We start from the raw sequence: 144,179 nt of genomic DNA, 5'->3' as shown, positions 1-144,179 counted from the left end.
CATTCTGATGAGGAATTTATCTATTTTATTGGTCTTTTACAAAAGTAGCCTTTGTATTCACTTTGACTTTATCCTATTTTTTTTGCTTTTAACTATTACAGATTTTATTATATAATTTCTTCTTCCTATTATCTTTTTATTGTGTATATTATTTCTTAATATGTGTTTAGTTGTTTTGTTTTATTCTGTTGTTCATCTCTTTTCTTTAGCGATGAAGGTAAACAAAGCCAAAGGTTTCCTTATGTCTACAGATTTCCCTGGGTCTGTAGGCTTTGGTGTGATGTCTTCTTCTTTCATTGTTGTCTTAGTCAGTTTGAGCTGCTATAACAAATATACCGTAGACTCGGTGACTTAAACAACAAACCCTTACTCTCACAGGTCTGGATGCTGGGAAGTCTAAGATCAAGGTGCCAGGAGATTCAGTGACTGGTGAGGGCCCTCTTCCTGATTTGCAGAACACTCTTCCCAGTCAACTTCCTGGAGCCAACTTCTCAGATGCTAGCCAAGGGCCACTCTTACAATCAGGCCTTTCTAATGATGACAGTCTCAAGCCTTCTAAGTTAGCTCTATTACATATTCCCTCTCTTGAATAATATGTCTACTTTAGAGCTCTGTGTTTGTGAGCTAGGCTGTAAACATTCACATTATGATGAGTAGGTTGGGATCTGGTCTTCAGGTTAGGGAAAGTGAATATACATGCAATACCCTAGGGCACTGGCGTTCACCCTAGCACCCACATTTCTCCCTCACAGTGCTTTATATCTTTGGAGAAGAGACCTCAATATTTTGCCTATAATTAATTACTGGGCTTCCAGGCTCATTCAGCAAAGATGTGAGGGAAAGAATAGAGGAAGAAGAAGGAATTGTGGGGAACCAACTAGTATAGATAGTTTATTGGATGGATTTTCAATTATGTTTTCCTTCTAGCATCTTTTTGCACGCAAATGTGTGCATTAAGTCAAACATCTTGAACCAGAAATTATGACAAAATTTTTGAACATTTTGGTAAAAATCATTAACATAAACAAAATTTCCATGTTGTTAAAAAACACTTTGACATCTCCACACTGCCTGCAGTATATAGTCAAGTCTCCTTAGAATGGAGGCATACCAGGCCCATGACAATCTGACCACAGCCACTTCCCCAACTCTTCCTGTTATGCATGAACCCTATGCCAGACTCACAGCTCTCTGAAGAGGCTCTGTACTTTCAAACCTCTGTGTCCATGAGCTTTTTTTCTCTGCCTAGATACCATAGCTCTCCCTTCTCCACTTAGAAAAGTCCCTCCTGTTTCAAGAACCAGTTGATACTTCCACTAGAACTTTCTCCAATGCCACCAGGCAGGACTATTTATTAAAGCATTCAACAAACATCTATTGAGTGCCAGGTACTGTGCTAGGAGATGAGGTTATCAGCAAAGTTCCTGCCCCCATAGAACTTACAAGTGCTATGATTTTATTACTAATATCACGTTTACATCATACTATAAATCCATGTCTTTCTCAGTAAATAGTGATTTCTATGAGGATCTACATTTTATTTATTTTTATGCCTTCTCTAGCATAGAATGCACTCACACAATAGATAATAAATGAAATATGTTTTGTTAAAAGCAAATACAGGCAAATTCAGTTTAATAAGCATCTCAGCACATTTAGAATTCCAATCTGGTTTGTGTATATTTGGGTATATGTATTAACTTTGAAACTGAAAAAACAAAGAGAGAATGACATGGTAAAAGAGCATGAGTAGAGTGGATGGCAGTGTATTCACATCTTGGTATGTATTAGATAAGCTCTAAAATTTAAGAGAAAATAAAAATTCTGCCCAGCACTCGTAAACCTTTTCCTAGCTCTGACATCAAAATGCATCCCAATTCTATTTTCATATTATGGGATGAAATGTTTCTAATGTTTTATCTTTAAATGAAAGACATATGGCCATCTTTTTTGTGTGTGTGTGAGGAAGATCGGCCCTGAGCTAACATCTGCCAATCCTCCTCTTTTTTTGCTGAGGAAGACTGTCCCTGGGCTAATATCCATGCCCATCTTCCTCTTCTTTATATGGGATGCCGCTGCAGCATGGCTTGACAAGCGGTGCGTCGGTGCGCACTCGGGATCTGAACTGGCGAACCCTGGGCCACCATAGCAGAGTGCGCACACCCAACCGCTTGTGTCACCAGGTCAGCTCCCATATGGCCATCTTTGTAAGTACTATCTAAACCAAATTGGTTTTGTCTGGGATTGCAATTATGGTTTTTTTGTTGTTTCCACTATCATTCTGATAATACTTCCAGGTAAAATCAGAATTTAAAAACCTGAGAACCTGAAACTGTTCACATATGTCTCCTCAGTGAGCATGTTGAGCAGAAAAGTTAGAGAAACTCAAATTTTTATCAAGAGAGGGGAATTTGTAGGTCCTTGTTAACTTATTTTAACATTAGTGCATCTCACTTTTACACTTATTTCATTTTAGACTTTTAGACTTTTATTTTAATGTTAGTTTATCTAAAAGACTTATTTGAATTTGCCTTAAAACTACTTAGCACATTTTTGTTAACTTATCCAAAATAATCAGCATCTTTCTGCTTTTACAGAAGCAAAGATATAGACGTAAATTTTTCTTTTATGAAACTAAAATACTTGTTATTCTACTGATTCTAATATTAAATATTGCATAATTTCAGCATAGTGAGTAGTTTTCCTCACAGTGCATATCTGTGTTTGAAAATTGTAAACCTTTTAAAATTATTATCTCTAAACTCAGTGGTTGTTCTTTCTCAGTCTCTTGCTGGTCCCCCTTCATCTCCCCAAACTCTAAATATTGCAGTACTATAGGCTCAATCTTCAGGTTACTTCTCTACCCTTTACACATTAGGTGAGCTCATTAAATCTCATATATACCATTTTTAAATACCACATATATACTAATGACCCTCATATTTTTTATCTCCTGCCTAGACTTTCCCTGAAATTCCAGTCACAATATCTGTCTACTCAACATCTCCACTTCGAAATCTAATAGGCCTCCCAAATTTAACACATCCATGTTTGAACTTCTGATTTCCACTATTCCCCAATCCTGCCCATTGTGTAATTTTTCTCATCTCAGTAAATAGCAATGCCATGCTTCTAATTGCCTATGTCAAAAATCTTGAAGTCATCCTTGGCTTCTTGTCTCTTGATAAGTAAATTAAAGGAGACTGGCCTTTCTTATGGCAATGCTGTTTTTCCTTATATCTACCCATGTCTTGGGCATGAATCAATCAATCAGACCTAGGACACAGGACCACATGACCCAAGTCCTAACATCTAATTGGATGGGAAATCAGTTGGTTCAATCTTCATGATTGGTCCAAACAATTCACCACTTCTTCCCTGGTCTGAGCCACCATCGTCTGTTGCCTGGATTATTGTAATAGCCTCCTTACTGGTGTCCCAGTTTCTAACTTTGTCCTCCTAATGTCTGCTCTCCATACAATAGCCAGAGTGATTCCTCAAAAATATAAAAGAGATTCTTCTGCTCAAATGGGTTTCCCAATATTTTTCCATCCTCCTCAGATTAAAAGCCAAATCCTTACAATCACATGCAAAGGCCTAGGTGATCTGATCCCTAGCCACTTCTCTGACCTCCTATTTATCACTCTTCCCCTTGCTCACCTCCATGACCTTACCTAGAATTATGCTGCCATGGGGTCTTTGCACTTACCATTCCTGCCACCTGGAATGCTATTCTCCAAGTGTATCACTTCCTCCCTTCTTTTAGGTCTCTGCTCAAATATTACCTTATCAGAAAGGCCTTCCCTGACCATTCTATAAAACAGTAACTTCCCCCACTCTAACTCCCTTACCCAGCTTCATTTTTCTTCTTACACGTATAACCACTTGATATACTCTCTTATGTTCTTTTTAACTGTCTGATTCCATCCATTAAAATGGAAGTTGCATAAAGGTAGAGCCTTTATGCCTTTGTCTTTTTCTGTTGCAGTCACCCCAGAACTAAAACTTCAGTCTGTCAAGTGCTAAATAAGCAATAAATATTTATTGAAATTGAATTAATTTAAAAGTAAGTAATATTGATTTTATTTTTAATATATGCTAATATAAATGACTATTATCAGTGATTAAGATTTTAATACTTACATATGATAATTTTAATATTAGCAAGAAATTGTTCTTATGCTTAGTAGTAAATATTTCATGCATCGTAAGTGCCTGCCACACCTAGAGTTTTCTTCTGAAGAAAACAGCCAGAAGCCATTCTTACCAAACAAAGCATCAAGCCTCAGGTCATATGATCTTGTTTTTCAGGTTACAACTGGTAGGGCCAGAGATTCTGCCCAAGGTAAACAGCAGAAATAAGGAAGAATAGGCTTGACGCAAAGAAGGTCATCCTGCTTTGTTCACTTATCAAGGGACTATGTCTTGATATTAGAAAGTGCAAACTGTCCCAAATACGTCTTATCTTTTGGAAACTCTGAAATAGAGATCCACCTTAAGTAAACAAGAGGTAACAAATATATATACTTTAAAGAGTCCAAAAGAAGGTAGTGATCAGAGCTATTGAGCTAATAAAACTCTGGGTATATCCTGGATGCTTATGAACCCTTGATTCAGCTCTCCCTGAGGCTGGCTCTGCTTTATCTCCTCGAAGCACTGGGACCTGACTGCTGAGATGGTTTCCCTTGTTTCCTCACCTCCCTAAGTGCATTTATAACAGCAATGTTTCCTAAAGTAAGTATGCTAACAAGCATTACAATAAAATGTTTAGTGACCAAATGTGTTGGGGAAAATTCTAAGTTTAATACAATAAAATGCCTTTCGTTACTACCAAATGAGAAAAAGTATAGCACATTTGTTAAAAGTATGGATTTTGGATCCATACTGCCCTGGAACGAAATCTTGTCTCTGCTGCTTACCAGCTGGGTGATCTTGGGCAGTTATTTAACCTTTATGTTCCTCAATTTCCTCATCTGTAAAATCGAGATAATAATATTACCTACCTCTTAGGGCTGTTGCTAGAATTAAACTAGTTAAAATGCATGAAGTCCTCAGAGAAGTACCTGGCACCTAATCTGTGTTTCATAAGTACTAGGTACTGGGTATGTTATCTCAGTTAATTCTTACATCTCCATGAGGTCAGTTCTTTCGTGCCACATTTGGGTATGAGGAAAATGAAGCTTAGAGATGGTAAGCAATATGTCTGTGACTGAGCCGGGATTCCAACCCAAGCTTTCTGTCTCTGAAGCCCATGTGGCTGACCACTCCACAGTCTCAAGATGCATTTGGCTGTGGATTTCTTTTCCCGGAGACCCTGGAATAAATTAGTGCTCTGTCAAACATACTGGACAATGCTGACTTAAGGTAAATAGAGTTGACCTGACAAATTGTGGTTCCAGACTTTCCGGGGCCTTCCTCAGAATAATTTTAATGTGGTTCATATTTTAGAGTTAATAATTTGGCATATAATTTGACTCATTGTATTTCACGGCCATAAAACTAATTAAGCAAGAATTGTTAACTTTCATCTATAGTGAGAACTATTACACTTTTCAGTTAAGAGAGCTAATAAATCCCCTTTGTTGTTTATCAATAGTCATTGGATTTTGTCTTACTGTCAACTGAAAACTAACTAACTGCTACCATGGCGATATTTTGAAATGTTCTCTCCCCTTGATATCAACTTGAACAAAGCCTAAAATAGTATTTCTAGGTCTTATGTGTGCCTTCATACCAAGGAAAAATCAATGCTCAAATAATTTTCCAAATATTAATTTGATAAATTTTCAACATTAAAACACTAGAATTAATTATTGGTAATTAAATTAAGCAATTCTAAGATCTCACATAAGTGCACATGAAAACAAGTTAAGCATAGGCAAAAATCTAAAACTTTTGGCTGTTCAACTCCAGATTTGGAATTCAAACCTTGAATAGAAATGGCTTTTGATTCACCACTAGAAAGACAATATAATGATAGCAAAGAAATTCCTTTAAATAATTAACTACACTCAATTATTCATTCACTCATTCAACAAATATCTATTGAGCACTTCCTATTTGCCAGCATTATGCTGGGTGTTGGACATACAGTGGCAAGTCAAGGAGATGTGGTCTCCTTTCTTATGGACTCCTCCTCTCCAAATTCAGTACTGGGAAATAGACAATAAATAAGTAAACAAATACAGAAATAAATAATTATATAGTAGTGAGAAATGTTACATAGAAAACAAACACGGTAAACTGATAGAAGAAAATAGGTGGAGGAATGATGAACTCAGATAAGATGTTCAGGATAGCTTTCACCTAGAAAATAGTATTTTAAGTTTATGATTGGTCTTGTTGATTGTTAGAGACTAAAAGAAGGCCAGTGTCACTAGAGGACAGTGAGCAAGGGAGAAAGTAGAACAAAGTAAAATTGCCAAGGTTGCTAATATGGGAGATCAAGATTTGGCCACCCTGAAATCTATCTCTTTACCTTGGTTGTTTTCTTTAGGGACACTTGACCTCCCCCACTAACTGCCTAAAGAATTTGACATGGTGGCTCCTTCCTGGAACAGATCTTCTATCATGATGGCTGTAAAGATAATGTAGGATAAATGTTACAATAGGAAAGGCACCAACAAGCCCATCTTATCGGAAGTTCTGTCTCTCTGGCCACATTCTCTGGATGGCCCTGCGAGGAGTTGCCAGACAATCACTTACATTTATAAGGGAAATCTCCATTTGTAAAGGTATCTCCCTCTCTGTTTTGGGAAGAGGGGGGGATGGCCTCATTTCTAGGGGCTTATCAATGTGAAAGGTGAGGCCTTAAATCTGCATAATAACCTTACTCTTGTTTACTGTGCTTTAGTGGTAATCTCCTGTAACTGACTCCCCCCAACCCCAACATCCTCCTTTGTCGTTGGCTGAACATGGTATTTAAGACGAGAATTTCTGCTATTGTGTTGAGAAACGCAGTGTCCCTGCTTTCTCCCATGTATACATGTTATTAAACTTGGTATTATTTTCTCCTGCTAACCTGTCTTGTTAATTATTTGGCCAGCCATAAGAACCTTAAGGGAAAGGGCAGAGGGAGATTCTCCCTCTTCCCCCACACTAGGGACCATATCATTCAGGAATCTGTAGGCCACAGCAAACAGTTTAGATTTCATTGCACATGACTAGCCCCTACACCATGTCACCATTATATCTTCCCTGGGCTTTCCTTCTTACTTGAGTCCCTCCTTCACTGTTTTGCTCCACCCATCTATTCTCATCATAGCTTTCAGAGTAATTTGAAATTTTGTTAATATAAATTTGATCCTGTATTCCCTTGTTAAAAATACAAAACAAATGAAACTGTACCAAGACGCATGAAGTATGGCACAAGTTTTTATTTGTTTGTTAGCCATCTTTCCATTCCTATTCCTCCCACACAGACAAGTGAAAATCATAGAGATTGCTGAGAGACAGCCCATCTCTGAGAGAAGATGGTCTCCTGCAGCCTTTCCTTTCCTTTTGTCCCGTCATCCTACCAGACTGCCCCTGGGGCCCACTTCATACACAATCTCTCAATCTGGACTCCGCTGTAGCAACGTTTGTAAGAAGGAAACATGGCCTAGAACCATGTCCTAGAGAACTAACACTAAAATATTTCATGGCCAAGATGAGGCGATAAAGACTGTGACAGAGAATGAGAAGCAAAGAAAGAGATGGATGAGAAGACCAGCCAGGCACGGTGTTGGTTCAGTTAGTATGCTTTCAATTACTAGGGAAAACCTAGCTCAAACTATCAAACAATGAAGAGGATTTATTGGTGCTCTCGAGTAAAAAGTCAGGAAATACAGAAAGCTTCAGGCATGGTTTTATCAGGACTCGGGTTCTGTTTCTCTGAAATTCTCTTATCATTGCCTTCTTCCATGTGGTAATTTTTCGACAGGATTGTGTCACTTTTATGACAAATAGATTTCAGCAGAAGACAGGGTTACATGCTTCTTTATTAATTTCTGAGGAAGACAGAAGACCACTTCCAGGGATCACTGAAAAGCAAAACAAAACCCAGCAGTGTGACCTTGTGAATGCCATGAGTTGATTAGCATAGATCTCAGATCCATACCCAGTATTGAACCAATCACTGTGGCAAGAGCATGGAGATCAATAAATACTCACCTCTGTAACTGGGCTGGATTCAATCCTATCCAAACTTCACATTTGCTATACGATGGGGGAGGGATGGCATGGGTACTGTACAATGAAAATGTCTTTTGCAGATGTCATGGGTGTCAAGGTAGATAACTGCATCACGAATGAAGGAGTTATCAACCATATTTAATTTTGTGGAATTGAATGGACAGAAGCCACACTGGAGAGGGCAGAGGTGTGAATGCGTGGGAAGAAAATGGGGATCGCATGTATAGGTGATTGTACCAATGTGGTCTGGATGGGAGCACAGGAGTGCAGCAGTAGTTGCACTAGGGTGTGGGATCAAAGGATGATTTTTTTAGAATAGGAGACTTTACAGCATGTTTTATGCTTTCGGGAATGATCTAGTGGTGAGAGAAAAACAAAGAAAACTTGATAATGCAGAAAGAAAAGGCCATAACTGATTGTAATGCACTGAATTCATATATTGAAGTCCTAATCCCCCAGTACTTCTCAGAATGTAACCATATTTGGAGATAGGTCCTTAAATAGGTAATTACGTTATAAGGAGGTCTTTAGGATGGACCCTAATCCAATATGACAAATGTCCTTATAAGAAGAGTACATTAGGACACAGAAAGCACTGTAGAAAGACCATGTGAAGACAAAGGGAGAAGATGGCCATCTACAAGCCAAGGAAAGAGGCCTCAAGATGAAATCAACCCTGCGTCAACCTTGATCTCAGACTTCTAGCCTCCGGAACCGTGAGAAAATAAATTTCTATTGTTTAAGACACCCAGTCTTGTGGTATTTGTTATGGCAGCCCTCACAAACTAATATAATGATAATTCAAAGCCAGTGAGACAATGAGAAGGCTTGGGGGCCGGAGCATGTGAGGAGGGACCGGCCTTTCATAAGAGGAAGGCCGCTTAATCACAAGGGAAGAAGGTTGGCATCAACCCATCTGCTAGTGGAAGATGGTTAAGTTCTCATCAGATAGTTTCAAATTTTTTTGATGAAAAATGATACCAATTACCAGTTTTTTTTTAGTCAAGGGAAAGGATAGGCTGTGAGCGCTGGAGATTTAAGAAGAAAAGACATGAAATAATTGCTTTGGTGAGTGGGAAAGCAAGAAGGGTCATCACCTTATACTTAATTTAGCTTTAATATTTGTCTTTCAAAAATAAAAATGTCTTACTAGTTCTTACATAATATATAACTTTTGGAATTTTTAATTTAAAAAACAGGGGAAAAGAAAAAAAACAAATCTGTCACAAATAGCCATATTTTGTCATGAGTTGGTATCTAGATAAATATAATGTGAAGATTGAAAAGAACCTTTTTTAAAGAACTTGGAAATTTTTTAAAAGTAAAAACTTTTAATCTCTTGGAAATAAGAATATCGGACTGTTCCTTAAGAATTTAACTGTCAGTTTCACAATTCATAGTCAGCTGAAAGTATCAGAAATGTCCTCAATGCCAGAAATGCTAGAATTTGGTCAGAAGAGATGGGTCAGACATATTTAAAAAAAAAAAAAAATCTGAGTGAGAGAAGCAAGCATTGGCTATGACCATCCAAGTATCTTTCAGGGAATAGAGAGTCTCCCATTGAACTTCAAGTATTTTACATTTCAATGGTGAGTTAACCTTATTGTCAAGACAAATGTGTGAGATTATAGTCAATGACTTCAAATCTTTCAATTGCATCAGAAAGACCACCGTATTATGAGCTGGATATGTCAGAGTTTCTTACTTAGCCTAATACCATTAAACAAATTATTCCTCTAACTTCCTTTAGTCCAATTGCAATTTCAAAAATCACTCTCTGATACTCGTGTTGGTCTGCCAACATGGATAGACTGCACATTGAATAGTCTTCCATTCCTGTAAGAGTGAAACCTTATGGAAAATCAACACAGTTGTATCTTATTATGATTTGGAATTTTCTGTTGCTTCACTGCAGGGAGAGAATGTGCTGACCATGCTAAAATGTGTATTTTTGGACAGTCTCCGAATATATTTAAGGGTAGAATCAATTGATTCTTTTGATATATTAGATGGTGGGAATGGGAAGGCAGAGGGAGTGTATGCATCTAGATTTCTAACTTGGGTAATTAGTTTGATAGTCATGCCATTTGCAATAATCAGGAAACAGAAGGAAAGTTATGGTTGGGTAGAAAAATAATGAATTAAACTTTAAAGTCAACATAAAGCACAGGAAATTATTCTAAGACAGAATCTTTACTTCTAGGCAAATTACTCAGAAAGTAAAGAAAAACCATTTATAACTTCTTATTAAGAGCAGAACAATAATCTAAAAAATTTTTGTCATTTTAACAAAAAATCAAATTCCAGTTTTGTATCAGTATAATAATTGATACTAAAGTTTCTTTTAAAAATCTTATAAATGAGACCATCAAATCTTAGCCAGCTTTGACCATTAGAAATAAAATTCCTTTTCCACAAAGCTTCTACATTTTCCCATATCCATTTCAGATTTTGTCCTACACTTTCTTATTCTCATTCTGGAACAACCACTCATTTTACTTTAGGACAAAATTACTCTTCTTTTTCCTTAACAGAAACACAACATATATACCTTGCATAATTAATTTAGCATAAATCTAGGGTTTTAAGTTATCAAAAGACCTTGGAAACTATCTTCAAGCTGACATACTACATACAAAACATAATTACTGTTGAAATAAAGTTTTGTCAGAATAAGTTCACTTTCATTAATTTCTGGGAATATTATGAATATTCAAGGCCTAAGGTGGTAAAAAGGCGAAATGAGAAACTAGAATTATGGGAAGGGAGAGATCTTAGATAAGCCAATTTGAGGAATTCCCAAGTTCCCCAAAGAGGCAATTGAAGTTCTAAATTGTCTTGCATAAACTTTGGCTATTTCTGAAGATATTAAACAGAGTCAGTGCCATAATGGCAAAGCATGTAGTCATGTGTTGTCAACAGAGAGTAAGAGGAAAGAAGGCACTTTCCGGAATAACAATCACTCATGGGATTAACAGATAGTTAAGCCAAGGTCAAAGAGTTGAGGGAATCCCCACACACAATCTCCAGGGTTCTGAAAGCTGAGGAAATTCCCATGTGCAATCTCATGTTAGCAAATCCTAGGAAAAACAGAAGAGGCCCCAAAAAGGGGCAAAGAAAAATCTCTTCTCCAGAAAGAATAAAAGTAACTTTTTAGTACCATACTACAACAGACAAATGTCCTGAGCACTGGATTAGATTAGGAGTTGTGATTCACCACCACAAATTCTGATTTCTCCAACCAGGAAAGACATGGAGGGTCTGAGAAGCCAGCATGAATACCTGGGTGAAGACAGCGGGGCCTGAGAGGTAGTCAGCACTCCATCTGAAGCACAGCACCATTAATTGTCAAATAAAAAACAAATCCGGATTTAGTAAGGAGAGATTTTACTCAAAAGGATTATTGCAAGGAGGGGGGAATGGGACTATTGCCAGAAGAAGAGGGGGATATTTGCAATAGGGAGAATGCTTTGACCACTGAACTGCAAGTATCTGTGAACTCAACTTTAGAGATGTTAAGTTGAGGACTCTGAAAGGGGAGGTGCGTTGGAGGAGGCCATCAAGAGGACGTGACCACTGGTTGACCCAAGAGCCGGACCCAGGCACTCAGAGGCTTCTCACTCCTTCTCCATTTTTAGAATGTGCTTCTGCCCATTGTTTCTGCAGTGGGAGCTGTTCAATGACTCAGTCTTGAGGGAGCAATGTGTTGTTGAGACCATCAGGACTGTATATGTGGCTGAATTCAGTTAAGGCCTCTATATATGCAAATTGGTGCAGCCACTATGGAAAACAGTGTGGAGATTTCTCAAAAAATTTAAAATAGAAATATCAAATGATCCAGCAATTCCACTTCTGGGTATTTATCCAACATGAAAATACTAATTTGAAAAGATAAATTCACCGCTATGTTTATTGCAGCAATATTCACAATTGCTAAGACTTGGAAGCAACTCAACTGCTCATCAATGGATGAATGGATAAAGAAGATGTGGTATATATATACACAATGGAATACTACTCAGCCATAAAAAGAAGATGAAATCCTGTCATTTGTGACAACCTGGATGGACCTTGAGGGGATTGTGTTAAATGAAATAAGTCAAACAGAGAAACACAATTACCGTATGATTTCACTCATATGTAGAAGATAAATAAACAAATACATAGATACAGAGAACAGACTAGTGATTACCAGAGGGGAATGGGGTAGAGAGAGGGCGAAAGGAATAAATGGGGCACATGTGTATGGTGACGGATGGAAACTAGACTTTTGGTGGTGAACACGATGCAGTCTATACAGAAGCTAAAATATAATGATGTACCCCTGAAATTTACATAATGTTATAATCCAATTTGACATCAACAAAGTAAATTTTTTTTAAAAAAGGCCTCTATATAAACTTTTAACATTCTGGTAAGTGGGTGCGAGAGCTACTCATTTTGCAGTCACCTACAACAAGCCTCATATGTAAGTTCCCTTGCTTATTAAACCTGCCACCTGTCAATCTGGAGGGTTTTGCCTCTTTCTTTGGTCTGTCCTTGCTTTCTGTGTATGGGGGCCAGTTTTCGGATTTCACCTGGGAAGCTCCTGAGGTTTCAAACCAATAAAGTGTCCTCCAGACATATAGATTTATTAATCTGAAGATTAAAAGAAAGAAATCTGAAAGTATAGGTTTAACATTTTTTGGCATGTAGGAGCAATTGAAGCACTTTGAGTGGATAATGTGACCTATGAAGAGCATGTAGAGAGAAAAGAGGGTAAGAGATAAAATTCTGAGTAGTACTGACATTTAAGAACAGGCTGAGGAAGAAGACTCTTACAAAGAGTACAAAGGAGCACTCAGAGAGCTAAGGGAAAAACGAGGCGTGGAGTCCACAAAATCCAAGCAAATAGGACCTTTCATGGAGGAAACAGAGACTGGGACTTGTGGGATGAGAAGACTGGATAAAATTGCTATATAGATCCCAGATACTAAATGACCCAAACATTTTTTACAGCAAAACAAATAAACAAAACACTGCAATGGTCAAGGAATACATCCAAAGGGGAAAATAACCGTAGAGAACAGTCCAGTCCTGTCCCAGCCACGATCCTACCTCCCAGCCATGATCCTACCACCCACTTAGTAGATATTTAGTGAATTAATGAATGAGTTGCCCACATTCCCATTGCCTGTCACCCTAGTTGCTATTATAGGTCCCCTATACTACCTGAAAAATGTGGCATATGATGTATCAGACACCCTCTACCAGGAATTTGGAACTTGAGTGAAGGAGAAAATCCATCTTTTTGGTTAAATTGCTTGTTATTGATGATTATTCCTTACCATCTAGTAATACAAGTTATCTTGGGGTGAGTTTGCTATGATACCCCATAGTCTATGCCAAGGGTGCCCCCAAATACCCAACAGTAACCATGAGGAAGGTCTACTCTATCCTTACTTTGGATATCACCTTTCCCATGTTTTCCCAAAACTAACAGTTATGCAGTGTTCTCTGAAGAAGTTTTCAACAATTGTTTACTCAAGAGTTCATATGGTAGGTATGGTGAACACAACTAGTTGTTTATTCAATATCTTACCAACCAATCCAGATTTTTCCTGAGTAAAAATCTCAAATTTCCAGACTCTTTTGCAGGTAGGGATGGCCTTGTGACACAGATCTAGCTAATGAGATGTAAGTGGATGGCTGCTCATTGTGGCTTCCAAAAATACTATGTCTTTTCCCGATTTTAAAAAGAAAAGACAGACTAATGATATTCACATTTTAACCTTGGCCTTTCCCAGTTCTTCCTAACCAGAATGCAGACTCAATGCATAGAGGTAAAGAGGCCAAAATGAAACCATGAAAACAGAAGCTACATGCTAAGGATGGCCAAGCAGGTAGCTAGAAGAATCATCTGACCTTGACCAGTTACTTAAGATTTGGAATGCCTCTCTGGACTTCATATTGTCTAATAATAATAATAATAATAATAATAATGATAATAATAATAATAATAATAATTCCTTACTTGTTAAAGCTACTCTAGACACTATGCTATATATAATACGCACCCAAACACAATTTAACAGACCCAATGGATCCAAACAGGTACTCATGGGAGTGGTATCTATTGTCATAACCCCACCCTGACTAACCTGCCTTTCTAGCTTCTTCTCCCATCATCTCCTTCCTCACAAATTTCTGGAGAATGCTGCTCTTTATTTCTATGCCTTCTTACATTCAATTTCCTCTTCCTAGAATTCACTCCTCACTTCTACTCCTCACATACCTTATCTAGATACTCTCCATTTTCTCGATAAGTTTCAGTTTAGGTGCTACTTCTTCCAAGAAGGAACCAAGATATCTTAGTTGGGTGCCCCCCATGTGTTCCTTGTGTACCCTCTATCTACCCTCCACAATCCTGATCACACTATATTGTCATCGTCTGTTTACTTTTCTGCAACCCTGTCTAGATTACAAGGGCAAGGTTCCTATCTGTTTTGTTCATCATTGTATACCCCAAACCAAGTATATTGTATGGCTCATAGTATATACTGAACACATGCTTATGGAATGAATGAATGGACATATATAAATACACATAGATACATACACACATGTACACATAAACACCCAATGGTGACTTGGGCAGAGTTTCTATCTTTAAAAAACTTATTGTCTTTTTTTATTTCAAATACACTGGAAGATCATATGGAATAGTAGAAGGAAGACATTTTATAATTAAAGCTGGATTCATATTCCAGTTTTACCACTTACTAACCCTGTGACTTGGAGGAATTTACCTCTCCCCTTTGAGCCTCTACATATCAATCAGTATAATGATTAAAAACTATCTATCTTGTGTGTTATTTGTGAGTACAGAAAGGGATGATATATGTGTCTATCATAGTAGGCTCTCAATAACGTTAGTCCTCTTCCTTTCCTAACATGCAGCTTCTCGTTCAGTTAATACAACCATCTGCTCACTCGTTCATTTAAAGGATCTCAGTTTTATCAGTGGATTCAATATGCTCCACCGTACACAAATCCTTTTCGTTTCCTCACTTAAATAATCACAAAATTACTACTTTTTTTAAGTACATAGAAGAAGATAAAAAGAAATAATTTTTTTTAACTATTCACAAATATAATAAATTTAAAGAGTATGTGCATATGAAGAACGTATTATGGTTTTAAGTCAAACTTTGCGAATTCAAGTTTTATATATGACAAATGGCTATTGACAAACTATTTTGACTAATGGAAATATTCTATATCATAATTTTGATTGTGGATACACAATTTTGGTTGTGGTAACATAATTGTCAAAACTCATCAAATTGTAATTTAAATTTGATGAAATTTATTGAATGTAAATTATACCTCAGTAAAGTTGATTCAAATTGTAAAAGCTATAGTAGCATATATTTCCAGTAAGAGTAGATTAGGTATTTCAGATAGCCTCTCTAACAGCAAAAAGAAAAAAATATTGAACTAAATATTCAAAAACATATGAAGTGGGCTTTTGTCTTGAAGGTATTCGGAGATCCAAAAAAATGGAATTTTAGTTTTTCCAGCATCATAGGAGTAGACAAAAAAGCCCACACCCTGTACAATATGGGGGTCTAACAGGAGCACCCATCGCACATTCCACAGTAAACTGGGTTTCCAGAGGACTGCCCATCAAGGTGAGAGTATACTGGGAATGGAGTTGCCATGTAGCCATGTTCAAGTCTCCCTGAACTTAGCATTTTCTCAGAATGTAGAGGGCTTTGAGATGTAAATAACAAGAAAAAAAGGATGACTCAAATAACAAACAACACAGACACTTATCATTTCAATCTGCATGCACAGCCACAGATTCTCTAATAGAGACACTTCCAAATTTGCTTGATAAAATACTTAATACCGTTATTGAGGATCCAAGTATATTTCCATGTCTGTCTGCTAACTTCATAGTGTTGGTTTTGTTTTCAGGATAAATCCTCCTGCAGTCCCATAATGAACTCAACATTTCCAGATGTCATATCTACAATTGACAACTTCCAGGTCTTCAGAAGTGGGACAAGTATTCCATTACAGAAGGAAGGAGGACTGATGTAGGGCAGAAGTGAGTGGGTCTGTATGTTTGACAACTGGAAGCTTCTATTTTCTTTATAAAATGGGAGATAAAGTCATCTGCTGAGAGTAAGGAGGGAGGTTATGCAAGCAAGGTTCAGAGTCTTCTCTGAACTTTTGAGTTATATCTGACTTTTGAAATAGTCATTGCAGGGAGTTAGAATGAGAGTTGAACAAAGAAACACAGTAGGAGAGCTGACCATCAGTGAGGACGCAGTTGAAGTGGGCGACTATGAAGTTATACAGAGAACAATTTGTCATGTTTAGTAATTCTCTCTCCCAGGAGCACTCAGCTACTCAGGTGTAAATACCGAGAAAATTAGCGGTTGTAATTATTCAGGTTAAGGGCATTAGAGGCACATGCAAAAGAAGAAAAGAGAAGCAAGAGGTTTGAGTAGTAGAATGACTGAAATGAAGCACCAGGAAATCTAAGGTGAGTGGTTATGCATCAGAGACAATTAAAGAGAGCAATAACCTGAGGGCCCAGTGAGACACAGGAATGGTCATAGAGGGAATTGTTGAAATAATAAACTAGAATAACTGAAGATTGTGCTCAGGAAACACAGTGCTTGAATTAGTGTTTTTGGTGGCACAGGAGCTTTTTAAAAATTAATTCTTTATAAAGCACAAAAACATGAATGCATTCCCCTTCAAATTTTAGAGAAAAGCCAAAGTTCTTTGATGCATTTGAGTAAAATCTAAAGTCGCTTATGGCCACCCATGTCCTCTCTCCCTCTCTGCAAAGGTAAACCCTGATAACAGTTTGATGTCTATTTCATATACAAACATATGCACAGAGAATATATATTATTGGTTTGTGTGTATGTATATAGATAGATGGCTATATATTTGTTGTTTATACATATCACTCTGCTACTTGCTTTTTTCATTTAATAATGTTTTATTTAACAATCATATCTGACTGTTGATACATGGAGCTGCTGTTCATTCCTTAAACATAGATCATTTCATTATATGAATATATCATACTTAATTTAGTCATTTCCTTATTGGAGGTACATCAGTCAAGTTTCAGTACAGGAAATCAACAGCTGTATGTATATGAAGCTGGTAGAGATAACATATGGGGAATTCAGGCTTACAAAATCATTAGAAAGGCTAAAAAGAGGGGATTCTCAATGAGCCCTTCAGGTACATTTTCAGAAACAATATGGAATTGGCCAACTAAGGTAGCTACCACCTTTCAGACCATGTCTGAAGCTGTACCAAAATCAAGAGACCAACACTGCTTCTACTACTTCCACTATAATCTCCTCTCAACACCAGGGGCTGGGAAATGGATCCTGGCATGCTACTGCTGCAGAACAGTCAATCAAACGACGGCAATAGCAAAAAATCTGCACACCTCCACCACTTTGCTTACCTTAAGAAATACCAAGTGAAAGCAGGAAGAGGGTATCTACCTCACTTCCAAATTCCACATGAACACATCTAAGTAATTGACCCAATTTGTACCCAGAGCCCTAACTGCAATAGTGCCTGGAAAATGAAGTTTTTAGCTGACTTCAAAGAATAGGAGGTAAAATGAAATTTGAGTGAGCTGATCCACAATAACCAACACAGGAGAGGAGCATTTGAATTATTTGCAACCCTTTGTAATTACAAAAATGCTGTAATGAGCATTCTTATATGTGTCTCCATGTCCTTTTCTAGAGAAAACATCTATAATTGGAATTTCTGGGTCAAAAGGTATTGTATTAGTCAGCTCATGCTGCCATAACAAAATACCACAGACTGAGTGACTTAGACAACAAAAATTAATTTTTTTCACAGTTCTGGAGGCCAGAAGTCCCAGATCGTGGTGCTGTTAGGGTTGGGTTCTTGTAAGACATCTCTCCCTGGCTTGTAGACAGCTGCCTTCTCACTATATCCTAACATGGCATTTCCTCTGTGTGCATGCGGAGCCAAAGAATGCTCTGGGGTCTCTTCCTCTTATTATAAAGACACCAGTCTTATGGGATTAGGGCCCAATGCTTCTGACCTCATTTAACCTTTATTACCTCTTGATAGGCCCTATCTCCAAAAACAGTCACATTGTGAGTTAGCGCTTCAATGTACAGAATTTGTGGGGGACACAATTCATCCCATAACAGGTAAGTACAATTTTTATTTGATAAATATCACCAAATTACTCTCAAAAGAAGTTTTACCAAATTCTACCAAGCTTATCAAATTTTCCAAGCAACCAAATTTGAAAAAGTAAACTTTGAGATCTTGGACCACCATACAGATGAAAAATTGGAATTTACTGTGAATTTTATCTGTATTTTTTATCTTTGTGTTTGAGCATTTTTTATATGCTTAAAATCCATTTATGTATATTTTTTCTGACAGTAGAAATGAGTGACTGAGCTGAAATAGTCAAGAAAACCTTTAGAGTTGAAGAAGATAAGGAACTTAGAGGTCATTACGATGAATAGATTCACTCAGGATGACTCTAGGATTTTGAGTGTAAAGAAAGACTGTGGACCTAATGCCAAAAATGTTATATATTAAGAGGAGCAGTAGACAAGTAAGTAGATGGCATTACCAAGAATGGGAAGGGTATGCTATACCCAAATGGCATATGCCTTAATAGAGTTGATATGCAAAGTCACACAGCTAATAAATATTCTTTAGATTCTTGTGAAAGATGATATGCCAAGATCTTCACCTTCAAAGAGTCTATGGTCAGAAGACCACCAGTATCGTCACTATTAAACTATTCTTTTGATACAGCCATTCAAAAGAGAGAGAAATCCTTTTATCTGAGAATTCTACACATAAAATTCATGTTATCTTTTTAAAAAACAAAACAAAAAGTTCCACCTTATAAGATCAAACTTTTACATAACATGTTCAGAGCAATATTGCAATATTCAGTCTCATAATAACAACTGTAATTTTTTCAAAAAGCTAAGGTCAAGGTTAAAGCTGGTGTTTAACGCTTATCAACACTCAACAGTTGCCTCTGTTCTGAAGGTATATTAATAATTCACTGCAAATTTTCTCTTTTTCCTGAAGATATTACATGTGGGAGTTTTAACGTACTTACTTATCTCTCTTTTTATATATTTATTGTGCATCACCATTATTTAAAACCCAGTAGGAATTTTAAAGAGTCGATTTTTTAAACAAGAACATTTTGATTTTTTTAAACTGTATCTAATGTAGATCATTTAAGCTATTTCTTTAGGCCAAAGTGTTGATACTAAGTTCTGATATTAAGGAAATTGCTTGACAAGTTCCTTTTTGAAACAAAAATGCAATTTTAATTAAGAAAAATCAAAGCAATGAAAGTTTTTCCTGGGATCATGTTGCATTACAAAAACCATATCTTCCAAACTCTGCATCATAATAAAAACGGGTGAAAATCACTCTTGCTCTGAGCAATTTTCTAGACATTTTGTTATTCACAAAAAGTAAGCATTAGAGACAACTTCCAGAATGGCTGCAGGAGGAGCTCCACAAATCTGCTTCCCAGTGAAACAACCATAAATATTAAAAAATTAAAAAAAAAATTTAAAGTCTTTGGAAATTGATCTAAGGGCATGTAGCAAATGAAGAAACCTTTACTAAATCTCTGTAAGAACAGTGAGAATCTGTTGCACTTGAGCCACAACCTGCTCCCTCTTTTCTCTCCCTCCCAACTCATGGTGATGGAAACTCCACTCTGGGTGAGTGTACCTAAGAAGACTCCCTCTCCCCCAGTCACAGTCAAGGGCTACAGTATCTCCTTGTGACAGACAGACCCTCAGCATTCCTCTTCCCTCCTCCCCTTCCCCATGTTGCAAGGGTTAAATTTCAGGCAGTGCAGTCAATATGTAGGGGTGCTTTCCTCCATCCAGCCCCCACACATAGGGTGGAGGCTCTACCCTAGGCATGGCAGGCCAAGAATATTGGGGTTCTGATCGTCCTCACGTGGCGGAGTCATAGGGCAGAAGTTCTACCTCATGAGGACAGAAACCTCATGATCCTCTCAATCCACAAGAAAAAGCATTTGAGAAAATCCAAAACCCCATTAATGATTAAAAAAACACTCAACAAACTAGGAATAGAAGGGGATTGTCTCAATGTGATAAAGGACATCTATGAAGACCACACAGTTAACATCAAACTTAATGGTGAAAAGTTGAATTCCTTCTTTCCAAAATCAGAAACAAGATAAGGATGTATGCTCTCTCACTTCCAGTCAACACTACTGGAGTTTCTAGCCAGGGCAATTAGGCAAATGTGATGGTTAATTTTATTCATTAACTTGACTGGGCCATGGTGTACCCAGATATTTGGTCAAACATTATTCTGTGTGTGTCTGTGAGGCTGCTTCTGGGTGAGATTAACATTCAAATTGGTAGACTGAGTAAATTGCCCTCTCTAATATGGGTGGGCCTCATCTAACTAGTTGAAGACCTGAATAGAACAAAAAGACTAAGTAAGAGGGAAATCCTCCCAGTGGGCAGTGCACCTGGTTGCTCACTTTGCTTGGAAGGAGAAATGGCCAGAGATGTGATTATATACCAATTCATGGACTCTGGCCAGTGGTTTAGCTGAATGGTCAGGGACCTGGAAGGAATTTGATTGGAAAATTGGCAACAAGGAAATTTAGGGAAGAGATACATGGAGAGATCTCTTCGAATGGGCAAAAAAGGTGAAGGTATTTGTGTTCCATATAAATGCTCACCATAGGGTGACCTTAGCAGAGGATTTCAACAATCAAGTGAACAGTTCTCTGGATACCAGTCAGCCTCTTTCCTCAGCCACCCTTATCATTGCCCGTGGGCTCATGAACAAAGTAGTCATCCATGGTGACAGTGATAGAGGTTATGCATAAGCTCAGCAATGTCAACTTCCACTCACCAAGGCCAACCTGGCTATGGCCACTGCTAAGTGCCCAATCTGCCAGAAGCAGAGACCAACACTCAGTCCAGATGTGGCACCATTCCCCAGGGTCATCAGCCAGCTACTTGGTGGCAAGTTGATTACATTGGACCCCTTGGATCATGAAAGAGGAGCATTTTGTTCTTACTGGAATAAACACTTATTCTGGATACAGATTTGCCTTCCCTGCACTCAGTGCTTCTGCCAAAACTATCATCCACGGACTTAGAGAATGCCTTACCCAGAGTCATGGTATCCCACACAGCATTGCTTCTAATCAAAGAACTCACTTCACAACAAATGAAGTGTGGCATTAGGCCCATGCTTATGGAATTCAGTGGTCTTACCATATTCCCCACCATCCTGAAATAGCTGCCTTGATGGAACAGTAGAATGGCCTTTTAAAAACTCAGTTACAGTGTCAGCTAGGTGACAATACCTTGCAGGGCTGGGGGAAGGTTCTTCAGAAGGCTGTATGTGCTCTAAGTCAGTGTCCAGTATATGGTGCTTTCTCCCATAGTCAGGATACAAGGTTCCAGGAATCAAGGGGTGGAAATGGGAGTGGCACTCCCAGTAACCACTAGCAAAAAGCATGCTTCCTGCTCCCATGACTTAACACTCTGTTGGCCTAGAGGTCTTAATTCCAAAGGGAGGAATGCTTCCACCATTGTGTCCAGTAGACACAACAATGATTCCACTGGACTGGAAGTAAAGACTGCCGCCTGACCCCTTTGAGCTCTTCATGCCACTGAATCAACAGGCAAAGAAGGGAGTTAGTGTGCTGGCTGGGGTGATCGATCCTGACTACCAAGGAGAAATTGGACTGCTACTCTACAATGGAGGTAAGGAAGAGTATGTCTGGAATACAAACGATCCCTTAGGGCGTCTCTTAGCATTGCCATGCCCTGTGATTAAGATCAACAGAAAACTACAATAACCAAAACTAGGCAGGACTACTAAGGGCCCAAACCCTTCAAGAATGAAGCTTAGGGTTGCTCCACCAGGTGAAGAACCATGACCAACTGGGATGCTTGCTGAAGACAAATGGAATACAGAATGGGTAGTAGAAGAAGGTAGTTACAAATATCAGCTGTGACCATGTGACCAGTTACCGAAATGAGGACTCTAATTGTCATGAGTATTTCCTCCTTATTCCTTATTTTGTTATGAATATGTTTGTATATGTGTGCGTGTGTATGTGCCTGTATAACATATATCAAAGAAACAAAGATGTTTGCCATTTCTTTCCTCTCTTATTCCCTTATCATGTAACATAAGAGGTATTGACTTTATATAATAGTATTTAAGTACTGTTAATTTTACACTATAGTATTTAGGTTATGGGATATCAAGGAGAAGAGTAAACATCACTCAAGGACTACTTCCTCTTCTGCGGGAGGGGCATTTTTGATTGTATGCAAGACAGTTGTATCACGCTAGATGGAATTATGACCTTGTTATTTTCTTTATTTGAATATGAAGTATGGTTTAAGGAGATGTAAATGGGTGCCAAATTGACAAGGAGCAGACTTGTAATGGTTAATTTTATGTGTCAACCTGACTGGGCCACAGGATATCCAGATATTTGGTTAAACGTTATTCTGGATGTGTCTGTGAGGATGTTTCTGGATGAGATTAACATCTGAATCAGTAGACTGAGTAGGGCAGATTACCCTCTCTAATGTAAGTGGGCCTCATCCAAGCAGTTGGAGGCCTGAATAGAACAAAAGGACTGAGTAAGAGGGAACTCCTGCCCGACTGCTTTCGAGCTGGGCCATTGGTTTTTTCTTTGCTTTTGGACTTGAACTGATACATGGGCTCTTCTTGGGTCTTGAGCCTGCTGGCTTTCAGACAGGAACTACAGAATTTGCTCTCCTGGGACTCCAGTTTGCTGACTGTAGACCCTGGGACTAATTAGCCTCCATAAGAACGTGAGTCAATTACTCATTTTATATATATTTTTATTATTGGTTCTGTTTATATATATCATTTTATATATTGGTTCTGTTTCTCTGGAGAACCCTAATATAGCAAGGAAATTTAAAAAAAAGGCAAAAGATGTGAGACTATCTCTGATTACTGGATTTTGTATATTGAAAATCCTAAATAATCCACTAAAAGAATAGACTGATAATCAAGTTAAGCAAGGTTACAAGGTCCAAGATCAAAATTAAAAAATCAATCATAATTCTATACAATAGCAATGAAAAACCTGTAAATAAAATTAAGAATGCAATTCCATTTACAGTTGTGTAACAACGAATAAAATATAGAAGAGTAAATTTAACAAAAGAAATGCAAAACTTATATGCTAAAAATTACTAAACATTGTTAAAAAATTAAATTTTAATAAATGGAAAGACATTCCATGTTCATGGATAGAAGATTTAATACTATTACACAATTCCACTTAGATGAAATGTTCAGAGTAGGCAAATCTACAGAGACAAAAAGTAGATTAGTAGTTGCCATGGGCTGGGGGGCTGCGGGTAAATGGTAGTGACTGCTAAAGGGTGTAGGCGCTTCTTTTTGGGGGTGATGGAAATGTTCTATAATTGATTTTGGTGATAATTGCAAAACTCTGTGAATATATAAAAACCATTGATTTGTACACTTTAAATGCGTCAATGTTGTGGTATGTGAATTATATCTCACTAAAGCTATTAATTTTAAAAAAAGAGAAAGAAAATAACCGTCTCACTTTTAAGACATGCTCCTCCGTGTTCCATAACCAAACACATAGGATTTATTGGAAAATTTTTTCTAAAATTTCCTTAAAGCAAATATCTTCAAATGAACTTTTTTGTGTGTGTGAGAAGAAGATTAGCCCTGAGCTAATATCCAATGCCAATCCTCCTCTTTTTGCTGAGGAAGATCGGCCCTGGGCTAACATCTGTGTTCATCTTCCTCTACTTTATACAGGACCCACCACAGCATGGCTTAACAAGCGGTGCACCAGTCCGTGCCCAGGATCCAAACCTGCAAACCCCGGGCCACCAAAGTGGAGTGCACGAACTTAACCGCTATGCCACCGGGCCAGCCCCCTCAAATGAACTTTTGATCTACAATTAAAATGAATTGGAGATAAATTCTCATTATACTGGGCACCACTTAAATGAAATTCCATGATAGCAATGACCTGTCCAATGGGTCTGTCCATAGAAAAGGAATATGGTGGATCTAAGAAACTGAACTTTGGTAGCAGTTAAAAGCATCAACATTTGAAAAACAAATTTGGCAATAATAAGCTGTTTTTAAATCAGTTCATTCATCCAATTAATTAAGTAACATTTATTGAACAATTATCTTACTATATCTGGAGTTTACCCTACCTCGGTATTTCTAGTTATATTAGATAATAAATTTGCTTCTTGTACTCAATGAAGATCATTCCTGGCTTCCTGCCTTTGATAGTGGAATCATCACATTTCATTTAACAGAAAAGCAGGCCATCACTGGTCATGGAATTACACGCATAGTCCATTTCCTTTGGATTTTGCTGAGTTAAAGATGTTTAAAACCATGTTGCCTTATTATTCTGACACATTTATTTATTTATTTGTCACAATAAATGACAGAGGACTTGAAATTGCCAGTGCCTCTTAACAGTAAGGGAAACCTTTGGAAAAAAAACACCCCACATATTGTAGTCAAAGTTACAAAGCATTATGTTACATAATATGAACTAACCCAAACATTATTGCTTGGGAGTCTAAATGAAGCTATGGGGAAAATATGGCAATCATATGTTATTACTTAAATTAATAGTATTAATAGTAATAAAACAATTAAGATTTGTATATATCCTTAGTTCATAAATTATTGCACATGTTAGTTTCTTTGATCCTCATAGCCTTTGAAGTACATATTATTAATTATCCCTACTTTGTAGATGAAAAAATTGAAGCTAATAATTTAAAATACTTGCCTGAGTTGTTCAAACCAGTAAGGAATTCCATATAAAGAACTGTACACTTGCAGAATAATTGCTATTAATCATAGGCTTGGGGGCCTCTCCATCAGCTTGTCTTTGCCTCATGTTAATCACCTAGAATTAACCACATATAGTTTGTGACTGTCAATCGTGCTATTCATCAAGTATTTTTAACCCCCTGCCTACTGAACACATGATATAATTGTACATCATGACCCCTTGAGGTTGGGTGGAGCCATGTGACCAGTTCTGGTCAATGAGTTGTGAGCAAAAGAGACATGAGTCACTTTTGGGCCAGAAGAGACAGAATGGAAAGCAAAAATTCTGCAAGTGGGTTATTAGGCATAACAGTGAGTGGAGTCACTCCCATTTCTACTTCTTGATTCCTGGGCCCACGTTTTCTACCTATGGAGGAGATAACACCATATAACGGACTCTGATGTAAAGTATATATTGCATCCTTTAAGAACACCATTACTTCAAGATGTTGCCTTCCAAATGGCACCATAACTGAGTTCTAAGTAAGCCAGTCCATCTTTCAGTTTAGCCAGCCACTTCCAGGTTATGGGGTTTATGGAAAGAACAGTTAATTCCGTATGTATGAGCCCATGATGACTTCCTCTGCTGTGAAATGAGTTCCTTCATCAGATGGAATGCTATGATGGTGAATAAGACATTTTATGAATGCATGGTTGGTGGTGTTGGCAGAAATGTTAATGGCAGAGAAGGTAAATTCATATCCAGAATGTGTCTATTTCCATGAGGGCACATATCCAATGTAATCAACCTGCCACCAGATGGCTGGCTTGCTCTCCCTTATCCCAAGAATGGTGCCATATTGAGGATTAAATGTTGGTCTGTGCTATTGGCAGATTAGTTATGCAGGTCACCTTTGGTAAAGGGATGCCTATGTTACTGAGCCCATGTGTAGATTTCATCTCTGCCACCTTAGCCACTTGGTTCACGGGCCCAAGGAATGTGATGGCTAGGGACAAAGGATGACTGATATCCCCAGCGTGTATCATTTTGTCCACTTGATCATTAAGAACCTCCTCTGCAGTAGTTGTCCTTTGGTGGACATTTCACATTCACTAATATCGTTACAGCCTGCTTTTCATTCTGAAAAGTCTATCCACATACTTCTTCCCTAAGCTCCTTTTTCATTGTTTTCAATACTGTTCCTTCTGAGTCCTTGACCATCCAACCAAACCATTGGCAACTACCCATTTATTAAGATAGACCTGTATTTCTGGACATTTCTCACTCCAGACGTAGAAGTTGACCAAATGTCACACCTGAAGTTCTGACCACTAGGAAGATTTTCCTTCACATTGTCCTTCAGGTTACCCTTGAGTGTGGCTATAGCGCTGCAGCTGTTACTTTCAGGTAGTACTAGCATATCATGCAGATCCATCTGTAAACCAGGCTCAAGATTTTTCTTCCTCAGTCAACTGATTGTAAGGGATTCCCAGAAGGTCATTTTTATAGGTCTGTCTCCTGAGACCATTCCTGGGACCAATTCTGTATTGTTCAGGGTCTAGTGAGGAGATAGGACCACGCAGTCAATTGTACAGGGAAATTTTAATATAAAGTTTTATTAACAGGGGATTGGAATAAGAAGGAATTGGCTAGTGAGAGTTTAAAAGAATTCTAAAGAACATAGGAATAGCAGATATAAGATGTGATCACTACCCCTGAGGCTGAGGTAAGTCCCAAGGAAAAGCCTTCCCTGCTAGGGCTGGTACCAAGATGTCACCAGAAAGAGTACCACCTTGGCTTCTCGAATGGAGGACAAGTCAATGAAGTATCTCCTTAGTGGGACCTGCTGGAAATCTACCCTCTGGAAGGTGTTGAGCCTCAGAACTTGTTAGGTGCCAGGAGAAGCTGCTGGATGCTGTTGCAACTACGAGCTTGAGAGGTCCCCTCTTCAGGAGTCTTCCTTGTCCAACTCAGACTGGATCAGCTTTGGGCTGGCTGTATAGGACGAAGGTCAGGGGATGGCTGACCTCTAGTGCCCCTGGTATATGTCCATGCCTGGGACAGAGGAGAGGGTATGGGGTGCAGCAACCTGGGCTGGGGGCAGGCCCACAATATTTGGGTCTCTAGACTATGCCACCACAGCTGCATGAGTTTGATAGTGAGTGAAACACCGTAAAAAGCTGTGCCCTGCAGGAATCCTCTGCTGAAACCATGCAGGGGCTGAACAAAGGAGGAAAAAGAGCCCTCTGTGGTAAGAAAGAGCCCTATGGTAAGAAAGCACATCAGAAATGGGAAGAGGAAAACCCTTCCTCCTCCAGTGTCCCTCTACTGACAAGGCTTAACCCCATGACAGGCGGCAAAGGAGAAATACTGACAAGGCCCAGTGCCATTATTACAGAGCAGGCAACAAGAGGCAATTTGGAGTGAAGAGGCAAAAAATTAACCATCATCACAATGACTAGAAAAATCTAGTATTTTTCATTTCTAGATTTTTAGTTCTTTTTTGTAGTATCTTGTAGTTATTTTTATTCTTTTCATTTATTAAATAATTTATATTTATTAAATAATTTATATTTGTATTGTTTAAAGTTCTTTGTGGATCCAATACTTTTAATAGTTTTGTATAGTGATTCTTGCACATGGTAGATTGTTTCCTTGAAAGTTTTTGATTTGGATTGTGATCTCATCTGCAGTATGGCTTTATCTGTAGATACTCTGTGGGAAGTGGGTTGAAGAGAGAGATTTTGTGTTTGCTTGTGCCAGAGGTCCTAGGTGTATATCACTAACCCAGAGACACTTGTAAGTTTTTGAATTGTGACTTCCTGAACCACAGTTAGGATTCTAGGGGGAGGTATCTTTCCCACATGGAGCCCAGGCTGACGCAGAAGAGCTTTGTCCTTGAGTGAATAATTTACAAATTTTCATTTCCATTATTCTTTCATGATAATTCAAACTTAAACTTTTAGATTATTGAGGCCAATCCTACCACCCCACCCTGGGGGCAGGCAGCGTATCAGCTCAAATCTTTAGTCTCATTCTCTCACTTAAGGTTATTTTGTTTATTGCCCATGGAAGTCAATTACCTCCTTGCAAGCTCAACCATGCATTTAAAAGATTCTTCTTATAGTTTGTCAGGATTTTTAGTGGGAGGATTGTACATTCTGCTAAATTCCAAGAACCAAGAATCCCCAAATACTCTTATAAACCCTCTTTTATTTTTTAAGGCAACACATATAACACTTTCTTTCAGTGAGCAGTAAATTACTTACCACTTACTACTTACCTTGGGGAGGTTACTAAATTCTCTATTCATCAGTTTCCTCATCTATAAAATTGGGGTGGTAATAGTAGCACCTACATCATAAGGTGTTTGTGAGACTTACATGAGTGAACATACATTATATACTTATAACAGTGTCTGACTCAAAGTAGGCACCAATTAGCTATTGCTATTATTGATGAGCCTGTGGAATAAGGATGCTGTCTGGGGCCTGTGACAAGTTCTGAAAGAGAACTAAAACCACTAAAGTTTGTAAAGCAACACATACCCTCCTTTCTTCATTTAAGAAACCAGCCCTTGGCTTGCTATAGGTTTCTGGCAAAGACTAAATACCTGCGTGTGAGACATGACTGTGTGACCTGAGCAGCTCATCATAAAACAGGTGCTATAATATAAAAAAAAAATCATAAAATTGGATAAGGCTTCAGCAAACCATACTTGCATGGAAATGGTATAAATGAAAATGGTCCTAAAAGCATTCATTGCATGAGCATTTGGCTCTTGCTCTCAATAGGCATACTCTTACAATCTCATAGGGAGTTCCACCTGAACAAATAAGTAGGGGGTTAAAAATTCAAATCTGATTTACAGATGGTTCTTTATCATATGCTGGAATCATCTAGAAGTGTACTGCTATGGAAAAGGACAGTGGAAAAGAGAAATCCTCCCCATGGTACATATCAATGCCCACTATGCTTCAAAGGAGTCAGGGTAGGATGTGGATGCTATGTTTCAAGGATATGAGCTAAAGGTTTGACAGGATGGGACTTAGAAGGAACAGGGGAGGATCTAGGGGTCAAGAACCATATGGGAAAACGTATGTGGATGGGCTTCTTGGAATGGTCCCAGAATAAAACCATATTTGTAGCCCATAGCAGTGCTTTCCAAAAAAGTCCCATTGATAAATTTAAATGATCAAACAGTAAGTTTGATAAGAATTCTTGTTCTGTGGATGCTAATCCTACTGCTTTCCCAGGCACTTCTGGGCTTGTTCCATGGCCTCAAATACCAAGTGGCCATGGTGGTAGGGATACATGCTAGGTATCAGCTCAACAACACGGATTTCCCTCTCACTAAAGAACTGGCTACTTCCATGGCTAAGTGCTCAACTCACCACAGCAGCAACTACTCCTGGTCCTCTCCCTGCCACACAATCTGGTGTCTGTCATGATTTATCCTTAGTGAAAAAGATACATTGGGTTTACATTTCCTGCTCAGCAAGGTTCTCCCAACATGATCATCCATGAACAGACTAGTTCATTTCACATCAGATTTTGCATATAACATTTTTTCTAACCAATTAAATCATTTTCCAGCAAAAGAAGCACATAACATTTTTTCTAACCAATTAAATCATTTTCCAGCAAAAGAAGTAAAGCCATTGGGCAATGCCCATGGGGTGACTTGTCTTATCATGAAACCCATTACCAGAAACAGTTGACTTTATGGATGGTTGAACGACATTAAAGACTCAGTTATGGTCTCAGGAGATCCTATCTGGAAAGTGTGGGAGAAAGGAAGGTTTTTGACAAGATGCATTTCCTCAGAAACAAAAATTAGTATATGATACTATTTCTTCTATAATCAGAATAAGAGTCCAGGAACCAAGGGACAGGACTGGGTAGGGCTCCTCTTAATATTATACCTGTATTTAAAGTTTTGGACTATGCTGGTTTAGAGGCTTTAGTATCCAAATAAGAACTCTTCCATTCAAGAACCCAGTGATAATCCCATTTAATGGAAAGCTGAGACATTCATGAGGCAATTTAGGATTCTTCATGCCACTGAATAAACATGGCATGGCATGTTGGTAATTAAATTAAAAAATTTAGTCCATAAGTTGCAAAATAGCAATAGGATTGTAGCAGAACTGCAGGAAGAATAGACCTTAGACTGGGAGCTGCACCAATAGTGAGTAGGTTTGGGTTTTCTTCCTTCGGGGAGCTGGGGACTATAGTCCCAGGTGCTTGAGACATAGCTAAACTATATTCAGCAGGAATGGCGGGAAAAAAGAAATTATGTGAAAACACATGTTATTAACGTTGGGGAGCCAAAGGAGTGAATTATGGTAGGGATTTTTTTTTTTGGCTGACCAGCATCAACATGGCCTTTCTATGTTTAGAAAATTCTTTGCCTTAAAATTTCTGTGGGACTTGGCCGGGTGTGCCAAGCAGATCCACCCTCCAGAGTTTTGAAACTAGAACTATGAACACAGAGAAACAGGACTGTGGGGCATTTTTGTGGCAGTAATAGCAGAGGCCGTTCTCAGAGGCAGCTGTGGTAACTGATATTGGTGACAGCACCTGGAGCCCAGTGACATCAGTGTCAACGGCAATGCATGGAGGTGGTATGGCAGCCATTGTTCGGCAATGGTGGCAGCAATGTGTGCACCATTAGTTCTGTGGCATGGTGTTGGCTATGATCCAAGCTGCGGAGTCTTGGTTTGTTCTGCCCATTTTCTGAGCCTATTCTCTATGCTTTCCGGCAATTCTGTGAGTCATAGTATCCTTAAGAATTTCCTAGTTCAGATTGCAATTAGAAAACCTTGACTGTTCCTTTCTAGCCAAAATGAGCTTAGAGAGGAAAAAACAGTCTTTTAATAACTTGCATTCCTTATAGACCTTAGCAGAGAGCCTTTTTAAGTGAGTACACCTGATATCGTTGTTTATTAATAAATAATGTGATCTCTAACCTTAAAATGTCACAGTTTACTAAGGAATGTAAGGCATTTACAAGAACTAAATACAATCTATAAGATGGAATAAATTTAAATGCTAAATTGGGAAGAGACTATGCCATTTGAAAAGTCTTCCTGAAGGGGATGAGACTATAGTCATTTCCTGAAGGATGGGCAGGAGCTGATATTTTGGGTCCAGGAACCATAAAGCATAGGAGGGAGACTGGATATTCACTGGGCAGCGAGACCAGCCTGACTGAAGTGCGCATATGAACTGAAACCAATGAGAGGCACATTTGAATGGTTAAGAGGGAACATATTATTAAGGACTTGCCCTTTAATCAGAAATAGAGAATTTCTCTATGTCTCCAAATATCTTACATATATCTTTTAACTTTTTTTTAAGTTAAAAATTTTAAACATTAGGCAAAATATTTCACCAGGAGAGGTTTTAGAAATCAAGCCTGAACTAGCCTCTTCCCGGGCTATGTGCAAACTTCTCAGACATTCTTTCCAGGGCTGATGGAAGAAAAGAGCTGGGGCTGAGGGAAGTAAATAATAAAACCTGAAGATAGTTACAAAATATATCAATTTGCATTCAATTTTCCATTATTTTTGGAATTTAGTTTTTCTTTTTTTAAGTAATAAGCAGTGAACTAAGTAATTACAGCTTTGCATTGGTAGCACAAAGACTGAAGATTATTTCTTGGTGGCAATGTCCAAGCCTGCTCCTTGCCCTCCGCTCTTAGTAACATTCTTGCTCATTAACTTCAGGAAGACTTGCAGGAGTCAAGACACATTTGAAAGTGACTGAAAACAGTTTTTAAATCCAACTTCCCTGCTTGACAATGACATGACTACAGTTCGGTCACTGGGTCAAAAATCAATTACAAAACAGAGGAGCTTTTCATGTCTTTTATTTTTGCATTAGCCTTAGTAAAAAACAGAGTCGAAAACTACAACCAAGAAGAAAGGCAACCATTAAATTACAGGAAACACAGTACTGGCTTTTTCTCTTGGCGGGCTGGGTGGGCTGCCTTCCAGCCCCGCTGTGGATCCCCTCAAGTTGATGGTTTGCTCTGTCGCTTATGCCCAGATCCCCGCCCGGGCGGAAACCGTCGCTCCCAAGTCCCCAAGCCAGGTGAGTGCGAGGACGCCCTCCTCCTACCTTCGATTCCCCGGCTTTCCTCCAGGGGACAGCGTCCCTTTCCCCACCCTCGCCGGAGTCCGAGAGTCCCACTCCTGCGTCTCCAGCAGGCCCGAGGCCAGGTGGGGCTGAGCCGGGCCGCACGCTCTCCCCGCAGTTCCGCGTCTGCGCAGCTGGCGAGGGGCTGGAGCGGGGCCGGCCCGGGAGGCGCAGGATGCGCGGGAGCCAATGGGCACGCTCGGGAGAGCCGGGCTGGCGGCGGCGGCCGGCCGGGCGCGCACTCTCGGGATGGAGGGCGAGCGCCCGGCATCTCAGGCGCTCTCCTCGGGCCTCCCGGCTGGGGGCGCCGACGGGGACAGCCCGGGGGACGGCGCCCCCCTCCCGGGCAGCAGCGGCTCCTCGACCCTGCTGCAGGCCGAGGTGCTGGATCTGGACGAGGACGAGGACGACCTGGAGGTGTTCAGTAAGGTGAGGGCGGCGGCGGCGGCGCGTCCCGGGAAAGTTCCAAGTCAACTCCGAGAGTTGGCACCGCTGTGCGGCGGTCGCCCCAGCGCGCTCGCTCTGCCTGGGCCGAGGCTCCGAGCTGGAGGCGGATGAGGTCTCCCCCGGCTGCCTGATCCCGCCTGGCAGCTCGCCGCACCCGGGGCTGCGTCCCGACCGGTCCCGAACAGCAGCCGCTCCCTCCTCTGCACTTTGACCTTCTGTTGGGCAGGGCCGTGGCTTCGTGGAGTCTGCAAAGTGGCGATTTTTCTTTTCCCTTTTCTCCTATTTTCTTCTCTGGCGCAGACATCCCCCGGGACGGTGCCAGAACCCGGAGGCGGTGGCCTGAAAGTGCCCCCGCCCCTAGCAGCAGCTTTTCGGGCGCAGCCAGCCCTGAACTCTGGGAGAGAGATCACCGGAGTCTAGAGAAATTATTCTTGATTTTATGTTGTTGCTGGTTGTGGATTTGAGACTCGGGCGACACCCGAGGTGAGTCTCAAGTCCAGTAGGAATAGGTGCGAAGGAATCCCTCTTCAGGAGAAACGGTCGCGTGTCCAACAGGAAGCTCCTCCGCTGCGGAGCTCAGGATTGTTCAGATAGCCAGCTACTGCCACCCGACCCTCAGCCAGCCGCTTTCGTTTTTCCTCTCCTTAGGGAAATCGAGGACCAAAGGGCCCTCTTAACTTGCAGCATAATTGGAGAGAAATTGATTCGGGTTAGTGGTAGGCTTGTGCCTGTACACTGGTGGTTGAATTTCTTTTTGGAAAAGAAAAATACCTTCCTTGCGAGGCCGTTGAATGTCACTCCAGTGTCTCACGTTGCTGCTGTTAGAAGACTTGAGTTGAGATGAGAACATTGTATTAATTGCTAAGAAGTAGTTAAATGTTGCCTTGATGCGCTAGGTAAAGCAACATACTTAACCACTGCTTTATTCTGGGAGAGCGACCTGGAAGTGAACTAGCTTACTCTGATCCAAGAGGAATATGTAAAACTCCTTTTTTTCCCTTTAGGATTAAATGAAATGGTGGGCACAGTTGTATTGTAGATGTTCAGACTGAGTATCAGTTTTAAGTTCTTGATAAAGTTATTTGACCTTTCAATGTGTTTAAATTGTAAAATAGTGGAATTATTTTATGTTCACTTGTAGAAAGTTAACAGTGCCTTTTTATGTTCCATGCGCACTTTGAGATCAGCGCTATGATCTCAGCACTATGCTGAGATCAAGGGCAATTGGCTAGTTCTTTACATTGCCTTCTAAGATACTGAGTCTATGAGAATTAGTGTATGGCTCTGCCTTGTGAATCTTCCAACATGGGGTGAGGGAGAGTGTTGGGAGTGGCCGTTGTGTATCAGAATCATCTGGGATTGTTTTAAACTTGTCATGTGGTTTCTCTTTCCCCAGAATCTGTGTTCTAGTCTCTGTTAAAAATCACTGTTTTAATAAGCCACTGTTGTTAATGGCGCATCTAAGGGGAGGCTAATGAACTTTAAGCTTCAGCTAGCTGTTCATTTGCTAGGCCTCTGGAAAGTAGGAAGTTGTAGATGTTCTAGGTGGGAAGGGAATGACAGGTTGCAACCAGAAGTATTTCTAAGTAAGTGGTTCTGGTAAATTGCCTAAAGCTATCTCAGAAGAAAGGAATCTAGATCTCCATGGCTCCCACCAGTTGTTGAGATTTCTTTTCTCATTCTAAATAAAAATTTGCTTTTTCGCCTAATTTTGTATTTGTAATTTTGTGTTCTTTTTAAAAGGATGTAAGCTTCAGTCCCATATACCTGGATCCACCCTGCTTGTTAGTGTTGTATAACTACATGTTCTGGACACTTAGAAATTAAGAACCACTTCTATAGAAACTGGCCATGTAGATTAAGGTAAAGATATAATACTGGTTAAAGTTTGAAAAGAATGTTTGGAAAAAATTTTATATTAGCTGCCTGTTGATATTTCAGTAAGTTGACTTTTTCAACCATTAACTACAATTAGACGAGCAAATTTAAGAAAGTCCTCTCCATATCTACTCCCTTTCCTGCCTGTTCCTCTATAGAACTCTACCACTGGCCAGCCTACTCTAGGGCCGTTTCAACAATTACTTCTGCAGTATACTCAAGTTACCATTTAGTACTTTGAGATAGACCACTTATGTATTCAGTTTACGTCTACAATTGTAGTCAATTATTCCTGTAGATTATTTGTGAATATATACCATGCTCCCATCCAGAAGCTTTTTTTTTTTTTTTTTTTTTTTGTGAGCAAGATTAGCCCTGAGCTAACATCTGTTGCCAATCCCCGGCTTTTTTGCTGAGGAAGACTGGCCCTGGGCTAACATCCGTGCCCATCCTCTACTTTATATGGGACGCCACCACAGCATGGCTTGATAAGCGGTGCGTAGGTCTGTACCCAGGATCTGAACCTGCAAAGCCCAGGCCACCGAAGTGGAGTGTGCGAACTTAACCACTACACCACCGGGCTGGCCCCAGAAACTTTTTAAAGAGTAGGATCTTTGACTCATCATTATTACTTTTCTTCCCACAGTATTTTACAAGTACCTTGCAAATACGTGTTAAATATTTTTGTGTAAGATGCTGTGCTAAGGATTCTTTGGAAAAAAAGAAATGTGAGATTCAGTTCTTGCTATCACAATCTTGGAGTCCAAGTGGAAGATGTGACAGAAACTCTAAATTGCAATATAAATCAAGAGAGATGGAGAGTAAAACAAAGAAAGAATTGTTCTTAGTTTTCACCTAATTCAGGGAGGAGAAAATGATGCCAAATCTCAAGAGACGACAGGGAAGCAGAGGATATTGACTTAAAAGAACAAGTATAGATTTTGGAAGGTAGGAGAACATAACTGATGATTTAAAAAAAGAAAAAGAAGGAGGATAAAAACTGTAAAAAATAGTGTAAGAATAGTGTTAGAATTAGAATCAAAATGAGATGAGACTTGCAACAAATTTAACTAGAGAAAAGGGGAAAATGTCTCTACATTTAAAGGAAAAGGTTCTCCTTTTGGGGGGAAAATAATATATTAAAATAAAATAAATTTCCTTTATTTTTATTAAATACTGTAATGTATAGAAGACACAGCACTTGAAACATAGCATAGGTAACTAGGTCCTATGAACCTATGAAACTAGGTCCTATGAAACTTTCTCCCAGTGAAACACTGAGATGTTTAACTGGTGCTCAGTATATGCAAGCTCTTATTATTGACCTTGTTAAAGGTATTCAGGACCATAAAATGGGGTCTATATCATCTGGGATAACCAGGGAATTTACAGATGTAATTATCTTCCTCACCACTAGTCATCTTTGAGAAGTCATGGAATGCAGGCATGGCACCCAAAAGCTAGAGATAAATGAATATTCTTTTTTAAAATAATGGGCAAAAAGTAAGTTCTGGAAGGTACAGATCAGTAGGCTTAATTTCAGTCTTCAGCTAAGCTATCAAAGCTACAGAACTCTTTAGTATTTTGTTTCTAAATACTTTCAAAAGAAAGAGATGATCATATTTTATAAGAATGATGGGGGCCGGCCCCGTGGCATAGTGGTTAAGTGCGTGCGCTCCGCTACTGGTGGCCTGGGTTTGGATCCCGGGCGCGCACCGACGCACGGCTTGTCCAGCCATGCTGTAGTGTCCTCCCACATAAAGTGGAGGAAGATGGGCACAGATGTTAGCCTAGGGCCAGTCTTCCTTGGCAAAAAGAGGAGGATTGGCATGGATGTTAGCTCAGGGCTGATCTTCCTCACACACACAAAAAAAGAATGATGGAAAACTAAGATTGTTTTTATGATAAATCAGAAATATAACAACGAACATGTTTATTTGAATAAGGCTTTTGAAAGAATCACTCATTTTTGTGGAAAAGGTTATTTTTGAAAGAATAATAGGATATAATTGTTGAGACGTCCAGCTGCTATGTATACTGGATCTCTGTCGATCCAGAAATTCAAGGTAGCGATGGAGGGACGTAATTGTACTATTCAACAATTTTGTCAAATACTTAGTAGAAGATATTGGGAGTCTGGTTATTAGTTTTTCACAGTTGTTCTCTGAACTATCTATTTAGTTCCCATTGTGTGCCTGTATTGGTCATGAGCTGTATTTACAGAGAGATGTAGCTAGAAATGTGCCGCTGCCAGAAATGTGATGCCAAAGCAGGGAGGAAATAGGGAGTAGGTTCCCTGAGCTCCTCTCCTCCTGCTCTTGGATCTCCTGCTTGTGGCCCCCACTGGGCAAGCTGCTCAGGTGATGTCATCCTTAGAGGTCAGCCTCCTAGGGCTCAGAGAACAGATGGGTGGCAACTGGGGGGTGGGGGTGAAAATAAAGAACAACCAGCATAATACATAGTACAAACGTGTGGAGAATAGCTTTGGATAAAGACAGCCACATCACTATCTCCCATCCCATATGCTCTTTTATAATGGGACCTGCCACCCTCCTATCAAGAGGTGGGATTTCTGCCCCTCTCCTTGAATCTGGATGGGATTGTGACTGCTTTGAGCAATAGGGTATGGTAGAAATGATGCTGTGCAACTTCCAGGGCTAGATCATAAAAGAAAAGGGAGGCTCTGCTTTGTCCAGTGGGACACTGTTCTTTTTGGAGCTGCCATGTAAGAAATGCAACCTAGGGCCAGCCCCGTGGCTTAGCGGTTAAGTGCGTGCGCTCCGCTGCTGGTGGCCTGGGTTCAGATCCCAGGTGCACACCGACGCACCGCTTCTCCGGCCATGCTGAGGCCGCGTCCCACATACAGCAACTAGAAGGATGTGCAACTATGACATACAACTATCTACTGGGGCTTTGGGAAAAAAAATAAATAAATAAATAAAATTATAAAAAAAAAAAAAAGAAAGAAATGCAACCTAAGGCCTCCATGTTGTGAGGAAGCCCAGGTCACAGCGAGAGACTCCTGCTCCAGCAAACAGCCCCAACTGGAGTCCCAGGCACCATCCAGCATCAAGTAACTGGCTTGTGACTGAAGATGTCTATATGATTTCAGCGCCTAGCATCGAGGCACCCCCAGCCATCAAATCTTCTCAGCTGAGGCCCTACATATAGTGGAGCAGAGACAAGTTGTTTCTGCTATATCCCATCTAAATTTTTGACCCAAAAAACCAGTGGGCATAATAAAATATAAAATAAAATTATTTTATACCACTAAGTTTGAGATAGTTTGTTACACAGGGGTAGAAACTATAACAATAGCTAATAGTCTGTATACCATAATCAGCCTTTCAAATATTTTGATAAATTAGAATACTGGGTTTAGGAGGAGACTACTAGCTGCACTGCCTGTATTTGAAATCCTGGCTTTGTCACTTACTAGCTTTGTTTACTTGGGCAAGTTACTTAACTGGGCAATGCTTCACATTTTTCTTCTGTAATATGAGGGCAAATAATAAATATGAGGATTAAATGGCTTACTATATGTAAAGAATTTATGACTTACTATATGTAAAGAACTTATAAATACAGTCACGTGCTACATCACGATGTTTCAGTCAACAGCGGACCGCAAATACGATGGTTGGTACCATATAGCCTAGGGTGTAGTAGGCTATACCATCTAGGTTTGGTAAGTACACTCTATGATGTTCACACAGTGACAAAATCACCTAATGACACATTTCTCAGAATGTATCCCTGTCATTGAGCAACGTATGACTGTAGTGCCTGGCCCTCAGTAAACACTCTTGAGTGTTGATCTGTTGTACACAGCCACCATAGGATCCTGCTGTCCAAAAAGAACTGCAAAGATGGACATGTTCTGTATTTGCCTGTTTAGTGTGGCAGCCACTAGCCATATGTGGCTTTTGAGCACTGAAATATGGCTAGAACCTCTGAGGCACTGAACTTTTAATTCTATTTAATTTTAATTAATTTACATTTAAATGTAACTAGCCGCTTGTGGCTGGTGTCTACCAGTTTGGGCAGTACAGGTCTAAACAAATCAAAACTTTATTACTAGCATAGGTTATGGTTACTCAAGAAATATCCTTGAATGAATGAGTGGTTTCCTACCTTGGTGATCTGGACTGAGATATATAAAACACACACACTATACTTACATATATATGTGTGTGTGCAGTGTGTGCATATATGACTGTGTATGTATGTATGTATATATTATGTGTGTGTATATATAGAGTGTGTAAGCATGTATGAATGTGTGTACGTATATATATATATATATATATATATATATATATATATATATATATAGCTTGTGTGTGTATGCATTCTCAGTTGTCTAACTCAAAATCTAGAATACAGGATTACAGCAGGCAACTCATGTGTTTCTCTTTCTCTGGCCTACATCCTGATCCTGCCTCAGTGAGGATGGTTAAAAAAAAGAGGAACCAATAAAGCAAAGGAAAATAGGATTGATCTAGGACTATTTATATTCCTCCCACTAGAAGCTCCCCTCTCTACCATCACAGCCCTCTTATATGTTAAGAACTCTTTTTATATTCCTCTCAGAGGAGGAAGAGTGGGTGGGTGAAATAGAAAGACGATGAAAAATACTCAAGTTCTCCTTATGAGTGAGCATGCATTGTCAACAGTGGAATTAAAACAAATAATGAGGGGCCGGCCCCGTGGCTTAGCCGTTAAGTGCGCGTGCTCCTCTACTGGTGACCCGGGTTCCATCCCGGGCATGCACCGACGCACCGCTTCTCCAGCTATGCTGAGGCCGCGTCCCACATACAGCAACTAGAAGGATGTGCAACTATGACATACAACTGTCTAGTGGGGCTTTGGGGGAAAAAAAGGAGGAGGATTGGCAATAGATGTTAGCTCCGAGCCGGTCTTCCTCGGGAAAAAGAGGAGGATTAGCATGGATGTTAGCTCAGGGCTGATCTTCCTCACAAAAAAAAAAAAAAAAAAAGGAATTGCAGAATAAGTTTGGGGAGACCTTGTGTAGGACCATTTTACTTATTATTTATTTATTTATTTATTTTTTAATTTTTTGTTTATTGCAGTAACATTGGTTTATAACATTGTAAAAATTTCAGGTGTGCATCATTATACTTCTATTTCTGCATAGATTACATCATGTTCACCACCAAAATACTAATTACAACCCATCACCACACACATGTACCAAATTATCCCTTTCACCCTCCTCCCTCCCGCCTTCCCCTCTGGTAACCACCAATCCAATCTCTGTCCCTATGTGTTTGTTTATTGTTGTTATTATCTACTACTTAATGAAGGAAATCATACGGTATTTGGCCTTCTCCCTCTGACTTATTTCACTTTGCATTATACCCTCAGTGTCCATCCATGTTGTCACAAATGGCTGGATTTCATCGTTTCTTATGGCTGAGTAGTATTCCATTGTGTAAATATACCACATCTTCTTTATCCATTCGTCCCTTGATGGGCACTTAGGTTGCTTCCAAGTCTTGGCTATTGTGAATAACGCTGCAATGAACACAGGGGTGCATGTACCTTTACAAATTGGTGTTTTCAAGTTCTTTGGATAAATACCCAACAGTGGAATAGCTGGATCATATGGTAGTTCTATCCTTGATTTTTTTGAGGAATCTCCATACTGTTTTCCATAGTGGCTGCACCAGTTTGCACTCCCACCAGCAGTGTATGAGAGTTCCCTTCTCTCCACATCCTCTCCAACACATGTTGTTTCCTGTCTTGTTAATTATAGCCATTCTGATGGGCGTGAGGTGATATCTCATTGTAGTTTTGATTTGCATTTCCCTGATACTTAGTGATTTTGAACATCTTTTCGTGTGTTTGTTGGCCATCTGTATATCTTCTTTGGAGAAATGTCTGTTCAGGTCTTTTGCCCATTTTTTAATTGGGTTGGTAGTTTTTTTGTTGCTGAGATGCATGAGTTCTTTATATATTTTGGAGATTAAGCCCTTATCAGATGTATGCTTTGCAAATATCTTCTCCCAATTGTTAGGCTGTCTTTTCGTTTTGTTGATGGTTTCTTTTGCTGTGCAGAAGCTTTTTAGTTTGATGTAGTCCCATTTGTTTATTTTTTCTATTGTTTTTCTTGTCCTGTCAGACATGGTGTTTGAAGAGATGTTGCTAAGACCGATGTCCAAGAGCGTACTGCCTATGTTTTCTTCTAGAAGTTTCACAGTTTCAGGTCTTACATTCAAGTCTTTAATCCATTTGGAGTTAATTTTTGTGTATGGTGTAAGGTAAGGGTCTACTTTCATTTTTTTGCATGTGGCTGTCCAGTTTTCCCAACACCATTTGTTGAAGAGACTTTCTTTTCCCCATTGTATGTTCTTGGCTCCTTTGTCAAAGATTAGCTGTCCATAGATGTGTGGGTTTATTTCTGGGCTTTCGATTCTATTCCATTGATCTGTGTGTCTGTTTTTGTGCCAGTACCATGCTGTTTTGGTTACTACAGCTTTGTAGTATATTTTGAAATTAGGGAGTGTGATACCTCCAGCTTTATTCTTTTTTCTCAGGATTCCTTTAGCTATTCGGGGTCTTTTGTTGTTCCATATAAATTTTAGGATTCTTTGTTCTATTTCTGTGAAAAATGTTGTTGGAACTTTGATAGGGATTGCATTGAATCTATAGATGGCTTTAGGAAGTATGGACATCTTAACTATGTTAATTCTTCCAATCCAAGATCACGGAATATCTTTCCATTTCTTTGTGTCTTCTTCAATTTCTTTCAGAAATGTTTTATAGTTTTCAGTGTACAGATCTTTCACCTCTTTGTTTAAGTTTATTCCTAGGTATTTTATTCTTTTTGTTGCAATTGTAAGTGGGATGGTATTCTTAATTTCTCTTTCTGCTACTTCATTGTTAGTGTACAGAAATGCAACTGATTTTTTTATGTTGATTTTGTAACCTGCAACTTTACCATATTCGTTTATTACTTCTAAAAGTTTTCTGGTGGATTCTTTAGGGTTTTCTATATATAAAATCATGTCATCTGCAAATAGTGACAGTTTCACTTCTTCCTTTCCAATTTGGATCCCTTTTATTTCTTTCTCTTGCCTGATTGCTCTGGCTAGGACTTCCAGTACTATGTTAAATAGGAGTGGTGACAGTGGGCATCCTTGTCTGGTTCCTGTTCCTAGAGGGATAGCTTTCAGTTTTTCACCTTTGAGGATGATATTAGCTGTGGGTTTGTCATATATGGTCTTTATTATGTTGAGGTACTTTCCTTCTATACCCATTTTATTCAGAGTTTTTATCATAAATGGATGCTGTATCTTGTCAAATGCTTTCTCTGCATCTATTGAGATGATCATGTGATTTTTATTCTTCATTTTATTAATGTGGTGTATCACGTTGATTGATTTGCGAATGTTAAACCATCCCTGCATACCTGGAATAAATCCCACTTGATCATGGTGTATAATCTTTTTAACGTACTGTTGTATGCAATTTGCTAGTATTTTGTTGAGGATTTTTGCATCGATGTTCATCAGTGATATTGGCCTGTAATTTTCTTTTTTTGTGTTGTCCTTGTCTGGTTTTGGTATCAGGGTAATGTCAGCTTCGTAGAATGAGTTAGGGAGCTTCCCCCCCCCCTCAATTTTTTGGAAGAGTTTGAGAAGGATAGGTATTAAGTCTTCTTTGAATGTTTGGTAGAATTCAGCAGGGAAGCCGTCTGGTCCTGGACTTTTATTTTTGGGGAGGTTTGTGATTACTGTTTTGATCTCCTTACTGGTGATTGGTCTATTCAAATTCTCTACTTCTTCTTGATCCAGTTTTGGAAGGTTGTATGATTCTAAGAATTTATCCATTTCTTCCAGATTGTCGACTTGGTTGGCATATAGCTTTTCATAGTATTCTCTTATAATCTCTTGTATTTCTGAGGTGTCTGTTGTAACCTCTCCTCTTTCATTTCTGATTTTACTTATTTGTGCCTTCTCTCTTTTTGTCTTGGTGAGTCTAGCTAAAGGTTTGTCAATTTTGTTGATCTTTTCAAGGAACCAGCTCTTGGTTTTATTAATTTTTTCTATTGTTTTTTGGTCTCTATTTCATTTATTTCTGCTCTGATTTTTATTATTTCCCTTCTTCTACTGATTTGGGGCTTTGTTTGTTCTTCTTTTTCCAGTTGCTTTAGTTGCATTGTTAGATTGTTTATTTGAGATTTTTCTTGTTTGTTGAGATAGGCCTGTATCGCTATAAACTTCCCTCTTAGAACCGCTTTTGCTGTATCCCATAAATTCTGGCATGTCGTATTTTCATTTTCATTTGTCTCCAGGTATTTTTTGATTTCTTTGTTAACCCAGTCGTTGTTCAGTAGCATTTTGTTTAATCTCCACGTATTTGTGGCTTTTCTGATTTTCTTCCTATAGTTGATTTCTAGTTTCATACCGTTGTGGTCAGAAAAGATGCTTGGTATTATTTCAATCTTCTTAAATTTATGGCGACTCGTTTTGTGGCCTAATATGTGATCAATCCTGGAGAATGTTCCATGTGCATTTGAAAAGAACGTGTATTCTTTGGTTTTTGGATGGAATGCTCTGTATATATCTACTAGGTCCATCTGTTCTAGTGTGTCGTTTAAGGCCAATGTTTCCTTATTAATCTTCTGTTTGGATGATCTATCCGTTGGTGTAAGTGGAGTGTTAAAGTCCCCTACTATTATTGTATTATTGTCTATTTCTGTTTTTATGTCTGTTAATAATTGCTTTATATATTTAGGTGCACCTACATTGAGTGCGTAGATATTTACAAGTGTTATATTCTCTTGTTGGGTTGTTCCCTTAATCATTATGTAATGCCCTTCTGTGTCTCTTTTTACAGTTTTTGTTTTAAAGTCTATTTTGTCTGATATGAGTACTGCTACCCCAGCTTTCTTTTCATTGCCATTTGCATGGAGTATCTTTTTCCATCCCTTCACTTTCAGTTTGTGAGTGTCTTTAGGTGTGTAGGCATTTTATATACAAACATTCCTAGTGGTTTTCAGTGACTGAATGATCAATATACACAGGTGACATGATATTGAATCTAAGCAAACACCATACTTTTTCCCATACCCATGGCAATGGGATATTATCTTGTCTGCGGAAGCCAGTGACTTGTAATTGATCCTTTGGAGTGCTGTGTTGAAATAGAGCCTGAGATCTTGTCTGGGCTTAGCAGAAAGAGGGCTTGGATCCATCAGCACTGTCTTCCATTGGCACAAGACGTAGGGAGGGCTGCAGTAGCAACAGTCTTGCCATGCATTTGCCATCATGAAGGAGAATAAGCTAAGGGGTTTCACTGATGATATGTTCTGGCAACCATGGCCTGTGAAGAAGGACTGGGAATTACAAAACATAGTTTAGCTTGGAAAAGACTTGGGTTAATTCTTTTAACAATTCTTTGTGAAGAGTTATTACGATCTAAGTGGATTAAATGTGTGTAGTTTTGAAGGGCAAAACTGGAACCACTAGGTCAAAAATATGCGAAGGCAAGTTTTAGATCATATTAAGGAAGAGTTTTCTAATCGAAGTTTCCAAAATGAAAGGGATTACTCAGCCGTGAATTCTGTCACTAAAAATGTTCTAACACAAGCTGGATGACTGTTCCAGAGGACAGGAGGGTGTGACAGTTGGACTGTCTCTTTCCACTCTTAAGAGGCTGTTACACATGGAATTATAAATTTTAACTTATAAATTTAATGACAAGAGTAGTGGAAAGTCTTAATTAGGTGGTCCTACTCATTCCTTCAACTTAATTCCCAAAATGAACGATGTCCTGCCCGTTCCCTAATTCTTATATTTCTCTTCCCACACTTGTTATCTTTTCCATTTTATTCTTTGCTAATGAGGTGACAGTTTCTTAGATATCCAAGGTAAAATACTTAGCATTATTTTCTATTTATTCCTTTCACTCACTCTCCATGTCCCCTACATATCTGAAGAGTCCCCATTGGTTTTATCTTCCTGGTATGTCTGGAATCAGTGCCTTCTTTCCATTCCCACTGCTACAATCTGAGTAGTTATGTGGTTACCTCTGAGAACCATTAAAGTAGCCTCATAAGGTCTTCATTCTTACTCTTCTGCCTCTATCCTGTACTATGTGCCACAGCAAACTGATGTTTCCAGAGCACACAGCTCTGATCATATTGTCACATTTTGCCATTCAAGGCCCTTGGTGATCAGGTTACACCCTGGCTCTCCCGCCTCCTGCCTTAACACTCTCTTTCCTCTAGTGCCTTACTACTCACAGTATGTTCCATAAATCTGTTGCATCACCTGAGAGCTTGTTAGAAATGCAGTCTCAGAACCCACTCCAGACCCAAGAAATCAGACTCTGTATTTTAACAGGATTCCCTGGTGATTTGTTTGTACCTTACCATTTGAAGAGCGCTGATCTAGAATTGTGTAATTATTGTTGGGTCAACAAAACAAAATCCTTTCCGTTATTATGACCCAGTGTAAAGCTACCTCTTCCCCAAGAGCTTCTTCATTTTCCAGATAGAATTAATTTCTCCACGCTGTGCTCCCCACGATAGTGTTTTAAATCTCTTAATACATTTTGCCTTATAAATAGGTATTTATTTCTCTTCTCTAAAACCATGATTGCTTGTCTATCTCCAATAAATTAAACTCCTTGAAGATAGGATAGTAGGAACTCTAAATATTAATGGAATAAATACATTAATGAATGACATGTCCTGTGACTTTTTTCATATGTATAGAAACATTGTTACAGTGCTTTGCCAACGATCTGTTTTCAGTAAATTCAGTTTGTATTGTATTGGTCTTTCCTATCAGTATACTAAACCGAATAGAATTTAAAACAAATTGGTCTTAATAAATGGTGAATAAATGTTATTGATGGATGACACAGAGCTGTATTGAGTGTCAATCCTGGACAAAATCTCCTGTTTAGATTTTATTAGAAGAAATAAACACAAAGCATAAAAAACCCAAGGGAATCATTTAGGAAACTTCTTTTACTTGGAAAAGTAAATCCTTTTAAGCTAATAGCACTTGTCTCAGTCAGGGGTTTGGTTGCAGGCAATGAAAATCAACTCCAGCAGGAAAGAAATGAAATGGTGAATATTAGGTAGCTCACAGAGTAGATTTGAAGGCTGGAAATGCAGTTGCAGGAAAGGATCAGGCACTAGCGACAACTATAGCCAGTATTATGTTTGGAAAGGGGATGGAATGTTGTGTAGCCAAAAGGAAAAAAAAATCCATGGAAACCTATAGGAAAAAAAACTACAGTTTTGTTGTGCAGACAACAGTATTTTATTTATTTATTTATTGGTCAGTGGCAGTGGGGAAAACTATTACAGATATTTTGGGAAAATGATGTCAAAAAGCTCCAGATTTGAACTTAATATATTCTAGAAAATATCCTTTATTCTATTGAGTTTTACAGGTGGAGTTTTATTTTTGCATCCTTTAGGTTCTAATAGGATGCTCTAGGATAACTCTCACAGCCTGCTGCAGTTGTACAGGTGGCTAGAGTGAGCAAAAGGTAGCACCGATTCAATAGCTGTGTGGTTGTAGTGTTCCAAATTTATTTTATTCATGTATTTACTTATTTTTATCCCACACTTTCCGAAGAGGATATCAGACTAAAAGTTAAACATTCACGGTTACTCACTTTAAGAATATATTTTAAAGTTTTATCAATAAACAAATGAAAAGTTATATGCTTGAAACATTTAGTTTTTTTAAATGGAATATTTGATTAACTCTGACACTGCATGTATCAATTATGCTGGGTAACACAGTGTTGCTTATAGTAGTAATAAAAAAGGATATATCACAGGGCCGGCCTAGTGGCATAGTGGTTAAGTTCATGTGCTCTGCTCTGGTGGCCCAGGGTTTGCAGGTTTGGATCCCAGGTGCGGATCTACACACCGCTCATCAAGCCATGCTGTAGCGGTGGCCCATATACAACATAGAGGAAGATGGGCACAGATCTTAGCTCAGGGCTAATCTTGCTCAGCAAAAAGAGGCAGATTGGCAACAGATGTTAGCCCAGGGCCCATCTTCCTCACCAAAAAAAAAAAAAGAATATATCAAACAATCAAAATTATTAGCAAATACTGACATAAAAATCAGTAAAACACACTTATAAAACAAAACAGAAAGTTAAACCAATTGTTTTTACAACTGAAATGGAAAAAAAAATTGAAAATTTTTTTTGACTTTGAGAAATGCTTTGGTATGACATATTCTTTTTTTATTGTTTTAAACTAACTTTATTGAGATATAATTTATATACTATAAAATTCACCCATTTTGGGTGAGTCATTTTTTTTAGTAAATTTACTGAGCTGTACAACCATCACCGTAAGCCAGTTTTAGAACATTTTCATCTCCCCCCAAAATCCATCATGCCATTTACAGTTAATCTCCATTTTCACTCCCAGCCATAGATGACCACTATTTTCTGTCTCTATATATTTGCCTTTTTAGGACATTTCATATAAATAGAATCATTGCCTTTTTAGGACATTTCATATAAATGGAATCACACACTGTGTGGTCTTTTGTGTCTGGTTTCTTTCATTTAGCATAATATTTTTAAGATTGATTTTTGTTGTAATTTTATTTTTTAATCATGATTTTTAATTTTTTGATATAAGAAATAAAAGCTCTTATTTTAAAATGAAAAACAGAGCTTAATCGTTTAAAATGAAACATTAGGAATAGAAATTCTGTTTAGAATTAAAATGAAAGCCTTATTATGTGTGACCAAAAACAAATGGCAAACTCTTGGTATATGAATCTTCAAAACTGGGAAAAATAAAAATCCCTGATTTGTTCTTTTGTACTAACTCTGAGGATGTTAAGTGTGTGTGTATATACATACACATATATACACATTTACTTATAGGTATTTAATCTAACTGAACGTCGAGTGGTATTTTCATCAGCTTTCACTAGGTTATACTCTGGTACAGACTACCTCCAGATCTCAGTGGCTTACCTACAACAAAGACCTATTTGTTTCTCATATACCTGTCAACTGTGACTGAGCTGTGTGTCTGTTCCAGGCTTTGAGTCTGTTTCACATGTCTTCTTCATTTTGGGATCAAGACTGAGGGACTGACCCCAAACTGGGGCATGTCATTCCTGTGGCAGAAGGAAAAGAATATGAGCCCTGGTGGAAACAGGCCATTGCTCCCAAATCTTCTGCTTAGACACATGCCATTATCCAAAGCAAGTCACTGTCAAATCCATTGGAGTGGGGAACTGTTTTCCTTTCATAAGGAGGCACTGAAAGTTACCTGGCAATTGACCAGGAGGTATAATCTTCTCATAGGAAAACAGGGGGTCATTGGGAACAATCATACTATCTCCCACAGTGGTTTTGTGGCAAAGTTATATTGGAAAATGGGCATGTTGGACCTTTTTGAGTAAGGAAAACCAATTTTTTTTCTGTAGAGTGTTAAATACAAAAAAGAAAATGTTCCACTTGGTAAGAAATTAGCCACGCATAAGTGAGATAAATGGAAAGGCATTAGTCATGATTAATAACCTCCAATTGGCTAATGTTCATAAACAGTCTAAGATCATTCAGATCCTTAAATCCTCTAGCTGTGCAACAAATGTCTTACTTTAGGATTTTCAGTTGCAACATTCATTTATCATGGAGTTCTCCTCCCCCTTTTTTCAAGACCTGTAAGATAAAAATGTGAATACTTACAATTCTGACATAGTAAATGTCAAATGAGTTTTGTTGGTTATACCTTCATCAAAGCCTGTGTTCCAGCCATTTGCCTCCTTTCTGTCCTCCAACATTCTAAGTCATTTCCTGCCTTAGGCTTATTGGTCACTGGAATCTTCTTCCCTCAGTGGTTTTCATGGCTGGTTCCTTCTCATGTTGCCCTCTTAAGGACACCTTCCCTGACAGCTCTATCAAAAACATTCCTCTTGCTCCCTGCCTCAGCCCCCTACCCCAGCAGCCCACTCCACTGTCTCTGGCATTTACTGAACACTTGTTTTGTTTATTAACACTTATTCATATCTGGAATTGTCTTGTTTTTCTATATGTGTATTTGCTTATTATCTATTACCTCCCTCCCCCCTCCACAACTAAAGTATAAGCTTCATGAAAGCAGGAACCATGCCAGTCTTGGCCACTCTTGTATCCCCAGTCCAGTGCCTGACACATGGTTGGCATTCAATGAATATTTGTTAAATGAAGTAAAGCTCCTGCACTAGGTGCCTTTTGTGTGTGCATATGGGTGGTGGTGATGGTAGTGGTGGTTGAGTCTTGGCTCTGCCAATTAAGAAGTAAGTGATTTGGGGAGAATTATTATCATCCCTTTACCACAGGTTTATTCATCTGTAAAATGGGGATGATGATAATCACACTTACTTCCATTAGGTTGTTGAGAGGATTAAATGAAATAATGCAAGTTGGTGCTAAGGCACAGTTCCTGGAACTTAGAAAACTCTCAGTATTTGTAATTTTCGTATGTAAGATTAATATTTTTAACTTGTATAAGCATCCATTTTGCATTTGTGGTAAGATCAGAGAATCACAAAAATATATTTGTCCCCATATTTAAGGAGCTTATATTTATTTAAGGGAAGATATTATGGTAATATATTGAAGTCTAGATGGGGCTATTTATACAACTACTTAGGATAAAACTATGGAAAATACAGGAAAAAATTCCATGGAGTCAAAAGAGGTACCATGGAGATAAAATTAAGGAGGTGAGATACTTTTAGTTTAAAATAACTAAAGCATATGTTTTCTAATTACTGTTGAGAGTGTTACCAAAATTCTGGTATTGTCTCTTAAATGCTATATTATGTGTATAGCTCCTCCTTTGAGTGAGTCATTACGTGTAGTATTTGCCAGGCTATTTAGAACTACTAGGGGATAACAGTAGTCTTGATGCAGCAGTTGTAACTGTCTACTAGTTTTCCTGATATGTTATGAGCATATATTAGTCTCTTCAGAAATGCTCTTAAGTTTGTTGGTGTGGCTAGATATCAAGGCAGCTCATCTCTTTCCCTGGAGAATATCCATAAAGACGGCACTTTGGTTTAGGGGAGTAGTTTTAATTTACTGTAGGCCAGAAGTCATTTTAGCAGTGCCTATAAGTGTACAGTCAGCTGGTTACGCTACTTAGGAACCATTTCTTATTACATTCCTGAGTTGGGTCTGCAATATTCTTTGCCCATAGGATGTATTTTCAACCTCTTCAGGAGTTCTGGTTAGAGTAATTATTTTTCCCAGTTTTCTCTGCTTCCGTTTAGTCATCACTGAATCCACAATAGGTGGTTGGCTGATATTGTGTTTCCTATGTGTATCCAGTACCCCAAACTTATTATTTTTTTTAATTTATTAGGGTCATATTGGCTTACAACATTGTGTAAATTTCAGGTGTATATCACTACATTTCAGTTTCTGTATAGATTACATCATGTTCGCCACCAACAGTCCCATTTTTATCCATCACCATACATATGTGCCCCCTGCAAAACTTATTTTAAGGCAAGTTTGGTAGACCCTTATCATTGTGGATTTCGCATTCATGGGTTTAAATATCTTTGATGTGAATGATATGACATATGGCTGAGGCACGCATATAACTGCACCAGTGATTTGGAGGACACACTTAGTGAGGGAGCCTTGCCTCTCTTTCAGCCCTAACATTTTACTTGTTTACTTGTACTTGCTTACATATGCAGTAATCTTTACTGAGGTGATTACAGACATTAATTTGTGAGTATGTGTGTATTTGTGTCCGAGTGTTTAAAAAACGCCCCTAAAAGAAATGCAAATGCTAAAAATATGGAGCTAACTTACCTTCTATCTGCTTTCCAATGGTCAAGAGGACTTTATTTTTATGTCTAAGTTTCATGAGAGAACTGTGAAGAGAAAATTGACAATTTTCAGTAATCAAGAATATATCCTTATCCTATTTGAACATACCTTTTTTAAACTTTGAAAATGATTTTTATTGTAGAATGTTTTCATACATACAAAAGAATATATATAAATATATGTATCTATATTATATCTGCCTCTATATATTATATAACTATCTATATAATATCTATAGTGTAAAGCAGGGGCATCCAACAACCTGTGGGCCAAGCCTGGTCTGCTTCGTATTTGTAAATAAAGCTTTATTGGCATGCACCCACACCTATTCATTTACGTTTTGTCTAAGACTGCTTTCACACTACAGTGGCCAAGGTGAGTAATTGTGACGAGACCAGATAGCCCATAAGGCCCAAATTTACTCTCTGGCCCTTTGTAGAAAATGTTTGCAGACTCCTACTAATAGAATAATAAAATTTACATCCATGTACCCACCACTCAGCTTAAGAAGTAAAACATAACCCCAAATTTTGATATTTTCTGTGTGGCCTTCCCTAAGATTCTCTCTCTCTCTTTTTCTTAAAAGAAAATAATAATCTGAATTTTGTGTTTATCATTTGTTTGGTTTTCATAAAAGTATATATATGTGTCTTGAAGCAGTATATTTTAAGGATTTATGCAAATTTGGACCTATGCAAAATGACCTTGGGACATTTTAAAATGTTTTAGGACTTTTTAAAATGATACTGTACTGTGTGAATTCTTCTCTGATTTGCCTTTTTTCTCCTAACATTTAGTTTCTGAGATTTATCTATGTTATTGCATGAAATTGTAGCTGATTTTCATTGCCATATAGTATATAAGACCTTTCATGCATATACCAGAATTTATTTATCCATTCTTCTGTTTCTAGTTTTTTCTAATTTCCAACAGTGCTGCCTTGAATGTACATGTACTTGCTCAGGTTTTGTGCACTACATAACTATGTAGCAACCATAGAAGTTGATTTTTTCTTGCTTTAGATTTCTGTTTAATTTCATGGGATACTGAAAAAGTGAATTCAGCAACAACTCTAGGGGATCTTATCTTGATGTCCCTTTGACTTACTGGCAATTAGGAGGTCAAATGCTGGTTCCTCCATTTAACAGCAGTTAGAGTTTGAACAAGTGGCGTAACCTCTCTGTTTTCCTCATCTGAAAACAAGGGATGAAAGAGCACCTACTCAATAGTATTGCTATCTGATTAAAAAAAGAAAGAAATAGAACATACTCTTCAGGGTCATGGTTAGGTTTATGTAAGATCATTCATGGAAAGCTTTCAAGCAGACAATGTATATATCACATTTGTTCATGTCTTTTTATCCTCTCCTTAATCCTCTGTGATCCAGGGGGAGATAGGACCTCTCTAAGAGGTTACAAGTGAGAAAACTGAACCTCAGAAAAGTCAAGTGACTTGACCAGGTGCACACAGCTGGTATCTGTCTAAAGTTGAATTAAGTTGAGCTCTGCCTAACTACAAAGACTTTTTCTTTTAATATATCACTTTTTTTTTGGCCAGAGGTGAAAATTATGTCAAACAAAATTATGTGAAAAATTTCTATGGTCAGTATATGGCTTTGTAGTGCACAAAACCTGAGGAAGTCCATTCAAGGCAACACTGTTAGAAAATAGAAACACTAGAAACAGAAAAATGCATAAATAAATTATGGTATATGCATACAAGGGTATATATACTACGTAGCACTGGAGATTATGTCAAACAAGATTAGAGTGTTGTATGCCCCTTTATAGAACACGACACAGGCTGCCTTTTCCCTCAATCACATTTTCAACAGTGTTCCGCAGAAGGCCTTTCTAATTTTTTATTATTATTATAAGCAGGCAGATTGGAAGGAGTTATAAACCAAAACACAGCTGGTAAGTCTAAATTTAGGCCCATCAAGATGAGTGTCCCTCATAACAACATGGTTTCTCAAACTCCTTCCACTTTAAGTTGCTTTTTTACCAGATGTCTCTTGGTGTGCATGTTTCTTGTGCATCAGCGATTTTATTTGCATGGCCTTTTCATGCCAGTATTCTGATTTATCACACTTCTCACATTGAGTTTTTTCCTTCTACTTGTAAAAAGAAAATAGCTGTTTGTGCACAGATGGTGGATACAATTTAGTATTATCAGAGTAATTCATGTTATATTTATGAGATGTTCCTAAGTAGCATTTTAGTAAGGGATATTAAGGAAGGGCAGCTCTTAGAGAGGTCATATCTCTCCTTTTAACCTGTTTCTTTTGGTGTTTATTTCCTGAGTGCTCAAGTATTGGCAAGTCATTGTTTGTTTTAAATTTCAGCTATATATTTTATTTATTTCAATAGTAGAACTTTGGAACCATCTAATAGCATTAAAGGAGGGAGGCAAAACATTTCTCAGAAACTACTGGAGTTGATTGTTAACCTGTAAAAAAATGAATGAATGGAGCAAGGATGAAATATATTAATCATAACTCCTTTCTTCCTTTCTTTCTGCCCTTGCATCCTTCCTTAAATTTTTATTGTGTACAACTTGATGTCTAGAAATGCCGTTAGTTTGCGAAGGCTGTCGTAACAAAGTACCACAGACTGGGTGTCTGAAACAGCAGAAATTTATTTGCTCACAGTTCTGAAAGTTAGAAGTCTGAAATCAAGGTATCAGCAGGTTTGGTTCCTTCTGAGGGCAGGCAGGGAAGGATCTATTCCAGGCCTCTCAACTTGGCTTGTAGTTGGCCATCTTCTCCCTATGTCTCTTAACATTGTCTTCCCCCTCTACATGTCTCTGTGTCCAAATTTCCCCTTTTTATAAGCACACCAGTCATATTGCATCAGGACCCACCCTGATGACCACACTTTAACTTGATTACCTCCAGATCCTATCTCCAAATAAGGTCACATTCTGAGATACTGGGGGGTCAGGACTTCAACGTATGAATTTTGGGAGAGCACAATTCAACCCATATCAAGTGCTTATAATAAACCAAAAGTAACAACAAGGGAAACTTACACTTAATTTGTCAGTGACTTTGTCAATAAATTCCAATATCATGCTAACACAATTCTAATGTCCTTTTATTTCAGTAAAGTCACTTAAGTGGTTTCTCTTGTAGTGAATGTATTGGTTTGGAGTAAGGATAAAAGACAGTGACTTCTTGCAGTAACTTGGCTTACTTCTCTCTTACACATATTCAAATCCCCGCTTAAAATCATCCCCAGATTTTTTTGTTGCAGGTGTGTGTGTGTGTGTGTGTGTGTGTGTGTGTGTGTGTCTTCACTATGCTTGCTATAGGAAAGGTATTCAATGTTATTTAAGAAGTAGAGATTCATCACACAGGTAATTTTCCTTCTGCTTTAATCTCTTGATGAAAAAAGTGAAAAGATGTGCTTTCATTGTCTAAAAGATCATAAGATAATGGACATATAGCCAAATGCTAAGAATGAATGGATGTCTAAATGAAGTTGGGGACGGGGAGAGAAAGAGAGAGAGAACTACTGGGAGAAAGAGGCAAGCATTATTGTGGAGGTGAGACTTTTGTTTGGAAAGAACCAATTTTAATGATCCATTTCTCCTGAAAAGCATCAACCACAAAAGGTTAAATGGAGTTCTTTTTGGTTAATTGCGTCTGTGGATCTTCTCAAACACTTATTTTCTTCACTTATTCATGTCCAAATGTAAATCTTTTAAGCGTTATCAGTATATTTTCTTTCCTTTTTTGTGGAGTGAATATAAAACACTTTGGATAGTCAGTTTTATTGAGCTTTTAAGAATGTTTTTGAGTGATTCATAGTAATTTAAATCCTTCTACTGAAATCTTGGATGTTGCTAAATTTCAGCCTGTAATTTTCTTCCTTTGCTAGATATTGAAGCATGTTTTTATGATATCACACTACACTCGTAGGAATTGTGAGCCTTTGTAAATTCATGCAGATCTTTCCCACTCTACAAAAGGATGCATTTTAAGCAGAAGAAATAGAATGCTAAATTATGTAGTAGGTAAAAGAAGTGGGTTGTGGTGAGTTAAGAGAGTGACTACAAAGAATGCCAAAGTACGTGGTTGTATGCAGTGTCAGTGAAATCTAAAGTACATTTGCTCACCAAATTAAAATTTATCAGCTTAAAAAAATATTTATATGAAATGGTTATTGAGATTTTTGTACATGCTGATTGCACATTTATTTGGAACCTCTAAATTCTGTTTTTAATGGCTGCTTAGTATTCCATTGTGTTAGCATCCCATAATTTATTTTGACAATCCCATTTTCATATAATTCCAGACATATTTTTAAATTTCCTATTTAACTGTGTGACTTTGATTAGTTAAGAAGAAAAATAAAATGTAATCCAAGGTCTTCTGCCTAAATGGCCCTAGACAACTCTTAACTTATTACAATAGTTCTTGCTGTCTCTGAACACATTATATACAGCATTGACTCTAACAATTTTAATATTATTTTTCAAAATAATATATGCTTATTTTAGAATATTTAGCAATACAGAAATTCACATAGAGAAATATTAAACTCAATAGCAATCCCAACGCCTAGAATAATTTATGTTAACTTTTTTTGTATAGCTTTTAAGTTCATGCGCGTGCTTTGTTTCTCTCACTTTTTCTTTCTTACCTCTGGCACCTCTCTGTCATACACAAACTAAACACACATATACACGTTAGAATCTAGTTGTACACAAATTTTATAACCTGTTTTCTCTTAACAACATACTGTGAACCTTTTTTGAAGTTACTATATATTCTTCTGAGACGTTACTTTTAATCACTTTACTGTATTCTATCATATGGATAGACTTTATATCCTGTCGTAGGGATATACCATAATTTATTTCACTAAACTTTTGTTGCCAGGCATTTATTGTCTCTATATTTTTGTGTGTTTGATTAACCCAACTTGTCTTCTATTCCTTGGTCTAAAACACGCCTAAATGTTTTTCCTTTCACAAATCATTTTGTAATCACAATAACCTGAACCTTCTTTATCTAAACAACCATTGTTGTTCTTGTCTCTTCAGTTAGTGTGTCCTATATCTCTTGTATTATTGCACTGAAGCGTTACCTAAATGCTGTATTATAGTTCACATAACTAACTTTTTCGGAAGAGCCTTGAGAACAGTGCTCTGGATGTTATTGATGCTTCAAAAGCATTTAAGTTGATGAGCTTTGAGGGAAAAACAAGTCCATATTATGACTTCAAACTTTTTTTCATTTATAGTACTATAGAAAAGCACCCTTTCTTAAAAAGAGAATTTTGCTGCATTTTACTATATTAATGCATTTGGAAGTTGTATTACTTGAGCTGGGAGAGATTTTAGAGATTTTCAAGTCCAACTCCTTAATGTAACCTAGAAAGACTGAATTAATTGTTCAAGGTTACCTCCTTAGTCGGTGGCAGAGACAGGACCAGTTTTTGGCATCCTGTGTAATGATTTTTTCATTCAGGACTGGCCAACTCTGCTGCTAAGCTAAGATGGGCTTCGTTACAGAATTAATCTCTAAGTGTGTCAGTTAACTTTAGTCTTTTCATAACAACAGACAAAATTTTTGATGCTAACATCTATAGTCTTTTGGGGAAAAAAGGTATCTAAAAGAGCAAGTGTAGAGTTAGAGAACAAGTCATTACTACTACTGAAGAAATACCTCAAATGTCATATTGATAGTGTTAGTTTTATCTTTGCATATGAATGAAGCACTACTTGTATTTAAAATTTACTGCATATTATCCTTTTGTTTCTTTCTTTTTTTTTTTTTTTTGAGGAAGATCAGCCCTGAGCTAACATCCATGCTAATCCTCCTCGTTTTTGCTGAGGAAGACCGGCTCTGAGCTAACATCTATTGCCAATCCTCCTCCTTTTTTTTTTTCCCCAAAGCCCCAGGAGATAGTTGTATGTCATAGTTGCACATCCTTCTAGTTGCTGTACGTGGGACGCGGCCTCAGCATGGCCGGAGAAGCGGTGCGTCGGTGCGCGCCCGGGATCCGAACCCGGGCCACCAGTAGCGGAGTGCGTGCACTTAACCGCTAAGCCGTGGGGCAGCCCCCTTTTGTTTCATTTTTAAATTTTTATGGAAAAAAATAACAGCCCTTCCCTTCCCTTTATTTAAAAACAAACAAGCTATTGAAGATGTCTGAGGAGATGACTAGTGTTTCCAAGGAAGCGGCCAGTGGGATTGGAGCTGAGGAGGGATCCAGTGTGGTTGAGAATGAGAATAAGGCTGCTTGGGCTATGTGGTCAGGGCTGAGGAGGCAGCTGGTATGGTTGGGAGATTGGTTACCTATAGGGCGACTGAGCAGTTTAAGTAGATACATTCAGGATAATGGGGGTCAGGCTTCTCTCTGCTGGAGAAAAGAGTTACAAACTTGGAAAGGGAGAAGGCTGGGATAAGCCATGTGGTGTCAATTTATAATTGGAGGTATCAGTGTGAACTCCTGATATTTAATATCTATTTATGTTTCTGTCTATCTGTATAGACCCAGATGTGTTGTGTACATATGTGTATCATACATATATTTCTTAGCATTCATATCTTGGTTTCTAAATACCAATCTCCTCTAAAAGGAACCAGAGCTCCTTGGAGAAATGTCTGGTAACGTGCCTGAGGCAGGGAAAACATAAGATAAACCTGAAACATCTTGTTATACCAGAAAGTAAAGTACTCAAGGAGTAAGGAAAACATATCAAAAATACACAGGTGCCAGCTTTAGGAGGCTCCCACTAGGCAGATTTTGGACACTTAGAACATCAAAATAAATTATGATATTAATGGGTTATAATCTATTGAGTAAAATAGGAATGTGCGAGTCTATACTCATAATTAATTGACTAAATAAATAAATACTCTTCATCCTCCTTAGTAGGACACCTACTGATAATATTGAAATTGAAAAATAAAAAGCAATATATATGTTATTTTGAAATAAGGAACATAACAGGGAACAAAAACAGCTAATAGAATTCTGAATTTGCTTCTGAGGAGCATGAACCTAGTAATAGCAATTCTGGAGCAGAGGCTGCTGCTTTTATTTTTAATTTGTTTTATTTTATTTTAAGCCTTGTAGAATGATTTGACTTTTGAAAACTATAAATATACCTTTTATTTTGAAATAATTTCAAAGTTGGAGAAAAGTTGAAAGGATACCACAAAGAACCTAGATTTCCCAATTATTACCATTTCACAATTTTTGCTTTCTCTCTCTGTATAAGTTGAGTAACTTGGAGACATGATGTTTTATTACTCCTCAATAGGTCTGTGTGTATTTTTTTAAAACAAGGACACTCTCCTACATAATCACAGTGTAAATATCCAAATCAGGAAATGAACACTGACGCTACTACGTTCTAATCCACAGACTCTTCCAAATTTCTCCAGTTGTCTTAATAATATCCTTTAGAGAGAAAAACAAAAGTTCTCCCCCTTTGGTACAGAATCCAGTCCAAGATCATGTGTTATATTTAGCTATTATGTCTTTTTGGCCTTCTTCAGTCTGGAACAGCTCCTTATTTCCTTTTTCCGTTATGATATTGGCACTTTTTTGTGTGTGTGAGGAAGATCAGCCCTGGGCTAACATCCATGCCAATCGTCCTCTTTTTTTTTTTTTTGTGCTGAGGAAGACTGGCCCTGAGCTAACATCCATGCCCATCTTCCTCCACTTTATGTGGGACGCCACCACAGCATGGCCCGACAAGCCGTGCGTCAGTTCGCCCCCGGGATCCGAACCCTGGGCTGCCAGCAGCAGAACATGTGCACTTAACCGCTGCACCACGGGGCTGGCTGCTGTGATACTGGCATGTTTGAAGCTGTTTTATAGGCAATATCCCCTCCCCTCAAACATATACATATATTTTTCTTCCCATCATGTGAATATAATGATATCACCATTTTTAATTCAATTCAAGATTAAGAACAATTTATATTTATTCACAGTCAAGCCATATGGGATAGTGAACTGTGATTACATTTCATTCTTGTACACCTTTTGTTTTCTTGCGAGTTCATCATTCATTCATTCATTCAGTCTTTTTTTTTTATCCCTCCCTTTATCCCTGTCTTGCTTTCTCTCCCTCTTGGCTTTCTTTGCACCAATCATAATTCATCTACAAAATCTAACATAGCATGTTTCCTCTCATTATGTTTAAACATATCAGGTATTCTGTCAGCCTCCCTCCTCCCTCCTGTCCTTCCTTCCTTCCATCCTCCCTTCCTTCCTTCTTTCCTTCCTTCCTTCCTCCCTTCCTTTTTTCCTCCTTCTCTTTCTCTTTCTCTCCTTCCTTTCCTCACCCCCCGCCCCCATCTCTTGTCTCTTTCTCTTTCTCTCTATCCCTCCTTCCTTCCTCCCTCTCTTCCTTTATTCTTTTTCCTCTTCATCTCCCTGCCTTCTGGAGACTCTGTCTTCCTGGTCCAGTCTGTATAGGTTGTTCTCTAAGTCTGCTGGAAAGCTTTCAACATGGAACATTCTTTCACTATCATCCAAGGAATTTCCTTTAGTTCTCTTTTCTACTGAATCTCCTGTTTTTAGATCCTATTTCTTCTTTCTTGGTATATGCCCTTATTTTGGAAAACTAAGGAAACTTCCAAAGAATGGGTGCATGAGAAGTCAGTTTTTGAAATATTTTGTATCTGAAATGGCTTTATTCTACCTGTATACCTGAATGGCAGTTTGCCTGGCTATCTAGAATTCTAGGTAGAAAATATTTTCCTCCCAAAATTTTGAAGATATGATTTTATTGTCATTTAATTTCTAGTGATACCATTGAGAAATCTGAAACCATTCTGATCCCTGAGATTCCTATTGTATTTTACCTGTTTATATTCTCTCTGGAAGCTTTTAGGAATTTAGAAATCTCTACTATTATGACATGTCATGATGATGGATGCTTGTAGGAGTGCTACCCAACACACCGCTGTCCCATTCATTTTGAGGAGGCCTGGTACACCCTATCAACCTGGAAACACTTCAGTTCCAAGGACATTTTTCTTTGTCATTTTCTGGAATTCCTTTTATTCAGGCACTGTCTGCCTGGATCCTTTAATTTTTAAAAATACTTTTTCCTTTTCCATCTCTTGTTCATTTGGTTCAACTTAGTTCTTAAGTTCTATTTTTCAAACTTTCTGTTGAGTTTTTATCCTACTATCATATTTCAATTTTCATGAGCCTCCATTTTTATTGGTTTTCCTGCTATTCTCTGAATGTTTTTTTATATAACGCCTGTCACACATGAATTTGGTATCATTTTTATCTCTGATGATTTCATCTATTTTTTAATTTCTTTTCTCTATTCTATTTGCTTCCTGTATTTTCTTCATTTGTTTGTGAATCTTTCTTTCACATCAGAGACTTTCCACATATTTAGATGTTTGGTAGTTCCTATATCAGCTAATAAAAAGCTGAGTAGACATTCAGAATGCATGGTAGGGCCTCTGTAATTATCACTGTAGGGTGATTATGCAGAGACCTGGCTAATTCATTAGGGGACTACAACTCTCACTTTTTTTCTTGGAATGGTCAGCTAATAGAGGAAACCATCAACCACTCTGTGAGGTTTCACACCTTGCTGCCAACATTCATGAGGCCAAATGACGGAAGAGAACTGGATATCTTTCCATCTAGTGTGTAGGACTTTCCTTTGATATCTGTATTTTCATAGCACCTCTCTCTCCCTCCATCTTGCCTGGTGCCCTTGAGTTCAGAGATACTCTAGAAAGTAAACTGTTTTTCTGCAAAACTGAGGAGGAAAACTTACCCAGTCACATGGGATAGGTGAGAAAATCTGAGGTACTAATTCTATTTTGTTTTATTAGCTTTCAACCAATCCTCTGGTTTTAGCTCTGTCAGCACTCTATGTGCACAGGTTTCTGGTGCATCTAATTCTCCAGGCTCTCTGGGGTTCTCTATCATAAATGTGCCTTCTTCTTCCTAGTTTACCATTCTCTCCTGGGTTTACTTTTCAGCTTTCTCTGCACCGCTATTTCAGTTACCACTTGACAATCAGATTTCTAGTTTCCAAAAAGTGAGTTGACTTTGTTTGCTTAGTCTATTCTTTTTACCTTGAGGGTTTATGCCTTTTTGTCTTGTTTTGTTTTTGTTTGTTTGTTTCTTTATTGTCATTTTTTAAGAGGAAGCAGAGATAAAAATACATGTTCAACATATTTCACCAGTAGTCCAATTATCCTTTTTGTTCTCAACATATTTTATTAATATTTGTGGTGCCTAAGACAAAAAGGATTTTTAACTCTTCTTTTCTACAGATGTTAAGTTTTGAATGTTTTATTCCTTAGGATGCCTCATTGATGGACATGAATTCCTTCAGCCCTATGATGCCAACATCCCCTTTATCAATGATAAACCAGGTCAAGTTTGAAGATGAGCCAGATTTGAAAGATCTCTTCATTACAGTTGATGAACCTGAAAGCCATGTTACTACAGTTGAAACTTTCATTACATATAGAATTGTTACTAAGGTAAATATTTAATGAACATTTTCGTAAATACAGTTGCTCTCTTTGAACTTTTAGATGTGCTTTTTGTTCACTATAACTCTTAACACTAAAGAATCTTAGCTGAATTGACTTATTTTTTCAACCATTTTGGGTAAGACATTGCATCTTATCTACCCTTCGCTTGTTCTATAGGAAATCAGTGAAATTCAAATTAACTTGCGTTATAGTTGCTCATTTTTTAGCAGTGGCGCTTTTTAAAATAGGAACATTTTAAGTTTTTAGTTTAAGAAATATCTTTGGAAAAGAAGAGCCTCAGTTTGCTAATAAAGCAAATAACTAGTTAAAAACATGATATATTATTTTGTCTTCCCGTTTCTTTTAAGGATTACAAAAAATAATTTCATTTGTTTTCCAAATAAGAGCAAATGGCCACTTTATCTTAAATATGAGATACTGTTAGTTGTCTAGTAATTCAAGGGCAAAATAGATCTAGAACCCAAGTCTCCTTAATCCTAGGACAAGGCTCTGCAAAAAGACAGTTTACTTCTGACAAAATAAAACAACCAAATACTATAACCATTTTTTAAGTCCTTTATATAATAAAGACTTTTATATAATAAAAGTTTTAAGAATTCTTTTAAGAATTAAATTCTTCTTTAAATTATTTACATTAAATTCTTTAAGAATCCTTTTAAGAATTCTAATTATAATATTTTGTTTGTGAAGCCTCACCCTACATCTCTTTTGTAAATGCAAAGGTTTTGGACCATCTCCTATAATCACTTCTAGTCACCTCCACACTGCTGCTAGTTATGTTTCATTACAATGTATATATCTAATCTCTTCACTCAGGTTCTTAAAATCCTTCCTTGGCTCCTCATTTCCTACAGAACAAAGTGCAAACTCTTTTATATGGCATATAAAGAACTTCTGAGTCTGGTGCCAACCTACCATGTAAGACTCATCTCTTGCTCCTCACTTTTAATAACCCTTCTCTTCACTCGTCTAGAACTACTTCTGTTATCTGAATATTCTAGGGTATTTCTTGCTCTCATGACTTTGCATATGTTTTTCCTTCTGTCCAGTATGTCCTTCTCCCTCTTAGACAGAAGAACTGCTGTTTATTTTTCGAGACACAACTCAAAATGGTGCCCGACCCCCTGCCCCTGCAGGCCGAAAGTCCTCATTCTTCTGTTTTCTCATACTCTTCTAACTGAACTCTTAAAGTATGTAAAACATTGGAGTCAGTGTAGCGAAGAAAAGCCTGTCTTTAATCCTTTTAAGCCTCAATTTTTTTTAATCTATAAAACTGAAATGATAATAGAATCTGGTTCTGTAGAGTTGCTGTAGGAATTGGTTTAAGATAGGTAATCAATGTAAGACACTTAGCAAAGTGCCTGACCTGTAATAAGTGTTCAGTAATTGCCACCTACCTGTATATGAGTAGTTAACTATGTGTTTGTGTTTATTCTCAATGAGTCTGTGAGCTTCTCAAGGAAGGTAATTATATCTTAAGTTATCCATAATTCCAAACACAATCCTTAGGATATAGCAAGTAAGCTTTTTGGTGAGTGAGTGAGTGAAGAAATTTATAGTATCATTGTCACATCAAGAGGCTGGAGAGCAATACAGCATGGAGTTGAATCTTGACTCTTCCCCTTTCTTGCTATGTGTCTTGGAAATTTAATTCATCTCTCTATGCTTAGTTTCCTCATTTGTAAGTAAGATAACAGCACTAACCTCATAAGGTCTTTGTGAATGTTTAATGTGTTAATACAGACATACTGCTAAGAATAGAGCCAGATTCTCCTGTTACTGTTGTTATAAATATAATCATCCATTGTCTTCATCCTTGCGAGCAAAGAATTTGTGAGACTGAGTCACTTTCCCATCGTTTGTTTCTCTCAGAAAGACTCTCTTTATAAGCCACCCTCTGGATTTCATTCTGATCATAGACATACAATTCTTATGAGTTGTCCATATTTACATCATACTTTAAATGTACTGCTCTTGTAGTAGTAGTAGTAACAGTGATAATTACAGTGTGTTAAACTAACAAACATTTATTGTGTGACTACTTTGTGCCACAATGTTCTAATTGCTTTATACAGAACTTCTTTAAAGCTCACAACAATCCCAGGACCTAGATGTTATGATTTACCCCCATTTGTGAATGAGGACATTGAAACTCAGTAACTTGCCAAAGATTACACATCATAGTGATTAGCTGAGCTGAGATTTACATCCAGACAGTTTACTTTACTTTCATACTATATATATTTTCTATTATATTTTTGTGCATCTCTCTATGGTTATGGCAAACTGTCTTTCAGTTTAACTATTATAAACTAAGTCCCATTGTTCTACTTCCAATTATTTTTACTACATCCTGGTATATAGACTATACCTATATATGCTAAAATATGCATCGCAGATACAAATATATAAACATTTAGTCGATGTATGTTATGTTATCAAACATAGTCATTTTTGGTTATGCACTTATCATTTATTCATTTACTCATGTATTCAGTAAAGTTTTGGTGAGTGCCAGTTATGTCCCAGGTACTGTGCTTACATATTGAGACTACATCAGCAATCAAGACAGACGTATCCTCTGCTTTCATGGAGGTTCCAATCTAAGGGGGTGGTGAATATTAAACAATTTTATGCTTAATTATTTAATTATAGTTATAAATGCTATGACAGAAAATTACAGAGTATTATGAGCATGGAGTATCCCATCTAATTTGAAGGTTCAGAGATGGCTCCCCTGGGAAAGTTTTAGTTTTATGAAAATTTATATTCATGGACACTAGGATTATAAGGTTAAATGCACTTATACATAGGCACATATGTGCACTGACAATCTTCTACTTAAGAATACTTAAGAATGACCTAACTGTAAATAATTGTGAGTAACAAGAAGCCCATGTTCTTGGCATCTGTTCCCCTTATGAGAAATGACCCTTTATTCTCCAGGTTAGAGTATCTGAGGTGACTGCTCTAATCTGGAGATCTAGAGATGTGTCTTCCTATAGTACAAATAGAAGTAAGCACTAAGAGATTTAGCTAGGATCTTTCCTCTCGCATCCTCATCGTGAAGACAAACTCATAAATGCCTGCCAGTGTACAGATAGGGGTTAAAGTATATTCTTGATTCTAAGATTCATTTTCCTTCAAAAATAGTTTTCTAAATCCTCAGATCCTAGAGTACCTGTTTGCCCTTGACCAAAGGTCAGTATTTGTTTAAACAAATGCATTTTGGGGTGTAGATCACATGAGTCCATTAGTCCTAAACTTCAAGTACCCAAGCTTTTATGGTCAGACATGAAAAATTAAACACCATTTACAATATAACTTCCACGGGAAACTGTATTATAGATTAGAAGCATTATTTCTTCTCCAAATTAACTTTTTAGAACACACATTCTTTCTTAGTTGGAGATCTGTCATCAAACCCAGTTATTCCTTGAGTTTGGAGGCTTTCATCCATCTTGTAATGACCCAAATTGTCTACTTTAGGTGGGACAACGATTCTATCACTGCTGTAGGGAAATGAGTCATGATCTGAACCCAGCTGATAATACTTGCTTTCCTTGTCATGTATGTAGGTAACCTTTTATATAACTCTTTAGGAGTAGAATCAAGTCTTAACAGTAGGAAGAAAGAGCACACTGGCCTTGAGACTCGTACTCATCCCCTATTTTCTTCCTCTGTTATTGCAGTATGTTAGAGAACTCTTTTAAGCAATGACAGAGTGATGAGGACAGAATCAACCAATTATTTGACTTGACTTTATATCTTCCTCTTGGTAAAATTTATATCAGATTGTTTTATGTTTACTTAAAGTGTTAGAAATTCTTGAGGACGTATAAAGCTCAATCTTATTTTAACTGCCCAGTTTTTGAGTGTTTTTATTGTTAGTTACACCAACTTGTTTTCTTGGAAATTGCTGGTGAACCTGTACATATGTGCCTAGCACAAGGAGATGTTCAATAAGTATTTTTTAATGAGTGACTCTAAACCATGTTTTGTGTGCATATATGTGTATACATGTGTGTGTATTTGCATATATATGTATACACACCAACTCATCTATGTATTGTTAGACTGCCTTTCTACTAGATTTACTTGTTCTATTTTTACCACATCCATAGCTTGTACCATTTTGCGTAATAAAGATTTTTAGTGTTTTGTGAACATTTAATTACTTAGACTTCTGCATCTCATTTGCCTCTACTTTTTCCCACTTTTAAAAAGGGAATGCTTTACTAAGATTTATTGTATGATATTCTAAACATTCGTTTTAAAAGAATAAACCTTGGAAAGTATAGCTTTTGTGAGCCTTATTTCATGTCAATTAAGATTACATCTTAGGACTTGAACTGCTTAGTTTTGCAGTTGTGTTCGTCTGCGTGGGAGACTATTTCTGGTGAGTGTGAAATATGTATGCAATGTGTTATTCCATCTTTACTCCTCCAGGAAAATCTCAACCTTAATGGTACTGTGTATAATTTTTAATGTGAAAAAATTCAGTTCAATAAGATATTGGTGGGAATGACTGTTTTCTTATGAGAGGTAAGTATGCATTAGATAATCTATTTTTGTATTTGGCTTGGGATTCAGGCAATAAAAGTGAGGTTGATATTGTACTCATGTTCTTGTCATATGTATTGGCAAAGATTTTTGGTTTGTTGAGAACAGAGATTTTAATGTATTTGCTTAATTTTTCAGAGTTTAGGCATATAACTCAAAATAAAATTCCTTGAGAAATGACAGGAAGATTTTCTTTTCACATCAAATCTCCATTAATAACATTTTTAAAACAGTGATAAAATCACTCTGAAAATGTTAGAATTCTCATATACTAAAAGCAAATTTTAGCAAAGCGATTCGTTTGAGCAAATTCCAGTAACACATTTTTTCGCAGTTATGTTCAGGTTATTTTCCAAATTGCAAAAATAGGACTTTCCTCAAATTCTGAATTCTAATCATCTTGAGAAGAGAAATATATTTGAAACCTAAATTCAGGACACACTTTCTTGTTAGCAAGAAAGTCATGCCAAAGCTAATAGTAGTTAAAATCTTGTGGAAGGCAGATGGTTGCTCTAAGACAGATTTTTCAGTTTGGATTTTAAATTTGAGCATGATGTTTGCTTTCTTTCTGGAAATACTGGAAAGTTTGCTTTGTTTCATCTGCTACGTGAATTGATGACTACAAAAAAAAAGTACAGGCTGACAAACACTGAATAATTAGAATTTGCTAATTTTTCTTAGAGACCCATTTATTTCAGAATGTTTAAAATAGCATTAGGCAAATGTCTTCTGTCTTACATTATATGTACTGTTATTTTCTCCTACTTTCTTCAGACATCTCGTGGGGAATTTGACTCCAGTGAGTTTGAAGTTAGGAGACGTTATCAAGATTTCCTTTGGTTGAAAGGAAAACTTGAAGAAGCACACCCCACTCTGATTATTCCAGTAAGTTTACATTTTTTTTCATGGAATATCTACCATTTTGTCTTGTGAATTGTTAGAATGCCTATAACCTAATTTCAGACCTTTTAATTCAGTGTAGTTCATTTATCTTAGAAGCATTTGTTCTTAAACTTTTCAATCTATATACAGATTTGTTTTGTAAAACTATGGGCATATGTTAAGATTTTGCAGTTTTGGGTTCCACCATTGTGAATTTTGGAAAATTATTTTTATAAGAAGCGATCACATGTTCAAATAGTCTTCTGAAAAAGGAAAGTGTAGAATTCCTTGTAATCCTGTGCCACATAATGCTCAGATACCTTTTTAAAATTTTTTGCCTCAGCCATTGCCAGAAAAGTTTATAGTGAAAGGAATGGTGGAACGCTTTAATGACGACTTCATCGAGACACGCAGAAAGGCACTGCAAAAATTTTTGAACCGAATTGCTGATCATCCAACTTTAACATTTAATGAAGACTTCAAAGTTTTTCTTACTGCACAAACTTGGGTAAATAAATTTGATTTATACTCATATAATCTTTTAGTATCTATGTGTATAGTAGGTGTACACTTCCTCTTGTCTACCTTTATAAATCAGGCAGCAGTGTCTCTGAATTAAGAGGAATTTTTAATCACTAGAGAGATATTCTTCACATTTAACCTTGTGTCACATCTACGTATAACCATTACAGAAATCTTGTGTCTTCCTCACATATCCATACTCATATTTCTTTTGGTAGTTGAATTTTTTTTTTTTAATGTCAGGGTACTCCATGCATGTATAGCCAATACTACACATATACAAATATATTTCTTTTATTGACACTGTTTTGAGTAATAATGGGTCAAGGCTTTTCAAGTTAGGATAAAAGTCTTTATTAAATGAATAGATGGATAGATGGATGGATGGATGGATAGATGGATGGATGAATCATACAATTTCCTTACTTTCCCTTCAATTACCTGATGGCGGGGGGTCTGATTTCTAATACAGAAACTTTATATGTTCTTCTTCTTTTTTCTTTTCTTCTCTGAAGATATAACTCACCAAGAAAGCTAATGGATAGGACAAACTCTCAGTATTAAACAACTGCTGACCGATGTTGAGTTTTATATCTCTCAGTTGATAGAAGCTAAAAAGTGATAGAAGCTAAAAAGTGGTTCATCTCAGTCTTGACAGATAGTCCTGCATCTGGAAGCCCTTTGTGACTTATGTGAAATGAATTTGTGGCCTGCCTCCAGAACCTTAGAAGCTGTTAGAAACATTCTCTACAGTCAACAGTTGCAGTACCAGCTTGCCAGTTGTGACTTGTGCTCTCTCTGATAATGTTTTCTCTATCAAATGATGCTGTAGCACTGCTGGATAGATGTCCTGCCTGGTCAAGGATGGCATGTGCTATTTGTGTGCAAAATCACACTGACTTGGAAGTAAACTAGTTTACTTTCTATATATTATTTTATGTAAGACCTTCATGGAGGAAGATCTGGAGAAAGATAATATGTTATTTAATATTTGGGCAAATAATATAATATTTTTATCTGTGGATCTGGTAGTCAGCATTATTCTTTATAGAGTTTTTTTCTTGTGTGTTACTCTTCAGCTTTTATTTGATCCCAAACCTATGTTTCAACAGGTGCTACAACCATCATCGGAATCCCTTGCCCTCTTTCTTGGTGTTCTTTTTTAGTATGCCATACTTCTGAAGGGATACCTTTGTGTAGTGTATCCTTTTATAGAATTTCTTCACTTTGCAAGTGTGTAGCTGTCCCTTCTAGGTTAACTATGAAACAGCTAGTTACGTGTTTTATTAAAAATCTTTCTCTACAGCCAGCCAGCCAGTGGAGGTGGTGTCACAGTTTACCCACTTCAGTTGGTTGAAGAGCTATGATCAGGGAGTATCTATTCACGAACTATCCTAGTGACTTGAAGAAGACAAAGCGGGTTAGTGCTTAGCATTGAGGTCTCTGAAATAGACTGCCAGGGCTCCCATCCTTGTCCACTGTTTAATTGCTCTGGGACCTTGAGCAAGCCCCTTAACCTTCCTGTGCCTCTATTTTATTCTGTAAAATGGGGATAATAATAGGACCTACCTCATAAAGTTATTGTGAGTTATGTATATAAAAATGCGAGTCTGGTGCCTGGAACATATTAAGCCCTCAATAAACATTAGCTATTATTATGACTAAAGAATTAATGAAATTTTCCAATTTTTGGGGGGGAGTAGATTAGACCCTGAGAAACCTTCTCTCAATCATTTTTCCATTAAATTCTTGTTATAAAATATAGACTGCATCTCATACCATCCTCTTATCTTCTCCAGTATTTCCTTAAGCATGATTCCCTCTCTTAAACCTTGTTCTTTCCAAGATCTGTGCTCTGAGGCAGCATGTACACATGTTATATGAGTACCTCGAAAAGGAATGTTATCAAGGAGACTGAGACTAGAGGGAGAACTGTACCCTAATAGAACTCATCTGCTTCACACTAACATGACAAAAAATATGTATATGAAATATTTTTATTATCTTTATCTTATTCTTCTAACTAGGTTTCATTTTTTGTTGTTGGGTCTTGGAACATTGTTGTTTGCTTCACCACAATTATTTCATTTTTTTTGTTTCTAGGAACTCTCCTCTCACAAGAAGCAAGGGCCTGGATTACTCAGCAGGATGGGGCAGACAGTCAGAGCTGTTGCATTGTCAATGAGAGGAGTTAAAAGCCGCCCAGAGGAGTTCATGGAAATGAATAACTTTATTGAAATGTTTAGCCAGAAAATAAATTTGATAGATAAAATATCTCAGAGAATTTACAAGGAAGAAAGGGGTACGTAGAATCACTGAAATGTGATTTCAATTATTCAATTTCTGATGGATCTTCACATTTGCTGGTATAGAAAGGCAACGTTAAGTTAGATTTCTTTTTGGTTCTTTCTTAGAATTTCCATCTCTCTTCAGTGCTCACCTGTTCTCACATGCTGTTTACTTTAGCCGTTCCAGCCCTTAGCATATTAATCATAGTTGTTTTAAATTCCTGGTCTAATTCCAACATCCCTGTCATGTCTGGTTCTAATATTTAAATTGTGTTTTTTGTCTTTTGGTATGCCTTGTAATTTTTTTTTGATTGCCAGACATGATGTACTGGGTAAAAGGAACTGCTGTAAATAGGCCTTTAGCAATGTGGTGGTGAGGTGTTGGGAGGGGAAGCGTTCTGTAGTCCTATGAATAGGTGTCAGTCTTCTAGTGAGCCTATGCCTCTGGACTGCGAACTTCGCAAAAATTTTTGTTTTTTTCTTCCCCCTTCGTTGGAACAGGATGGCCACAGTGGGCTGGGGTTGGGTATTTCCCTTCCTCCGGGTCAGTTAGGCTCTGATAATACCCCTAGCAGTTTATGCTCTGGTTAACTAGTTTCCCCTAAGGGCAGGCCTTGTTAAAAATAGAGTGTCTGGCTGTTTCAAAATAGTTCATTTTTCCTTCCACCTGCGAGAAGCAGGAATCGTTTTATCTATATATTTCACTGTGGGAACCTGGTCAAGCTCTTGGGAGTGAATCTCACAATAATGGGGGGTCCCCCATGACTGGTTCCCCCTGGAGTTTTGAACTTTCAGTGTTGTCCACACTGAGCCTCCAGCAATTTGTCAGTTGTAGTTCCACTCTCCCCACCCTGACGCTGGTTCCAGAGGTGGTTTCTGCTCTTGTGTCTCTGCTCCAGTAAGCCACGATCCCTTGTATTTCCCTGTCAGTCTTTCCAGTCTTGGGGACAGTGGTGTGTCCTGTGTCCTTCCTTCTCTTACAGATCCAAGGAAAGTGATTGATTTTTCAGTCCGTTCAGCATTTTACTTGCTGTTAGGACTGAGTGGCGACTTCTAAACTCCTTACGTGACGAATCGCCAACGTTAAGTTAGACTTTCAGCTTTAGAGTGTGGCTTATGCCCAGATATATTGTGAAAATTTCTGATTCCTAAATGATTTTGAAGGTAGTCATGGCCAGTCCTCGTGTGCGTTAATCAATCACTAGCCGTTCTTGTTCCTGTTTATAAAGATAGTGGTAAAGTAAGCCCTGAGCTTAAGATTTTGGATGTAGTTGTATGAAGTTGGTCTCAAATGTTCAACATGGACCGTAGCTTAAAATCAAAGAAGTGATATTTCAGAAAATAGGGTTTCCACATTTTCTAGTAATATTTGCAGGGACAAGTACTCTATATTAGGCCTGTCCAAGCATGCCAGTGAGATTTATATATTGGAAAATAGGTCCCTTTTTCCTATTTTCTCTTACCATTTGCTTGTCATATTTTCTATTTTTTTTTTAATTTATAAGTTAGATTCCATTCCATGATTTTTTTCTAATTTCATGATGACTTTTTGCTGATTTTCTAATTGCATTTACCTACATTAAAAATAGATGACTAAGTCAGAAAACACATTTCCTAATGTAAGTTGGTTTTAGAGATGAACTACTTAAAGTCCCTATGTCGATGGCTTATTTTTTTGTTATCTGTGTCCCCCATTAAACTGTAAGTTCCATTAGGACAAAAAGGGAAAAGTTTTGTTTTATTTCTAGTATCTTGATAGTGCCTAACACATAGTAGGTGCTCAATTAAAATCTGTTCAATGATTAAAAAAATCAATGAATGAACATAAGATTTGGTGGTAGGAAAATTTGCTTTATCAAGAATTGATTGGTTATTAAAAGAGATTTTGAAAAAATTCTTACAGCTGAATGTGTGTTGCCCTTTCTCTGTCTTCCTTTTCCATGCATTGATACTAGATGAGGTCATTGTGGTGACTGAATATAGTTTAATAATTTGTTTTAAGCCTTCTTGGGTGCCCTTGTAGTGACCATTTGTCATTATTTTTATCTCACGAAGCTAATTGTTTTTAACTAAGTTCTGTGATTCCAATTCTGTTTAGTAAATTCTTGATGCATAGTTAAGTGGGATAGCAAATCAAAGAGGCCCCTGGAAACTCTTGACACTTAAGAGTTTTATAAATCATCAGTATGCTTTATGTTTATTTGCTGGTGCAAGAGAATAAAGTTTTAAAATCTTTGATATGGTCTAATGTTTGTGAAATGCTGTGAAGGAAAACTGGATTTTGTGATAGACTTTGTAAATTTGAGCTCTCATTTTCAGGGAGTGAATGCCACTGGCTCAAGCTTGAGGGATTTCTTGGTCTTTAGAATGTGAAGCCCACTTGTCAAGATTCCATTCAAAATGATAGAATGTTTTCTTTTGTAGCTTTGGGAGTCTTATATAGGGAATTTCATTCATATGCAAATCATGAAGAATTTGGTGATCATAACTAGTGGTTTCTCTCTTTTTTTTTTTAATTCAATTTTTTCTTTGACTTTGTTTTATTTTGTCTTCTCCAGTTTATTTGGCAAATACGTATTGACCACATGTTGTGCTGCTTGTCTGTGATGCAGATTGAAGGAGGAATAGGATGGTACCTGTCCTGGAGCTCAATAGTCTAGTCGGGGAAATAGATATATGAACAGACAAATGACAGTGCACCTCATTAAGTGTTTGCATATAAATGTGATTTGAGTGCTATGTAAGCACAGTTTAGAATTTTAGGGAAGCTCTCTATATAAAAATAAATATTGCACAGGTTTAATGACACATATTGGTATATATACAAATTGAGAAAAGAAATAAAGAAGAACATTTTCTTTTCTAGAAATATTAGTTTAGTGTGGCCATTATTTAAGATAAAAAATAGGCATAGATCAGGAAGGTGTAATTTGGAAGGGCTCTAGGGATCATTGAACCTAATAGCTTCATTAGGTGACGACTAATATTTCCTTTGTTTTTAATTTATTAAAATCTTTTTCAGTTTACTTGATCATGCAAACTTTTGACATTTTAATAGTTTAATTTGGAGCAATGTCACATATTTCAACTAATCCTAATGAGTAGTAAGATGATTAAATATAGAGAATGTCATCATATTTATATGGTTATTAGACCAAAAAATGCTCACTGCTTGTACATTCTCTACCATAAAAAGCTATCTATCATTAAAAGTTAATAGAATGAAAGCAAAAATGTAAAAGTGTTCAGATTTTAAAATGAAATCCTAATTTTTGAATAAATGGCTTATCAAGCATCGAGTAGTCTTTTGTTGCTCATTCATTCTTTCATTGATATGAAAATATTTATTGAACACATTATGTATCAGGCTTTGAGATAAAAAAATAATAAGACTCAGCCCCTGTTTTAAGGAGCATATGGCCTGGGAGTATGTGAGTTATGCAAGCAATTATAATAGAGTGAGATAATAAAAATATAAAACTATGTTAGGCTTTAATAGAAGTATAAATTATAATAGGCTCATTGAGAACAAAACGTCTAAGAATCCTTTAGAACAGAATCAGAAGAGATTTATTTGTGCTAGGATTTAAAGGATTAGAAGTAGTTTTGTCAGATGATAGACATGGTAGAGGGCAAGGGGCAAAGGGATATGTGCAGTGTTTGAGTTAGGAGAAATCATGAGAGATTCATGAATGAGCAGTTATTTTGGCTTTAATTAAAATGTCTTTTGGAGAGAATCTGAAGAGTTGGACCTGGCGAGGCAAGATAGGGACTGATCATAAAGGACTTTCTAATTCAGCTAAGAAGCTTCAATGTTTCTATACTGTGACAAAAATTGAAAGAAGGAGAATAGTTAGAAGTCCCTTGTAGTAGTGTAGGTAGAAATGCTGATGACACTGGAAATGAGGACAGATAGATAGATAGGTAGGTAGGTAGATAGGTAAGTGGATGGATGGATGAATTGGTGGGTAGAAAGAAAGAAACAAAGGGAGGGAGGGAGGGAGGAAGGAAAGAAGGCAGGAAGGAAGATAAAGATGAAGAAATATTGGAATTGGGGATTGGCTTTATGCACGTATGAGTCTAGGATGACCCCCAGATTTTTTGCTTTGATCGCTGGAAGCAATTACCATTAAGTAGGATATGTAGTCAGGAGAAGGGAAGAAAGAAGACAAGTTATGTTTAGATCATGTTGCTTATGAGACACTCGGGTATAGTCTGTTTGGTAGGCAGAAGTCCATGATAGATATGGTGATCATATAATTTATCTTCCAAGCCAGGACACTTTTGAGAATGAAAAAGGATGCTATTATTAACTACACCTGGGCAGTAGTCATTCAAGGACTGACCTGAGCAGATTGGGGTGACCAGTCAATTTAGTGAAAGATGATATCCATTTTCTTAGGTGTACGTATAAGAACATGTGCACGATGAGAAGAATAATGTCCTTTCTTACTGTCTATAATATGAGGATATTGAACACTTCTATAAATTTAAGAACTTAATTTTTTTTTTAGAATATTTTGATGAAATGAAAGAATATGGCCCAGTTCATATTCTGTGGTCGGCGACAGAAGAAGATCTGGTTGATACTCTAAAAGGTGTTGCCAGCTGCATTGACAGATGCTGTAAGGCCACTGAAAAACGGATGTCTGGACTCTCAGAGGCTCTGCTTCCTGTCGTACATGAGTATGTGCTTTACAGTGAAATGTTAATGGTAAGAACACCTAATTATACTTTCACCTTGGTCCCTGACCTGATTATAAGCTTTATAAAGGCAGTTCCTATTTCTGTTTTTTCACCACTTTTCCTATCTTAGCAGGATGCTTTGCATGTAGATGCTCAATAAACATTTGTTCACTGCGTGAATGAGTTGATGAGTGGAAGCATACATTAATAAAAGACAGAACTATTCAACAGCAACAACAATTTATGAGGTTATATATAGATGTGATGCATCCTCAGTCAAGATTTACATAGGGAATATTATTAGTTCTTCCAACCTTTTAAAATTTTACTTTAAAAATTTTTAGCGTTTTAGAAATTTCTTTTCATGAAAGAGTTGCTTTCCCACGTCTAGGTACATTTGATTTAGCAGTATATTTAGTATCATTATGTAGAAAGTGCTTGAGTGGGATCTTGATGTTTGTTCTGCCTTCTGGAGGCTTCTAAAAAGAAATCCTTCAAATTAAAATGTTTTTCTTTCACTGTTTGAAAAGGCTTTTATTCCTTTTATATCAAAGTTTTGCATTTAACTCCCTCAGTTCAAGTTCAAGTTTCCAGATATTTGGAATTGAGCAATGCTGTCTGCAAAGCTACTGTTTTTCATCCAGTTTTTCATCCATTACCATTTGCTCACAACCCCTTGCACAAACTGATACCCTCAGGTTTCTGGTGTGTTAGAGTGGTGGTGGGGGAAGGAGTCAGCTTGCATTCAGTTATAGCCCATTTCTTCTGCCATTTGTAATTGGAGCCATGTCTGATTTCTCTTTTCATGTTCTCTTGTTTTTTTTTTTTTAATTTTGCTTCTGTCTTGGTAAGAAAAACTCTTTTATGTTAGATCTGCCTCTTTCACGTTTATCATGTTTAGGTTTTTCTTTCACAGAGTCATTAAATATTTCGTGGATATTTCAAGTTTCTGCTGTTACTTGACTTTATTGGGGTCCTCCTATAAACAAACCCTTCTTGTTTCCCACAGCCCTTGGATGTTTCACTGCTGAGGATTCTCCTTGTCTCCATCAATTCCCTTGGCTACATTCCGTTGTTTTACGTCATTATTGATCTCCCCCTTGTGTGGCTGTTCAAGAGATCTGATTTGTATCATTAAAAATAGTATATTCTTTTCCTTTAATTAGATATGTTTTGCTCTTTATTATGTCAAGATGGAAATGATGCAGTTTAAATCATGTGTCATTAAGGGTGTGGAAAAAATTATAATAGCAACCAGAAAGAATGATTTTATAGGTCCTCATTTGATTGTATTATTTTGTAGACTCCGACCATATAATCAGTAGCATTTATATTGCAGTTCTGGGTCTGTTTTATATTGGAATATGTTCTTCAGTGTCAGCTAAAATAATGAAAAATACATGCCTTGAGAAAAATGATTAAATTTGTGTAATTTTTACTAGTTGTCTTCTGAAGCAGCCTTTTACTTAAAATATTTCTACCTATATGAAACACTGTACTTGTATTTATGGGAACAGACCTTAAATAAATGGGACTAAATTTAGTATGTGTCATGGGTTAGAGGAAGGAAGAGGTTCCTGACATTAATGGCAATTAAACATTGAAGTAAATATAAAAGAATTTGTGATAATTAGTTGAATTTTCTATTGATTCTTTTGAAAATAGGAGAAATGTTAATCTCTTTTGAATGTTTTAAGAGTGATTCCACCAGGCATAACACTAGACTGAGTAGTTTTCAGGATGCTTTTTATTTTTAATGCTCAGTTCTCACCCAAATACTATAGAGCCATCTTTTCTGGCCTCCGTTTAATTGATTTGTGACTAGGTTTTTCTCTCGCTCTGGAAACCCCCAAAAGACCTGTACCTCATTAAGGCCTCTCTCTTGTATGTCCTGCACTTCTTCTCTCCGTAGTTGAATTGTTTGCTTACCCAGAGTTAGTTTTATTTTTTCCTTAATCTGTTTAGGCCCCTTATGTTCATTATAACAATTTCATTATTTAATTAATACTGTGAAAACCAGGGAAAGATGAGCACAAATAAAAAGAGCCCTTGTGTCTACGAACCCTAAGTAGAATGTCTTGGAAGAAAAGTGAGTTGCCAAGGGAAAGACCATTGTAAGAGACTGGCAAGCATTATAAAAGATATAGATGAATTCTGCACTCAGATTCCTTCACAAGGGTGTTTTAAGTTTAAAGACACTGAAACATAAAATAATAGTTATTCAAGAAAACAGGATGGAAAGTCACAAAGAAGCTATGATTTCTCATCAAAAGCTAGGTTAATTGATTAATATTTATATATTTTAAGCTAAAATAAAATCTTAAGATGTGAATGCAGACTTCAGTTTTCTGATTCCCCACTACAACTGACTGTTTGATTAATGCCTCTGGAGTTGGATAAGAGGGCTGCCACTGATTGTAGATATTTTCGTGTGAGTGGCCCATGTGACCTCCCAACTGCAACCAGTTTACAGTATAACATGTATTTTCAGTCCTCCCATTGATTTTTTGGTTTGATTATTTGTTTTGTTCTTTGCTCTTTTTGAAGAAGTGTACGTGCCTAGAATGTTCCATCAAAAGTTGTACATAAAATACTTAAAACAGTAAGATATCCATTAGGAAAACTAATAAAAAATTTTAGAAAAAATTTCTTAAATTCATGCTCTCAGTTTAGCTTTTAGAAATTAACTTTTTTTTTAAAGCCATTATATCCCCAAATGACTGATGGCTTGAGGAAGAGATGCTATTTACATTCTGAAATGTGTATTTTTGTTATACAAAGTTCATTAAAACTATAAGTACCTATTCATCCTTGTGTTTTGATATGAAGGGTGTTATGAAAAGAAGAGACCAAATACAAGCAGAACTGGATTCCAAAGTTGAAGCTTTGACCTCTAAAAAGGCAGATACTGATCTGGTAAGTTTTTAAGTTTCTTGATATAATCATATAGAATTCATTGTCTAAAATTTTTATTAGCAGTGTAGAGCTCCGTTACATGCTTGTTTTTAAGCATTCAGCAAATGGTACTAAAATTTCTTCCAAAAATCTGTTAGACATTGAGTTCCCAGGGAGTCTTCAAGCTCAACAATGATGCTTTTCTGTCTTATATTGTCTCTAACGATGAGTAAAGTATGAACTTAATTCTTTTAAATTAGAGTGTTAGAAAAAGATATGGAAAGTACCTAGTGTTGTTCCTGAAAGTTAGTAAGTGCTCATTAAATAAATCAATTTTTGCTACTTTTATAAGATATGTATACAAAATAAGTTGATGTTTCTTTACACTTTTTTCTAGTTACTGTAAAAATCTTTACAAAGGAAGTATCTTTGTTTTCAAGTTTAATCCTTTCCTTAAAATGCCTTTTTATGGAAATTTGAAAAGATAGAAAGAGATCCAATAATATAATGAACTCATATACCCATCACTGGGCTTCATTAATTCCCAACGTTTTGCCCAACTTTTTTCATTTCTCTCCTCCCGTCCTTTTTTTTTGAAGTGTTCTGAAGCAAATTTCGGACATTATATTATCACCCACGATATTTTAGTATTTATATTATATTGTCTTTGCGTGTTTTCAGAGTAATACTATCAGATCGGAATTATTATTCTCATTTTAAAATTGAGGAGGAGCCTTGGAAGGTGGAATAACTTGCCCAAGTTTCTATAGTTCTTGAAACAGAGGTAGGATTGGAGGTGATGGTATCACTGGCCTCCCTCAGACCATGCTGCCTCTCAGAGAGCAGATATAAAAGTGGGAAAAATTGATTATTACTTTGGTAAACTTCTATTGAGTTCTCCATGAAAGAGGCTTTGTTAATCTTTTTTTAATTTAAGAATTTAGATTAGTATTGAGTACAATATTGAGTGCACTTATGCCAGGTAAGTGGGGCAGTCCTTGAAACCCCTCCTGTTAATCTGTAGTATTACAGCCTCCCATCCCAGCCTGTCTTGGGGCACGGCCTCCCTTCACTCTACTTTAATTTCCTCCCTAGCTTTAATCATTTTCTAACACAAGATAGGATTTCCTTATTGGTTTTCTTTCTATTATCTTTCTTTCTGTCTCTCTCTGTCCATAATCTAAGCACCTTAAGGCAGAAATTTTTCATTTGTTCCCTGAAGTGTTCTTAGCCCCTAGATCAGTGCCTGGTGCATGGTAGATACTCAATAAATATTTAGTGAATGAGAGAATGAAAATTGCAGTGACTGCTCTGGTTCATAAAAACATATTGAAAGCTTGAAGCAAGAAGTCTCTATGAAAATCAGACTTTGTGCAAAACATTGAGACTTCACTAAAAAATGGCTATGAATTATCCTTATCTTTCTTGACTATGTTTATTTTTCAAACTCAAGTTCATTCCCCTGAATGGAATGTGAGTGGGGAGTGGTAGGCTGCTGTGGACAGCGTAGGAGAATGGAATCTGTGAGAGAGAATAACAGAAAATGTAGAAACAGTGAACTAAGGCTTGAGGAGAAAATCATCTTTGCTTTTACCTCAAGACAAGGAGAAAAAAAGAGGAAACCCAAGATTAACCTTTTCCTTACAATAAGGAATATATATATATGTATATATATAAAAACATTAATATATTAATAATTATATATAAATATATAAAATATAAATATATATTTTTTTAATTTAAAGAGTCAGCCAAAAGGAACAAAAAAGAGTGGGCACATGTACAGAAATTGTAATTGAATCTTTTGAACTATAGAATTTTTCTATTTGTTAAATAGTTTTGAAAGATATTGAAATTAGTGATTAGATAAAATTTTGCCCTTGATGAAATACTAGAAAAAGTAGAGTATTTTAAAGTTTCAGGAGAATAGTAAAATGGCTTAGAAACCAAGCATCTGTTCAGAATGGTTTATATTCATATTTTAAATTGAAAGGAAGAGTAGTTGGGATTACTCCAACCACAAAAACACAGGAAAAAATAGCTTGGGCCCAAAAATGCCTAGGCTTTCCCAACTCAACTAAAAAAACGCATTTTTTTTTTTTTCATTTGACTTGCAAATATTTTGTCTTTTGCTCTATAAAAATTTCCTTGATATCTCATTATAACCTAATGATCCATCTGTATTTATGATTTCACTTTTTTGCATGTCTTGTCCACTTTAAAGTATGTTTTACCTGCTTAGCTGCTAAGTTGTAAGATGGAGAAATTTGAAACTTTATCTACATTATCTTATGTAAGATACTTTTAACTAATTAGGATTTAAGCAGACACATTTAGAGACATTGCAGGTATCTTTTTGTTATCCATCAAAACAGATCCTTCCTAAAATGTATAAGGACTAAATTTGTGAATGGTACCATTTACTTTTTCAAGCGGTTTGTTTACAGACCTCACTTCCAAATCCCTATGTGTTATGATGGTATCTTTAGGAGAAACCTTTCAGGGTTACTCTCAAAATGAACCTGCCATGATTGGTTACAGAACAACCGAAGGGAAGTTGCTTAGAAATATGCAGGCGAGGGTCACCATGGAAACACGCCCTTGTGAGGTCCTTCTAAGGAGCCGTCCTTTGCAGTCACCATGGCGACCCTGGCAGAGCACTGCATATAGCAATCTAGCCTGGTTGTTTACCATGGCAACTCAAGCAGGGCCACTTTGGAGACAACCCTGGGGCCATTTCTATGGAGACCTGCTGGGGCTGCCTTCCGAGGCTCCATCAAAGTCACCTTTGGGTGGGATGCTGTATGCAAACCCAGCAAAGCAACTCGTAATGAAAAAGTCAGTGAAATGAAGCTTTACCAAGAAGGGCAAAGACTAGGGGAGTTATAATTATTGGATAGAAATATGGCAGTCATGTAACATTCCAGTGGTCATGTTGGACATATCAGGCGACCTTTATGTCTTCGTGGCATGCAAATACAAGGCTCTGGTCTTTTACCTTGCCTGTAACTTTGTATATGCTGTAAATTGGCAATAATAGCATTATTGTTACTTTTTCTCGTCACACAAATTTGCCCACAAAAATTTTCCTGCAAACTAAAATAGTGTTTTAGAGTGAATGCCTTGATTTATTACCTGGGTAGTTGTAAAGTGGCTGCTGCTTACAGTTTGTGGTTTGTAGTTCTTATCTCACAATAAAACTAATGGTTTCAAAATGACCTAAACTCTGTAAAGACTTTCAGAATACTCTTTTGAAGATCAGTTCAGCTGTTCATTTAGAGTTTTGTCATTTAGGCTTTGGAATTAGGTAGACTTAGGATCCAATCCTAGCTCATCTGCTTATCAAGTCTGTGACCTAGGGCATGTTTCCTGACTTCTTTTAGTCTCGTTTTATCATGTATAATTTGGGGAAATTATTAGTACCTTTCTAATAGGCTTATTTAAGGATTAAATGATACAATGCAAGTAAGTTATTTGGATCATAGTAAGCACTTAGTAGTTGGTTTTTTGTTGTTAGTGCTGTTGAGTGGATTCCGACTCCTACCCACCCTGTGTACGGCAGAGCAGAACCCTGCCTGGTCTTTTTGCCCCATCCTCTCATCTTTTAGCGCTAATAACAGACAGTGCTCCACTGCTATTCATGGGGTTTTCATGGCCAGTTTTTCAGAAGTGTGTGGCCAGGTCCTTCTTCCTAGTCTGTCTTAGTCTGGAAGTTCCACTGAAACCTGTCCACCACGGGTGACTCTGAGGGTATTTGAAATACTGGTGGCGTAGCTTTCAGCATCACAGCAGCACAAAGCCACCACGGTATGACAGCCGATAGACAGGTGGTGTGGTTCACTGACTGGGAAATGGTTCCCAGTGGTTCCCTCCCCAGGCTGCAGCAGGAGAGCGCCGAATCTTAACCACTAGATCACTAGGGCTGGCTCAGTAGTTGTTAGCTGCTGGCATTTTGATGACTTTTTAGAAGTAATATTTGAGACTGGTCCTATAAAGTGACTAAGGAATTGTTCCCTGAAGAGCAGGGAGGATATTTCTTGTAGAGTGGATATTATGAAAAGTAGTAAAAGCTGAAAAAGCATGCTAAACTGAGGAAACTAGGCTGATGTATAGAGAGCAGGGTACAGTGGAGATGAGGGAGTGTGGTGTAAAGGTGAGACACAATCAGATGGGAAGGGAGCCTTGTAATTTGTCAGGGTGAGGAATATGGACTTTACCTTTTGAGCAGTGTGGAACTAGTGAGAGCTTGAACTGAAGAGGTGGTGATGGGGTTGCAGAGGGAAGTAAATTTGAGAGAAATGTAGGTGGAAGAAATAATCTATAGCACTTAAAGAATGAGGGGCAACCAGTTAAGAATCAAGTTGTTAGTGGCTCTTAACCTTTCTAGCTTATAAGGAAGGAAGATAGTGGCTCTATAAATTGACCTATCGCATATAAAAGGAAGAAGAAAATTGGAGATGTGCAACTTTATGTCAGGGTAAGATGACATTGAAGGTAAAAGTATTCAACAAAAACCTTTCAACAAATGTTGCTGAGTACCTACCATCTGAGAGACGCTATTCCAAGCACTAGGGAGACAGCGGTCAAGAAAACAGGCCCTCATGAGGCTTACATTCTAGTGGATAGAGACAAGAAGAAATAAATAATTAATTAAAATTTATAGTATATTGTCCTATAGGGATAAGTGTGGAGAAGAGGGAGTGTTGGGGAGCAGTGCAATTTAAAATAAGGAGCGGGGAATGTCTTACCAAGAAGGCGATTAAGTAAAACCTGAAAGAGGTGAGGTCTTGAGCCACATGAATACCTGGAAGAAGAGCGTTTCAGGCAGAGGGGACAGTGAGTACTCCATGGAAGTATGCCTGCACGTTTCAGGAAAAGCAAGGAGAGCAGTGTTGCTGGAATGGAATGAGCAAGCTGAGTTGTGGGAAATGAGTTCAGAAGTAACCAGGGGTCAGATCATGTAGGGCCTTTTAAGGTTTGGTCTCAGTGAGATACGAAGAGAACAGTTGAACAGGGGAGTAATACGATCTGACTTAAGTTATGAAATGATTACTGTGCTTGGGAAAGACCAAAGGTGATGTATAGGGGTTGTGTGCGTGGGATGGGAGAACACCAGAGCTGAAGACTAGCTCTTACAATCCCGCTGAGACAAAATAGCTTGGACCAGGGAGGAAGTGGTGTGAAGTGGTCAGATTCTGAGTATATTTTGAAGGTGGAGCTGTTTGCTATTTGGTGGCTGTAGATTATGAACAGACAAGGATGATACCAAGGTTTTTGGACTGAGCAACTAGAAGGTGAGAGTTGGCATTACGTGAGACAGGAAAGACTTTGGAAAGAACAGATTTAATGAGGAAGATAAAGATATCAAATTTGGGCATATAAAGTTGATGTGCCTCTCAGATACCCAAGTGGAGATGTTATAAAAATCCAGAGGCCAGGGGAGAGATCTAGCAGGAGATATGTATTTGGGAGTTGTTAGCAGATAGATAGTATTTAAAGCCATGACATTTGTTGAGGTCACTAAAGGATGAGAAAAAAGAGGTCCCAGGACTTAATAGGACTGAGCCTTGGCGTATTTCAATATTAAAAATCAGAGAAGGAATGGCTGGTGAGGAGAATTTGGAAAGGGAATTTATATAGCTTTGGCTGATGATAGATAATTGGACCAATAAGCTGAACTAAACAGATTTATTTAGGGTCATTCAACTTTTTAATCATTTCTCCATTTATGAGGCAGTTATAAAAACAACTTGATATAGAATAATTAGAATAAGTGTAGATAAAATATTTCAGGAGAAATTGAGTTGTATTATGTGCTGCAATAAAGAAGATATTCAATGAAATAGATATTGTTGAGTCAAAGCAAGAGAATTTCAGACTGTAGAGATAAAAGTATACCAATAACTGGTATTATGAGGAAAACTCAGATATTTGGAGGAACTTGTGGTTTTTGCAGTTTAGTGATAAGTGTTCAGAGTCAGAGCTTCTGTTTGAAAATGCTTATTCACTTCACTGCTTAACTGTAAGATAAATAAGGTTCATCTGTGGTGCTAAATAATACTGCATTTCCATTTTATTTTTATTTTTATTTTTGAATGGATGATTTATAATTTTCTACTCAAAGCAGCATTCAAATATAAATGAATATGAATACATTTGACATTTAGCAATATGTGCATAGAATCTGAGAGTTGGATCTAGATATAATGCCATAGCTGTTTAGCAGTATATTTATGTGAGCAAAAAAAAAAAAAAATGCATTTTCATAAGATCATTAGAGTCTGGATTTGCATATAGCCACAGTCAGTAGATACAAACAGATACCAAATTTATTCAAGCTGGTCCTTGTTCTCTATGACTTACTATTTTTGAACCAGTATTTTACTCTCATCCTCAAATAGGGGTTATTAATCTTCAAACGTTCTTGATAATATACTAAATACTATACTAAATACTGCACAGGGCAAGATTGCCTTCTCTCTAAGCTTTAAAGAAATGATAATATTCACATAGCTTTTTTGGTGGTGGAGGGTAGAGGTTGCCTCTACCTTTTCTCAGATACATGTCTCACCTGTCTCCCCTGACCTTTTTACAAATTTATTCCTTTCTATATGCTTCATTTCCTAATATATATTTTCTTCTCTCTGCTTCTTTTTTATCTGTTTACTTCTACGTGTATATCTCTCTGACACACACAGATACACACATGTACATATACACACTCTCACACAGCAGTGAAGGACATGATGCTATCCAGTGGAAGAAGGGGCTTTTTTCTTGCATATTTCCTTTTATCAGTTTATCCTAGAAGTCATCCAGCAGACATTTCCTCACATCTCATCCCAGATTTGTGAAAAGTCCATGATCAAACCAGTTCCTTGGACTGGGAACGTAACCATCAGAATTGACTTAGACTAGCCACAATATGCCCCTGATGTAAATACCTGAAAAAACTAGGGCTCTTTCAGGTAGTAACAAGGGGAGTAGGGAACAGATTCTGGGTAAATAACTAATAAATGTGCCACACACACACACAGTGTATCGCATATTGGAGTCGCATACACACAGCTGTGTGGGAATTTGGGATGGGTGAATGAGTGATGCTGTCATCAAGAAGGCCCTCAGCAGCCTCTCCTCCCAGAACAAAGTACTAGGCAGTGCCTAGGATTCCTCTCCTTCTATGTCTTCACTGGCAGGCCTCTCATTCAGGGCATTGTTGGTTTGAGTAGTAGGAAAACAAAATTTGTGTGCTCCTATTTATATAAGCTTGTAAAGGACAATAATGAATATTTGATTAAAATAGCAAAAAATTATGTCTACCCTATGAATAAGAGTCTGTTGAGCCTGGAACCTCTACTTGGAATTTTACCATATTACTTTTTCCCTCTGTCATCTGTTTTTATGCCCCTGGCACTTCCAAGTAGAGCAGTCTCTGACAGTATTTAATATAAGGTCTTAAACCCAATTGCAGAGTTGCATGTGATTTCAGTCACAGCATTGTGTGCCTTTGTAGTTTTGGGCAAGTTACATTCCCCTTGCTTTAGTTTCCTCAACTATAAAAGTTGTGGGTAATGTCTTCCCTAGAGTGTCGTTGAATCAGCATATGAAAACTCGTAGCCCAGTGCCTAACCAGTGTTAGATTGTAAATATTTTTATAAATAATATCAGAGGAACTTTCTTTGAAGTAAATATTGGGTGTTTCATTCTTCTAGATCAGAGTTTGGAAAGTGGTAGCTGTAATCCTGCTTGTTAGACCTTCACATTGTTAAAAAAAAAAAAAAAAAATGAGACAGCAATTAGCTTGAGCCGAATAGTGACTGCTTCCACTTGCCCTACCTAGTCACTCTAGGCAATTGAAGAGGTACTTTAAAATGTATGTGAATTTATATAGACCATCAAAAAGTTGTGTTTCAGACTCTACGGAATTATTTTAACTAAACTACGCTTGGTATTGTACCACTGATCTATAACGAGGGACATTTTAAGAAGGAGCACCATAAATCCCTTTATGATAAGCATCAACAGCACTGAGTACATTATGCTTTTCCTTTATGAGGACTCTTGAGAAAAGTTTCATTTATGTCTCAGCACCAGCAATAGGATTTAATTTCTCCTGGGCCCTTAGCTTGTTTTCAGGGTATACACATCCTGGGTTTTATATCTGATCCTATCCCACTCTTTATCTCACTCTTCACATGAGTTACTAGACTATTGTGGGCCTTACTTGTGATCCAGTTCCATCTGGCAAGCATGTCTTGTGTTTGTCAACCTCACTCCTGGCTTTACCTTGTTTTTTCCCTACTCTTATTTTTCATTTGCACCAATGTCTGCCTACTTAATATCTTTAAACTAGGTGTAGGATATAAATTTGGAAGCCATCTTAAATCTAATATGGAACAAATAAGAAAAAAATTAATAAATAAGAACTAGAGGTAAAGTATTCCATATCCTCCCAAAGATCAACACATTTTTCACAACATATTTGTGACCCCCAAAAATGTGTTTTTAGTTATTTATTTTGGAATCCACAAACACCAGCATGTCCGTTGTGAACACAAACTTGAACACCAACTGACTCACGTTGACTGTTATCCAGAAATTTCATCTGGAGATATTTGAGGGTGAGGTGAAAAAAGTATACTACTTCCAAAATTTTTACCCATAAAATTTGCTTAGGGAGGTTATTGCATATTAAGGTTTACTGATTTGAAAGAAGAACCCATAAACTTACAGTCGTGGTGAATAAAGCCTGTGTATGTTTGTGGGTGAGGGAAGAAGGAGAGGAAAGACAATGAAAGACTGTTGAAAAAAAGAGGCAGTGTAACATTGTTGTAGATGATTTTCTAAAGAAAGATTGTAAGCTCTGTGCCTTTCTCGAGGAACATTTTTTTCCCTACTGTCTTAACTGCAGCAGAGAATGTAACAGATGGATAAGTAAAACGGGTAGTTTAAAATTCCAGTCATTTCTTCTCAGGATTTAAGAAATTCTACTTATAGTGTCCTTGTGGATTTGTGGTTTGTTTTGTGGAGTTCCGCCCACCATAGATATAATAGTTTAAACAGCTGTCCCATATAGAAACTCAAAATAGATTCAATTTCCTTTTAATTTAGACTTTTTGTTAATAAAAAAGTGTGTCCTAAGGGTTCATCTTACATATCTCTTTCACTCCCAGCCCTGCCTGGGCACTCGATAAATATTTGATTATGCTGCGAGCAAGAACACGCTGGGCGTCTAAGCCTGGGGCAGGCTTTGATTCACTTTTACTTAACTTGTGACCTTAACCAGACATTAATTATTCTTTATCCACAAACATGGAGAAATAATGCTTACTTTGAAGAAAACTCTTTTGCAGATGAATTAATGTTTATAAATCTAGAGCTTGTGTCAGTAAAAATTTTGGTAAGTTAGAAGAAGAAAGTATCAAAGAATAGCATGTTAGAGAATATATAATAGTATCATAAAATATGTTATTTAAAGTATGAATTGTTTAAATAGTATTTCTAAAAATAAAAAATTATATTTCCACAAAGAATAGAACCAGTAGTTTTTCCTCTAGCACAGTGCCATTTCACTAAATTAAGTGCATATTGATGTATTTAATTTCTAGGCTTTGGAGAGTAAGGTTTTTGTCTCTATTAAATCTTAGTCAACAGGGGAGTAAGTTTAGGGGGAAATGACCCATTCAAAGCACCATTCAACTTTCAAAGAGGTTCTAGACCCAAACTAGTGCTTTCCCTTCTGTAAGCATATTTAGCATCTATTTAGTACCTACTGTATATCAGGCTGTCCTAATCATTTGCATATATTTTCCAATGAGTAATACTATAAGGTAAGTAGTAGTTTATTCCCATTTTTGTAGATGAGAAAATTGAGGCCTACACTGTCAATCAGCCGAGAGTTATTAGCTCCTTCCCTGTCCAAGCGCTTGACCAAGACTGACAAAGTCCCTGTCCCTAAGGAAATTACAGTCTAGTGGGGGGCGATACTGAAAATAAAGGAAAAAATAATAAATGACTATGATAATTTTAGAGAGTGATTAGTGCTATGAAGAAAATAAAACAGGGTGATGTGATAGAGAATACCAGGAGGGGAAGAGAAGACCTTTCTGAGGAGGTGACATTGAGAAGAGAGCTGAGTGATGATAAGGGGCAATCATCCCAAGATCTGGGCGTGAGTATTCTAAGAAGAAGAATCCATGCTAAGCTCTGAAATGTGAGTGAGCTCTGCATCTTCCAGGAGCTGAGTTATGTCTAGTGTAACTCAAATGTAGAGCATGAAGGGGTAGTGGCTGGGGAATGAGGACTGAGCAAGCCAAACATTTAGGCCTTGGGTTTTATTCTCGTTGCGGTAGGGAGCCACTGAAGAGATTCAAGGAGGGAAGAGTTATGATTTGACATGTTATGTGCTTTTAAATTTGGTATTTTTTAAATCTTGAAGTGACAAACTTATAGAAAAGTTGCAAGGACAGCTCAAAAATCCTTTTTTCCCTTGAAACATTGGAAAGTAAATTGCAAAGCTTATGCTCATGACCCCGGAATGGTGTGTGTTTCTTACAAACAAGGACGTTCTCCTACATAACCTTAACACAACTATCAATATCAATAAGTTATCATTGAAACATTACTATTATCTAATGCTCAGACTCCGTTCAGGAATTGCCAGTGTTGTGTAATGTTCTTGACAGCATTTAGTTAGATGTCTTCTTCAGTCTGGAGTAGTTCTTTAATTTTTCCTTGACTTTCATGACCATTACACTTTGAAAGATCGCAGGCCAGTTACTGTGTAGAATGCCTACAATATCAACTTGTTTGATACTTCCTCGTGATTAGATTTAAATTGTCAATCTTGGACAGGAGTATTGCTCCTGTGATGCTGGGATCTTTTCATTGATCCCTATCAGGGAGCACATGATTTTTCTGTGTCCCATTAATGGTGATATACTCTTTGATCACTTTGATTAGGGTAATGTCCGCCCAGCTTCTCCAGTGTAAAATCACTCCTTTCCCTTTGTAATTAATAAACATTTTGTGAGGAGCTACTTTGAGACTATATAATTAGACCATTTCCTATCATACTTTAAACTTTTAATTGATTTGTGTGTGTGTGTGTATTTGTGGTTTTCTATTTTAGTCGGTGGGTTTTAGTCCATTGCTATTACTATGTATTTTGATACGCAAATTGCCCTCAATTTGGCTGGTAGGACCATCTTCAAGCTGATTTTTTTCCCTTTTGACAGGTTCCCATTATTCTTTGCTTCTTTCTGGTACAACAAGACATTCTAGGCTCTTGTACTTTTCTTCCCCAGCCCTGGAATCAGCCATTTCTCTAATGAGCCCAGGTTACTTTTGGTGGAAAAAATTATATTTAGAATATAGTGTCTTAGCATTAGATATGTTCATTGCTATTGAGGTATCACTATTCCAAGACCTGAGTGGGTAGACATAGGGAATATATTATAATCACACACACTCATTTTTATGTCTATATTTATTTATTTATATATATTAAAAACAAGAGTTCATACCAATGTCTTCAATTCAAATCTAATATTGTGAGGGTTTATTCTAGTTTTCTTTCTTTCCATATTTGTAGTCCCCTTTCTGACAATGAGAAACAGGCTCCCATTATCCTTCATTTATCTACTTATTTGATTAATCCCCTCTGTGTAACCAATCTTGCATAGCTCATGTTAATTCCTTTCCTGAGTGGAGGTACTCGCCATCCCACTTGGGCTTCACACTCCACACTGGGCCAGACCCATGCAAGAGCATCCTCTTTACCACTCTAGGATTCTGGTTCCCCATGGCAGCTGCCTCCAATATGGCACCCTCATCAACTTGCTTGGACTGTTACTTCCCATTCCAGACCACTCTTTGCACGGACTACCTCGTCATGCTTTGATGTCCTGCTCTGGGCCACCATGACTTTGGCTCCCTTCCTCCACCAGCACAGACACCAGCCTTGCTCTGCCCCACAAAATAAGTTTTAGGACTGAATTTCAGGAAGGGAAAGGGATAAGGAGGAACTGATAGCTGCTTTCAATTGCTGACTGTGTTTCCTGCATGGGAAACAAAAAGACCTGTTGAATCCCGTGCGATAGGAAGGAAATGATGATGGAATAAATTAAGGTGTTAGTAGTGGAGATTTTGATAAGAAAGGTTAAGTGATTTGTCCACTGTTATGAAGCTAGTTAAATAGCAGAACCAGATCTAGAACCTGGCTCTGCATTCCCTGGTCCCTTATAAATACTAATTTTTTTCTGATAGGTGAGTTTGAAGTCTAGAGGGATCAGAAAATTTGAAGGCAAATAACAATTTTCTTCTACCTAAATCAAAAGAAAAAAAGGAATTTTAAGAGTTTAATGCTTTTTTAAATCCCCTCCAAAAAAATGTATTTAGAATTCACAATGAATTATAAATTGCAACTTGGAGACACTTTGGAACATGTAGAGCTGTGATGATCTTAGAAAGTTGAAGGTTTTTTTCCTTCTTTCAAGGAATTGTTATATAGGATTTTATTTTAACCAGATCAGTATGTTATGCTAAAACTGATGATGATGATAATAATAGCTCACATTTCTTAAGCACTTACCATGTGTCAGGCAGAGTTCTAAGTGCTTGATATGTATTATCTCATTTAAGTCTCACACAGTGCAATGAGGTAGGTACTATTACTTTCCTCATGTTACAAAGGTGAAAACTGAGGCACAGAGAAATAAAGTTATTGACTCAATATTGCAAATGTAGCAGTTGTCGAAGCAGGACCCCAGAAACTGTGCTAGTAACTTATTCCAGGACTTGACCACTATGTTTTAGGGCAACATCTGAAAAGGTGCTTATCAACATGCTTCATATAACTAATACTAATTGGTTAGAGTTTGCATGTGTGATCGGTTCTTTTTGCCATTCTTGCTACAGAACATTATTGGTGATTTGAACTATTCTGTCATAGTGAACTGACAGTTTTAAGGATCTTAATTTTAGAGTGAATTGACTTGCCTTACTTATCTCTCAGTGAAAAAGAGAATGTGAAATGAGCTAAGGAGCACAATTTCTTCCCTAATGTACGTGAGTGGTTCTCAGTAGCAGTGTGGCTGGGGAAGGGGTAAGAGTTTAGGATCAACAGGTGCCATTTTCAAAATATACACGTTTCCAGAGGTTCTGTCCTTCCCAGGAGGCAGGTTCTCTTGCTGCTGGAGACTCTGTGATCTAGAAGCTTTTAATCTAAAATGAGTAAGAGAGAGGACAGAGGGGCCGGCCCCGTGACTTAGTGGTTAAGTGCGCGCACTCTGCTCCTGGCGGCCCGGGTTCAGATCCTGGGCGCGCAACGACGCACTGCTTCTCCAGCCATGCTGAGGCCACGTCCCACATACAGCAACTAGAAGGATGTGCAACTATGACATACAACTATCTACTGGGGCTTTGGGGAAAAATAAGGAGGAGGATTGGCAATAGATGTTAGCTCAGAGCTGGCCTCCTCAGCAAAAAGAGGAGGATTAGCATGGATGTTAAATCAGGGCTGATCTTCCTCACAAACAAACCAAAAAAAGAATTGAGAAAAAAAAAAGAAAGAGGACAGAGAAATACATTCAAAACAAATCTTTAATGCATTTCAAGACCTATCACAGACCCTTGCACTGGGAAAATGCTGGACACGTTATGGATACTCCATAAATGAGGCTGCAAAAGGGGCATGCACATATGCCAGGCGTGGTCATCACTATCACATGTAGAAATGCAAATGTAGGGCTGTCCTGACATGTTTCCCAATGACGATCCCTCACCAGAAGACAAAGGTTTTGTCCAATGTCAAATTTTTAATTAGAATATTTAGATTAGCTTAGTTATGCATATTTAAGATCACACATATATGAATGTGTGGTCCTTTAATACATATATAAAATAATATATTACTGTAGAAATATCACTTTTTTCCACTCTCACATGAATCTTCAACACTTCTTTTGAGTCATCTAACACTTTGTATCACTGGAAGAGGTTATATATTCACAGCCAGGAAAAAGGAGCTCAGTCTCTGTTTCTCTGCCTTACTTTTGAATCCCTATGTGATGTGTCCCTACAAATATTATCTCCAACCGCCAGTAGTCATTTATATAACATTAGGAGCTTCAACATTTCGTTTGTCCCAAAAGATATATGTTCTTGATCTCTAATGTAAGGAATTAGCATGTTGTTTAAAAAATATTTATTTGAATAGGTAATATATTCACATGGTTTAAAATTCATAAATTTTAAAACACACATTTAATGAAAAATCTTCTTCCCGTCCCCATATGCTATCTTCCCAATTCCTACCACCCACATTACAGGTACATACAATCGTTAGTCACTTTTGTAGCCTTCCAGGTTTCTTTATGGATGTACAACAAATACAAATGTACATTGTGATTTTCCTTTTTTTATGAATGCAGTAATATGCTATAAAGGTTTCTGTACTTTGCTTTATTAATATAAGAACATATGTTGGAGATCATTCCAGTTATTGGTCTTTTACAACTACATGATATTCCATTGAATTTATCAGAATTTATTTAATCTGACTCCTACTGGTGAACTATTTCTAATCTCTTGCTACTGCAAACAATGCTTCAATGAATAGCCTTGTACGTATATTATTTTGTAAATGTACCAATAGATCTATAGAATAAATACTTAGAAGTGAAATTACTGAATCAGAGGCTATTCAATTTTGATATCTCAATAGTAAATGTGTAGTCTTGGGCAACTTAGCTAACTTCTCCTTGACTTAGTTTCTTAGTTTGTAGAATAGAGGAAATAATAGTACTTAGCTCATAAGGCTAAATGTGTTGATATACAAAGCCATCCTTCAGTATCCATGGGGGACTGGTTCGGAGACCAGTCCTGCAGATAGCAAAGTCCATGGATGCTCAACTCCCTTATATAAAATGGCGTAGTGTTTGCATATAATCTACACACATCCTCCCATATTTAAATCATCTCTAGATTACTTATAATACCTAATATAGTGTAAATGCTGTGTAAATAGTTGTTATACTGTATTGTAGGGAATAATGACAAGAAAAAAAGTCTGTACATGTTCATTACAGATGCAACCATCATGAGCCTTTTGATCCACGGTTGGTTGAATACATGGATGCAGAACCTCCGGATATGGAGGGCCCACTGTATAAAGTGCTTAGAATAGTGCCTGGTACATAGAAAGGGTTAAAAGAATTAGCTGTTGTAGTTATTGTTGATGTTGTTATTATTATTACCACCAATTGCTTTCCATTAGGAGAGCTATTTACATTCTCACCGGCACCTGTTTGATTGCTTGTTTACTCCTGTGCCCTCACCCTAGCCTGTGTGTTATAAGACTGTAGAATCATTGCCATCTGATAAGTGAAAAATGGTATCACCTTGTAGTTTTTTTTTTTTTTTTTTTTTTTTGTGAGAAAGACCAGCCCTGAGCTAACATCCGATGCCAATCCTCCTCTTTTTTGCTGAGGAAGACTGGCCCTGGGCTAACATTTGTGTCCATCTTCTTCTACTTTATAGTGGACGCCGCCACAGCATGGCTTGACAAGCAGTGCATCAGTGCACGCCCGGGACCCAAACCGGCGAACCCCAGGCCGCCACAGCAAAGTGCGCGCACTTATAGTGCCACCGGGCCGGCCCCCACCTTGTAGTTTTAATTTGCATTTCTCTTGTGATGAGTGGGATTAAGCATTTTTTTATATGTTTAAGTAAAATTTGTATTTCTTTTTTTGTGATTGTCTATTTTTTGCTCATTAGATTTTCTCTATTAATCCTTGGTCTTTCCCATATTTTTAGGAGATACTTATTAGGAAAATTCGTCCTTTTTTTGGTCATTTGTATTTTAATTGTTTTTATAGTGATTTTTTTTATGCGAAAATGTTCAGTTTTTAAAAGTCAGGTTTATCTATTTTTTTCTAAAGGATTTTAGTTTTATTTTGAAGTACAAGTTAGAAAGTCCTCCCCTACTTCAGGATGACAAAAGAGTTGTCTCATGTTTCTTCTGTTAACTTTTGGGGTTTTCTCTTTTTTACATTTGAATCTTTGAGCCATTTGGATTTAATTCTGGTTATAAATGTGAGGTGTAGATTCAACTATATTTTTTTCTAGATAACTCTCCAGTGGTGCTAAAACTATTATTTAATCGTGTTTTCTCCAGTAATTTCTGATGCTACTTTTGAAACATACTCAATTTTTGTTTTCATATGCAACTATTTTAAGACTTTCTATGTGTTCCCTTGATCTGCCTGTTAATTAAGCACCAGAACCATATTGTTTCAATAATGGAGGTTTTAGAATATGTTTTTTATATGGTGGGACTTGTCTACCCCCACTCATTGCTCTTCTTATTTGTCTATTGCAGTGCTTTTAAAAGTAGGCTTTAAAATACTTATATATAATGATAATAAAACTCTTGAATTATGAAGTTGTTTCCTAGAAGTAATTATAGTCACTGTGCTGCATAACGACGTTTTGGTCAACCACAGACTGCATATACAATAGTGGTCCCATAAGATTTAGTACCATGTAGCCTAGGTGTGTAGTAGGCTATACCATCTAGGTTTGGGTAAGTATACTCTGATGTTCACACAATGATGAAATTGCTAACAACATAGTTCTTAGGATGTATCCCCATCGTTAAGGGATGCATGACTGTACTGTGTTGTCTCTTTAAAACAAAAAGTTTAATTTTATCAGTAGTCTCCTATATAAATCCAAAAGTACCATTGAGTTTGTTTCAAGCTAATATTTCTTCAAAATATTATCGTCTTTTTTAGAATGAAGTAATTGAGAAAATATTCAGTAATATTAGAGGCTTTCTAAGAAGACAAAAGCAGCTTTATTAAGGGATACTTTTGTAGAGGGGGCTCCTAATTTATGTACTTGAGCACATATGCTATTCCAGTTATATTGATCATAGCTTTCTAGAGCTAGGTATACAATATGGTACCCACTAGCTCATGTGGCTATTTACATTTAAATTTGAATTAATTCAAATTAAATACAATTAAAAATTTAGTTCCTCAGTTGCACTAGCTACATTTCAATAGTCACGTGTGGCTATTGCTACTATTTGGGACACTCCAGAATAGAACATTTCTATCATCACAGAAAGGTCTATTGTCTAGCTCTGTTTTAGAATATGTTGCAATTTTAAAAGCTATTTTTTATCTATGGTAGTTTGGTTGATTGAGTCGAAGAGGAAAGGTCATATCTAATGGAGAGTTTAGCTTTGGTGGGGTTTCAGATGGAAAAGAGATGAATGTCTGAAAGAAACATCAAGAAAATTCACTTGATTAAAAGTATAATATATACAGTACTTCAGCAGATAACGTGATCACATGCTCCATCACCTAAATGTTTTTGAGCACACCTCCCAATATATGTACATTTTTAATTTACAAAGTATCTACTTGTACTACTATACTCATATAGTTTATCTGTATTATAAACTATACACATAAGTTAAAAACATTGAATGGATTAGGTGGTACAAACTTCTAGTTATAAAATAAATAAGTCATGGGGATATAATGTACAGCATGGTGACTATAGTTAATAATATTATATTTTATCTTTGAAAGTTGCTTAGAGGGTGGATCTTAAAAGTTCTCATACAGGAAAAGAGATTGTAACTGTGTGAAGATGGATGTTAACTAGACTTGTTGTGGTGATCATTTCACCATATCTATATATATCGGATCGTATGTTGTGTTCCTGAAATTAATATAATGTTATATGTCAATTAAACAAAAAGTTAAATATAAATGGAAATTCCTTTGTGTAGCCCTGAGAGCTGTTTGTACGTGCTTTGCAGTTCATGTACCCTATTTTGGAGTTTTGTAGTATGGTGGAGTTGGAAGACAAGTTAGAGAACCTGGGTTCCAGGAAAAAGTTAAAAAAAAAAAGTCACTTAAACCTCAATAAGCCTTACTTTTTCTTGTTAGTAAAATGGGAAAAATAATATTTGCCTTACAGGTGTATAGTGAGAATTAAATGAGATAATATGTGAGATATTGTTTGCTTAAGTGGTGACATATAAATAAAAATAGTTCATGACAGAAAGTTGTATAGCCTGTGAAGCTCTGTAAAATAAGTAAGTTGAGATTTTGGCTTTGAAATAACTTTTAACCTCAGTAAAACCTAATGGTAATATAGCATATTGCTTTTCTAAGCTTAGATTATGTTCTTCAGAAACAAATATAGGAAATTATCATGTCTAAAGAGTTAAAAGACCTCAATTTTTTTTTATTTTTAAGGAGACATATCATTCCTTTTTAAAAAGTTTTATATTAATAGGACTCATGGAAGCACCTAGAAAGAAATGAATCCTCATCAGTCCAGTGTATATTTACTGTGCCTCTGTTGTACAGAGGATTCACAGATCACTGCATTTCCTAAAATGGGAGGGACCGTTTAAATAATTGGCTTTCTGTTGCCTCCAATGTTACAGGAAATCATGATTATTATTTATTTGAGGGATGTTAATGGTGTTGGAGGTGCTGACTTGAAAGGTGATGCGTCAACTGCATTTGTGGGTGTTTTATGACTCAACTTGTCGATTTTAGAAAATGCATTGTGTTTTACTGAACAAGTACATTTGGATAATAAAATCAGCAATGGGTTTACGGGAGAGAGTTTTCTAGTTTTTAAGAAGAGTGTGTATTGTAAAGTATATAAAAAAGGTACTACTTAGTAATCACATGTATGCCTGAGCAGCATTGTATAATCAAGCATCTAATTTCTTCAGACACATCTTACTTCTCTCACAAATCAGAAAATAATATCGTTTTATTGTTAAGAGCCCTCTTATCTCTCCCCTGCAATTTAATTAATACTTGTTAAGAAGAGGTAGCTGTCAGATTAGAATTGAATTTTTGAATTTTCTATTGTCTCCTGATGGAGTGGCAATCTAAATCTTTTTATTTAGGTATATTATTTTCAAGAACTTTTCGAAATGATAATTTCCCATTTTCTGATTGTGAAGAAAAATTTTTAGCATTTGAATAAATAGACTGAATGGTTGATTTTTTTTTCCATAAAAGGAAATAATAGAGAAGCCATTTTAAAAACGAAAACAATGAAGATATTTTTAAGTAAGAGTAGCTATTATTCTCAAATTGTATTTTGCTTAAAACTTTTGGTATATATGCCATTAGGGTTAGGTATAGGCACATTTTAAGTTTCTGTGGTATTTACAATTGTAAAGAAATAAATCTTTGGAAAGGCAGTAGGGAGACAAGCCTAGATTCATTACTAATATTTCAGTTTTCTAAAATCATTCATCCATTCTACAAATAGTTACCAAATTCCCAGGTAGTGTAAGCACTGAGGATATAGTGGTCAAAAAATAGACACGTGGCCCCTTGTGGTACAGCTTACATTCCAACAGGAAAATACATAGACAAATGCGTAAAATAACTCCTAGTTCTATTGAATGTTAAGGAAATGAACAGTGGACTGAGAGAGAGAATAGCAGAAAAAAACCTACTCTGTACATAAATGCTGTTCTGAGAAGGTTTATCTGAGGAACTGGTATTTAAGCTGAAATTAAAAGAAAGAGAACCAGCTAGAAGATTTAAAATAGAACAATTATTCAGATACCTCACCATTTATTTAACTCTTCTTTGGTATCTCTCAATAAAGTTTAAAAATGTTTTTTTCCGAAAAGGTCTTCTACATCTTTTGATAAACTTATTCCTAAGTACCTTATTTTTTTGGTTGTATTTATCATAAATTGTATATTTAAAAATTTTCATTTTCTAACTTTTTTTTTGACCAGAGAATAGAAATGTAATTTACTTTAGCATATTTATCTTATATCCAGCAATCTTCTAAATTATTTTTAATTTTAATAATTTGTTTGTAGACTCTTTGGGATTTACTATGTAGAAATCTTATCATGGGTACATATTGATAGTTTTTTTGTTTCGTTTATTCAATCATTGTATTTTATATTTCTTTTTTCATTTCTTACTGAGCTGGCTAAAAAATTCATTATAATGTTATTAGTGATGAGACATCCTTGTATTGTTACTGATTCTAAAGTAAATGCTTTCAAGATTTTTTCCAATAGTAATGATGTTAGCTATAATTTTTTTCTATATATTTTTAATCAGCTTAAGACAGTTATTATCTACTCCTGTGTGATGAGAGGTTGATTCATAAGTGGGTGTTGAATTTTGTTGAATGGTTTTGTAAATCTACTTATATAATTGTATGATTTTTCTCCATCCTCCCTTATGCACTTAATGTGGTGAGTTACACTAAGAGATTTTCTCATTTTAACCATCTTTGGATCCCTGAGGTAAATTCACCTTGGACATTGCTGGATTTGGCTTGCTCAGTTTTTTAGGACTTTTGTATCTATATTTCTGAATAAAAATGATTTATCATCATGTTGTGCACTTCAAACATACACAATTCTATTTCTCATTTATACCTCAGTAAAGCTGGGGAGATAAAGAATGATTTGTAATTACCATTGCTTGTACCAGAAATGTCAATTTTTGTGTCCAGGTCATGCTAGCCTCATACATTTCTACATGCTAGACTAATTTGTGTGAGATTGCCATTATTTGTTAATGAAGGAAAAAAACTCTTCTAATAATGCATTAGGAGCAGACCTTTGTAAGCTGTTTAGATGTTAGGGGCTCAGTCATGATATTGGAGAGACTTTAAATTTTAATTGTGCTGCCCGCACGACCTTACTACTGTACTTGTAAATAGAGAGTCATGGAGTGAGGAAAACGGATGCTTACTTGCCACCAGCTCTAGATTATAACATAAGAGATAAATGATGGAGGATGGATGATTTAATACTCAGCAAGGATGATTCTTTCTTAGAGAAGTAAGTGTAATTCCCCTACATTTTAGCAGTGATAGATTACAGTGATTGAAAAAAGTTTGAATGGTATTTTCTTCTATCATCATGGCAGCTATTCCTGGAGAAATAAACTGTGGGGAAGCTACTTTCTTAATCTGTAATTTTTATAAATGATACTTTGACAAAACTGTTGATAATCATGGCAATTAACTCCCCTAGAATTATCATGCCAAATGTATTAATTATATATTAAATACATAGCTCATCAGTTAAGCTGCTTTGCTTCTAACACATATTTTAATATAGTGTGTAGTTCAAACATTTTTACCAAAAGACTTTACTTTCTTTGACATAAGAGAGTTGAACTTATACCTCAGTAGTCTGAGAGAGATGCATCAATGGCCCATGTAAGCTCAAAAAAAAATTTTTTTTTTGAGGAAGATTGGCCCTGAGCTAACATCTGTTGTCAGTCTTCCTCTTTTTCTTTTTTCTCCTCAAAGCTCCAGTACCTAGTTGTATATCCTAGTTGTAGGTCTCAAAAATTTTTTAAGGTCTCCTATTTTTAAAGTTTCATGTGAACATCACTACTCCATAATATATTTGTGTGTATGTTAACTTAAAAATATCTTTATATGATCTCTGTAAAATACCTGTAACAAGATTACGCCATGTTTATTCATGATGTGGCAGTCCTCTAGGCCATCACTGAGTATTAATGAGGATATAGGAATCCCAATTTGAGAAATACACATTAAGGCATTCCACGTTGGTCTCATCATGAAATCGTCTCAGAATTGAGAGGACTTTCTGATGTTAAGTGAAGATTTGCCTGTGTGAAATCAGTATGCCAAAAATTGAATGAGGAAAGGAGGAAAGTATTTCACATAGGGGCGTCATGCCTAGCATGGTACTTGGCCCATAGTAAGTGCTCAACAAATAGTTGTTGAATGAATTAATCTGTTTTCTAAAACTAATCACTAATCTCCAATAAATAAGAAAAACAGAAAACCTAAGATAATGTTTGGAAATATAGTGGGTCTTCTTAAGTTTTTGGACAGGTTTTTTTAGTTATTAGGAAGTATACTCTAAAGTAACTTCAGAGTCAGGGGAAAAAGTGTCTATCTGCATTTTTTTGTTTTAGGGTTTTATCATTCCATAATTACCAAGATACTGTTATTCCTTGGATTAGAGTGGAATAATTTGTTGACATGACTTGCAACCCAATTCCTTAAAATGGAGGTAATTACTGGACTTTTTTGGCCTCACCCATCTAATTTGGAGAAGTGCCTGATGGAATGGACTTACATAGACTTTTTGGCTTGGCCACATTGTCCAGTCAAGCCACCAGCACTCTCAGGCCTGTTGGGAATTTTGGGGAGCTTTCTGAGCTATTAATAAAGTGTCTCTTTGTTTCCACTCTGACTGTTACTCCTTTTTTATCCAGGTCCTCAATAAGGGTTCCCTAACATAGTACAAGTGAGTGAGTGGACAGAGTCAGTCGGGACATTTCTGAGACCCTAACAGTAATCCTTTCATAGTCACTTTAGAGTGCCACTCTAACCCTAACATGTGCTAAATGCTTAAGTCCCAGGCCCTTGGCTAACACAGTGTTCAAAACAATCCTATGACGTAGATACTTTCTTTCTCCTCATTTTACAGATGAGGAAACTGTAGCCTATCAAGGAGCTGAACTTGTCTGAGGTCACACAGTCAGGATTCACACCCATGGGACTTTAGAGTCCGTGGCTCTAGATCATTGATCTCTAAATGTGTGTGATTAGAAATTCTTAAAATTTAGAAAAAAAGGAGAGGAGGAGCCAGAAACAACTTATTAATACTGTACAGCAACTGAGAAAGATGAAATGTTACATCTTCAGAGTGGAGCTGCCTAAGTGGACGATAAATGTGGAATCTAGTCTTGATGTAGAGCAGAAAGCATCTGTCCTTAGGAAGCAGGAAACGTGTCCCTGAGGCAGGTGCTACACCCTCCCTTGTAACAGGTACATGTCTTATTCCCCCACATGCAGCAGAGCACTGGGCATGTCAAAATGTCCTGGAAATGAGGATGTTACCCCACCTGAGTTGATTACAGTTTGATTATTTGCTATCTATATCATTGCGTAGCTTAATTTCATCAAGTGAATATTTAGTGCAGTAAGGGTATTTATTGGCTATAAAGATACATTTCCTTTTTTAGGGAAATTTTTGAATCTAGATATTCTGGATTTCTTAAAATTTAGTTTGGAAGGTACTTCCTTATTTTATGAAAAAGGAGAAAACTCACTGATAGGTTCTAAGACAGTTGTTAAGGTGAAATAAGGAATGCCTAGGGCAGTGTGGATCTTAAGTCCCTACTAGGTCATAAGCTCCCCGTGGCAGAGACCTTCCCTCCTGTGTTCACCCCTGTGCCCCTGGTCATGTGCCTGGGCCAATGCCTGGCACATAGTAAGCACTTAAAACTAAAGATTTGTCGAGTGAACATTTACTTTTGTACCCAATTTATTTGCTCTTCATCTTATTGAAAGTAATAAGAAACTGCGTTTGGGAGGAGAATAGAGGATTAAGGAGCACAAACAAATAAAATTAAAAGTTTGGGGGCAGGTAATGTAAAAAAAACTTAGATCGAGTTTGCCAAACAATTCAGGAGAAGAAAAACATAATTGAAAACTGTCCTAAGGATGCTGGAAGTGTAGGGTTACAGGGACCCACATCATGTGCAAATTCTGCTTTTGTTAACGTTACTGAAACTTGGGCCAGCTAGACTGGGGGGAAAGAAAGCTACCTTTAAGAGTTATGGAGAAAGTTAAATGAGATGCCATATGTGACATACGGCGCAGGACCTGATTGTAGTAGGTGCTCAGAAATGTTAAGTTAGCAGGCAGGTATTAAGAATCTGCTGTGTGCTACATTCATGCAGGAACATAGCTTCCTTTCCTAACTCTGCCCCTCACCATCACTTCAGTCCACCTCTTGTGAATTCCCTACTTTTTCTTACTAGCAGGCCATCCTTGATGGTGTTAGAGACAAAGAAAACAAAGATGATCAAAAGGCTTTCAAGCAAGAATGTAAAGGAGACCAAGGCTGTTTTGTCATCTCTTTAATAACAGAGGTGATTTCACTCATCTAACTGGGTAGGTGGTTACGCATTTGTTGTGCCTATCCCTCCAAAAGCTAATTGCTGTCTCTCATAGTCCTTGCCAAATCCAGAGAGATTCTAAAGTAATTCCTAAATTGCTGCACTTTCCTGCCAGAAAGTCCAAATAAGCTCTCAAAATTCATTTGTAGGAGGACATAGAATAGCCAAGCATATTCAATGGAATAATTGTTATCTCTGTGAGTAAATTTGAAAGTTCGTGCCTCTTTAATGGAAATATATGGCGAGAAATAGCATCAAAAGATCAAACTTAAATCTTAAGTCCTACCCAGTCATCTTTAAGCACACTTTAATCTCTAAGAAGAAAAGCCCAATTATTTTCAAATGTTTAATGTTAGATCAGCTGTATGCACTTTGGATACATTGTATTTACCTCATATAGTTGATGAGTATAAAAAAATCCTATTTTATAGAATTTGTCTCCAAATTTTATTTATTATAAAATATTTTTGGAGATTTATATATATGTGTATATATATATTTCTTTTTGGTGAGGAAGATGAGTCCTGAGCTAACATCCGTTGCCAATCCTCCTGTTTTTGCTGAGGAAGATTGGCTCTGGGCTAACTTCTGTGCCCGTCTTCCTCTACTTTTTATGGGGAATGCCTGCCACAGCATGGCTTGATAAGTGGTGCATAGGTCTGTGCCCAGGATCCGAACCTGCGAACCCCGGGCTGCCAAAGAGGAGCACATGAACTTAACCACCACGACACCGGGCTGGCCCCCGAGAGATTTATATTTTTAACAATATATTTTTAATGCTTTTAATATTTTATTTGCTACCCTAATTTTGTGAGAATATAATTCACATCTGTAATATTTTATTTATAAATAAACAGATATTTATTATATAATTTCCAGGATCACATTTTGTCATAAAGGAAAAATTATCTTTATTATAGGATTCTAAAATGTACTGTCACATATCTTTTTTATAAAGTTTATAAAATACTATTTTAAAGTAATTTTCTATGAAAAAAATTATTTTTTTCTTTTCATATTTTAGTTACTCATTTGGTTAAAAACGAGCTAATAAATAAACTATATTTGCATGGATTTATGTAACTTTTCTGTAATAGTAGATCTGTTTCTGATGATTATACTTATGTGTAGTTACGTTCTTGCAAATTTAAATTTGTAAAAGTAATAGAAAATTAAAATCAATAAAGGTCTATTTGACTAAAAATTATTAAAATGCTCTAGGGTTTCTGGATCAATTTCATCTAAAGTCAGCTTTAAGGGTAGAAGGAAGAAAACCTCCAGTGTGATTAAATGGGTTTGAGGGATTGAGTGCACCTGTGATTGCATTAGCAGACATGTGCTTCAATAATTGAATAACGGTTACAAATAGTATAATGGTCTACAGTTGTAAAAGTGGTCCATAGGCCTATGCCAGTGGAACACAGGTTTTGTTTTCTAGCAATAATGAATGATCTGCATGGATTTATGCCAATTACTTTATCCACTTTTCCATGTGACTTATGACAAGCAGTCACAACATGATGAACAGAGTTCAGAGCTGGAGATGGTTTAGATGGAACCCAGTGCATCTGTTCTTGGCCCTTTTCACCATCAGGCCATTCTCTAGATAACCTTGAACTGAATCAAAGGAAGAAAACAAGCCCGACCTAACAAGTAAAGGAGAGATCTCCCTTCAGCTGAATCTAGGATACCTCCAAGTTGATGGGATATGACATGAACCTCATGCATCTTTTATTTTTCGATTTGACACCCTCCTCTTAGAATGTACTTTTCATGAATGGGAAATAACAAAGTATAGTAATTCAATATTACTGTGACATTCAATATGTTGATGTTAATGGTGGACTTATTATTTTTAGCATGGTCATTTTTTTTCTTTTGCTTCATCGTTATTTCCTTTTATTTTTTCCTCTGTGACTTTGCCCCTTCTCAGAGATCAGCACATTTTTTTCCCATTTGGTAAGAATCATAGAATTTTTAGTGAAACATATCACATGCTTAGGAAAGTTTGGTCATGTTCTCCTCTCAGGAAAAATAGTTTTTAACTAAAAAACAATTAAGAGTTTATCCAGCTTCTTTCTAGAACAAAGGAAAACCCCAAAATGGAGGAATCCTGCTTTTTATAAGATTTATTTAGCCCCAAGTGCCCAAGAAAGTATGTGCTCATTAGATTGTTTGTATCTCTCACAACATCTACGTATGCCTTGCCTGTAGTACACAGAAATAAACCTTTATTAACTGAATAAAGTCTGTCATCTTTTTGGTATGTAACTCCCACAAGGGGCTTTTCATAGAAAAATTTTCAGTTATTTTTCGCACCAAATTTCCTATAGCTCAATCACTATACATATGAAGTTCCCTGGAATTTGTTTGCATTTCTCACTGTGACTCCATTCTGCTATAGGTACACTAAACCTAAAGCTTCTGTTTAATCAAATGTGAATGACTTAGAGCCAGTAAAATGTTTTACAGTTTTCAGAGAACCCTGAAAGCATAGCACTACAAACAAAATTGATTGTATAAAAAGAGGTCACAGACAACAAATAGAACCAAATTCATATATTTTTATTTATTTATGTATGTGTGTATGTGAGGGAGATTCGCCCTGAGCTAACATCAGTTGCCAATCTTCCTCTTTCTTTTTTTTTTGCTTGAGGAAGATTAACCCTGAGCTAACATCTGTGCCCAACCTGCTCCACTTTGTACGTGGGATGCTTCCACAGCGTGGCTGACAAGTGGAGTAGGTCCATGCCTGGCATCCGAACCCGCGAACCCTGGACCGCTAAAGTGGTGTGCGCAGAACTTGAACCACTCAGTCACAGGGGTGGCGCCTATATATTTGTATATTTTAATGAATTGGATTAGGCATTTATTATATAGGAACAAGTGTTTTAACAATTTTCAAATGAACCACATTACTGTTTTTTGTTCTAGAAGGAATTCTAAAACAATTTAAGCACCATTAAAGTATCAAGTTAAAAGCCTTGATAATGAAAAGAAGTTTCTCCCAAAAGCTCAGAACTGTCCATCAGTTGCTCTGAAATGCAAAGCCCTTCTCTGGGTAGTTTCATTACAGCTTTACTTCTCTTCTCCAGACAAGTAGCTCTAATTTTTTATTATGTAAAATACTCAGCTAGGCTTGCATGCAATTGGTATGCCTGTATCACCTCCCAACTTGCCCAAACCACTCAAATTACTATAGCAAAGTCACTTTGGAATTTTCAGAGTTTTAGTGTAATCTTGATTGCTGTTGACCTCCAAATATTATTCGATGTCTTCTATGCAACTGAGTAGTTTTGAATGTTTACATAGCAGTGTACCTCACCCTGCGAGACTATTTGCGACAATGAATGTCTGTATTATTACTGTTGCCTCAGGCCTTCATCTCCTATCTCACCCAACCCTACCTGTTCTTCCCGTTAACCTGATGAGCAGTACAGACGTTTCTCCTGATGACCACATATAGTCAATTGCCAAACCCTACTGATTCTGTATCCCAGCATTTTAGTCTCCTCCTCTCAGTACCCCTGGCATCAGGAATCTAATTGTTACTACTGCCCCCAGTCCTCTTCCTTAAACTCCTTCAATGATTCTTCTTGTCTCCTATTAAAATCCGAACACCCCCAGGGAAGCTCCTTTAGGACCTGCCAACTACCTACCTCTCTCTCCTCATCTTTTGCTATTCCCCAACTCGCACTCTAGGTACCAACTTTAATGAACCACCTGCAATTCTTCAGAAACTTTAAAGTAAACAGGCTTCTGGGACTGTACACCTGCTGTTTGCTTTAAATGAAATGCCCTTCACATTTTTTTTTATCCAGTTGCTTTTTTATTTCTCTCCTTGGGCATGAATCTTTGAGGGCAAAGTCTATTTCTTCACCTTGCATCTTGATTCCTAACACAGATTGGATGGATGCTGCGTGAATGCTGCTGGATGAGCGAGTGAGTGGAAATGAACGAAATCTTCCTTATCATTTTTCATTGTTGTCTCCTTAGTCCCAATTCAGGTTAAACCCAATTCTGATTTCCTTCCTTCTCTTCCTCCTTCCTTTCTCTTGTAACCATCCCTACATATCTCTGACTCCGGAATCTATCTGAAGTACACCTCTGCCCTGGTCAAAAACCTTCAATGGCTTACCATTTCCTGCAGAATCCATTTCATACTCAATATCATTTACACCCTCTAGTGGTCAGTCTTCAATCAGCCTCTCCAGCTGCATTCCCCATGTTTCTCCTTGCCCACCTCCAGACTCCAAACTTACCTCTTACCAATTCTTTTGTCACACTCCGTAGCATTTCATCTCTGTGGTTTTGTTTATGCCATACACTCATCCAGGTGTTTCCTTGCTCCAGTCACTGCCTAGTGAATTAACAGGCAAAATGTACCCTACTTCAGTGAGAATTAATCCTCCATTCTGTATCTTTCTGTAGCACTTTAATTTTTGCCTCCATTATGGCATATATCACACTCTGCTTTGTGTTGTAACCTTTCTTTTTTGTTTTATTTTTGCATATCTGTATTCTAATAGATTGTAAACTCCTTGAGGTAAGAGCTGAATCAATCCAACCTTGAGAGCCACAGCCAAGCTAGGTTGGTGCTGTTCAGTCAGCATGGAAAGAGCATGTGCTTTAACTTAGGCAGACCTTGGTTTGACTCTCTTATTTTGCCACAAACAGCTATGTGATCTCTTTCATTTCTTTTTCTCAGTTTTCCAACTTGTAAAATGAAGATAATAATACCAAATTTGCCACATTATTATGCAGATTAAATGAAATAATGTATGTAAAGTATATAGCTTAATGCAATGGCCCATGGCAGAAATGAAAAAATGGCCATTATTATTGCTGCTGTTACTGGTACTATAGGAGGTACTCAGTCCTGGAAAAGGATATTGTTTTGTTTGCCTGAGCTCTTAGTATTAATGGTTTTCATTTAATTTTGTGGCTAATTTCTAGCTGAATATAACTGAAGCTAGAAATTACTCATTAGCCTTGCCGTTAAATATAAATCTTTTTCTTTTTTTGCTATCTCACAGTCTTTTATTACTCATTATGGTATTACAACATTTTTCCTGGCAAAAAGGGTTGGTTGCTTTTTCAGTTTTTCCACCAACAGGAGGGCCAAATCACTTCCAATATTTGTGAAAAGAATTTTTCAAGCTTTAGTCCTTTTTAACTCAGTCTTTTCCATGCTGTTTTGCAGTAAAGAACATGAATTGAATTTCCTACTTGTAGAGTTACTGAAACCTGCTCTGTGGTTAGAGGGACCCCAAAGCACTAGAGGGACTTCTTTGTCCTGCCATGTTTCTAACACATCTTACTCTCCCACTTCAGTTAACTGGACAGCACCATCTGAATGCATAGTTCCTTGTACCAGAGAACGTGGTAAAATTGAAGTCAACTAACAGAAAGGACATCTAAAAATATAATGACTTTATAAATTGTTAGGAAACATATAGTCCAGATCATTCTTAATTTGAATTACATGTTTTGTGCTTATTATCAATTAGAGTTTCTTAGAATTGAAATTATGGGAAGATGATTCAGTGTGGGGAAATACCTAATGTCTCTTTTCTCCTTTTCCAACTAAAATAATGCTGAAATCATCAAAGAAAGAAAAGAATACTCAGATATAGCTACAAAAAATGAAAAGAATTGATCATATATGCTTAAAGCATATGCATCATCTTCCACACTGGTGACAATAGATTAAGAAATAGCACTAGAAATTGACTTAAGACCTAGACCTGGCAGAGAAATGGCATATTTCCAGAGACCAAAATACTGGAAGAGGAGAGGGAATCAGTTTCAATTTCACCAACTGTTGATGATGGTAGTGGTGGTAATAGATGATGATGGAAGGCAATATCCTTCCATCACCAATAGGTGATGATGGTAATAGATAACATTTAGTAGACAAATTGTCAGGCACTGTGCAAATCAATTAATGTTCATTATCTCATGCAATTTTCACAGAAGTCCCTATGGGATAGGTATTGTTATTTTTATGTTCATTTTACAGATGAAGAAACTGGGGCTTCGACACATAGTCTTACACAACGTCACATGGCTTGTAAAAGACAGAAGTGGGACTTAAACTGAGGCCAGTCTGACCTGTTGTCAGTCTTCTTAATCCCAATGCTCCACCTAAGGCATTGACCTTTAAGCCATAAGACTATAGACATTCTTTTTGTAGGTGAGAGTGAGGTCAGAGAACAGGACAGAACCTCTTCTCTAGGAATGCAGTAGCTCTTGGCCAGAGCAGAAGCACCAACCAGCCTGACCACTGCTTCTAAGGGCTTTTATGAGGGGGAGTTGCAGATTGATAAAGGGAAAAGTCTTGTTGGAAATCCTTTAAGGCAGTGACACCATTTTATTCTCCTCCTAAGCTGAGGAGAATAACAGCGTGGTCATAGTAGGTGTAGGTACCTCTTGATCCTAGATGTGAGAGAAACATTTTGCTGATAATCTCCACCTGACTATGAAAATGGCAAGATTCCATCCAACAACCCAGAGGAATGAGTTCTCTAACCAGCCTCTGAGCTTTTTCCAACAGGCACAGATCCTGTTTAGCTTTGCCTTCCAGCAGTTATACTCTTAGCTTATCCCCTAGTATCCACAGCCCACCATTAGACATCTCATTAATATCACATTAGACAAATTCTCTAAGATTTAGCAAAATAATTACCCCAAAGAGTGCGCATACCCATAAAGTAATAAATGGCCTCACTGAGATAGTTTACAAACAAAACAAGAAGTGAAAAAATAAAACACACACCCATACCCATACTAAACATGAAAGTCAACCTTACTACTGAAATTGATCTCCCATAGGTAATGAAAGGTTTATGTAATACTAAATGTCTGTTCTTGGGGAAATAAAAGCAAATATGGCTGCAATGGAATAAGGACTGCAAAGAAATAATTCCATAGCAAAATAAAAGCAATAATTCAAACAAATGTTGGAAGTGAAATAACATATTCTATTGATTCTGAGACATACATTGTCACATTTTAACATCTCTGAAATGGGGATTCATTAAATGATAGCCTCTGTCAAATACTTTCAGTCAAGCAACGGTGGTAATGGATAATGCCCATTTTAAAACATGAGAAAGATGGTGTCATTTCTGCTCGAATCTTCCTGGCTTTGGATCTCATTCAATAAAATCCAAGAACCTGACCACAGACTGCATGGCTCCGTAAGATCTGGTCACCTGTTGCTTCTCTGACCTCATCTCCTAGGATCTTCCCTCATTTGTACTCTGCTACATGCTACAGCCATGCTGGTCTCCTTGTTCTCTTTGGACCATCCAGTCATGTTTCCACCTCTAGGCCATTGCCCTTGTTGTTTCCTCTGTTCTCTGTCAGGAACACTTTTCCTACTGACAACCCCATGGTTCACTCTCATGTTGACCTCAGATGTTTATTCAAATAACACCCTCTTATTTAGGCTTTCCTCTGTCATCTTATCTAAAATTGCATCATCCTAACATTCGCTATCTACCTTTCTGCTTCATTTTTCTTTTTGCTATTTGTTATCAACTGATAGTTCATATTTTATTAATCTTACTTATGGTTTATCTCCACACAATAGAGTATAAGCTCTGATAAAAGCAAGAATTTTTGTCTGTTGTCTTCACTACTGAATCTACAAGTCCTGGAAGAATGCCTGGTATAGAACACAATAAATATATGGTGAATATATGAATAAATATGTGCATATGAAACATATATAAATATATAAGTATTTATATAAATATAAATATGCCAAATATAAAACAATAAGTTGATGGATTATATGTAATCCTATCTAATGGAGCATGGACTAGGTGTCACATGTCTTGAGCTAGAAACCTTCCTCTGTTACCAGTTGAGTGAAATTTGGCAAATTAATCCTCTGGGCCTCCAGGTTGGACTGCTTAATCTGTATGTTGTTATAATATGTCAGTTAATTGAGCGTTCTGCTAAAAACAATTGAAAAATGATGACCAGGAATAGGAAGCTAAAATGAATGAAGCCATATCTTTTAACATAAATATTATCACCACAGACAATAGTGGTAATGAGAGTGTTAGTGCAAAAGAATTTTGAGATAACTTGGAGTTCAATTTCCTTTGTTTTATAAATAGTGAAATTGAAGCCCAAGTTTTGAGAGACTTAGCCAAGGTCAAGTGCTAATTCGTGGCAGACCTTAGAACTCTACTCAACATCTCTGATTGAACCCACTGTTCTTTTCACTTTAACTAGTTAGTACACATGGTAAATACTGATGACTTTTCAAAAAAGAATTATTCTTAAGCTTTTTTGATATAGTGTTCAGGTTAGATTTGGTGAATTCACTTAGCGGCAAGAATACATAGATCAATTTATCTCACTTTGTGATCTAATTCAGCTTACAGAAGAAATTGGAAAACTTGAAGATAAAGTAGAATGCGCTAATAATGCCCTGAAAGCAGATTGGGAAAGATGGAAACAAAATATGGAAAATGATATCAAGTCAGCATTTACAGATATGGCTGAGGAGAATATCCACTATTATGAACAGGTAATTAGTGATATTTGATATTGCTTCTTTTTTAAAGAATTATCTTCTCTTTTACTTTCTATCTGTCCTGTGTTGAAAGAGTCTATTGAGGAACCAAGTGTCACATTCAAAAGCCTCTTTGGTGGCTCAGAGCCAGTGGTATTGCCAGTTAATAGAGTAATGCTAAACCTACCCACTGAAACCAATGTGTTTATGTGGAGGGAGGATGTTGAGTTTTCCTTCTTACACAGCATGCCCCAAGTGCCTAATTTGAGCTGGAGTTCATGTGAGCAAGAATTATGCTACCATTTTTTTGTTTGTTTGTTTTCCCCTCAGTTTCTTGTTTTGGAAGGATCTGAATTCTTCAAAAGCACTTGATAACGCTTCCCAATGATTCTCCTATCTTATTCCCTTTTCCTCTCCCTTTCTTATATTATAAAGGGTTTGCAAAATGAGGAAAGAAACAGAGGTTTGAATGAGCAGAAAATCAGTTCAGGGCCTGTACCTTATGTCCCTGCCATCCCCACCTTACCTTCCGTAGCTATTCAGAAAAATCAACAAAGGAGCATGCCATTCTATTTCTTTTTTTTTTCTGTGAGGAAGATCAGCCCTGAGCTAACACCCATGCCAATCCTCCTCTTTTTGCTGAGGAAGACTGGCCCTGAGCTAACATCCATGCCCACCTTCTTCCACTTTATGTGGGACGTGGCCACAGCATGGCCTGACAAGCGGTACGTCGGTGCACGCCCGGGATCCAAACCCAGGCTGCCAGCAGCAGAGCGTGCACACTTAACCGCTATGCCGCGGGGCCGGCCCTATTTTTTTTTTTTTTATTACAGTTTAGTTTAGTTCAGGTTTTTATTTGTTTTTTTTTTTTTTTAGTTCAAGGAAGAGCCTAAGTCATCATTTTGCTTTTCACATGATTATTTTTATTTCCTTACTTTTTTACAACTAACAGTTCCTTGAGGCAGTTATTATTTTAAATGATTTTTATATTATCACTTTCTTCATCCAGCATATTCTAAACATTTTCTAGAAGATATATTTTAAACATACATCTTAAACCTTATTTCTGACTGAATTAATGAATATGTAAAATTGATACATTAGGAAAATGATTTTATGCTTTATCATCTACAGTACTTGTCAGTTTAAAGGTACTTTAAAATATTGTGTATTTTCAAAGATTAACTAACTGATATTGATATTTTCATTCAGCAAGAGTTACTTGAGTCCCTGATGCCACCAGACACTGTGCTGTGCCCTAGAGGGACCTCAGTACTCAAGACAAACAGAGTCCCTTTCTCAGGTGGTTACAGTCAGTGAGGAAAAGTCAGTTAAAACAAAAGATAATAAGGTATAATAAGTTCTAGGATAGAAAGACATTGCAGGAGCAGCTAACCTAATCTAAAAGGAATGAGGAAGTTGCTTCAGAGAGATGTTTAAGCTGACATCTGAATGATGAAGAAGAGGAAGCCAGTTAAAGATGGAGAAAGAGGGTTCCAGGCAGAGAGAACACAAGCTCAAAAGCCTAGAAGTGAGAGAGAACACGTTCACATAAGTGAGGTTCTTTTTTTGGAGGATGGAAGAGTGGAAGTAGTGTTGAGGTGAAAAGTGAGGCTTGTAGGGGAGGAAAAAGCTTTCCTCGACACTCTTAGGGTCCTTGGCTGGGTCTAAAAATTAAACTGCAAAGGTAGATTAGTGGGAGAAAAGCATGCAGATTGATTTAATGTAAGTTCTTGTGACGTGGGAGCCTTCATAAGGAATTGAAGACCGGAAGAACAGACCTAGAGTATTTTTATGCTAGATTTGATGAAGAGCGGGCAGTCGTGTAGAAATGTCATGGGGTAAGGAGTATGACGTAAGTGTCATAAACTGGGAGAAACTTAGCAAGGCCTGTTTGTTAGGAGTCTTCTCTGTGTCCCTTTGTCTTCAGAGATAAGGTTGCTCCTTTCCTCTGGGTATGGGGAGGGCACCTGTCACATGAAGGTTTTATGACCTGCTTCAGGGGATAAGGGTTGGGGGAAGGTCAAAGTGACATTCCTGCTTCTGCCATTTTCTCAAGCTCCTTCAGCTTAAAATATTTAATATGCCAAGGTGCCATATTTTGAGGTAGCTTGCCCTGAACCCCATTAGGCTGAAGAGGTCCTTGTAAGTTTGCTCTTTTATCTTTCCCTCTAAGGGAAATGGGAAATGCCATTGAAGAGTTTTCCGCAGGGAAGTGACACTATCTATTGGACTTACCTTTTCGAAAGATCACTGTGGCTGTATATGGGTCAGAGTGAGCAGAGCTGGATGTGATGAGACTAGTTAGGTGACTCTTGTAGCAGCAAAGACAGATGTGAACTGATACAGAGGTCTCATGGCAGTGGGCTGGAGATTGGTGGACAGATTCAAGTGATTTTTTTTTTTTTTTTTAGTAGGTGGGATTGGAAAGATCATTTTCTATCTCTCCTCAATTTTTTATTCTACATTAACAAACTTAAGTAAATTCAAGTATCTAAAAGGAATTTCCCACAAATCTCAGATTTTTAAATGATTTAAAATATTTCTGTTGAATAAAGCACGTTTACCACCATAGACTTCATTACCACTTAACTGTTTAAATCCACAGAAATAACTTTACCTCTCCTTTACAATAGAAACTGTCCATACGGACGTTACAGGATTGTTATGACAATCAACTAGAAATAATTTATAAGAAAATGCCTTGAAAATTAGAATATGTAATATATTATAAGTGATTATGATTATAAAACATAACTATATTAGGGTATAAAAATCACATGACAAATGCACCTACTGTATTTTTCTTTAAATGATAAGGTCTGCAAAACTTTCTAAGTTTGGACTTTTTATTTTTTTAAAAGAAAATGTTCATAGCAATTCCATAGAACTCCAACTGAAATATTTGGGTTTTGACTATACCTATCACATAGATACATATTTTTATCATTCTCATAGATTGAGTTCAATTTATATAAACTGTTTTCTTAGAAACAGTTAAATTAGCATCACTGTGCCATATTGCCATATTGCAAATTTTGTTCTTCATAGCAGTTTATATAAGTATGTTTTTAACTCTTTCCTCCAAGTGAATTATATTTCTAAATGTTACTAAAAATGTGTCAAGTGTACTGCATCTTGGATATATAATTTTTGGTGGAATCATTCGTTTTCTTTATTATAACTCCAAAAGACCCCTACAGCTCTAGTTATTTGTTAGTTTTTTCCGGAGTGAATAACTTTTAACTGACTTGGCACATCAGCGGCATAATCAGGAAGTTGGAGCCCTTAAATAATCAAGGCTTCCTAATTAGCACACAGACTGTGTGGCCTGAAACAGCAACAGTCTGCTGTTATCTGTTAACTTCAGAATATCTCGGATATACAGGGAAGCAAAATGTTCCAGAATCTTTCCATTTCCTTTTTAATTTAATCACATTCTTATGGAAATACTTTTTTTTCATCAACATTTGCAGAGATAAATGCCCAAAGGGGTTTGTTCCTAGCGTGATAGATGAAATGGGGTTTAAACATTTGCCTTTAGACTTACTTTTATGAAATGAAATGGTCATAGCTTGTTTCTAACTAAAATTTAAATATCAAAGTGGCAGAGAAAAATCAGTTTAGAAATAGAGGTATAGGTCTGGATCAGAGGCCAATTATTGTCATAAGGAAATGTTCTACTTAGATGTGTGAATTGACTTGGAGACATTTGAAACCAAATATAAAACAGATATCTCCGAATAAACTTTGAATAGGTAAAATGATGTTTTTCCCGTTTTGTCCTATATGACGAGTAATTAAGAATCAATGTGAGTCTTCTTTTAAAAAACATAAATAACAAAACGATCAAACCAAAAATCCAATTGAAATAGGTAAATAATTTCAAAGTATGTAGATACCCAAATAACCGAAGAAAATTATTTCCTGCTAAAATGTGAAGAGATGCTAAAACCATAAAATATAACATGTCAGATAAAGTGCATGGATATTTTCTAAATGTTCCCTAGTATGTAGAAAAGAGTATCTGTTTTTGTTGTTGATACTGATGATGATGATGATGGTGATGGTGATGGTGAAGAGATTTGAAAGGTAGTGGTCCTTGGCAGGTATTGCAAATTGAAAGAATGTACTCTTTGAAAGTTTAATTTTAATGCTATAATCATGAAAATATCACGCAATTATAATTTTTGCCAAATAAAGCAGTTTGTGCTTAAGTGAATGTAACACTTAAAGTAATATAGTTTATCCTTTTTCACAATTTATTTTAAAATTTTTAGTGAATGTATGGAAGTCTTTGTTTCATAGCCTTATTTTTCTGGTTATAAGATTACTACATGCTCACTAAAAACAAACAAACAACAACAAAAGCCAAGTACACTAATGTATAAAGAATACCCATAACCTTTTCTCATAGAGAGAGGTACATTTAAATAAACAATTATAGGAAAATAATTTGCTATGTTAAGATTAAAATATTTTTAAATTTCTGCATGACCCTTTCTGAATGTGTCAGCGTAAAACAATATTTATTTTGTGTCATGATGATTACAGTGGATATATGTTATTTTGAGTTCTAAATTTTTCTCTTGTTTAAATACTTTTCCATAAATGATATAACCTTCATATAATCCATCATGTTAATATACCTTTATTAGCATAGATAACTACTAATAATTTTTACTTTTCTTTGTTTGCTCTCATAAATAATACTATTAAAAGTAATTATGAACATTAGATTTTGAAAACTTTCTTGATAAGAATTTCAAGAAATTACCAGGTCAGAAATCACTTCATTTCAAATGCTATCAATCTTATTTAAGAATGTCATTTGCTTCATGTAAAATCATTCATTTAGGATTCTATTAGCATCAAAACTCTTTGCCAAGCACTATGAAGCATCCAAATTCAAACTTAAATCTTGCTATTAAGAGGTTATAGTTTATTAGGGAAGAATAATAGGTATATGTATTTTTCATTTGAGTAATACAACTTTGTAATGTGTTATTTTTTTTTTAGTGGAGGAGCATTTAAATTCATTTTAATTACTTGAATTGTGATGAACAGACTTAATAGAAGGGTTCTATCATTACTGAATAATACAAATATATGTATCTCCATGGAAATCTAGGAAGCAGAAAAACAATTATAGTGTAGGACATTTTCTGGAAAATAAATGAGGAAAGAAAAAAATCATTACAAGGGTACACTCTCTAGCCAAATGAATAATACAGCTAATGCTTTCCTAAAATCCAAGTCCAGCTATTTATAGACCATTTAAAAATTACAGAAATTTAAAAAAATTAGATATCACAATAGTGCTTCTACATAGTAAGTAGTGGATGAGCACTGAATTTTCAGAAAGTTCTTCAGGTATAGTTGTATTTATTTAGGAATTTATTCCTTGTTATGTTGGGGAATGGTAAAATAAATTCTGGTGAAAGAGTTTGTTTTAAATTCAGTGTTACACTACATACTTTGTAACATTTTGTAAATTTTCTGAATATTTTAAACACCCCGGTGCACTTAAAGATAGCTCCCAAGCGTTGTGACTTTAAGAGGTTAATCTATTTCGATAATGATTATAGAACTGCCAGCTAAGGAAGATTCTGAAGGGTGGCTTTTAGATTTCTGTTAGAAATTTCATTCTTTTTAGAAAAACTGAAAATCAGATAAATTATGGATTTGGTGCTCATCTACATGAATTAAAAGGAGCAGTGAGAGGGTATAGCTTCCCTAGGCTTATTTCTATCCAACAAGGAGGAACTGTTTGGTAACATAGCAGAAACCTGGGGAGAAAGTACCATTTTCAAACTCTGGGAGGTAAAAGCAAAGGAAGGAAATCTTGGCCATTCTCATTCTTATTCCCTAGAATTTAGTGAAGTGGTTTTAAAAAATTACAGAAAACTTAGTTACAATTTCAAAGATACAGACCCAAAAAGAGAACATGACATAAGAGGAATGAACAATTCTAAAAAGCAAAAGGAGTGAAGCATTAAAGAATCAGATAGGGTTACACCTTTAGACCATGGACCATGAAAGGCAGATGTAGAGAGAGGCATACAGTCAAAGATGAATCCGGAAGAAACAGACAGTGTCAGAGAGGAAGACGTGAGGTTTTTGGGAAAAAAAAGTGAATGACTTCCAAATAGTACTAAAGTCAAATGAAAGTGTGTGTGAAGAGCCTCTTTTGGAAGCAAGACAATTAGGAATAAGCTCCAATAAAATTAGTAAAATGAATTGCTAATGGAGACCATGTTATGGAAACTGAGAAAACAGAACTACTTCATTGCTATTTTACTCCTGTTTTCTCCATCAAGGAGAATGAAAATGTAAGTTGAAAGATTTAGGCAAATATAAGTAAAAGGTAACTAAAATCCAGTGTATTTGAAGAGATAATAAAACAACAGTATTCTGTTTCCAATGAGCAGAACAAAAGCCCTTCCTTTACCAAACCAAAAGCAGTGGTTGCAAAGCGCTAGTTGAAGCCCTTAATTCTAAACTGACTTATGTGGGGAAGGTCGACAGACTTCTGCTCACTCAGGAGAAATGCACGCCACTTTTCTTTCCCTAGGTGAACACTAAAATTAGCTCCAGAGAAGGTTTGGGGGAATACTGGAATGATGGCATCTGTCTGAAAAATAGTTAACCTCTGTAATTTCTGATACACCCCACACACAGTCACCTAATACTCTTCAGCGCTTTGTTAACAGCCTTTCTTGTAGAGAAAAGGATGGAAGTGCTAGAGCGTTTTCCCAGATAGAGTTATTCGGTATAATTTTGATCCCAAGGAATGACAGATATAGTTTTTGAACTTTCCTTTGAAATGTTGGGACAGAGGCATAATAGATCGTCTGTATTGAGCCATTTAAATTATTTTTTATATTGACAATCTCTTGGGATGAAACTTTAAAGTTAATGTGTCTCAACTCCTTTTCCTAATCGTAAGAACAAAGAAGTTGGCTAGACCTGGAATAATTTAGAGTTCAGGGATTTTTGAATCCATATCAGGGTACTTTTCTTTTTATAATTATGCCTCATAACATGAACTAATGCTGGTACCTGACCTAGTCCCTAGGACTCAGGAAGACAGATTTCCTGGTGTTGCTAAAACAGCCCTTCAGAAAAAAGCAGTCTGTATCTTTGGAACTATTTGAAGAATGTTTCAGAACTACATTATACACCCTAGGATTGAATAGATTCCCATTATGTGTAGGCTAGATTTCCTGGAAAGCAAACACACCAGCTTGAGAGGCTTAGATGCTTAGATATTTACTCAACCTAACCATTTTTATACTAGTTAAATTTTCCAATCCATTACATTCTTGTACTCACATTATCTGCTTTCTTACTCACTGAGAGGCACGAACTGGAAGCCTGAATGTCTAGATTAGCAAATTCAGGCTACATCACGCCACTTTTCTATGGACCATCCAATTGATTTAGGGATGGTCATCTTCATCAAAAGGAAAACACCAAGTTGTCATCTTCTTAATGCCATTAAGTGGTAATCCATTGAATACCTAGGAGCTTTCCCCTTTGTATTTTTAGTAAAGAGACCAACACTACTCATTATTTAATGATTAATCTGTCCTTCTTTTTACCATCTATGCCATGGAAATCATTTTTTGATGAGCTATCAGTTCTTATTTCATATAGAATCTAAAGGTACACAGTTATAATGATCAGAGCAAGGGAAACCGAGATGGAATAACTTTGTGTCATCCTAAGACTTTAAAACTTTGTATTCTTACTGTCTGATGAGAAGCTTCACCATTGATTATGGAAACAAAATCATCAGTAATGCTTGGACTTCTCATGGGAGGCTATTATCGTCCTCTATTATTGATTGATTTAGGGGGACATCTTTGGAAATTAGCTACCAGAGAGGCCGGGAAGCTGCCTTCTCAGTTTGGTAGATTGTACCAGGAATCTTGGATAAGTGAAGGGGCAAGAGTTATAAACTGAGCTGAGGGAAATCTACATTAAAGACACTTTATAAATAACATTTTTTAATTGACTGTTACAAATGTCAGAGAAAGTTCTTGGGCATTGTTCTTTGGGTCTCTAATGGTTGTTTATTTGGGGACATGGTTGATCACACAATCATTTACTTCCATTGATTTTACTTTGGCTATCATTAGGTATGACAACTTGATAGCCAAGGGCCTTCCATCTAGGTTATACTGTTTCACTTTATTGGAGAAGATTAGCAATGCACTTGAGTGCATTTAAGTTTCTAAGAAACTCTTTAGGAAAAAAGCCTGTTCAGCTTTGTTTAATGTCTCAGATTTATTTGCTCACAGAAGGCATTTATGGAATAAATGTCTGGGATATTCTCTGGAAAACAGGTAACTGATAGAAATGTAAGGCTTCTAATGCTCATTAGAGCCTTCTTGTAAAACCATCTGAAGAAGTTTAGGTAACCACGAACTCTTGACAGAGTAAATTTCAATTCCACTTAGCTTAAAAGACTATTCGGCTGTAGTCAACTACCTTTTGAACTTACACCTCAATAATGTGATACAGCTTTTCAGTGATACTGATGAATCCTCCTCTATCATAGCAAAGAAGAAGGTAAATATCTTCTACATTGATGACAAGGTCCTGCTTTCATATTCCAAGCAGTAAATCTACCTCTAACTAGTTTTTTTCTGAAGAAATCTTGATACTCAAGCCAAAATTATCTTGCAATAAGATTATCTTCGGCATGTAGAATGATAGTACACTTTGTAGAGGTCAACTCAATTTAATTTACTAGATCTTTATCTCAGTAGCCACATTGAAGTGTGCTTTTTCAAAATTTAAGTTTTATGAGAGTCATATTAAGGTCTTGTTATGTTAAAAGACACTTCTGACTGAAAAAAAATGAGAGCAAAGTAATTATTTCCATTTTTCACTAGCTATCCCAAATACTGAATTCAGTCCTGATGATGCATTTTGAGAGTAAAATTGACAAACTAAGATGTAGATGTAAGCTTTAGTCAGAATAAGATTATCATGATGATAATGGTCTTAGAAATGCATCTTCATCGAAGGAATTGGAAAAGAAGAAATGTATTTGGAAAGTGGTCATGGAAGAAGGAGTACATGTGTTATTGTTACCTCAGAGAACATTTCTAGAATCAGCTTTTGGAAATTGTATAATATGAAATCACAAAAAAAGAATTATTTCCCATGTATTAAAATTTTTTGAATTATATTAAATTGCATTGCCAAGAAATAAGTTCCCTGCCACTGGGAGTTTTTAAGCAGTTGTTGAATAACATAAATCAGCAATTCTCTCTATACTAGAGTATCTCAATGCATTTTATAGAAAATTAGTTTTTTGTAATTTTAATAAATGTTAATCTGGAAAGAAAAGATTCTGTAGTCAGATAAGTTTGGATTAAATAAAGTTAAACAGGTTTATTTACTAAAGAAGTTCTCAGTATCTTTTGTGTGCTTATAGGGTTTATGATTCTGAAGACATAATTTCCTTGACTAGATCAGCAATTCTTGCAGGATTAGCATATCATGGAACACAATTTGGGAAACCTTGGGTAATTATGTTGATCTCTAAAGTAATACTACTTAGAATGTGGACTGATGCCCAGGCCATAAGTTGTTTATTACATATTCATAATAAGATAAATTCAGAACTTGAAAGTAATCAATTAAAATCTTCTGTAGCAATTAGACATTGCCATCACATCCAAGGCTGTGATGAGTAGCCTTGTTTTGTTGAATAAGGTATAGGCCAATTTGGGTATTGTCCAGCTTTCGTGGTGATGTCAAGTGGCATGAACTGCAGATTAGTCATGCTCGGTAGGATCACTTAATGGTCCTAGCAGATTGAAAGAAAAAGATGTGTTCTTCACCACAGATAGTTTGAGAAGCAATGCTTTCCGTTTCCTAATAGTCTATTCATCTCTTACACTTAGCATAAGTAATGTCCCTTCTCTTTTAAAAGTTTATAATCTATTTAATATTCAAGTATATAAAGTATATAAACACAGTCAATTATAGAATTCATTTTAAATGCAGCAGGGTATGATTTTTATTTACTTCTAAGGAAACCTTAAAATTGAATGTTTGTCATTTTTAGAATTCGAAAGTATTATGAAATTAACTATTGTGTTGTTTTATTAAGTGAAGATTTCTGTTCTGAATTACCTGGTCAAAAGCCATAGCTACAGCTCATATTTCCACATAACTGTGGACATTTTTCATTATGTTTCATATGCCTTAAAGATTTTTGTTGTTTTGCAGGTTTCTGCTTTCTTAAAAACTTCTGTTAAAATTTTCACCAGTCTCTTATATTCTGTGATATAATTATTTCTCAATTATCTATACAAATGAAGTTGAGCTTAGGTGTGAAATGAGCAGTTATGCCATAGCATAGACAGTCTGTGCCTCTTCCCATCCTTTAGATTAGATAAGTTTTTCTCTAGTTAAGTTAATCAGGGATTTGAATAGGAGATTACATATTATAGTGAAATAATTTCTAAAAATATCTAGTTTCTGAATCAAGGACTTTCATCTTATTGTGCTTTATAAATGACAGACTATAAACTATGGCCATTCCTGTAAAGAAAAGGAAGAAATGATTTAAAACACACACATGAACATGCACACACCGCATGGTATGAGCTTTTGAAGAAAGAAGACAGGTTTACTAATAAAAAAATTAAAATTGGATATCAGGATGCCTGCCACTAGCTAATTGTAAAATTTTAATCATGTTCCCTCTAAACCCAGTTTTCTAATCTGTCAAATCGAGGTATTGATACTCCTCCCCTTCCCCCACCCTCATCCACACACACCCCTCACAAGTCTTTAGAAGGATAAAATCAGAAACCATATGTAAAATGCTTTGAAATAATGCACTTAAACATCATAGCTGCGCCTTAATAATTTTCCAGAAATCCAAGTAAATGTGCTCTTTTTAGTTTGCAGTACTTTCAATGTATGGTTAAACAAACACAGGTAAGCTCGATGTTTGAAGTGTCTAGTACTAAACTGGACAGACTTCGTGTAACTGGCTTGTTATTAGTGAAAAACATTGATGAAAGAGCATAGAAAAAGTATGAGTTGAAAAGATATGAATTTACATTTTGGCTCTTGTATTTTTTCTTCCTCATGAAGATTTCCAATGTGTTAGACCTTTTGGAGCCCCAATTTCCCATGTGTGAAAGTGAGACAAAAGGAACAAATTATATCTAGGGCTCTTTCTATCTTGAGCAAATCTTGAGTTAGAGATCTACAGACTAATATGGCAAAATAATTAAAAAAAGGACCACAAGAGGGCGTTTGTAGCTAATGAGTCCTTTTGTGTTAAATCTTTGTGTTGCAGCCATTTAAGTGTTTGGAATATTTACAAATGCAAACTTATTACTTATATTCTTGAGAGATATGTTAAAGTAATTTTTAGAAAAATATGCAAATCCTGTTATTTTAAAGTTATTGATATTTCTAAAATTATACATTGGCAGCTGATTCTTAGAAGCTGAATTAAGACTTTCCCAAAAATGAATCTTAATGAATAATTTTGAGCTATTGCAAAATAATAGAAGTTGCTTTCTTCTAGCAACAGTAGCATCATCTTTAATTTCTTTCTGGTTTGATTATATTTCAGAATTTTTAAATATGCAGCACCTGAAACTTTTTATTACTGTTTTGAATCTTAGGTTTAGGTGATAAAAAGCAATTACTAAAATGTTGCATACCCCATGCCCTTATTTTAGGTATGGCCTACAGTTTTCATAATATAATTTATTTTGCAATGATATTGGCCTGGTGTATAGATGTTTACAATTTTGAGCTCCAATGTTTCCTCAAATGTAGGTGGTGTCGTCTATACCCAAGATCGTTTGAGACAGTATTAAAATACTTAGAGGACACTCAGTCATATTCCCATTTTTAGTTTGAGACATGCAATTATCATGGTACTGTCTAAAAGTTACATTTAAATTAGTGGAAAACTAGAAGCACAACAACTTTTGGCTTAATATGGAAATTTCTGGTTTTAAAAGAAATATATGGTAAGGTTTGGCTTTATCACATTTTATAATAATAAGGTTTGTCTTTATCACATTTTATAATAATAGGTATCATTGTTATTGTTTTAGGCAAATTTCTAGTTATTTTACTTTATTTTCATAGAGACATAGAGATAATGTTTTATTATTTTGACTTATGTGGTAATTTGGATGAAACTAAATTTTCTATTACCTGTTTCCATGAACAGGGTGCTAGCACTACCTGTGGAGATACCAAACTTCATGTTGGCATTAGATTATCACAGGGTGGCTAAGAGCCTGGACCTTGGACAGGCATAACTTGTGACTTTGAGCTGAGAGAACTTGAAGACTTTCCTTTATTTCAATTAACCTCAATGTCCTCATCTATAAAATGTTGAAAATAATAGTACCTACATCATAGGTTTGTTTGGGTATTAAAATATATATTTACATACCTATCTATTATATAATGGAATAAAGAAAGATTAAAAAAAAGGTCCTATAAGCAAAATTTAATATTCCCAGTAAGTCACTAAAAATAAATTATTTTGAAGCTTTTATACTCCTAAATATCTTTCCAGGAGTCCCCACCAGCTTATCCCTTAAACCACTACTTATTTTACTTGAGCCTGAAACTGCCAATATAGAAAATCAGTTTCAAAGCTGCCAAATCAATTAATTAATTGGTAACAGATAGATAGATTAAATATATGTAAAGCCCTTAGCTCAGTGCCTAGCACGTAATAAGGTTTCAATAAATGTAGACTACTAGTAGTAATAGTTGCAATAGAGGTAATTGAAAATATTTCTCATTTATTTATGAATCTTATCTTTGGAAATTATTTGTAGTTATAAATATCGAATACCGAGGGGACAGGTAAAATTTTTTGTTTGCTGCATTTCCACACTGTGTCAAGCCAAGCAGAGCAAGGCATATTTATAAATTGTGTGTGATCTCACTTGCCAACTTCTTGTTGGCTACAATTAGCCCCTGGAAACCTTTGCTTTTGGTTCTGGGATGAAACTTAATGGACACACATAGTCTAAGTCCCCTATTCTATGAATGGATAAATAGGCAAGGAGAAGTGAAGAGATTTACCGGAAGTTACATTGTGGGACAGAAGCTCTTCATATTCCACCATCTTGAGAAAATATTGATTCTTAAATGTGGAAGCTTCCATTGGAAGCTATATTATATCTATAGAAACACCATTTTTGTCATCCTTTATTCTTTAGAAAACTTGGCCACATCTGCTTGTGGGATTACTGCCCACTTATGAGAACTGAAGAGACATTTACCTTTTCTAGTGGCAAAATGTCATCGCCACCTTTGCTGAAGTAGCAGGAGGTTTACTTTCAAAGCTTGTTTTGGAATTAAAACTCAATTTTCTAAATATTCTGTCTTTGTATATTTGAGAAGGTTTTAAGCATGTGTAGGAGAAAAGGGGCTTTTGTTGACTTGTTGGGTCTGTCTCGCCAAGCTCTGGCTCACCTTCCTGACTGTACAACTTTGTTTCCCAGTCCTGTCCTTTAAAGAGAAGCTACAGTTTTGGGCCTTTGGCTACAAACTGGAGCCACCTGGGAAAAACGTGCACTGGATTCTCAATTAATGAGGATTTGTGATAAGCTTGTTTTCCGGTCACCCAACATCCTGCCTAACAGTATGTACAGCATATTTATTGGCTTACTTTTACTGCAGTGAGAAGCATGAGGCACTGGAAGAAACACAGTACTGGACTCTCTGGATCACTTTTCTTCACTATAAGGTGCGGGGCCGGCCCCGTGGCCGGTTAAGTGCATGCGCTCTGCTGCTGGCGGCCCGGGTTTGGATCCCGGGCGCACACCGACGCACCGCTTGTCAGGCCATGCTGTGGCCACGTCCCACATAAAGTAGAGGAAAATGGGCATGGATGTTAGCGCAGGGCCAGTCTTCCTTGGCAAAAAAGAGGAGGATTGGCATGGATGTTAGCTCAGGGCTGATCTTCCTCACACACACACACAAAAAAAACTATAAGGTGCAATCACTTGATTTCGTCAAAGTATTTTATCAAATAAAGTAACATGTAGGGAAAATTGTGACACATTATCAACTAAAAGTGGAATTCCTCTTGTTCATTCTCTGATGATAATACGAGAATCTAAAACTAGAATGAGCTGATGAGTGCTATTAGGTCAACAGTGAAGCCGGGTATTTTCGATCGTTACTCTAATTTTTATAGATTAGCTTGCTTTACTAATTATAGTGATTTAAAAGTGGAAAAAATCACTTGCTTGATAGAAAACAAGGAGAAGCCAAATAATAAATGGAAATACCTTTTAAAAAAATATAATTTACCATTATAAACAATCTCATACTATGTTTTGAGATTTTTTTTGTTACTGTTTTGGTGATTCTTTATACATTCCAATTATCACAGTCCTAGACACAGTAGATACTGAATGAAATCATTGAACTATGTGGTATAAACAGTCCATTTCTTGAAGTTTTACTTAGTTTTTCATACTCCAAGCAAGAAAGAGTAAAGAGATTTGAGGAGTGTTAGAGATCATCTTTTATTATTTTTAAATAGATTTGTGTACATTAACTGGATAAATGTGCAAGATATCACGTAACAAGTCAATATTAAACATGGGTAGGAGGGGGCAGTTAACGTATTTATTTAGTAAAAAATCTGCTATCAAAATTCCAAACGAGGTCTGGGTAGCATCAGGAGCTACACAGTTCAGGGTTAAAGCCACAGCTTTGCAGGCCCAGAAACCTGATTGGTCAGCAGCCTGAATGGGAGATCAGGCTTTTATGGTAAAACTTACCATTAACAAGATTAGAGAGTGCTAGAAGCCAGGATGTCAACTGATTAATATTCAGATTAAAAATTGCTGTTTTTATGATGACCAGTGTCTTTGCATCAGTAATTCAATACATTCCTTCTCTATAGTCATCAGCATTTACTAAGCTCTTATTGTATGCCTGGCATGTATTAACTCAGTCATTTTCAAAGAGTATACGTGCTCCTGGAAATACATAAAGAATTTCCAATCAATTTCCAGACACTCAACTTGCATATATACTCCTTCCTAAAATTTGATAAGCCTGATGCCTCTACAGTCGAGCATTTTCTTACCCACCTTCCCTTCCAAAATCGTCCTTCTTCCACTATGTAAGTGAAAAGTATCTCATCTTGATGGCCCAGTGACTTATTAAATGTACCATGGTGGTCATTCAGAGATTGGCTATTCTCCATTTGTTGATGAATAAATACTGGCTATAACACTTATCAGACTTGTGCTATCACAAACGTACTTGACCATTTGAGCTTCAGCTCTCTCGTCTGTCAAATAAGATTTCTAACAGTCATTGTGAGGTTTCAAGAAGGTAATACGCAAAACAACCACTATAATGCCTCACCAAGTTGTGATGTTATTTCTGTTGTTTTTTTGATGCTAATGTTCTATAATCTATATTTCAAAATACATAAATTGTTTTTCTGCCTCTCGTATGGGGGATGGGAAGCAGATAGTTAAGTAGCTGATTTGTCTCTTTTATCATGTTTCACTATCCCTTTTAGGACTTAGAAATGAAAATATTAATTCACAACACTAATCAGCATGGATGGCAACTGAATATCTTCCTTAGGCATTTATTAAACTGGCATAGTTGAAGCAAAATATGACAATGATAGGAGTTTGTTCACTTGAGGATTAATGCCATCTTTAGTGCAATTTGGATCACCTATTTGACAGGAATTCTAAATAGAGCAGACTGCTTAGACTTTCATTTTGAATTTTACCTTAAGGGCGTTCAGAAGTTTATTTAAATGATAGTTTGGCAGAGTTATCAAAAAGATATGGCATCTCCTGAAAGCAGTAATTGCTTTGGGCTGCCCTGCAGGGTTACCAGATCGTAGATTATACATTGTGTATTTGCCAGAGAGCTCTAGTAGAAAGGAAGTTCACAAGCGAGTCAGAGGGCTCTCTCCAAATGTGAAGAATAGTTCTGCTCTCTATCAGCCCTTCAATCTCAGTTAATATTTTCCTTTGTTTTGCAAACATTGTGGATAGATTTTTTGAAGTTATTGGTAGTTTTGTATTTCTTTTTTTTAACACTCAAAATTTGGGTGAAGGAGATTTTTGAGTATCTATAAAGCTGAGTTTTAATTTTTTTTCCTTGGCATTGAAAAGAAATAAAATACTAATAACTAATATTTAATGCATGCCTGCATATTATGTTAACTGTAGATTTTTTGTAGGTATTCTTCCTCAGGTTGTGGAAGTTCTCTTCTATTCCTAATTTGCTGAGAATTTTTTTTTTAATCGGGAATGAGCACTGTAATTTGACAAACGCCTTTCTGTGTCTATTGAGATGGTACTACTTTTAATATAGTCAATTATATTGATGGATATTTGAATGGTAATCCAATCTTACATTCCTGGAATAAACCTCACTTGGTCATGATGTATAATTCTTTCTATAGATTTCTGGATTTCATTTACTAAAATTTCATTTAGAATTTTTGCATCTATATTTATGAGGGGTATTGGTCTGTAGTTTTCTTCTCTTGCAATGTCTTTGGTTTTGGTAAATTGGAAAGCATTACTATGTCTTCAATTTTCTGGAAGAGTTTGTGTAGAATTAATGTGACCTCTTCCTTAAATGTTTGATAGAATTTGCCAGTGAAGCCAATTGAGCCTGGAGTTTTCTTTGGGGGAAGACATTTAACAACACATTCAGGGCCGGCCCCATGGCTTAGCGGTTAAGTGCGCGCACTCCACTACTGGTGGCCCGGGTTCGGATCCCAGGCATGCACCAACTCACCGCTTGTCCGGCCATGCTGAGGCCACGTCCCACATACAGTAACTAGAAGGATGTGCAACTATGACATACAACTATCTACTGGGGCTTTGGGGGAAAAAAAAGGGAGGAGGGTTGGCAATAGATGTTAGCTCAGAGCCGGTCTTCCTCAGCAAAAAGAGGAGGATTAGTGTGGATGTTAGCTCAGGGCTGATCTTCCTCACCAAAAAAAAAAAAAAAAATCCTTCTTAAAAAAAAAAAACATTCAAATTCATTTGGGTTATCTTTTTCTTCTGGAATGAGTTTTAGTAGTGTGTATATTTCAGAGAAATGGTCCATTTCATTTAAGTTGTCAAATGTACACATATAAAGTTTTTCACAATATTTTCTTTTTTTCCATCAATAGAATCTGAAGTGATGTCATGTGTCTTATTCCTAACAGTCAATAATTTGTGTCATTTCTCTTCTTTTATGATCAGTCTGACTAAAAGTTTGTCAATTTTATTAATCTTCTCAAAGATCCAACCTTTGGTTTTATTGATTTTTCTATGTTGTTTTTCTCGTTTTCTTTGATTCCCACTCTGATCTTTTCTGTTTTTTTTTTTTTCCTTCTGTCTACTTCGGGTTTCATTTGATTGTTTTTTAGTTTTTAAGGTGGAAACCAAAGTTATTTACTTATGACTTTTCTTCTTTCCTAATGTAGGCATATTTAGTGCAATAAATTTCTCTCGAGGCACTGCTCTAGTGACGTCCCAAAGTTTTGATACATTGTGTTTTCATTTTTATTCAGTTCAAAATACTTTATAAATTCCCCTTTGAATTCTTCGTTGACACAGAGGGTTATTTATAGGCGTCCTGTTTAGATTTCAAGTATTGGGAGATTTTTCAGATATCTTTCTATTATTGATTTCTAATTTAATTCCATTACATTCAGAGAACAAACTTCATATAACTTGACTCTTTTTAAATGTATTCAGACTTCTTGTATAGCCTGGAATATGGTCTATTTCGGTAAATGTTGTATGTGCACATGAAAAAAATATGTGTATTCTCCTTGGTTCTATAGATATCAATTATGTCACTTGATTGATGGTGATGTTCAAATCTTCTATATCATTGATGAGTTTTTGTCCACATATTCTGTCAGTTTCTTGAGAGGTGTATCAAAATTGATTATAATAGTGTATTTGTCTTTCTCCTTGCATTTCTGTCAGTTTTTGTTTCATGTATTTTCAAACTCTTTCATTATGTGTATAAACATTTTAAATTATGTCCTGTAGATGAATTGACCCATTTATCATTATGATGTTTATCGTTATAAACATCATTATCACTATGTTTATCTCTGATAATAGTCTTTCCTCTGAAATCTACTTTGTCTATTATTAATATAGCCTCTCTGGCTTTCTTTTGACATGTGTTACATGGTATATATATTTTCATCCTTTTAATTTTAACCTATTTTTGTCTTTATATTTAAAGTATGTTTCTTATAAACAGAATATAGATGGGTCTTGTTTTTTATTTAATAGGACAATCTGTGTCTCTTACTGGATTGTTTAGGCTGTTGACATTTAGATTGATTATTAATATGGTTAGGTTTCAGTCTATTACCTTGCTATTTGTTTTTTATTTGTTCCATCTGTTCTTTGCTTCCATTTTCCTCTTTATGCCTTCTTTTAGATTAATAGATAATTTTGCATGATTTCATTTTAGATCTTTTGTTGGTGTATTAGGTATAACACTTTGTTTTTATTATTTTAGTAGTTACTTTCAAGTTTATTGTATATATCTTAACCTTATCTATAGTCTACCTTCAAGTAATATTGTACCACTTAACCTATCATTTATGAACCTACAGTTATAGTCTTCCATTCTCTTTCTCTTGGCTTTTATGCTTTTTTGGTCATATATTTAACTTATACGTACATTATAAGCCCCACAAGGTCTCGTTACTATTATTGAGTAGTCAATTATATTTTAAATAAGTGTAAGTAATAAGAAAAATATATATGTACCCATGTGGTTGCCATGTCCAGTGCTTGTTTTAGTGGATCCAGATTTCTGTCTGGTCTCATTTTCTGTCTGTCTGATGGACTCTTTTTTAAACATTTCTTGTAGTGTGGTCTGTTGGTGATCAATTTTATGGCTTTTGTATGTCTTAAAATGTCTTTATTTCACTTTTGTTTTTGAAGGATATTTTTGCTGGGCATAGAATTCTAGGTTGACAGTACTTTTCTTTCACGACTTTAAAAATGTTGCTCAACTGTCCTCTCACTTACATTATTTTGGATGAGAAATACTGTCATCCTTATCTTTCATCCCCTGTATATAACATATTTTTCTCTGTCTTCTTTAAAGATTATCTTCTTTATCACTGATTTTGAGCAATTTGGTTATAAAGTGGCTTGATGCATTTTTCTTCATGTTTCTTATGTTTACAGTTTGTTGAGTTTCTTGGATCTGTGGATTTATAATTTTTTATCAAATTTGGAAAAATGTTGCTCTTTATATTTTCAAAATTTTTTTTCCCCGTACCTTTTCAGGGATGCTAATTACATGTATATTATACTACTACACGCTGTGTCCCGTGGCTCACTGATGCTCTTTTTCTTTGATCTTTTTTAGTTTTGTTTCCTTTTAGATACTTTGTATTGCTATGCCTTCCTGTTCACTAATTTTTTCTTCTGCATTGTCTTATATGCCATTAATCTCATCTAATATATGTTTTATCTCACATTGGGTAATTTTTGTTTCTATAAGTTTGATTTAGGTCTATTTTTCATATATTCCATGCCTCTACTTAATTCTTTGATCATCTGGGCCACATTTATAATAGTAGTTTTAATGTCTTTTTCTGCTAAATCTAGCGTGTTTGTTAATTCTCGGTCAGTTTTGATTAGTTGATTTTTTTCCTCATTATGGGTTGTATTTTCCTGTTTCATTGCATCCATTAATCTTAATTGGATGACAAACGTTGTGAATTTTGCTATGTTGAATATTTTTGTATTCCTATAGCGCTCAATTAAGTTACTTAGACACAGTTTGATCCTTTAGGATCTTACTTTTAAGATTTATTAGGTAGTACTCAAGCGGCTTTTAGGGTGGGCTAATAATTTCACATCGTGGAGGCAAGACCCTTGTTTGTATTCTACCAATTATCTCGTGAAGTGTGTGATTTTCTAGTCGGCTTGATGGAATCCTGTCCTATTCCAGGCCCTGTGAGAACACTAGACACTGTTCACTCTAATCCTCACTGGTGGCTTTTTCCCAGGCCTCAAGTAGTTTTCTCACGTGCATGTGCTGATTGGTACTCCACTGAATCCCAAGGAGGACCATCCACAGATCTCCAGAGTGCTCTCTCTGCACACCTCTATCTTCTCTGGTGCAGTGCTCTATGAACTATTGCATTATTTTCCCTAAACTCTTAGCTATATCTCTTCAACTCAGGGAATCTGCCATGCTCTATCTAATTTCACCCTTTCTCCACCAGGGCCTGGAAATTCCCTTAAGGCAATAAACTGGTGTATTAATTCTCTAGGGCTGCTATAACAAAATACCACAGACTGGGTGGCTTAACCGACAGAAAATTATTTTCTCACAGTTCTGAAGACTAGAGGTCCAAGTTCAAGGTGTCAGCAGGGTTGGTTTCTTCTGAGGCCTCTCTCCTTGGCTTGCAGATGGCTGCCTTCTCCCTATGTCTTCACATCATCTTTCCTGTCTGCCTGTGCATCACTGATGTCTCTGTATGTCTAGATTTCCTCATCTTATGAAGAAACCAGTCAGATTCGATTAGGACTTCATTTTAACAGAATCGCCTCTTTAAAGGCCTTATCTCCAAATACAGTCACGTTCTGAGGTACTGGGGCTTAGGGCTTGCTTCAGCTTAGGGATTCTGGGGAACACACTTCAGCCCATAACACTAGAGTGATCGTAGAGCTTGCCCCGTTTGTTTCTTGTCTCTCAGAGGTCACTGTCCATGGTTGCCTGAAGTTGAGGGTCTTGGCAACTATTGGTTCATATATTTTTGTCTTTAGCTATCTACCTACCTACCTACCTTCCTATCTATTTATTATTTTACCAGAAGAGTAAATCTAGTCCCTGTTACATCATCTTGGCCAGCAATAGAAGTGCTGAGCCTGATTTCTTAACTAGGACACTATACTTTCTTCCTCCTGTTGCCCTTCTGCAAATATGTACAGAGATTTATGGGGTTTATTCCTACTAGGAAACGTTAGTTAGCTCACTCTAGTCTGATTTAGATCCCACTGCTATTTACTCCTATCATACCCTGTAACTTCATAGACCCTATAGTTGATTATACTTGCTTACTTGTGTTTCTTGATAAATCATATGTTCTGTGATATCAAGGGTTGTGCCCCAGAACCTATCATAGTGCTGGCAGAGTAAGAACTCAAAAATATTTGTTGAGTGAATGGATGAACCCCCTACTCCCCAAATCATGTATTTGTTTGGACAATCATAAATAGATAAAGATTTAAAAGTTGAAAAATATATTAAATTTGAGGTATTTATTTCTAATGCCTTTTCGTGGCTATAAATATCTGGCTTCTTCTCTTGAACCATCTCAGAGGAGGCCAATATTACCTGGTGGTCCCTTTAGTAGCTACCTGACCTTATCTCTCTTCCCTGCCCTCTCTTCTCTTACCCCTATTTTATTTTATTTCCCCATCCCTGTATGATAGGTATTATTATTGTACATCTAAGGAAGTAGAATATCAGAAAGTTAATAATTTACTAGAGGATAAAGGCAAATCCCAGAACTAGTTTATTACAGTAATTAAAATTATGCTTCTTGGATTGTACTTGGCTTCTAGTACACTCTAAATCTTTTTAAAGCAAAAATATCCCTTAAAGTCTTGATAGACTTCCTTATTCTTATGTGACCTGTATTACCCCAAGCCTAACTTTCAAAGTAAATATATTACAAAATAAATACTTACTGTTTTACCTAGTAATTTACTCAGTGTTTTTTAAAATTTGGCAATTAAGTTTTTCAACAGTATTTTCTACTTTTCTCATGCAAATATAAAATCTTCTGGCCATATTATTAGTTTCCTAGGCTCTTGAGACTATCTCAGAATCAAATCACTGCATATAACCTTTATAAAAACCTGATTTAGCAAAATCTTCCCATGTTCTAAATTTGCAGATTGAAAAAAAATTGTATACACACACATACATATACATCCATAAGTCCATATGTGCAGACTTTTTGGAACACAGCACATTTATAATTTGGTCGCTTTAAAAATTTGAGTTTTTATAGTCTTTGTGAAATCTCTGTCTGTCATTAGGTACTGGTTGTCAGAAATGGACATTAAAGCTATCAAAGGATTAGAGGGGAAAAAATGGCTTTAAAGTAGTTTAGGCAGGTAACCAGTGTTAATCAGTCCAGCTTTGGAGTACTATATTGAAAAATACATGTATGTGGAAATCTGTCCGCATTTGGAAAAAACACGATTTCTTTCCTGATTAATTTTAGCTTGAGCTGAATATACATCAGAGTAAGTGTGTTTTAGAAGAATCCTAAATGTGTTTAAACTATTGAAATTATGCTGTGGATAAACGTCATACAGATAGCTGGGACTGGGCTATGAGGAGCATCAGCCCTAGGCAAAATCACGAAGTAGGCTGCATCTATGTGTTTGTGTCCCCACGCCTTCAGTCCCTTCTGATCCTTTTTCATTTCCTGTTGCACATTAATGACCAAGTCTCACCACCTAGTCCCAACAGACCATCATAATATAATAGTTGCTAATTTTTTGAGGACTTACTTTGTGCCAGGCATTCTGCATGAAGATTTATACAGATTATATAAATTTAGTTTTCACAATTACCCTAGTGGTAAGTAGTATCATTAGCCTAATTTATAGCTGAAGAAACCGTAATACAGATTAGTCAACTTGTGCAAACTCACACTTAATGTAGTGGGATTCAGATCTGATTAAGGCCTGCTTGTCTCTCCACTCCTCTGTCTAGAAGCTTAACACCTCCTCAGATCCAGATGGTCCATCTTTTCCTCTATAACTTAGAGCTGTTTTCTTTCCTGACAGTAGGGTAATAGTGGATTTTTTCAGCACACTAATCCATGCTAATCTTTCAGTTTTTTAGATATTTTCCCCTTATTTGGCAATAGTTTTCCTCATTAAGAATTAAAATACATAGAAAATGACCAGGATTCTAGCAAGCTGATGGGAGAAAGGGATAGGGCAGATTGCTGTAGGAACGGATATGTAAGGATTTATTAATCCTTTTAACACTGACAGCGAACTACTGTTGACCTCCTCATGGTGTATTTCCATTATTCAGTGCCTTGCTACATGGGAATCCTTCCTTACATCACAGACTGACCTCCACTTGGAAGAAGCCTCTGAAGATAAACCTTAATCCTGTGGAGGACTTCTGTGTGATATTTGGGAGATAGCATCTATTAACCAAAGTTATTCTTTCTGGATGGGCCACGTCCTTTATATAGTGGATGAAAACATTTCACACTATCTGGAAAACCAACAACTTGAAACTCAGGTATTCCAGATCATTGATATAAATTTGGATATATATATATATATAAATATTTGACTTAATTTTAATTATGTTCTTAAATTTGTATGCCAATAATTACATATAGAAAATTTTTTTCTTAAATATTTGTCTGTGGAACCTGTCATTTTAAATATATTGTAAAGACTCAGTTTTAATTAAAAATTTAATATGAAATGACTGACTGTGGAGTGTTCTTTTTCTACTAGTAGCTCAAGCCTCTGAAGCAGATTCTAATATGAATTCAGCATATGTTAACAAGTATACTATGCATTCACCTTTATTTCATCATAATTTTCTCTGAAATACTATTTACTTTGATGTTAGGAATTTGAAGTAAATATACAAAAATGATTTAATATTATTAGACATTAATGATAACTGTTCAAAAGTTGGTTTATTGAAAGTTAAGTAATTGTTGGGGCCGGCCCAGTGGCATAGTGGTTGATTTTGTGCACTCCACTTCAGCGGCCCGGGGTTCATAGGTTTGGATCCCAGGCGCAGACCTACGCACTGCTTATCAAGCCATGCTGTGTCAGGTATCCCACATATAAATTTGAGGAAGATGGGCACAGATGTTAGCTCAGGGCCAATCTTTCTCAGTAAAAAGAGGAGGATTGGCAACAGATGTTAGCTCGGGGCTAATCTTCCTCACCAAAAAAAAAAAAAGTCAAGTAATTGTTAAAAAAAAAAGTTATCAAGATAGATTTAAATTGAGTTATTAGTTAGAAATCCTTATAGTCATACTCCCACTAGTAAATTTATTCTTTTTTTTGGTATTTTTTCCATACTCTTCACAACTCACATCTAGCTTTTATTTTTTAATGTACACAGTGTTTATCAAATTTATTCTCCCATTTAGTTATCGAGTGTCTACTCTTTGTAAGGCACAGTTGCGGGCGCTTAGGATCTAGAGTAATAAAGACAACACTCTATACCTGCTTCATTCTCGAGGCTTACATCCTAGTACTATTGATCGTGGAAAGTGATTTATATTCATTTTATGGCTATATTTAAAAACTGAATATGTTAGTTATTTAATATATGCTAATTTTTGGAAATAGGTATTTCTCAAGACTTTGAGTCAAGTTTGAAGTATTTGGTCATGCATGTTACACTACATGCATGACATTAAGTATCATTTGGGTATTAGCACTTAAAAAAGTGTCACAAAAAAACTAGACATTTAAATTATTTTAACTAAAACGAGATACACAAATGCAGATATAAATATAAAACTAAACATTTTTCTTAAATACTGGCATGTATAGTTTTTACACCACTTATAATAAAGAATCTGGCTCCATTGTTTGATGCGTGATTGCTGACAGCTTTTAAGCCTCGCCTTTCTCTCTTCCCTTCCTGCCCCACGTCTGGGCAAGCTGCTAAGAAAGCCCCAGTGCTCCCTCCTTTGGCACTCACAGAAAGTTCAAATCATACAACCCCTCCCTGCATACAGGAACCCACCCCTTACCACCATAAAAACTCTAAGCCCGTCTCCCTTCCCAGCTCTCCCTTCCCAGCTCTAGCAAGCCGTTTTCAAAACAACCAGAGAAGCCTGCCCTGCTCTCCTCAGAAAGCCTGTTTATGTAAGGAATAAACCTTTTCATATCTTCTTGGTGTGTTTACGGTGTCACCAGTCTTGACATCCAAAACAAGTTTTGGGTGAGAGTCCTTCCTGTTTATCAAGATGGCCCCAACTGTATTGTTTGGCAAGCTATTCAACCACTCCAAACTTCGTTTTCCCCATCTGGAGATAAGGGAAATAATAATCTCGAACTCAAATGGAGATAATAATCTCTGACTCACAGGTTGTTGTATGATATAGTAAACTTAGAACACTTGCCAGAGGGAATTGGTGGGTGGGGGAATTAGGTGAAGGTAGTCAAAAGGTACAAACTTCTAGTTATAGGATAAATAAGTCCTGGGGATATAATGTACAACATGATAACTATAGTTAACAATACTGTGTTGTATATTTGAAAGTTGCTAAGAGAGTAGACTGTAAATGTTCTCATCACAAGGGAAAAAAGTTGTGAGGTGATGGATGTTAACTAATCTTATTGTGGTAGTCACTTTGCAATGCAGTCATGTGCCACATAACAACCTTTCGGTCAATGACGGACCGCATATATGACGGTGGTCCTGTAAGATTAGTTGTATACAGTCAGGGTATGTAGTAGGCTGTACCATCTAAGTTTACGTAAGTACACTTTGCGACGCACAATGAAGAAATTGCCTGATGACGCATGTATCAGAACATATCCCCATCATTAAATGATGCATGACTGTATATACGTTTTTCAAATCATTGTGTTGTACACTTTAAACTTATAAATGTTATATGTCAATTATATCTCAATAAAACTGGGAAAAAAAAGAATACCTGCCAAAGAAATGGTAGCCAATAAGATCATTAATTAATTAAAAAGGAATCATATACAAAATGCTTTGTTTTTAGGTACAGTACCTTTCTTTTTTCCTCTTTAGCTTTGCATGCCTTATCTCCCTCCTCTGCTCCTTTCCATCCGCATGACTGCCATCCCACATACACACCACGCACACCCACACAGGTAACCATGTGAACTAGTATGTATCCTTCCTTACATTTCTCCACGCTCATAGCATCCTGTACAAACTTACACACGCGCATGCACACACACTCCCACACACACAGTTTTTAGCTTTGTTTTATAAAAATGAGGTCCTGTTATACATGCTATTTTGCCTCTCATTTCGTTACTCAACAATATCTTGTGGAAATCCTTTAAAGTCAAGAACAACTCTAATATATTTTTTAAATGTCTGCACAATATTCCTTGGTGTGAATCTGTAGTAATTTACGCAGCCACTTTCTTGGTTATAGTTATTTACTTTGCTTCTAGTTTTTTATCACCTCAAAAAGCAACCCCATGCCTTTTGACCATCACTCCTTAACCACCCTCCCCCTCATCTTCCCAGGCCTAGGGAACCACTAGTTTGCTTTCTATCTCTGTAGATTTGCCTATTCCAGATAGTTATCTTAATGGAATCATGTGATATGTGATCTTTTGTGACCAGCTTCTTTCACTTAACAATGTTTTCAACGTTTACCCATGTTGTAGAATTTGTTAGTAGTTTATTCCTTTTTATGGCCAAAAATGTTTCTTTTATTAATAGAAATAATCCTTTCATTAATAGACATTTAGGTTGTTTCAACTTTGGCTGTTACGAATAATGTTATAAAAATTGATTTGTAAGTTTTTGTGTAAACATATGTTTTCATTTCTCTTGGGCCTATACCTAGGAGTGGAATTGCTGGGTCGTATCACAACTATGTTTAGCCATTTAAGGAGCTGCCAGACTCTTCCAAGGTGGCTGCACTATTTTACATTTCTACCAGCAGTGTATGAGGATTCTGATTTCTCCACATCCTCACTAACACTTGTTATTTTCTGTTTTGTTTTTGCTTGTTTTTTATTATAGCCATCCTAGTGGGTGAGGCGGTGTCTCGTTGTTTTGATTTGCATTTCCTGTTGCATCTTTTCATGTGCTTATTGGCCATTTGTATATATTCATTGGAGAAAGGTCTCTTCAGATCTTTTGCCCATTTTTAAAGTTAGGTTGTCTTTTTATTGTTGAGTTGTTAGAGTTATAAATAACTTAAATATAAATCCCTTATCAGATTATGATTTGCATATATTTCTTTTTACTTTCTTTTTTTTTGTGTTAGGAAGACCAGCCCTGTGCTAACATCTGCCAATCCTCCTCTTTTTTTTGGCTGAGGAAGACTGGCCCTGGGCTGACATCCGTGCCCATCTTCCTCCACTTTATATGGGACGCCGCCACAGCATGGCTTGCCAAGCGGTACGTTGGTATGTGCCCGGGATCCGAACCAGTGAACCCCGGGCTGCTGCAGCGGAGCACGTGCACTTAACCACTTGCACCACCAGCCCGGCCCCACTTTTTGCTTTCTTGATAATACACTTTTAAGCATAGACGTTTTTAATTTTGATGAAGTTCAGTGTATCTATTTTTTCTTTTGTTGCTTGTGCTTTTGGTGCCATGTCTAAGAATCTGTTGCCAAGTCTGAGGTTATGCAGATTTACCCCTCTGTTTTCTTCTAAGAGTTTTAACTTTTAGATGTAGGTCTTTGACTCACTTTGACGTAATTATTGTATATAATGTGGGGGAAAGGCCCAATTTCGTTCTTTTACGTGAGGATATCCAGTTGTCCCAGCACTATTTGCTGAAGAGACTATGTCTTGTAATTTTCACCACTGGAGAATGGATCCCCCGAGCTCCTTATGTTGTCATCCTGGAAGTGGAACTCTTGGTGTGGCTTTCTTGAACTGATTATTGTTAGTAATATGGAAATATGATTACTGGATACCTCATCATAAAAAGCTTTTTAACAACAACAAAATTACATTTGACTTTTACTTAAAAGAAAGATCTCCCCTAAAGTTTAAATGTGCTTTTCATTCAACACATGCCTTCTTTCAATAACTGCTTCCCAAAACATAGATTTCCTGCTGTTCAGTTACTTTGCCCCCAAGCATGTAGCCTTTCAAAAGAGACAAAGATTTTAAGTGGCACATGCCAGTAGGTGTTATAAGGAATTGGTGACAGAGCCTTAGGACTATTTTGAAAATAGTTTGAGTCCATCTTGTACAATTGCTTGTAGCCAGGTAATAGTGTTCCTTTCTTTTTAAGGATTCCATCCCTCCTTTCATTCCAGTTACCTGGAGGGAAATTAAAAATCTTTTTACCTCAACTGGCTACTCAAAGCAGAAATATCAATAATGAATTTCTCTGTTGTTTTGACCTGAAATCCTGGGAAGAAAGAAACTTATTTCCTGTGTCTATGGGAAGTGAGGTTATACTTGAATGAAAATCATCACCCACATAGAGGATGATTTATGTGCATTTTGGAGTCAGCGGGCTCAGGTTTAAGATCTGATGTGGGGATGTTACTTGTTTGGTTCACAGTTTGTATTTTTCCTTCTCTTTTTTTATTACTGGCAGTTGATTGAATAGGAAACATTTTTGCTCCATTTTTAGAGAACTGCAAACACACACACAGACACACACTTTAAGTAGGAAACCATCGCTGGACATGTGTATAATTCCAAGAAGATACAAATAAAAGTCTTGAAACTGGCAAACAACCATTGATGATTAAGCAGCTAGTAACTATGGGGGATTGGAATTTGCCAACTCAAAATATGTCTCTGCCTGAATGACATTTTGACCCCCACCCCCACTAACTGACCAAAGGAGTTTGGGATGGGAGGCCTGCCCCCAGAAAAGGCCATTACCATAGACATCTCCGGGTACCTGGGTGGGTTGTGCTAAGCCCATCGTTAGTTCTAGTTACCCTTTAGAGGATACATTTACATTTGTAAAGAAAATCTCCATTTGTAAAGGTATCTTCTTCCCATGAAGAAGGGGGAAATGGCCTTACCTAGAAACTTATCAGAATGGAAGGGAGGACTTAAATCTGCAGGATAAACTTACTCATTGTTAACTGTGCTGTTTGGGCAATATGCTATCTGACTCCCACGAGGGACATCTCCCTGAAGCCTGGTAACCATGGTAATGGGTGTTAGAGCTGTTTTTTTTCAGGAACTGAACCCCATGTCCACTTCCGGCTGGATTGAGACCACCAACCCATCAACTGGGCCCTTTTGATGGCAAGAGGTTGGAACTCCACCCTCAGGACCTGCTAATGCCGCCATTCTGTGAACGTGTGTCCTACCAAGACACGAAGCCTGACTACGCTTGCGCAGATCGTCAGTTACCTCATCTCTCCTCACCTCCAATCATTTCAGACCACCTTGCCTCCTTCCCCATAAATACCCTTGAGTCCCTATTTTTGGGGAGGTAGATTTGAGACTTATTCTCCCGTTTTCCTCACTTGGTTGCCTTGTGATTAAACCCTCTCTCTCTGCAATCTCGTCGTCTCAGTGATTGGCTTTCTGGGTAGTGGGCAAAAACGGACCTGGTGCAGTAACAGTCTGATTTTTTTTTCTCCTTACTTTTACCTTATACCCAGACTACCTTGAAGATAATTTTATATTGCTTCAGAATCCTTTAGGAGTCCACTTGTGCTGTTGACTGTCTATTTTATGATCAATTTCTTTATCTTCTCTTTGCTTTAAACAGGTTTATAAGTTCTTTTATTTTTATTTGTTTATTTATTTATTTTGTGAGGAAGATCAGCCCAGTGCTAACAACTGCCAATCCTCCTCTTTTTTTGCTGAGGAAGACTGGCCCTGGGCTAACATCCGTGCCCATCTTCCTCTACTTTATATGGGACGCCGCCACAGTATGGCTTGCCAAGCCGTGCTTCGATGCACGCCCGGGATCCAAACCGGTGAACCCGGGCCGCCGCAGTGGAGCATGCACGCTTAACCGCTTGCGCCACCAGGCCGGCCCCTCTTATATTTTTTTTAAAGCTTACAGTTGAATCTATGCCTTGATCAAGCCCTATTATTGATATCTTTTTTTATTGCCCTTTGGCCCATTTTCCCATCTGTCGTTTCCTGATATTGTTTCAAAATTCTTATCGTTCCACTTGACAAAACAACAAATCAAACTACTTTAGAAAAAAGTGAATTGATAGGCTTATGTGGGAGATCAAAATCTGGCCATCTTGAAATATACCTCTTTACCTTGATTATTTTCTCTGCTGGACATTTGACCTCCCTCACTAATTGCCTAAAGGAATTTAACTCAGGGTATGGACAGACTGGCAGGGTCCTCGCTAAGCCCATTCTTTTCAAAGTTCTGTTTATCAAATATTTACGTTTGTAAAGGTATCTCCCTCTGTGTAGTGAGAAGAGAGGGGGATGATGTTATCTGTGGAAATTCTTATCAGTACAGAAAGAGAGGACTTAAATCTACATACTCTTGATTACTGTGATTTCTCTCTCTCCAGCCGCATACTCTATAGGTGGCCCTGCAAAGAATTGTCTGACAAACATTTACATTTCCCTCTCTGTGTAAATTGTCTTCTTCCCCTCTGAAATCCCAAACTCCCACCCCCAATATCCTCGTTTGTCTTTATCTGAAGATAGTATTTAAGACCAGAATCTCTGCCATTGTGTTGAGAAACTCAGTGTCGCTGGTTTCTCCCATGTATACATGTTATTAAACTTGGTATTATTTTCTCCTGCTAACCTGTCTTTTAATTATTTGGCAAGCCATAATAACCTTAAGGGAAAACATGGAGGGGGATTTTCCCTCTTCCCTGACACTTATATAACCAAAAAGGAAAAAGGTATATTTGGGCATAACTGGTCCTGAACAGGTGTATTTCTCTTTCTGTCTTTATTTTCTACTTCTCTCAAAGTAGGGGGGAAGTACTTTCTTTTAACCAGGGACCATTAGCAGAGTCTGGAGATATTTTTGGATGCCACACTATGGGAGCAGGGTACTACTGGCATCTGGTTGATAGAGGCCAGGGATGCTGCTAAATATCCAACAGTGAACACGAAAGCCCCCCAGAACATAGAATTATCTGACCCCAAAATCCCAAGACTGCTGAGGTTGAGACATTCTGGGCTAGATAATATCTACTGGCTCACAAGTTCCCAGCTTTGCTACTGGAAAGGAAAGACCTCTTCCCTTCCAGCTTCAATTCAGTTGAAAATCCGCAGGGAAGAACTGGCTTGGGATACAGTCAACCCCTCCCTCTTCCCCTCATCCCTGCCCAAAACGAATCTTTGTGGCTAGGAGCCCACGGTGCTATTATCAACACAGCCTAGGTCAGATTCCCACTTTTATGCAAATTACAGCAGACAGGGAGGTTCTGGCCAAAGGAAGATGGCAGCTTTCATTCAGACCACATGTTAGATGTTCACCCTCCAAAAAAGAGGGCTGCTTTACGCAAAAGAAAGAAGAATATTGGGGAAGACAAAGTAATACATTATGTCCACACTCTAACTTAAAAATGAACGTACATTTTTATTTATTTAGAATTTTATAAGTTCTATACATTTATATAATTGACCATATTCTTCAACAAGAAAGGACTAATGTAAAAATAGCTCTTCAAAGAACATGGGTTAGGGATTGCAAGTATAAATAAACCATTAGTTCAGCACATATAATTACATAAGAAGTCAATCATAATTTTATTGGCTAAGAAATAGCACAAGACTGTGAAATGAGTTGTTAATGCACTCATCTGTATTGAAAATACAGCCTTTACATTAGATTTGATTGAGCCCAGTGTATAAAATATATTCTTATGCTGAAATACTGCATTGAGATTCCATCAAAGCACACACGTGAAGAATATACTGAATGACAAAGCTGTGATCCTTTCTTTTACAAATATGTTCAACTACATGATTATCTTAATGTGAATGGAGTAATGAGAGACTGCTACACCCAATTTCACTGAAGATTAAGTTCAATATTTTCACTGTTGCATGAAGATTTGAAAGTTAAGAATAATGAAATTAGTCTATTATGTGGAGATTTCCAGGTCTCTTAAGCCGGGTTAGTACCTGAAACATGGCATTTAAGCAGCTTTAATGTAAATTTAAATGACTACACCCATAATTGATCTTATAATTAATCCATCTGCTCATGGACTCCCCTACCATGTTACGTTTTGACCCCGCGTGGCATTGCACCTCTTAATTCTGGCAACCCGTGACAGAGAATGGACTTTTGTTCATTTGAGAAACAGCTTATTTTATTCATAATATCTCAAGTGGAACTTTCACATGTATACAGTACCTAAAAGACACTTTCACAGCTATCGCAGTGGTATTGTGCCCATTTGTTGCCCTCTCTACAGGTATTTTACAAAGAATTTAATTTGCTCTTTTATTTTATGTTGCTTTGCTTTTAAGTAGGATTAGTCCTTTTTTCTTTCTTATCTGAAAAATGAAAAGAACAAATCATGAATTTCTTGCAATTGTAGAGTGACTAGAGCTACCTAGTAGGCATGCTCTGACTTCCTCATTTTCTGTCCCCGACACCACATTTTGCCAGGCCTCTGAGGTTTAACCTCTTCACAACTGTTTTCATTTCTGTCATCTCACGGATCTACTTAGTCTGAACATCTAGAATCATGCCATTTGACAACCAGATCTTCATATTATCTCCATCAACCTTTGTCATATGAGAAAAGCAAAGCTCGAAGGGGCATAATGACTTAGTTGATTGCCCTCTCCCTTCCAACTCTCCTTTCATTCTCGCACTAGCAGAAAATCAGGTCTTTGTCACCTCATCCCTGGATTTCAGCAGTCACTTCCTGCAATATTTCACTCCCTTGCAGGCTATCTCCCAGTAATCTCCAAACCGAAATTTTGGGACTCATTTCATCCTGGCAGAGTTTTCTTTGGTCCACATTAAAATGCGAAAGTTAGGGACAATGTACTATAGTTTTCATACAGCGAAACTTACTTGTATTTATGAGTTGTTTTAAAATCATGTTCTATTTAAAGTCCTTTTTAAAGTCATGAATATGCCTCTTGTTTTATGAAAATGATATGGTAATGATAATTGCAATGTGCTTACTTGGTAAAATAAAAATATAACAATCTGTGATCATTAATTTTATGTGTCAACTTGACTGGGCCATAAAGTGCCCAGATATTTGATCAAACACTACTCTGGGTTTTTCTATGAGAGTGTTTTTGGATGACATTAACATTTAAATCCATAGACTGAGTAAAGCAGATTGCCCTCCTTGTTGTGAGTGGGTCTCATTTAATCAGTTGAAGGCCTGAATAGAGCAAAAAGGCTAAGAGAGGAACTCCTGCTGCCTAGCTGCCTTTGAACTGGAACATTGGCTTTTATCCTGCCTTTGGACTCGAACTGAAACATCAGCTCCTCCTGGGTCCCCAGCATGCCAGCTACAGATCTTGGGACTTGTCAGCCTCCATAATTGTGGAAGTGAGCCTGCTGGCCGGCACACTGGAACTACACCATTGGCTCTCCTGCATCTCCAGTTGCTGACTGCTGGTCTTGGGACTGGTCAGCCTCCATAATTGTATGAGCCAATTCCTTATAACGTATATACAGACACAAACATACACATGCACACACACATTTTATTGGTTCTGTTTCTCTGGAGAGCCCTGACTAATGGACCACCATTTTGTCTTCCCACATTTCTTCTGAAATTACACTGGTTGGTGAAATCTAAAGGTCCAAAATCCATGCTGTGCTCCACCCTGCTTAATCTGATTCTATTGCTGTAAAGCTGTTGTTTCTGCCTTAAGCCCATCAGGGCCTAACTTTTGAAACTCAGAGTTTTCTGCTTGCTGACTGTATAATCTCACTTTTCTGGCCATCAGTGCCTCTAAAGTCTAATGAATTTGGGAAGAGACTAAAGGGTACAAGGAGAAAGGAAACATTTCTGTTGTTATTTCAATATATTGTTCCAATGTGTGATTAATTATTTTAAAAGAAAAGGTATATCCTTTTCAGATATTCTAAACCTATTAAAGCATATATTGAGTGCAATTTTAAGAAATCGTTAATCGTATCTATCAGTTAAGTCCCTTTTATGTGCCAGCCAAGCTGGGCTGTGATTTCCGTACATTTTCTCATTTAAACTTCCCACCAATCTAGAAGTAGACGTACAATTATCTCTATTGTTTGTGAGGAAACTGGATCTTAGAAAATTTAAATTATTTATTATGGTCAAATTAGAAAATAATGGAGCAAGGATAACCCAGGTCTCTTCCTAACCTCCATGTTTCCTATACTACTGCTTCTCAAACTTGAACTTGCATTAGAATTACCTGAGGATCTTGTTCAGATGCAGATTCTAATTCAGTAGGTCTGAATGGGGCCTGACATTCTGCATTTCTAACGTGCTCCGGGAGTGCTGATGCTTCCAGTGCAAAGACTACATTTTGCATGGCCAGGTGATATCGTTACTGGGAAGGCACACCCTGTGTGAATATATTAAATGATGTGTATAAAACCCTCAGTAGACTTGAGCCTTAGGGTCACACGTTTGTTCATGTTCTGGCTCTATCACTTATAGTTCTGTGACCTTAAGGAGAATAACTTAATTTTCTTTACCTGTTGTATAAAAAGATTAATAGTAGTACCTAATTAATATAGTGCTGCATAAAATAATGTATGTAAAGGTCTATATCTATTAAGGGCACAGGTTAAACATAAAAAATAAAAGCAGGATCTTAGGAAGATATAACTATTTTCCCAGAGAGACCTACCTTGCAGCATAGATTTCTTCCTAAATGGGAAAATCCATTTGATTGCTACAAAATCTGAAATAGTAACATGCAGCTCTTAGGCACTGATAAACTCATAGGTATTATACAGATCAAGAAAGCTTTCCCAATTTCTAGCTTTTTTTAACCAAATGTAGGGTTACAGCAATGTGAACCATAAGCAGCCTAAATTCAGAGAGAAATGAAAGTTAACTGGAAACCGATTCTTTCTGGCAACACAATTCTGACATCTAGCTTATAAATGTAGAAATAATGTTCCTGTGTGTTTAATAATGGCTTTGGGTAAGCTCTTAGATCATTAGAGGTAGAATTAAATTCTGAGCATACTGTAAAAAACAAAAAAAAGGCATCTTAGCATTTAAAAT

The 144,179-nt window shown here is 36.8% G+C and overlaps 1 protein-coding gene across 8 annotated transcripts; it reads left to right on the top strand.

Moving 5' to 3' along the window:
- The first annotated feature begins 31,347 nt into the window (after nucleotides 1-31,347).
- On the top strand, nucleotides 31,348-139,761 carry SNX7 (sorting nexin 7). Of its 8 annotated transcripts, none has more exons than XM_087446874.1 (10): nucleotides 31,348-32,164; nucleotides 60,702-60,884; nucleotides 66,237-66,347; nucleotides 66,688-66,852; nucleotides 68,970-69,168; nucleotides 73,669-73,868; nucleotides 76,670-76,756; nucleotides 109,112-109,264; nucleotides 122,773-122,912; nucleotides 132,374-132,456. In XM_087446874.1, the coding sequence occupies exons 1-9, from the start codon at nucleotides 32,093-32,095 to the stop codon at nucleotides 122,872-122,874; spliced, it is 1,272 nt and encodes a 423-aa protein (XP_087303000.1). In that variant the 5' UTR covers nucleotides 31,348-32,092; the 3' UTR covers nucleotides 122,875-122,912; nucleotides 132,374-132,456. The 8 variants fall into 8 exon arrangements, with proteins under 8 accessions (XP_087303000.1, XP_087303013.1, XP_087302967.1 ...); XM_087446841.1 differs by lacking the exon at nucleotides 31,348-32,164 and adding an exon at nucleotides 32,427-32,638; XM_087446865.1 differs by lacking the exons at nucleotides 31,348-32,164; nucleotides 122,773-122,912; nucleotides 132,374-132,456 and adding exons at nucleotides 32,428-32,638; nucleotides 138,212-139,761.
- Nucleotides 139,762-144,179: the final 4,418 nt, after the last annotated feature.

Source organism: Ceratotherium simum, chromosome 2 (genome assembly GCF_057802395.1).
Source record: "Ceratotherium simum simum isolate JZ-2026a chromosome 2, ASM5780239v1, whole genome shotgun sequence".
NCBI lineage: Eukaryota > Metazoa > Chordata > Mammalia > Perissodactyla > Rhinocerotidae > Ceratotherium > Ceratotherium simum.
Note: the sequence above shows the minus strand (reverse complement) of the source record. Positions and strands in the feature narration are given on the sequence as shown.

Bases quoted from the DNA above. Each gene is read 5' to 3' on its own strand.
- SNX7 (XM_087446841.1), top strand. From the start codon at position 32,459: ATGGAGGGCGAGCGCCCGGCATCTCAGGCGCTCTCCTCGGGCCTCCCG. The intron at 60,885-66,236 runs GTAAATATTTAA...TACTTTCTTCAG, and splicing joins CATATAGAATTGTTACTAAG to ACATCTCGTGGGGAATTTGA. The intron at 69,169-73,668 runs GTACGTAGAATC...TTTTTTTTTTAG, and splicing joins AATTTACAAGGAAGAAAGGG to AATATTTTGATGAAATGAAA.